Source organism: Centropristis striata, chromosome 5 (genome assembly GCF_030273125.1).
Source record: "Centropristis striata isolate RG_2023a ecotype Rhode Island chromosome 5, C.striata_1.0, whole genome shotgun sequence".
NCBI lineage: Eukaryota > Metazoa > Chordata > Actinopteri > Perciformes > Serranidae > Centropristis > Centropristis striata.
Genome location: NC_081521.1, coordinates 16,491,059 through 16,635,237, shown reverse-complemented (window position 1 = coordinate 16,635,237; position 144,179 = coordinate 16,491,059). Strand labels below are relative to the sequence as shown.

The following is a 144,179-nucleotide window of genomic DNA, read 5'->3' as shown; positions in this document are numbered from 1 at the left end:
AAAGGTAGATTAAAGACCTTTTATAGATATGAGGGTCTGTCATGATAATTACTATTATCTACTACTCAACTTATCGTTCAATATATATAAATGGACATGATAGTTTCTCTCTGGAATCAAATTATTGACTTTTTGTGCTTTTTTGTGTTTAAAGTAATGCTGCAAATGTTTTACAGGCAGTACGAATTTTCCGAAAAAAATATATTTTCCAAGCTGCCATTCCAGCTGTTTATATGTTATTTTAATAATACAATAATATAATACATAATGATTATCTCATTGCAATGTTTTGTTAACAGAGCTTGAAAGTCTATTTTATTGGTTTTGGTTGTAGTTTATTTATGTTTTATTCAATTCCAATGTTTAAAATTCTCGAGTTTTAAAAATTCATTGCTGTGGAAAACGATGAACTTTTTATGCTCTAATATCGTAATAAAACTTAAACATGGATACAATGATACTATCGTTTATCATGATAGTTTCTGGGAAAATATATCAAACTAAAAAAGGTGTTATCGTGACAGGCCTACAGATACGTGCATTAAATGTGAAATTCTAGTGTACTGATCATCTATCTTCTCAGCAGAGAATCTCTCACCATCAGGTGACACATTTCCTCTTGCAACATTAAAGCTTCAGTTGTTAACTTTTATAAAAAAAAAAATAACTTATTTGCTCAAACTGTCACTAAACACTGACAATTGTACATATTAAACAAAAATACTGGACCATAAATCACTGTTATCCTCTCCCTTTACTATATCTTAATTTCTGCGTGGAGCTCTGGGTTTATGCTTACAAAAGCAGTTTATATACATATAAATAAAACATTTTTAAAAAAAGCTGTTATGATCATTCATCGCGTGGGATTTGTGCAAAGTCACGTGCATTGAAATTTGACGTTTTGTTTAAATTTAAGATATCTTTTTTCGTCCTGAAGGAAATTCTGGTGTCTAAAATGGTTCCAATTATGTACAATGCAAGAAATAATTTAGTTCAGGGCAATATTCAAAGAAGGTTTTGAGACAGTGAGGGGGCTGTAATTTGAGATAAAAACTATTTTTAACTACACTTTCCAAAAAGACAAAAACACCTCAAAAAAGCGTAAGAACTTGTATGCACTTTTTTTTGCAAGTTTTTATTGACTTTTGGTGTTTCCATCAAGCTTTACTCATGAGAATCTGCAGAATGTGCAGAGAAATGATGTCTCATGTCCTTCTGTCAGGATATTATGACAGTTTAATAGATAACTACGACTGCGCGCAGTACTGAACGGGCCCTCGCATAGTGGAGCCGTCGGGGGAGGCGCCGTCGGGGTAGGCGCCGTCGGGGGAGGCGCTATGGGCTCAGTCCCTATGCGTACCAAATGGCGTGTCTCCTACCACTGGGCGCAGGGTAGGTGTAAAACATGTTACTTCCTGTAGCCAGCAGGGGGCGCTATGACTGTCTGTGAAGATGGACACGTGGGTGTGTTCATGGCTGGACCCTAATCACGTGTGTGAAATTTCGGACAGATTGAACAATGTATGGTGAAGTTATACAGTCCCGTGTTTCATGGCGAGACGCCATATTTTGCCGCCATGCCACGCCCACATAGTGTGACCGTCGGTAAAGCTTTCAATAACTTTTGATCCCAAAGGCCTTGTGATGGTACTGACCAAGTTTGAAGTGGATTGGGTAAAATCTGTAGGAGGAGTTCGTTAAAGTATACGGCGTGGAAATGGGTAAAAACGATGAATGGTGCAATATTCAAACCAAGATGGCGGACTTCCTGTTGGGTTTGAGGTATGGGTCCAAGAGGCTTTTTGGTGCGTCTCCACATGATTCATGTGTGTACCAAATTTCGTGTCTCTACGTGAAACCTACTGCAAGGGCTAAGCATAAAACAAGTTACTTGCTGTTGTCAGCAGGGGGCGCTATGACTGTGTGTCAATATTGACACGTGGGTGTGTTCAGGGCTGGATCCTAATCACGTGTGTGAAATTTGGGCCAGATTGGACAATGTATGGTCAAGTTATACAGTCTCGTGTGTTATGGCGAGACGCCATATTTTGTCGCCATGCCACACCCACATAGTGTAACAGGCGGTAAAGCTTTCAATAACTTTTGATCCTAAAGCCCTTGCGATGGTACTGACCAAGTTTGAAGTCAATGGGATTAAATCTGTTGGAGGAGTTATGTAAAGTATGCAAGGTGGTCATGTGGTGAAAGGGGGCGTGGATAAATTATAAGGGGCGGGGCTTTATGAAATATTGTCATTTAGAAGTGTTAAGGGCTGGACTTTGATGAAGCATGAGAAGTTCGGAGCAGATGGCACAAAGAATGGGAAAGTTATAACGATCTCGTGTTTTATGGCGAGACGCCATATTTTGCCGCCATGCCACGCCCACATAGTGTGAGCGGCAGTAAAGCTTTCAATAACTTTTGATCCCAAAGGCCTTGTGATGCTACTGACCAAGTTTGAAGAGAATTGGATGAAATCTGTAGGAGGAGTTCGTTAAAGTATGCGGCATGGAAATGGGCAAAAACAACAGGAAACGTCATTTTCGATCCAAGATAGCCAACTTCCTGTACGTTTTAGGGTATGGGTTCTTGAGACTTTTTGGTGCGTCTGGGCATGATACATGTATGTACCAAATTTCATGCCGATACGACATTCCTGTGCGAGGGGCTGAATTTTCTTGACATTCAAGGGGGTGCTGTTGAGTCATTTTGCCACGCCCATTCCCACGACCACTAGAATATGTAAATTTAAGTGGAGATTTATGTACATTCCAAAAATGGTGACTTTTTGAATATGATAAAGCCCCCAAAAAGGCGATTTACTTTGAGGAAGAAAAAGTATAATAAAAAACAGACCAATTACAATAGGGTCCTTGCACCGTTAGTGCTCGGTCCCTAACTAGGACTGCGCGCAGTACTGAACGGGCCCTCGCAGTACACGCATGTCGGGGCATGCAGCCGTCAGGGTTTGTGCGTTACAGGGGCCAGTCTATACCACCTCTATGAATTTCATTGCCTTAAGTCTTATGGTCTGGGCACAGTGGCACTCATTAAATTAAACTGCCGCCAGAGCGCCACCTAGGGGCCGGTCAATAAAATCTTCAAGAGTTATCCTCAGGAGGGCATTGACAATGAGTATACCAAGTTTGGTGTTAATCCGACCAACCGATTTGGAGATATAAAATACTTCAATTTAAAGAGCGCCACCTAGTGTTCATCGGCCAAAATTTTGCAGCAAGCCTCAGGGGCTCATGGGGAAGTAGGAACCTGAGTTTCATGACATTCAGACACACCAATGTGGAGATATGCAACACTTCGTGTTTTGTGTTGAAAATAGCGCCACCTGCAGGAAGTTGTTATTTAATAACTTGAGTATTCTTTGGGTAATCAAAATTCTTTTAATAACTTTTTGTCATGAGGGTCCATAGATGGTGTGTGCAAAGTTTGGTGCAAAACGATGAAATTGCCTCGGAGGAGTTCGAAAAAGTAGGTTTGCGACATTTCGCGCATTTGCGAAAAAAAACTCCAGGCGAAAATGGGCGTGGCTTATATCACGAGATTCAGCACAACTAAGTGAACGCGTGGATATAAGTTTTTTGAATGTGCGATAAAGTATGTGGGAGTTATTAGCCAAAACGCACTTTCCTTTATTATAGCGCCACCTAGTGGTGGAAATTCAGGATTACAATAGATTCTAAAATTTTTCGCCAGGTCTGACTTATATTTGAAGTTTCATGACTTTTGGGGTATGTTCAGGCAGTGAAATATGCGATCATTTGGGGGGAAGAAAAATAATAAAAAGAATAATCATTAGAAATACAATAGGGACCTCGCAGGTCGTTGCCTGCTCGGGCCCTAATAACTTGTAATGTTTGCTTAAAGTTAACTGCAGCTTTATGAAAAGATCAAATTAATACTGTCAAGTTGCATTTAGCCGTCTGAGCGTGCAGCTCAGCATCAGGTAGAGATTTGTCTAAAACCTGAATGAGTTTAATGCTCCGTGCAGATCTGTTAGATCAGCTGACAGACAGATCTGAGGAGCAGCAAGTCTGAACATGTTTCATCACAACATGATGAACAATCCTTTTAGGAAGTTGTGATTCACACAACAGAAAGCCGCAACATCCTCCTGCATAAATTATTTTTTTTTAATTCTGTACAATAATGATAGTCAGCCAGTTGTGATGACATCAGAGGAGAGGTTCTTACTTTGCGACCACAGAGTCGTTCTTGGCGAGCCTCAGGATGGAGTCGTCAGACTCTCCCTGTGGAGGAAACAATGTTCAGACATAAAGCTTCAGAAGACAAAGTCCTGTCAGACTGCAGGGCAGGGAAACTCAACTTACTAATGTACAGAGACAATAAATACCAGTTAATTAAGAATTATTAATTCGGGCTGCACAATTTGGAGAAAAAAAAGTCATATTAGGATTATTTAACCGATATGATATGCAATATGATTCACCACAACAGAGGGAGTTGTTGTGTTTGTGCCATTATTCCAATTTTCATCTGAAAAAAATGTTCATGATAAATAAATGATAAAAATGATCATGGTGAAATTTTTTGCAAGTCTCTGGCCACACAAAGATTTTTTCTGGACATTAGGATTTACAAGCTGGGACTTCATGCAGCACAACAATATCTCATCCAGGACGTTAAATATTCTGGTAAATATTTTGCCTCTTGCAGTTTGGACATTGTACTCATCCATATTGTGAATTAGGTAAAATTGTGCAGCCTGTTAATATAAAAAAATAATAAAACATTAAAAAAGGAAATACAGCATCCGCACTATGATCACATGCATTCAGGACTCACGGACCTCCAGAGCCCCTCAGTGGAGAACTGACCCCAGACCTCTAGAACTGACCCTGGACTGTTGGGGGGGCTCTGGAGGTTTTATTTTCATTAAGGAGGTTTGTCTTGATGTTTGTTTAATGCCCTTTTGGGCCCGGGGCCGTACAGTGATTATAACTGCTGTAGGATGTAAGAAGCGATGTCACTCACCATCCTGCGGATGGCGCCACAGATGGCGTAGGTCTTGAACTGACCGTTGAAGCGACCGGTCACCTTGTCAACCTGCAGGACGAAAACATGTCAGCTGCTGCACCCTTAATACATTTTTAATTTGAACTTAAATGTGCAATATTTCTCAGGAAAAGAACACAAAGCAGAATTAACTATTTAAACGAGGATACAAAATAATCTGAATAGTATATACAATATAGACATTAGTAGACAATTATACAGTTTATTGTTTTATTGATGATTCTATTTTTGCTGTTGCAACACTGAAAATCCCCCCCCCCCATTGTGGGACTAGTAAATTAATTGCAGCATTTTATCAAAGTTTCACAAACAACAAGCTTCACTGCGAAAATGTTTCTGAATCAAACAAAAAAAAAAAAACCTCTGTAGCGTTATTTCCACAACTTCCCCACACCAAATCCTGACACACATGGAGCCTTTAGATTCCCTAGATCAGGGGTCGGCAACCTCCACTAACTAAGAGCCAATGTTGGACAAAAAAAAAGAGAAATAATGTTGGAACGGAGGTGCAAACCTTGCAACATTTGAGCCTCACAATGAAGATGTAACAGCCTAATAAGTCTAAATTAGCCTACCAACATTACTAATACATAATAATGAGCATTAATTAATATGATTTTACCATAGAAGAATTTGCAAAAGGACTTGAAACTGTCTGAACTACAATCTGAATTTAAATCAATTCTAAGGGACAAAGAAACCTTTTCCCTTCGTCGGTGTGACTGCTCAGTCAATCAGTCGGCTACTGAGGCTCCTTCAGTGTTGTTGTGATGGCTGGATTTGTATTTAATTGTTTATGATAACCGTGTTTAATGGTGTAACTTGTCTCTTTTTATGCTGCTTTCTTGGCCAGGATTTTTTTTTAAATCTCAGACTTTTACCTTATATTATATATATATATATATATATATATATATATATATATATATATATATATATATATATATATATATATATATAAGTTGTATAGTTTGCCTACCCCTGCCTTAGATCTAGTTCTATATGTTACAAGGATCAACAGTATACTCCTAAAACTGAGCCTGCTACCGTCTCACTAAATATCGATCCTTGGAGGCCATTAATTGATATAATATTGCCACGGAAAATATTGCAATACTACGCTGTATTGATTTACCCACCTCTAATAAATACACCTAAACATAGAACAGGTTTATTTTTGGTTTTCCATCAGGTGCGTTCCGCAAATATTTTATCGACTCTATTTATAGTAAAACCCTGAAGGATTATGCTGATATTTTTAGTCACGGTTCTATCATTTTCTGAACATTCCAATCATTCCTGTTTCCATGTATGGAGCCTGATGACTAAGTTTTTCCTTCAGCCACTTTCACCTGGCTCCTATCTGGCCGTTGTGGTTTTACTCATGTGACCAACTCCATGCAAATATATATGATACTGAGCCCACGGTGGACAGATACACAGAGTACACAGAGACAGAGCAGCATGGTTACCAAGGAGGTCATAGACAAACAGCAACATATCTTCACTGTGTGGCTCAAAATGAAAGATCTTTTTTTAGGGTTATAACAAACACAATGTAATCTATGTAGACACTGACTTTAACAGTTTACATGTTTTTACACGTCAGAAGCCATGTTATCTTTCTGCTGTTTACCAAAGAAGAATGCAAGTTTATCAAAACAAAAGCCTGTCCGTCATAATTTGGAAGCGGCTTGCATGTGTTTTCCCCAGATTTGAGTTTTACAAGTCAGTTAAGATGTTTATAAGCAAATTGTGAGTTCTGTACTGTGTTTTAGATCTTGTAAGAACTTTTCTTTGCAAACTGAAAAGCCAAAAGACACACAGACAGCAAAACTTTACACACATACTTTTGCAAAATGAAATTTCCAAGTGAGCTGATGAGGTAAATTGTATTCAATACATTAATTGGACTTCAACTTTCTTTAAATCGTCTTAAATGCACAGAATGATTATTTTTTTGTGTTTTGTATGTATGTGTTTTGAAAAGTGCTCTATAATATAATATTATTCAGACCTGTGGGGAACGTCATAGTTAATTTGATGAATTTCACATTCGCCTGCTTATGTGAAACATACACAGTTTTAATGACTCAACTGAGCTAAATAAAAAGCTGAAATTAGTCTGTACTCATCATAATGAAGATATCAGTGAAGGTATTATTGTGGTCACTGATATGTCCAACATAGGATCCAGATACTACTTTAGTTTCATGCATTTGTTACATACGACATGGCAAACTTTAAGAATGAAACTCTAGATTATATATTATTACCTCAGCGATGTTGAGCTGGATGGAGGCGTGATCCTTGGCTCCAATGATTCTGTTGCTAGCAGAGCTGAAATACACAAACACATTTTAATTTAATCTACATGTCCATAAAGTGAAACAATCATTTACACTAATCCGCTGAATAGCAAAGCTTTTAACTGAGCCTCAATGCAACCATTTCTGCTTAACAAACACTTAAATCACCATTACTTTTACTCTAGAGATCATGTTTTATCCCCTTTCTGTCCAGTGAAAACCAAGATACTCAACTGATTTTAAAGGTTAGTGATAAACTGAAATGTTCCTGTATTTGATAAGATTCTCATAAAACCTTTTGAATCAGCTGGAAAATGCATCACCACAAAACTAAAAACAGCTGTTTTTAGTTTTGTATGTTAGAAAAAACAGCTGTTTTTTCTAACATTTAAAAGCTGTCTAGTTATGAACTTTGTCTATTCGTTTCCAATGCACAAGTTAAAAAAATGTCAGTGCACTTGTGAGTGACTGAGTAGTACAGCAACACAACATACATCATTATAAAGGAAAACATGAGACAAACAGTCAGCGCAACCAAATCTCACATATTGCAGTAGAAATACTAACCACCACCACAGACAGAATAAAATAAATAAATGACTATGCAAGTTTCTCTGCTTAGGTCAAGAAAGACCCACACATCTTTTAAACTTCTTAGTAAAGCGTTTCAATGTGTAACATACTTTGTGTAATCTGTAGATTATTAAAAGTTTCTTCAATTCACAGCCTGAGATGGTGATTTCCTTCTCAGTATTATGAAACGTCCAGTCAATAAAGATACCAAAAAGACTAAAGACAGAAAACTGTTATTTTAGAGATCATAGGACACGCACACGATGTGTGTGTGTGTGTGTGTATACATACACACACACACACACACACACATACAGTCATGTAAAAAAAATATTAGATGTGAAAAAATGTTAGACGTGTTTTCTTCAATTTCTTGTTCATTTTAATGCCTGGTACAACTAAAGGGACTTTTGTTTAGAAAAATATAATAATCAAAATAGCTGATAAGAGTTTAATTTCAGAGTTGATATCCAGACATTTTCCGTGGTTTTCTTGATAATAACTAAAATCATAATCATGAAAACCATGGAAAATGGTTAGATATCAGCTATTTTTGTTATCATTATATTTCATATCATTATAAATGTACCTTTAGTTGTATGTGTCTGTATCTGGAGCTGCTGTGACAGCCTAATTTCCCCACTGTGGGATAGATAAAGTCATCTTACCTAAATTAAGCTTGTGAATGCAATTTAAGGGGGTTCTGTCTGCAGTCGAGTGGGACATAAGTAGTTTTACTAAAAGATAAAAAGCCACTTACCATTTACGTGGGACGTAGAGGTCCACAAATTCACCAGCGTCGTTCTGCATGTTTACAGGTTCAGGTGGTCGCTTACTAAACTGAAAAGAAAAAAAAAATCAGACCAAAAACAGAATTCTGAAAATCTGACGCCTTTCTTGCTTTAACTTGATGCTAGCTACCGTAACTATTCTAAACAGCGAGCAGATACGTTTTGTTTTAACAGCCGCCTGGTCCTCAGAACTACAACGTAAAAAATAACCGTAAATAATAGTAAAAAAGGAGCTTTTAATGTGAGTCTGAACGGAAACCAGCAGTTACACTATAGCTAGCGTGTTAGCATGTTAGCACACCACCGCCGCATGTGGCTGCCACACTCACAACAAAACCTGATATTCACACACGAATTCTCCCACAAAACGCGATCAAAATGTCACCTAGATCTACATAGTCACGTTAAGTTTGACACGACTTACAGAAACAATAGCTATGGGGGCACACAATTAGTATTTTATACGTTTTTAAGAGTAGAGCTCGACAGACACCCACCGTATACGACGAATGGCCGACAGGAAAGGAAGAACCGCTGACCCGGATGTAGAAATGTGTCTCTCTTTTATCGCCACCTGCTGGATGCTGCTGGTAATACAACTGAATCTATACTACTACTGATACAACTACTACAACTACTACTACTACTACTAATAATAATTATTATTATTATTATTATTATTATTATTATTATTATTATTATTAAAACCTGCCTCTGGTACAACAAGAACATATCATAATAATAGTAGTACTAATAATAATAATAATTATTATTATTATTATTATTATTATTATTATTATTATTAGGTTCTTGTAATACCTGATGCGGTTTTCATTTTTGATATAAGAAACAATTAGCTATACCAGTTCATTTAACCCTCCGGACCCCAACAAGTATGTTTTCTTAATAATAACGAAGAAGCTAAAACAAAACAGTTTATCGTATAAAGAAACTTTGAAAAAGGCATTATCATTGGAATTTGTCTGAATATTGGAAAAAGTAACCAAAAGAAGCTTCAAATAATAAAAAATATTAAAATGTCTTGTTTAAAACGTCCCCAAAATAAACTTTTTGGAATAACTAGATCCTGTTAAAAATATGAAATTAATCTGAATTATTTTGGATTACTTCAATATCAATATCAAACATTGAACATGTTGCACCTTATGCTAAAAAAAAATACACACAACCACAAAAAAATGAGTTTCACAGATATTATTTATTTTATATTTAAACATCCCAAAAACATTTTCAACTGCAAATAAAATACATTTTGCATCTTTGTTGTTCAATTCAAATGATCATTACAGCAACAGTGCTGGCTGTTTACTACAACACATCACAAGTTACTAGTAACAAACTGGTAACCCAAGAGGAGAAACATACTCAGATAAATAGCATTGAAAATAAATAATAAGACTATCATCATATCATTGTAACTTTAATATAATTTCAAACAGATGTAATCTGCACTGAATAAAGTGATTTATTATTTGTAATAATTACAAAATCCAGATTACATATAATCCATTATTTTCCAGTAAAGTCAACCATGTTAACATTTTATATTGCACACCATTTTTAAAACATATTCCTTTCACATTTGTTTTTAACACAAATATTCTGAAAGTATTAAGTATTTTCTATTACACATTACATGATACATGTAACACATGTTTGATAAAGGTATGCTGCATACCATATCTTACAAAAAAACATGTAAGATTTTTTTATCTCCACAAAATTGGATTCCTCCTAAAAATATCTGTGACACAGTCAAAAACCACAGCGGCCTATTAAATTTCATCACATGTAAAAAACAACTAAAAAAACATAGTTAATTTATGTCACTGACATAACTATCACTCTCTATCTCTGGATGGAGTTTGATATTATATTAAATATCAATGCTGCATTTAATTGTAACCCATAAACATTTAAATAAATTAGAAGATAAAGTAATGATAACAACAGGAATAAATATTAAAGTACTTTCAAGAGCTGAGCTCAAAAAGTGGTGTGAGAAGGGAGCAGTAAAACATAATATAACAACTAATCTGTTTGCTACTGAAAATACATACAGCTACAGCTCCAAATACATACAGCTACAGCTACAAATACATACAGCTACAGCTACAAATACACACAGCTACAGCTCCAGGATGTCAGGTGGTAATGGTCGTTTGCTGACTGACACATGTGCAGCCCACAGCCAGTTCGTAGGGACACTTGCACCAACCAGTACCATTTCGCTCAAAGACTGAAACCTCGATTAAGATAGGCTTGGAGGTCAGGTTCTTATTCTTGCAGGGCTTGCAATCAGCATACTGGATGACTTCAGGCTCTCTGCCTTTTTTTACCTGAGTTCTGAAAAAATGAGAAAGAAATTGTCTGTGAGTAAAGGAGGAGGGGTACATGGAAGCAGAGCGGCTAACTTAGCATTGCCAGACTAATTCACAAATGCATATAAATCTGCAGCCACTCAGTTTTTTTAACATTATCAAAGAGCCCAATGCCAAAATGGCTCTATGATTAAAGCTCCAGCCAATCAGAGCAACAAAACGTGACCCTCAACCACGTGCAAAACTGGCCACAAACTTTGTCATATTACAACCTAAACAGCCACTAAAAAATGTTTATGAAAACATTTAAAAAGATTAAATAGCCAACGCATTAACAGAATCTTGATTCATATTTGATCAGCGCTGCTTAGTTTGACAGTTCAATTTGAAATTTTAACTTTCTGACAAAAAGTTACTATAGTTTTCGTTATATAAAAAGTGACCAAAACGAAGCTTAAAATGTTGATATTTCTGTCAGAATCTTATTTTAAATGTGTCATTTAAACATGTCCAAAAATGAAGCTTTTTTCTATGATCGGCATTATACCTGTGTTATTCTGCACAAAAGACATTTAGTATTTTCAAGCTGTAGGACTTTCATATAGATTTATATAGATTGTATATATTGCAGTGAAATACAAGGCCACAGTGAGTAAAAATATAAAAAGAGCATCAGGTCTGTGGAAAATAGTTAAATCTAAGATGTTATTTTTATAGCTGCACAGTTGCATCAACTGATTTGTTGTACAGAGATGAGAAAGTAAAACGTTTCGAAACCTCTCCATCTCTGACTTTCACAATAAGTAACCATTCTTTTATTTGAGTAAGATGTTTTGTGTCTTTCCTGGCAAACAGAAAGAAAACTTACTTCAGTTCCCACGGTGCAAATGAAGAGGTATCTAGGTCCGATATGTGTTTGAAGTCCGGCTGGTGGAATGTAGTGGAATTACAGGGTTTTTCACAGAGATTGACAGGTGCACTGCATGCTGTCCCCATCACTCCCATTAAAGCCTGGAAACAACAGAGTCACATTAGATTCCACAAAATTGCTCTGATTCGGCAGTTAAAATTCCCAGTCTCTGACAAAGCCTTGAGTGCTTTTATTTGTACGTGTCTTCCCCCCGCTACTCTCAGGACCTCTGACCTCTCTTTGGAAGCAGAAGGCATGCAGTTAATAAGAAGCCTCTTAAACCTTGAGAAGGTTTTGAGGTATGCACTATTGCTGTTTTCCCTCAGGTCATTGACAGTACTCACCAGAAAGGCAGCGATGCTTATGCTGGAGCTTGAAAGCAGAATCAAATTCCTCATAACTGTAAGTGAAGTGGATCCGTCCTTCTTCGATTATCTTGCACGGGCTGTGGTATCTCCTCTCACCAGGTGCTATACTCTGCCTCTCTGCATCCTTCTGTTTTTATGTTGTCACATTGGTGACGACAGAGCATTTGCATCAGGGGGAAAACTCTGCTGCAGTCATCCTGGACTGCAGCCAAGAGAATATGTAATCTCCATTTGACAGTCAGCTGTGACTGCCTGCATGCACGCGGATGGCACTAGGGACGCGGGGGATATGTCCCCTCCAGATTCATAGTGATCCTTCATTGAATCAGCTTCAAGTCAGTAAATTTCTTTGGCTGCACTGGGAATTTCATGTACAAACTTCTTTTCGTTTATGTTAGTATGTTGGTTGTTGTTTACACTACAGTTCAGATAAAAATGTTTAAATAAAACACATTTTGGTTAAGGCATGGAGTGGAAAAATAACTCATTGAGTTGAAATCATTTGCTGACAGCTTCGTCCCCCCAGTTTAAAAATCCCATCTGCGCCCCTGACTGCCTGGTTGTTTATGTGTTGTGTCTGTGGAGAAACAAGACGAAATATCATTTTAAAGGTGATTCACAAGAACATGAAGAACTACAACAGCAGAAACGGAAAAAAAATTAAATTTGTATAATAATAATAATAATAATAATAATAATGATAATAATAATACATTGAATTTATAAGCGCCTTTCTAACACTCAAGGACACTGTACAATAGTTTAAACGAGACAAAACAGGGAATGAGAACAAGACAAGAAATAAAACAAGACAAAGAAAAAGCGGTACGGTTACAGAAAATAATAAAACAGAGAAAAAAGAAGTGCAGTGCAATCAAACAGAGTAAGCTAATTGGAACAGATTAGTTTTGATTCTGGATTTGAATAATGAATAATCATATTATAAAATATTATTATTACTATTATATTTATGATCATCACAAATTGAAATCCATTTATATTTTTTAAAAACATTTTTTATTCTTGTTTTGTTTTTATATAGATTTTGAATCTTTTTTTTTTTTTTTAAAAACAACTTTTAACTAAATTATATTATAATTAGAATATATTTTTTACATTTGCATCATTTTTTTTTATTTTTAAAAATATATTTTTGGGGCATTTTGTAGCTTTATTGACTGTAGAGATATTTAGAATGAAAGGGGGAGATAGAGGGGAAGACATGCGGGAAAGGGCTTCGGGCCACCCGCTTACAAGGACTAGGCTTCTGTTTATTTGTTTATTTCTTAAGGATCCCCATTAGCTGGTACCTTAGTAACCAGCTAGTCTTCCCGGGGTTCTCTGTGGTATGCACTCTACCAGGTGTGCCAGCGGGAACGCCCCACATTTGCATCATTATTTATTTTATTTTTTATTTATTTATCCATAACTGTTGATCCGGGGGGGTTGGAGCCGATCCCAGCTGACATTGGACGAGAGTTTGGGTACACCCAAGAGTCGCCAGGTCGCCAGAGTATCACGCTCTCATTCACTCCTACGGGCAATTTAGAGTCACCAATTAAACCTAAGTGCATGTATACTGTAAAAAAAAATCTGTTTAATTTACTGTAAAATACTGGCAGCTCTGGTTGCCAGAACTTCACCGTAAAAAATACATTGAGTTTTCTACTGGAAATTCAAATGTATATATCAGCAAAAACTCTAATTAAGACCCTTGATTTTTGTCCTTGTGACATTACAGTATTTCTCCTTTAATTTATATCCTTAAATTTAAAACTGTGTTTTTTTTTACAGTTTAAATGTTTTGTACTATTCCTTAATGTGTGTGTGTGTGTGTGTGTGTGTGTGTGTGTGTGTGTGTGTGTGTGTGTGTGTGTGTGTGTGTTCTCAGTGAGAGTTAAACTAGACATGCTGCTGTGTTCCTGATGGATTGATACTATAAAAACCCAGCGGAGGGGAAACCCGGAAGGATTATCTTCAGACAGTCTGGCACAACTACTATGGCAGCTGTTGTGAGTTCCTCTGAATTTGCTTGGGGAAGCCTACACAGACACGCCTACACACACACACACCAGACCGTAGGAGGCAATCCCTGGGACTCTGTCATCAGGCGTGTGGAAACTAGTCCGCCACCCACACGGCCTCACTTACAAGCACACACTGTACTTCAAACAGCTTGCTATCCTGCTTGTTTTTTGAACTGTGGACAAAAATGGACAAAACTACTAAATAAGTATAAAAGCCTTATGAGTTTTGACTCGATAAGATAATGTGTGTTTCCAGATTTGAGCAAACAAATGGGCTTTAGTTAAAGCCAAGAGTGGAGGGAGAGCAGCTGAAAGACATCAGAGGGGAACATTGGCTCAAAGCTGCATCTAATAGGAGACTGTACCTGTCCAGCAGATCAACACAGAGCAGAGAGGTGTTCAAGGACGACACATGCAACACTTTCCCTTTTACAAGTCATTGAGGGCCGGAGGGTTATGCCTTTTTCACTATTGCACTATTGGCAGCTATAAATCCGATGGAGTGTCTGTGACATGTGGAGCCCCACAGGGTTCAGCTTCTGTTTCCAGCTCTACCTGCTGCCTTAAGGCCACATTGAACTCAATGAGGTGAGCTTTCTTTTTGCTGTAGGAAAAACATTTCTCCTGCTGTTCAGCAGCAAAATTATTCTTGGAAGGTCATTTTCTATAAGTTTCCACAGGCTTTAGCAAAGCATCTGAGCAAGACCTCATGCTTGGGCCAAATCCCTGCAAACATCAGGACCTCTGACCTCTCTTTGGAAGCAGAAGGCATGCAGTTAATAAGCTGCAGGTGAAAAAAAAACATAAATGGTAAATGGGCTGCTCTTATATAGCGCTTTTATCCAAAGCGCTTTACACTACAGACTGCCCTCATTCACCCGTTCACACACACACGTTTATACTGGTGGCCGAGGCTATCCTAAATGGTGCCTTCTGCCACCATTGGGAATTCATTCACACACCGATGAACGCAGCATCGAGAGCCATTTGGTTCAGTATCTTGCTCAAGGATACTTTGACATAGGCTGCCATGGTCATGGATCGAACCACCTACCTTCCAGTCAGTAGGTGACCACTCTACCAACTAAGCCACAGCCACCCACGTGTAAAAATACATTGATTTTCATAGTTATGCAGTTCATCGACACCGGCCCTTCCCACCAGGTTCCTGCAGCCCCTCCCAGTTCCTCATCGTCCCCGGTCCCACATCTCCCTGGACTTCCACCCTCTGAGGGCAACATGACCCACTTCATACCTCTGCCCCAGCTCCATTCACTCAAAGAGACCGCCTAGCTGGTCCTTCTTCAGTCTCCCAGTTGACGTGGTCCCCGATCGAGGACCCCAGTTCACGTTGGTCTTCTGGAGGGAGTTCTGCGCCACAGTCAGCCTGCCCTCCAGCTCCAAACCCCCAGTCCGACAGCCAGAGCACAAGAACCAAGGGATGGGGTCGGCCCTCCGCCACCTGGCCCTCCGCCACCTGGCCTCCCAGAACCCTTCACCGTGGACTCGACAGCTTCTGTTCCACCAACAACACCCTGATCAGAGATGATACTGGGATATGTCTGGCTTTCTTCGACCCAATAGACTAACCGTGTCATTTCATAGAGCAGATAAATAATTGGATGGGCTAAAACCTTCAAACAAGTGCAGCAACACCAACCACAGCAAGCCAGCTACTATTATTTACGAGTCCAACAGCAGGAGAAGTCTTGCTTGTGTCTGTCTGCAGCTTTTTATTTCAGGAGGCCCTAAGTAAGCCAGGTGAGATTTACTCTTGGCCGGCGACCTCTTGCTCAGTCACACTCTCTTATTGTTTTTTTGGTCTCTTCACCTCTGCCATGATGTCCATTGTGGAACCTGGCTCTGTGTGGTTCAAAGCTCCTGTGCTCGTGGTGCAAACACCAACAACTGCCCCGGTGCTCTAAGCAGTCCTGGCAGAACAGCTGACTGAGTGAGCTGACTGAACTACAGTTAGCTTTATTAAAGCAGCAAGTAAAGCTTCAAGTCCATCAGGAATATCAGAAATCATTGACATAACTCCCTAACCCTGATCCAAGCAGATTATATCCACCCACCACAGTTAAAAAGAGCAGGAACAGGCATTCAGGGTGCCGAGTAATTACAGTCTTTAACTCTCTGAACCCCTGTGAAATGTATGTAAAAAATAACCATTATCGTCAAAACTTGAACTTCCTGACAGTCCTTAAACTGATCAAAGGTCAAAATCAACTCCAGTGTGTCTGTTCGTGAACATGGCTCATTAATGTGTCACTGATCTAATCAGGCTTTGGCTGCACAGGTGATTCTTTGTAATCACTTTTTGGTTTTGGTCTTTTTACAATAGGAAAAATACAGAATATTACCACATGTGAATTTTAGGTGAATTACTTCGTACAAAAGGCAAAAAGAAGCGTGGGGAAAGCAATTTTTCTTATATTCATACACACACCAGTGCTCAGGAAACGTGACACATCAAAGAAGTTTTTTTTGTCAATTAAAATCTGAGTATTGTTTCATCACAGGCTCTGGTGAGGGTGACCGGTAAGAACCAGGTGACGGCTGTAACAGCAGACGGCAGCGAGCAGATCATCAACACCAAGCTCTTGGTGGGCGCTGATGAAATAATGTCATTGTGGATGCATTTTCTTTCCTTTCCTTCATTGTGTGGTATCAATCTGGAATGAAAGATGCTTCCTTCAGGCCGCTAGTCACTCTTCTACTCGCCTCACTTTCTACCTGACATTGCTTCATCAACAAGCCTCAGCATTAAGCTCACAATGTGCTTTCTTTGCCAGATAGAACTCATTGATGTTGACACAGACTAAATACAGGATAATATCAGATAATCCTGATAAACCATGCTTTGGCATTTAAACAAGTAATGATTCATAATTAGTAGTCATTATAAATTGTATTAAAAGCAATAATTAGTAGTATTTTTTTCAAAACCTTATTGTATTGTTATGGTAGATTTGGGAATTCCTGGGGAAGCCCTTCAATGCTTTGTTGTTGTTGCAAAAATAAAAGGGAAGTTGGTGGATGGAGGAAGTGTGAGAGGGAACAAAACACACACACACACACACACACACACACACATGCACACACACAAACACAAACAGAGGGAGCATGTAAATTATATTCCACGCTGTTGTTGCGGTGTCGTTGTGGTGGAGCTCTCTATCCATAAACTGGGTATTTCTCATTCTCATGTTTGTATACGGGTCTCCCTTTACACACCAACACCCACACATGCATGCAAAGCTGACCAGTTATTGTTTGTTTACTTAGAGACTGAAATGTTATTTGGGTTTTGAGTCACAGGATTCCCTAAAAGAATTTAAATAATTTAAATAAAAGTATGACAATAGATCAGTGTTCCCTGCCAACAGCAGTGAGTGTTAGATAGCAACGGGACATCCGGACATGACTCAGGTTTATACGTTTTACTCCACTACGTTTAGCCAACAGCTTTAGTTACTTTTCTAGTTGAGAATTAATATGGAAAACATTTTCTTTAAATTAAACCTCATGAGTGTAGTTACAATCAGTCAGGTTTATATAAATGCATCAATATAAATAATTTAGAATATATATTTAGAATATAAAAACCAATCTGAGTGGGTCCAATCTGCATAACGAGTACTTTTCTACATTTACTTTTAAATGCAGGACTTTTACTTGTTTGATATTAGTACTTTTACTGCAGTAAATGACCTGAATACCTCTTCCATCACTTCCATCCGGACATCCCGACATGACTCAGCTTTGCTTTGCTTTTGCCTTTTTAATTTATCTTGCTTGTAGCCTCGCCGGGTCAGGCTGCTACATGCTTTGCATCTGCTGACTCACACACAGAAATTTTCTTTTTTCTTTTTCTTTTTCTTTCTTTGCATTTTTCTTATGGCTGTATGAAATGGTTCATTAAGGTCAATAATGGATTATTAATGCTAATAACTATGTTAAATTGATCTATGAGTTAGGTGAACCCTGGGTGATTGTACACCATTTCAAAGAACAGCAAAGATCATGGAAACAAAGGCTTCTTGGCACCATAGGAAACACGCAGCAAAATGGGAAGTGTGGAAGTTTTTCAGTGAATTATATGTAAAAATACAAAAAAATATATTTTATTATTATTCATATTTCGTACTGTTTCATGCATTTACATTGACAGCCCCAAACACTTCAGGATGGACTGCACTAAATTGCACAAATCATCATCATCTGCTGCTGAGGCTTACAAGCTCCTCTCACTCCTTTGTGCTCGTCTGTACCTGCACTGCCAGCAGATGCTCAGCACGTAATACCTACAAAATAAATTATTAAAGTCCCTGTTGTTTTGACGTTAATTTTATTAGATTTTTTTTCTGATGAATCACAAAGGCCACAGACAGGGTCTAATAAGACGCAGCTTCCAGAGGTAATTTTGAGGTGAGATACACAGCTTCAGGGGAACCTGAATCACTGTGCCTTAAACAGGCCAAAACATGTGTCTAATGCCTCGGTACCACTTGCTACAATGTAGCAATGTTGAATTTATTGTTGTTCAAAGCAATGATAAGTTACACTTCATGCTCCTGGCATGATGAGGTCATTTGTGCGTAAAAGAGATGTTTGGGAATCTTGGATCAATGCCATCTCCAAATGGAAATTTCCTCAAGTAACATAGAAGATTAAAATCATCCAGAAAGCCTATAATACAGTAGCATCAGTAACAGTAACATACATATGGCCATCCATGAGGTCTACAGGGTCCATGGGGTCTACAGGGTCCATGGAGTCTACAGGGTCCATGGGGTCTAAAGGGTCCATGGAGTCTACAGGGTCCATGGGGTCTACAGGGTCCATGGGGTCTACAGGGTACATGGAGTCCACAGGGTCCATGGAGTCTACAGGTTCCATGGGGTCCATAGGGTCCATGAGGTCTATTCTGCTCAATATTAATCTCATGGCTTTATAAATGCAGTAAATTATCTGGTTTTGAGCTGCTACTGGTAACACATGTTATGATAGACTAAGTTAATGTGAAGTAAGTCAAATACAGCAGTGATAAATTATACTTGATGCTCCTGGCACGATGAGGTCATTTGTGTGTAAAAGAGATTTTTGGGAATCTTGGATCAATGCCATCTCCAAATGGAAATTTCCTCAAGTAACATAGAAGATTAAAAATCATCCAGAAAGCCTAAAATACAGTAGCATCAGTAACAGTAACATACATATGGCTTTCCTTCATATCCTTCAATGAGCTTTGCAGGAATGCTGCAAGATTGTAATCACTGAGACTAAAGTTAGAATGGTTGCTATTGCGATAACTATGCCCTAACAGGAGTTTTCACAGTTGCATCAGGCATATAATAAGCTTTCAAAGTTGTAGTTTCTGTCCTTTGTTTGAGTGCCGTGACACCAGTGCAGTCCACTGTGCTTAGTCAACTTCATTGTTGTTGTACTCGGTTTTAGCTGTGAGTAATCCCACTTTCATGCTCTGATTAAAGCTATGATTGATTAATGTTGAATAGTGTCTGCCGCCTGTCGTTGCAGAGTGTTCCACCTTACTTAGAACTGTCAGCTTAGGGTTAGGGTTAGGGTTAGCTTATGGAAAGATACTGAATCCAAGTACATCATGTACCTGCAATTGCCGATTTTACAACAATCAACTTTCACATGTTTTTACAACAGTTCTATGTGGCATCTACTGTTGACCTGCTATCTCCCCCTAAAGATCCTGTGGCCCCAGCCCCAGCTCTGTGTACACAGGGAAACCACAGGGGTTCAGGTGTTGTATGAAGAAACGTAGGTGAGGTCATGATAAGGCAAGTTTCTAAATTTATCTTGCTTGTAGCCTCGCCGGGTCATGCTGCTACATGCTTTGCATCTGCTGACTCACACACAGAAATCTATTGTGATTAAGCAAAAGTTTTGGTGGGGATGGAGTGAGAGTGGTGACAGAAGAGGAGGTAGGGAAATGGATTGTGTGTGTGTGTTCGTGTGTGTGTGTGTGTGTATTTGCATTGCTATATTTGTAAGAAACATCATCAGTTTATTAATCGTTGTCATGAGGACTGGGGAGGACGACCCCATCTGTGAAACCAAAGGGGGTGCACAAAACTGCTCTTATGTTATGAGGTTATAATATTTGTATATGTTGAATTAAAACAATCAAATTAAAATAACACATGTAATTGAAAAATCAAAAGTCTGTATAGAGAGCAACATAAACTAGAAAATTTCCTCTGGGGAAATTTTGAAAGGGCCACGGGGCTACTGCCGGTGTGTGTACACTATGATGAGATTCTTCAGAGATTTCAAACTATGCCCTTTAACCTCAAAATGTGTGTGTGTGTGTGTGTGTGTACATATACATACATGATTTTTTTTAAAGAAAAATTAAAAAATAGCTTTGTTAGAGCGATCTAAAAAAACTGTTCCATCTTCCTTTTTTCCGAAATCTTCCTGCGTTTTTAATGAGGGGAGCCAATGAGGCTGTTGGTGGTGTTGGTGACGCATCTGTGCGTCATACGCCCAAACTATAACTCTGACAGCTTTACCAAAGGATTGTGAGTGAGAAGACAAATTTTCCTACATTTCTATGTATAAATTATTTCTGTAGAGTGGAATTTGCGGCCTGGAGCGCAGTTTTCAAATTTATTTTTTCTCTCCCTCTACACTCTGGCGAGGATGTCACACACTGTGACATGAACATTCCGTGCAATACACACCCATTATAATCTCAGAATTTCTCCAAAAATGATCATGGTCATTGAACAGGGATTGATAAAAAACTATATGAAATGTGGATTAATACACCGATACACAAGACTTGTGTCTACTGTTTAAAGTTTAAATGGAGTCTCTAGGTGAAATTATGCCGGAGAAGTAGACGGTTAAAAAATCTCCAATTATTGTTCTTTTTCGCTCATTTTTTTCCGGCCGTCCCATTCATTTCAATGCAAAATTTTGGGCAGTTTTTCAGAGGAATAAAAATTTGTATTCTGTAGAGAAAAGTAATAGCACACCGATCCCAATCAAACCGCTAGGGACCAGTGCTCGGTGCGATTGCCCCAAGGCCCTAATTACATATTTTTGTAGACCAACTTGGAAGTAGCCTCTAGAATGAGGTCTACAGGGTCCATGAGGCCTCACAGCTGTGAAACCAGACATTACCGCATCCTGCAGTTTGTCGTTATTAGGGCCTTGGGGCAATCGCACTGTTATTCTGGGGATTCTGGGTCAAAAAATAATTTTGAAAACTGCGCTCCAGGCCGCAAATTCCACTCTACAGAAATAATTTATACATAGAAATGTAGGAAAATTAGTCTTCTCACTCACAATCCTTTGGTAAAGCTGTCAGAGTTAAAGTTTGGGCGTAGGACGCCCAGATGTGCCACCAACACCACCAACAGCCTCATTGGCTCCCATATTAAAATCGCCGGAAGATTTATGAAAAAAGGGAGAAGTAACAGTTTTTTTAGATCGCTCTAACAAAGCTATATTTTCATTTTTCTTTTTAAAAAAAACATATGTAGACGTTCAGGAAGAACTCAGGATGCTCAAAGTGAAGTCAGATCAATGATAGGTATTATGGTTTTGCCAAAAATGCTTTCTGTTCGAGGCCAGAAAATCTGTCCACCTCTGGCTGCTGTCACTCTTACGGGACATTGGCAGGTGTCTTCCCCCATATTCCAGGGATTTATTATGATACAGCTACTGCGTTGCCATGGTGCTGAGATAAACAACATGAAAGTAGCTTACTTCAGAAGCGATCAGCAGCACCAAATAACCTCCAGAAAAAATGCATATCACAACAATGGCAACATTCCTACACATCGATATCAAATCATTCTTAACTTAGTGAAGATAAAGAACAAAAGCAGCTTCAACAAAATGTAATGAAAGTAACTCAAGTAAAGTACTCAGATATTGTTTTATATATTCTATAGATATTGGTTGACTATTATTTTGCTGTCAGATAAATATCTTGAGGTAAAGTAAAGTATTAAGTTACATAAATGGAAAAGTGAAATAGACGTAACTCAAAACTTCTTCAGTACAGTACTTGAGTAAATGTATTTAGTTACATTTGGAGTATTATTTTTTATTATTTTCTAATATTTCCATTTTGCATTGAGAGTCAAGAGTAAGCTGTTGAGAATTGCACTTTACACGGCAATTCAGATGTATGGTTAAGTTTTATTTTGTTGTACAATTTCTATTTTTACAGGCTCAAAAAACATTTTAAAAAATCTGATTTATATGCATTTTTTTTAGTATTTAAACTATATCATTATTGCAAAAACACCCTGAAACATGGCCCAGCCTTAATGACATGCTCAGTGTGTCATTTAAACTCTCTGAACATCATCACAACCCTCAAACTCTCTGTTGTTGTTTCCACAGACTCACCTGTCCACATGCTACCTGTATCACTGTCCATATGGAAATGTTTCTGTAAACACAGCATCTACTGCATATCCGTCCGTGTTTCTCCTGCAGTAAAATGTTATTTTGTCCTCTTGTATGTCAATCTTTGTGCATCCTGGGGTCCCTAAACAGTCTGTGAGCTGCATAAATCGGGTCTGACTGGAAAGCTGAGACTCTTGTGGATTCAATGAGCCCAATTGTACATTTTCAAAGGGGTCCCTTGACCACTGACCTCCAGATATCCACATAAATTGGGTTCTATGTGTCCAGACGAGTCTCTTCTCTCTTCTTCTAGCATGCAGTTTGGGGCAGAAACCTGCAGTTTTCGCTCAAAATCCCCTATTGCATATGAATATTTGTGCACCCTGGGGTCCCTAAACAGTCTGTGAGCTGCATAACACGGGTCTGACAGGAAAGCTGAGACTCTTGTGGATTCAATGAGCCCAATGTTCATGTGTGATGATGTTAATGAGTGAAACTTGAGCTCAGTGTATAAAATGAGCTGCTGTGACCTTTAGAATAATCACAGCCTCGTGAAACATGCATTTTTTTTAGCTTTATCGAGAGTCGAGAGATTCAGAGAGAAAGGGGGAGACATGCAGGAAATGGCTCTGGATTCGAACCCAGGCAACGTGCTTGCAGGACTAAGCCTGTGTGGTATGTGTAGGTGCTCTGCCAGGTGTGCCCCTGGGACTCCCATCGAAACATGCATTTTGTGATTGCGTGTGCACTTTCACATGTTGCTTTGGGGTAATCCTCTCATCCCACACAATCAGACTTGTGTGGGTCGGGGGAAAGTTTCGACTTGTGATCGATGGGCGGTATTAGACTGTCTTGACAAGCAAGTATCATGATAATTGTAATTCATTCCCATAGTTCTTATTTGTAGACGAGCATGTCTCGGCGTGTAGAGCTGAGACTCCTGCAGTGTGACCTCACAGAGGTGTGATCATATTAAATCATTAGAGAGATCAAGAATATTTCTCAACATTATTTTCTTGCTCCTCATTCAAGGAATGTCATGAAGCTAATACAGAAATTAAAGAATAACCATCAATGCCTGATGAATCTGGACTAAATCTTATTCATCAGTGGTCAGATTCTACACTGGTAATGGTGTTTTGGGTTTATATGAAAAATGAATAAGATTAGTTCACATTCAATGATTCAATGATTTTAATTTGTTGTTTTCGTGTCGTCAGTCCTCGGGACACAAGGGGTTAATTTGATTGGTCCCAAATAAATAAGAACTGTTGTATTGACCCTCTAAACGTATGTTTTCTTCAGAGATCGCCGGAACACAGAAAGAAACTGGAAAAACAGGCATAATCGTTGGAATTTGAACTTATTGAACAGGTTGATGTTGGTGTTTTTTTTTTTTAATTGACCAAAACTTCTTAAAATGTTGATATTTCTGTCAGAATCTGTCGGCTGATGGAAACGCAATGAGTTCACTTTTTTTTGGTTGATGTAATTTGCTTAAAATTCTTTGAATATGTCTCTTCTATCAACCCTTTGCGTGACTTCTTGAAAAAAGAAAGATGTCGATTTATGTACTGAAAAAAGCGACAACAGAGGAAAAGAAAGGTGAGATAAAGCTTGAGAAAGATGAGGACATGAAGGAGGAGAAGCTTGAAGAGGATGACAAAGAAGTGGCCTGATGAGGAAAAAGAAGAAGAAACTGCTAGCTGACAAGCATCAGATCTGGCTGATGAATATTCAACAGTTTGTTAGAATCTGAGTGGACTGAGGGGTTTTCCAAACGACAAATCGAAGCTCTAAAAACTGCAGAAGAGAAAATATCAGAGCAAGTCCTCACTTCTGAAGAAAATAACAAGGAGCAGAGGTAATGAGAGAGAGGATAAGAGTGAAGAGGAATGAGAGCAGCAGAGAGAAGACAGGGAGGTTGAGCAGATAAAAGCGTCTAATACGAGCTGAGTGTTATCTGAGGCAGACAACAGGCTAAATAGGTGGTTCAGATACAGAGACAGGAGGAGAACTGTAACATATTGGATCCAAACTGATGGTAAAGAGCATAAAAAACATGGCGGGTTGTAGAAAGTATTTTATAAGAAGCATTGTTCTCCATGATGCAGAGAAAAGCTTGTTTAGATTCCAGTTTAACTCTCCATCCTGCTGGGGAAATTAAACTTGTGTTTTCTTTAAGGAATCGCAGAAAATACACCGTTTATCACAGAAAGAAACTGTAAAACAGGCATTACTGTCAGAGTCTGAACTTTCTGACGGTCCTTGAACAGATCATCGGTTATGATGTCTTTTTTAGATTTTTGCACCTTGTATTGGTAATTTTGTCTTTTTTTTTTTTTTACATCATTCGTGACACTTGCCATTATCACAATGGGTTGATATATAAATTCCATTTTATTGACTTTTTTATTTTATTTCTGTCATTCTAACTGTGTTATTCTGCACAAAGACATGTTTGAGTTATTCTGATTGTGCTGATTCCATAGAGCTGCAGGACTTATAGAGATTTTACATATTGCAGTGAAACACAAAGACACAGAGAGGAGAATGGAAAAAAGGCAAAACAAAAAAAACTGCCCTGAAACAGTTTGTTGGGGTTCAGAGGGTTAAATATTGTCGTTCTTTAGTTATTTATAAGCAGCCTTCTGGGGACCTTTACAGTCATATTGGGAAACATATGTAAAATTGGTATCAGTCTCAAAAAGACTCCAGTTTCAATGCCAATAATGAAAGTGAAAATGTGTCAAGTTGTAACAATTTTAATTTTCTGTCACAAGAAAAGCCTTTCACAACACAAAGAGAGACAGCGAGAGCGCGTCATATTGCAGATGATGGACAGCATCTGTTTCGACCTTCTTGTCACAGAAGGTCGAAACAAAACATACAAACAAAAACTTGGTTCAACTTGTTTTTTTTTTTCATAGTGATAAAAGCTACAAAAACTAACAATTCTCAAATCCTCTTGAGAACATACAGAAATATAATACAGAAAACACTACAATACTTTTATCTCCCCCTCCCTCCACGCTCCAGGGCTCACAGAGGAACAAATATCGAGAACTGTACACGGACACGACTCACTGCGCCTCCGACGAAACCAGGACTCTGTCAGGAGGCGACAGCGAGGCGCCGTCGCACATCTGCAGCCCCAATCTGCAGACGCTTGCAAACGTACAGGGATAGGAACGTCTTAAAGCAATGCCAAGGAGATTTTAACCATCTCAGTTTAATGCTGATGCTTCTATATGACAAAGTTATTCCTAACACCTTCCCTGGATCTGCACTGTAAAACCCAACTTGTTGTTTCAACTTAAATATTTGAGTGTCCATGCTGCGAAATAATTTTTTGTCAAGACAACAAAGACAATGGAGTTAACTCAAATGAATCTCGCTATTTGACTCAATATTTTAGGTTAAAATTTTTGCACAAATCTTTGTTGCATTGAAAAGGAAAAATTGGTTATAATTAACAACCGACATTGGGTTTTACAGTGTGGATAATAATTTACTGCACAGAGTAAGAAGGAAGCAGGAGGAACTTTTTTCTTTTTGATGTTATATTTGTGGTTATGGCTGATCAAGGGACAATGAATAGAATATGTCTTTTAGAGGTGGAAAAAAAACCAAGACAGCATAGTATTGCAATATCTTGCGTGGCAATATTCTATCGATTCATGGTGCCAAGTATCGATATTTACCAGGCTCACTTTTAGGAATATCCTGTAGATCCTGGTATCATATGAAACTAGAAGATCTAAGGAATCTATAGGCACCATGTGTGTCAGGATATCGTGTCAGGAAATTGTGGTAATACCACTGCAAAACATTTTTAGCAGTGAAGCTTTTTGTTTTTGAAAGTTTGGTAAAATGCTGCAGTTGTTGTCATCCATACATGTTTGATATCAGTTCAGTTCAGTTCGACTGAATACTTTGTTGGTCAGTCTGTGGGTTTGACTCTCATTGTGGACAAATAAAAAGACTGAAGTGAGATGAATACACTGAGAATTTTCTCTGATTGGACAAAACAATTCTGGATTGAATGTAATTTTGTGACACAAAATGCAGTTAAACAGTTAAATCACAATATATTGTATCAATACTCACCATATGACACAATGCTTACAATTGCAAAATTATCATATCGTGACTCAAGTATCAGGATAAAATCATATTGTGATTCACACCTCTAATGTTTATTATATTTAAGAAATAGAAAAAATATGTTTTTTTCTCTATCACTATATGAATTTACGTTTGTGGCTGAAACAAAAGTTCCTCTTTAAGTTGTACAACAAACAGATCCATAAGTCATCAATGTGCATCCTGCAAACAGCAGTTAAAACAAAGGGAAATCATGCTAAAAAAAAATCCTCCTTTCACGCTTCCTAAACAAATGCTCATGAGCAGAAACTAACGTGTGTGACCACAGAGGGCGCCAGAATCAGCACTGTTAAAGTTCTTTATCGTCGCTTTAACTGAAGGCTATTTTTGGTGAAATATTTATTTCATCAACCAGAGTTTTTGATTCGTCACTTTATGTGTTTCGTGATGTTTTTCATCAGAAACCATTGTAGAAGTGTAATGAGGAGAAAGGTGTCTGATGGGAACAACAGGGTAGACAACAGACTTCTCTTTACTCTGTCCAAAAGCTGACAAGGCTCTGTGTATGTGTGTGTGTGTGTGTGTCTGTCTGTCTTCAATACGATACTTTATTATTGTAAAAGTTAATTCCTGAATTTTTATCTACTCCGAAGATATCCTGATATTTTATTTCTGCAGCTGTTGCATCAGTTTTTTTTAACAGTCATCACTTCCTGTTTGATTTCACAGTGGAAGACTGTTGAAAAACAATGAGGAATTGATTTTAATTTGAGAAATTGTAGCTTATTTATCTGTGAAAAGTACTTGATGTTTAGTGTGTTTGTGTGTGTGCATCTGCCTTTTTTACAAGACAGATACTTTATTTATTATCGTAAAAGTTTTATATTGTATTCTTATCCACTCCCAATATATCTTGACATTTTATTTCTACAGCTGTTGCATCATTGTTTTTTTAAACAGACATCACTTCCTCTTTGATTCCACAATAAAAGCTCTCTGCAAGTGTCAGACTGTTGAAAAATAATCACGATTGCTGTTAATTTGAGAAATTGCAGCATTTTTATCTGTGAAATTTACTTGACGTTTTGCGTGTGTGTGTGTGTGTGTTTTAACATCAGCTATAGAGGCTGCTGGGTGTAATTTACAGGGGAATCATACATTCTCTGGTTCTGTTCGCCTGCTTTCTTCTCACCAGCAGTAAAAGGTGATTGTGGAGGGTGGAATTTAATTCAGACACCAGCTTAAAGTCTCCCTGCTGTCAGAGCGTCCTCTCACACGCTGCTGCAGCAGACACTGTGCGGCCCGTCTCTATAGATGTGGCCAATTTCAAACATATCCAGGTCGCAGAGTTGCTGCAGGAAGCGGTGTGTGATGCTGAGCTTCCTATGCAGCAGAGAGTCCTGCAGCATCAGGAGGCTTCACTGTTTCTGAGGAATGTTGGTTTCTGTCCTGCAGACAGACTCGGACTCAGTCAGATCAGATGCCTCACGTCTTTTAGTGTCTCGACTGAGTTTTTTTCCTTCCTTTTTTGTTCAGCAAGTTTTTGGTTTTATATGAAATCTTAGAAAAATGTGACACTGTTGAGAGGAGTTTGCAGCCGTCCGCCTCCGTCCTCACGCCGTCCGACAGACTTCCACATCCTCTTGCAAAAAAAATTAACCGCATTGAGTTTTTTTTTGTTTTTTGGTTTTTGAACATGTTGCACAGCAAATATTTCCAACAGAGATGTTTCTCCTCTACAGGCAGAGTGTTTTTACCCGCGAGAGGTAACAGAGAGGTGAAAATGTGACGACTGACTAACTGAAGGGCGAAAAACACAGCAGAAAGATTTATACAGACTTTGACAGTCAGAAGCTATAACTATAATTCTCAATAAACAGACAGAACAGAGCCAGCTCATGTTTCACTGATGTTCATGAGCAGAGATCTTCTTGTGTTTTATGTTTCAGTTGTTGTGTTCAGCTACATGTCTGCCTCTGATGACCTCTCAACACATTAGAACTACAAAAACAGCTACACCAGCACTCTGTTACCCATAATGCCACACTCTAAAGGCAGTTTTACAGCCATCTAACACTGTAAACATGTTTTAAACACCAAAAAAAAGAAAGAAACCAGTTGGTAATCTTTGATGTCTCTGAGATGCACGCACTGTCAGATACTCGTCAGCTACCAACACCATGATGCTAATAACCTGCAGGCAGCGGCGCATTACTCATTAGATCTCTGTGTGCTTTATGTAGTCACTCACTGCAGGGAGAGCTGTGCACTTACATGTGAGACAGAAACACATTTTTCTATGATTAATATTCTCAAAAATGACCCTGAAAAAAAGTTACTGCACACAAGGACTTCATCATTTTTCATTATATAAAGAAGTGTGATGAAGCAACATCAGAGACGGGTGGTTCTTTAATAACTGTTCTGTGGTTAACTGAGCACCCGGGGACAGAATGAGTTCTTTACAATGTTTTTGTTTAGTTAAAATGTAGTTTAAAGATGAGGAACACATCCTTCATTTGTGGATGGTCAGCAAATAATATAAAATAAAATAGCAAATTCGCATATTTACAAGCTTGAGAAACATAAACATTAAATATCAGCATGAACAGCGTTTATACATTTGTGAGAGAAAATATTGTGACTGCATGTGTGATGCAACACTGGAGCTGTACAGAAGTTGGTTACCATAGTGATTAATGAATTAATGTGTGTGCAGCTTAAAAACATGAACAAACATTCCATCACTTACATTTATAGCTGCTTCAGAGTTTACACAGTATTTACTGGCTGCTGGCAGCACTTTTAAGACAATAATGTAGTTTTTTTTCTCTTCTTTTTATTATAAATAATCTGCAAAGTTTGAGGCGTTTTTGTTTCTTTTTACACACGCAAAAGGTCAGAGGTCATCGGACTGTTTGACGTTAAAGCCCTTCTAGAAAAAAAATAAATCACATTTTCACCTTCATGTTTACCCCCTCTGCCTGTAGGAACAGAGGAACAGAGAGCACTTTAGATGCAGTTTATGGTGTTTGAGGAGGAGCCGGCGGGTGGAGGCCAGGTGGAGGGGAGTTCCTCTTTCCGCCGGACGGACGGTGACTCATGGTGGTCGGGACTCCTCGCCACGGCTCTAGGACGTCTGCAGAGAGGACACAGAGAAAACACCACTCAGTCACTTTCTCTCTCTCTGCACCATGAGAGCAGAGCAGAGCAGAGCCACACACACACACACACACACACGCACGCACACACATGCGCACACGCACACACACGCACACGCACACACGCTAGAAAGAAAAAGAAAAAAGTACTTTGCAGTGCAATAACCTGTATGAAAGGTGCTATGAATAAGTATTATTTTCTGCCTCCAAACAGAACATAAATCATAAGCAACAGGTCACATTTTCTCTCTGTAGATTATCACTCAGTGGAAATGTCATGTGAAGGCAGGAAGCTCCGATTCCTCCCTAACTTTCCGCTGCTTATTGTTTGTTGTGCCTGGCTACTGTCCTCCATCCAAACAGCTGCTTTGTATTTTTTATTGTGAGCACGTAACTTAATGACAGGCTGACATTTACATAGATGACACACAGTAACAATGAAACGTATTTACTCCGACGGAACACACCACACAACTCTCTCTGCTGCTGTACTGAGACCGGCTGACATCAACAATCACATTTATAATTCATTGTGAAGTAGAAAGGGCAACTAAACACCAGCAGCATGAAAACACCCACGACTGACATGTTTTCTTTAAGCACACACACAGGGAGACGAAGCCTCATCAGCGTGTTATCTTTACTGTCCTCTTCACCTGCGTCAACTCTCTGGAAAACACACCTACTTCTATTCCCTCCTCAGAATAGCACATTCTATTATTTTCTGTAAATATCAATACATTTAATTACACTCATGTTAAAATGTAGAAATGTTAAATTGTCCTTTTCCAACCCCAACAAGCTGTTTCAGGATGTTTTATTGCTCTTTTTACATTGTCCTCTCTGTGTCCTTGTGTTTCACTGCAACATATTAAATCTCTATTAATCTATATATTTAAGTCCTGCAGCTCTATGGAATCAGCACAATCAGAACAACTCAACTCAAACATGTAATATATATATATATGTATATATATATATATATATATATATATATATATATATATATATATATATATATATATATGTATATATATATGTGTATATATATATATGTATATATATATGTGTATATATATATATATATATATATATATATATATAAAAAAATGGGAATATAAAGGAATTTATATACAAACACTTTCCCTAGTGCCCACAAGATAAGATAACACTCTTTATCCCGCAGTGGGGAAATAGTGTCTGGAATGTTGTAAATAAAAAAAAGACACAAATGCCAAAAAAGCTGCAAAAACACAAAAAGATTACAAAAGATTTACACAAAATGAAAAATCAAACAACAACGTTTTCATGACATATTGTATGTATTGAAGTATTGTCATGTTTCCAGCCCCTCCTGTCCTCTCTGCTCTGTGTAAACAGCCTCTCCTGTCCTCTCCTCTCTGCTCTGTGTAAACAGCCTCTCCTGTCCTCTCCTCTCTGCTCTGTGTAAACAGCCTCTCCTGTCCTCTCCTTTCTGCTCTGTGTAAACAGATCAGTGAATATTTGTCACGGGACCGTTGGTCTCAGCAGAATCAATCATGTCTTCACAGTGTCTCTGAGGAGCATAATTTAATGTTTTTAACAGGATCTGGTTAGCGCAAACGCTTTATTTTAAATGACACATGGAGAAGAAAGAGATTCTGACACAAATATCAACATTTTAACACAAGTTTTGGTCACTATTTCTAAAGTAAACTTCTGTAAGCTATGACATGTTCAACTAGAAAATTTCCTCAGGGGAAATTCTGAAAGGGCCACGGGGACTACTGCTGGTGTGTGTCCACTATGATGAGATGCTGAATGTTTCGGGACAGAGGTGGACGGACTGGAATTTCTAGCCTCAAACAGAAAGCATTTTTGGCAAAACCATAATACCTATCATTGATCCGACCTCACTTTGAGCGTCCTGGGTTTTTCCTGAACATCTACATATGTTGTTTTTTTTAAGAAAAATGAAAAAATAGCTTTCTTAGAGCGATCTAAAAAAAACTGTTACATCTCCCTTTTTCAGAAATCTTCCTGCATTTTTAATATGGGAGCCAATGAGGCTGTGTGTTGGTGGTGCATCTGTGCGTCCTACGCCCAAACTATAACTCTGACAGCTTTACAAGAGGATTGTGAGTGAGAAGACAAATTTTCCTACGTTTCTATGTATAAATTATTTCTGTAGAGTGGAATTTGCGGCCTGGAGCACAGTTTTCAAATTTATTTTTTGACAATTTTTTCTCTCCCTCCACACTCTTGCAATGATGTCACACACTGTGACACGAACATACTAGGAAAAACTAGGAAACAAATTGAGAAAAAAGTCTAGAAAGATCGAGAAAAGCTTTAGAAAAATTTAGAGAAGGATCTAGAACAACCTAGAAGGTGATATTGAAAAATAATCTAGAGATCTAGAGCTTTTCTAGATTTTTCTTGATTATTTTCTAGATTTTTCTTAATCCTTCTCTAGATTTTTCGAAAGCATTTCTAGACATTTCTAGATCTATTTCTGGATTTTCTAGATATTTGTATTCAAGATCATATTCTAGATTTTTTCAAAAACTTTTTCTGGATTTTTTTTCTAGTTTTTACAAGAGCATTTCTAGATCATTTTCTAGATTTTTCTAGATCCTTTTAATTTTTCGAAATCTTTCTAGATATTTCTAGATCATTTTCTAGATTTTTCTAAACCATTTCTAGATTCTATAAAAACTCTAGAAAATTCAGAAAAAGATCTAGAAATATCTAGAAATGCTTTAAATTTTTTAGAGAAGGATCTAGAAAACTCTAGAAAGTGATATTGAAAAAAAACCTCTATCTCTAGAGCTTTTCTAGATTTTTCTTGATTATTTTCTAGATTTTTATTAATCCTTTTTCTTCATTTTTTGAAAGCATTTCTAGATCTCTTTCTGTATTTTCTAGATATTTGCTTTCTAGATCATATTCTAATTTTTTTTTTATCTTTTTCTGAATTTTTTTCTAGTTTTTACAAGAGCATTTCTAGATCATTTTCTAGATTTTTCTAGATCCTTTTAATTTTTCTTAATCTTTTCTAGATGTTTCTATATTTTTCTTGATCCTTCTCTAGATTTTTCTGAAGCTTTTCTAGATTCTAGAAAAATAATCTAGAAAATCCAGAAAAAGATCTAGAAATATCTTGAAATACCTTAGGAAAATCTAGAGAAGGATCAAGAAAAATCTAAAAAATAATCAATCTAGAATCCAGAAAAGCTCTCAGAAAATCCAGGAAAAGATCTAGAAATATCTAGAAATGCTTCAGAAAAAAATGAGAAGGATATTAGATATTTTTTTACTTGTTTTGAAAAAACTTGACAAACCAAATTCTGGTTCCATTGGCAGATAATTTTGCTATTTTAAGCAAAATACAACTAATTTTAAGGTAATTTAAACAAAACACACGTTTTGATATATAATTTGTCCTGCAACTCTTCAAGTTGTAGGACTAGTAGCGGGACGAGATTGCGTAACAATAGTGCTCGGGCTTTGCCTGGTCCCTACAGCTATTGCTGTATGGGACCAGTGCTCGGTGCGATTGCCCCGTGGCCCTAATAACTTCAAATTCCGACAATTATGCCTGTTTTTCCATTTTTTTTCCCTGTGTTTTGGCGATCTCTGAAGAAAACATACGTTCAGAGGGTCAATACAACAGTTCTTATTTATTTGGGACCAATCAAATTAACCCCTTGTGTCCCCAGGACTGACGACACAAAAACAACAAATTAAAATCATTGAGTCATTGAATGTGAACTAATCTTAATCATTTTTCATATAAACCCATAACACCATTACCAGTGTAGAATCTGACCACTGATGAATAAGATTTAGTCCAGATTCATCAGGCATTGATGGTTATTCTTTAATTTCTATATTAGCTTCATGACATTCCTTGAATGAGGAGCAAGAAAATAATGCTGAGTAATATTCTTGATCTCTCTAATGATTTAATATGATCACACCTCTGTGAGGTCACACTGCAGGAGTCTCAGCTCTACACGCCGAGACATGCTCGTCTACAAATAAGAACTACACGCCTACACATTCCACACAGGCTTACTGGTCTAAGTGTAATTGGCGAGTCGTTTGCATAACTTATAATAATACACTGAGAAATTAAGTCATCTCGCATACAGATGCGTTTCAGTATTTTTCCTATTGTGAAAAGACCAAAACTGAAGTGATTCCCCTTCAAAGTATCGATGGATGAACTCAATAAGATATGCATCAGTGAGTCACAGCCGACTGACTGACTCAAGTCATCAGAGTGACAAAGTGGATTATTTTCCCAGGGATTAATTCCTCCCATTTGTTTGTGAAAGGTGCTTTAAAATAATAATAATAATAATAATAATAATAATAACTAGAAAATTTCCTCTGGGGAAATTCTGAAAGGGCCACAGGGGCTACTGCCGGTGTGTGTACACTATGATGAGATTCTTCAGAGATTTCAAACTATGCTCTTTAACCTCAAAATGAGTGTGTGTGTGTGTGTGTGTGTGTATGTGTGTGTGTGTGTGTGTGTGTGTAATTAAAATCACATAAAGTTACCTGTGTGTGTGTGTGTGTGTCTGTGTGTGTGTGTGTGTGCGCGTGTCTGTGTGTGTGTGCGTGTGTGTGTTTGAAGCATATGTATGCATGTGTGAGGAGCGCAGTTTTCAAATTAATTTTTTGACAATTTTTTCTCTCCCTCTACACTCTGGCGATGATGTCACACACTGTGACACGAACATTCCGTGCAATACACATCCATTAAAATCTCAGAATTTCTCCAAAAATGATCATGGTCATTGAACAGAGATTGATAAAAAACTATATGACCTATCGAAAAACGTGTATTAATACACCGATACACAAGACTTGTGTCTACTGTTTAAAGTTTAAATGGAGTCTCTAGGTGAAATTATGCCGGAGAAGTAGACGTTTAAAAATCTCCAATTATTGTTATTTTTCGCTCATTTATTGTCAGCCGTCCCATTCATTTCAATGCAAAATTTTGGGCAGTTTCTGTTCGTATTCTGTAGAGAAAAGTAATAGCACACTGATCCCGATCAAACCGCACGTTTTGATATATAATTTGTCCTGCAACTCTTCAAGTTCTAGGACTAGGACTAGTAGCGGGACGAAATTGCGTCCGGAAGAGGAAGAAGAAAAAATCCACAGTATAACAGTAGTGCTCGGTGCATTTGCCCCGAGGCCCTAATAATAATAAAAATAATAGTAATAATAACAATAATAATAATAATAAGGGTATTAGAGAGTACAATGCACATCATATAATTAAAAAAAAAAAAAATAAATAAGTACTATAATAATATAATATAAATATAAAATAATATAAAGTACTATAAAATTAACATAAAAAACAATAAAAATGTTTGACATTGACATTGACAGTGACATCATCAGGCGGTTGCACTGACCTCTGCACTCTGCCGCTGCATCTTGTGCACTGAGCAGGACGCCGGATCCTTCTCTGCCGAGCCGTCTCGTTCCGACTCACGCTCCCGCTTCCCTGTGAGGCTTCCTCTGCCGTGCAGGAGGAGCGCTGAGGAGGGAAAACGGGATTCTCATCAGAAAACAGTCGAGTTGAGGGATGTGTGAGCGCTGAGGGACCAGCTGAGGGACCAGCTGAGGGAAGAAGCTGGTGGAGCAGCGGCGCCCTCTAGTGGCCGCTGACAAAAACCACACACAGTACAGTTGCAAGAAAAACTTCAGTCATGGAAAAAATGATTAGACCATCTTGTTTTCTTTAATTTCGGTAGATGTGTGAGTACACATCTACTGCTGAGTGCATTAAATTAACTCTATAATGAATTTTAGTGCAAAGGTCCTTTAGGGAAGGACCTTTACAGAAGGTTTTCAGAAGGTTTACAGTTAAAACCTTCCAATGGTTTTATTTCATGTCATTTTGTTTCTTTTTTGATATTTATAGATCTTTTGTGGTTTTGTGTCTTTGATTTTTTTTTTTATCTTTCTTTGGTCTTTACACCAAGACTTCAGGTATTCACCAGTTCAGCAGCTATCAGAAGAGTTTGGTTGAGGTTTTTGCTGCCAGAGGAGGCTTGACTAGTTATTAAATAGAGGGTTCATTTACTTTTTCCACCAGCACTATGAATGTTTCATGGATAATTTCAAGAAATACATGAAATATTATAATTGTTTGTGTGGTTTTAGGTTAACCCATTGACGCCGGGAAAGCATTACCGCATTTCTACCATTAAAGCCGGGAGCGCTGTTGCGTCACTCTACCATTAAGGCCGGGACAGCGGATATGTCATTTTGTAGTATTTGTATTTTTTTCCACCTATTTTCGGTCTCTTGGCCAATGTAATGCATCAGAACATGATCAGAATACATGCGGGAGTGTCGCAATGCAACATCGGACTTTTCCAGAACTTTGAAATCATGACGGAAGACGACTATAGCGGAGGAGCTCAGCAGTAAGTGACGGAAAAGATCTGATTAAAACAGCGCCGATCATTTAATTGCTGATCCGGACTTTGAACCCTCGGAACCAATCGACCGGGATTTATGGATGAGGAATATGTTTTTAGACGACATATTTTCACCAAAGAACAGACAGATTTGTGGCCATCTGGAGATAATAATATTATTAATAATATATTAATATTAATAATAATAATAGGCTAATTGATTGTGATGATGATATAAGAAATCATGACTGTTTATGTCTTATATTACTTTATGCGTCATTGAGTACCCTGAAAAGTGCAATATATAAAATGTATTATTATTATTTATTATTATTATTATTATGATTTTTTTTTTTTTTTATTAGAGTAGGCTAATGAGAACTATGTCTTGTTCTTCCAGTGGTCATAGCATGTTTGCATCTTGCTAATGGGCATGTATTAGTATTATGCATAGGATTTTTTTATTCAGTCAAATGTAACATTTGCTGAGTTTGTTGATTTTTAAAAAAAACTTTATTGAAGGTTTGGACAAATAAACTCAACTTCGTATGAAAGCCACGGGTATAAGCTCTCAAATACTTTTTGAATTTCATTTTTATCTGCTACAGAGGCTGAAAAATCTATTATTTAGTAGGTGTTGAATTTCCAGAAAAACTTCAGGTTTTAGGGGGTCATTTGAAAATCGCCCATAGGTTTTCCAGGCATTTTTTTCCAGGCGCTTTAGGCGTTAATGGGTTAAGCATGTTGGCCCTCAAATAACAACTGGAGCTAAATAGACATTTTAAAGAAATATACAGTAATGGGGAAATCCCAATTACAAACCTTCAATAAAGTTTTTAAAAAAAATCAACAAACTCAGCAAATGTTACATTTGACTGAATAAAAAATCCTATGCATAATACTAATACATGCGAATACATGTGAAATAAAAAGTATACAGGTACATCTCAAAAAATTAGAATATCATGAAAAAGTTCAATATTTGTTGTCAATCATTTCAGAAAGTGAAACTCTCTATATCTCTCTATATAGATTATATAGATTCATTACACATAGAGTGAAATATTTCAAGCCATATTTCTTGTAATTGATGATTCTGGCTTAGAGATAATGAAAACACAAAACTCAGTGTCTCAGAAAATTTGAATATTACATAAGATCAATAAAGCAAAAGGATATTTTAAACACAAATGTCAGGCTTCTGAAAAGTTTGTTAATTTCTATTTTTATTATTTTCTAATTCTTCCATTTTGCACTGAAGAATCAAGAGTAAGCTGTTGTGGTAATGCCACACTTCCTTTACTATTATGAGCAAAAAAGATTAGAAATTTGAACTATTGGGTTAATTATGGAGATATTGAGGTCCCTTCATCATGGTTGATCTTGGAAGCAAATTCTGTTTATCCGGTATCACTGAAAGCCTTATTGTACTCACTCGTCTTTTTCTACTTCTGGTTAAACTAACAATGTGATAGTGGCCCCCAGTATTAAAATTTGGTCTCAATTTAGACGTCATTTTGGCCTGCAAACACTTTCTATTGGTGCTCCACTTGCAGCTAATCCTATTTTCCCCCATCATTATTGGACAGCACCATCTCTATATGGGCTAGGCTGGGCATAAAAACTTTTAGAGACCTGTATGTTGATTCTATTTTTGCCTCTTTTCAGCAATTGAAAGATACATTTTTGCTTCCTCAAGGTCATTTTTTTAGATATCTTTAGGGTTTTTTTTTAGAAATTTCTGAAGCCCCTTTCATTAAAGGGGGCAATCTCTTTATATTCATTTAAATATCTTTAACCTGTGTCAAGGCTCTTCTACTGTACTTAAAACAGTTTGGGAGACAGATCTTGGAGAGGTGATTCTAGATGATGTTTGGGAGGAGATTTTACGGAGAGTACATAAGTCTTCCATCTGTGCTGGACACAGCTTTATGCAATGTCGAATTCTCCATCGAGCTCACTACACTAAAGCGTGGCTTGCAAAAATATTTGATACAGTGTCTCCCATATGTGATCAATGCCAACAAGCCACAGCTAATTATTCACACATGTTTTGGAACTGTTCTTCTCTGACTAGATTTTGGTCTGAGTTCTTTAGTACTTTATCCAAGGTGACCGGAAGGGATGTGACTCCCAATGCTTTAACTGCCCTATTTGGTGTATGGCCTTTCCCACTTACTCTTTCCCCAGCTAAAAAGGACTTGATAGCATTCACTACTCTGCTGGCCAGGAGGTTGATACTGTTAAAATGGAAATCCCCAGTCCCACCTACCTATTCACACTGGGTTAAGGAGGTGCTTTATTTTCTTAAATTAGAGAAAATTAAACTGACTTTGACTGGTAAGGCCGTCTCATTTGAGAAGTCCTGGAATCCCTTTTTGTCTTATGTCAATAGCACAAGATGTCTGATGACTGTGAATTGAGCACTGAAATGAGCTGAGCCTTTGTTTGTTTTCCCTTTAATTGTATTTACTTACAGTCAGGTCCGGAAATATTTGGACAGTGACACAATTTTCATAATTTTGGTTCTGTACGCTACCACAATGGATTTGAAATGAAATAATCGAGATGCAATTGAAGTGCAGAATTCCAGCTTTAATTTGAGGGTATTCACAACAAAATTGAAGGAAGGGTTTAGGAATTGCAACAATTTTCAAACATAATCCCCTCATTTTAAAGGACCTAAAGTAATTGGACAAATGAATATAATCATAAATAAAATGTTCATTCTTAATATTTTGTTGAGAATCCTTTGCAGGCGATGACTGCCTGAAGTCTGGAACCCATGGACATCACCAAACGCCGGGTTTCCTCCTTTGTGATGCTTTCCCAGGCCTTGACTGCAGCTGTCTTCAGTTGTTGTTTGTTTGCAGGTCTTTCTGCCTTAAGTTTTGTCTTAAGCAAGTGGAATGCATTCTCGATCGGATTGACTCGGCCATTGTAGAATATTCCACTTCTTTGCCTTGTAAAACTCCTGGGTTGCTTTCGCAGTATGTTTTGGGTCATTGTCCATCTGTATGGTGAAGCGCCGTCCAATCAACTTTGCTGAATTTGGCTGAATGTGAGCAGACAGAATGTTCCTATAGACTTCAGAATTCATGAGGCTGCTTCCGTCTGCTGTCACATCATCAATAAACACTGATGACCCAGTGCCATTAAAAGCCATGCATGCCCAAGCCATCACACTGCCTCCACCATGTTTTACAGATGATGTGGTGTGCTTCGGTTCATGAGCCGTTCCAAGCCTTCTCCATACTTTTCTCTTCCCATCATTCTGGTACAGGTTGATCTTAGTTTCATCTGTCCAAAGAATACTGTTCCAGAACTGGGCTGGCTTTTTTAGATGTGTTTTGGCGAACTCTAATCTGGCCTTTCTATTCTTGAGGCTTATGAATGGTTTGCACCTTGTTGTGAACCCTCTGTATTTGCTCTTGTGAAGTCTTCTCTTTATGGTAGACTTGGATAATGATATGCCAACTTCCTGGAGAGTCTGTCTCACCTCAGTAGATGTTGTGAAGGGGTTCTTCTTTACCATTGAAACGATCCTGCGGTCATCAACCGCTGTTGTCTTCCGTGGACGTCCGGGCCTTTTTGGGTTGCCGAGCTCACCAGTGCGTTCCTTTTTTCTCAGAATGTACCAAACTGTTGATTTGGCCACTCCTAATGTTTCTGCTATCTCTCTGATGGATTTCTTCTTTTTTCTCAGCCTGAGGATGGCCTGTTTCACTTGCATTGAGAGCTCCTTTGACCGCATGTTGTGGATTCGCAGCAAACACTTCCAAATGACAATGCCACACATGAAATCAACTCCAGGCCTTTTGCCTGCTTAATTGATGATGAAATAACGAGGGAATAGCCCACACCTGCTCATGAGAACGCTTTGAGTTAATTGTCCAATTACTTTAGGTCCCTTGAAATGAGCGGTCTATGTATGAAAATTGTTGCATTTCCTAAACCCTTCCTCCAATTTTGCTGTAAATACTCTCAAATGAAAGCTGAAATTCTGCACTTCAATTGCATCTCAATTATTTCATTTCAATATCTGTGTGGTAGCGTACAGGGACACAATTATGAAAATTGTGTCACTGTCCAAATATTTCCGGACCTGACTGTATTTATTTTTATCTATGTTTTTACTACAATTTTTTTTTAAATTAAATATAAATATGTATATATAATAAGTTAGGTAGTTGTTATTTTTTATTGATTTTATTTATCTTTTTATTTGTTTATTAATTTACTAATTTTTATTATTCTTATTTATTTTATCATTCTATCTATTCTTTTATCACCACCCATCTTTTGTGTGTTTCTTTTGTTTGTATATCTTTACTTTTCAACTATATTTGATAATTTTTTGGGGCTAGGTGCCTAATAAATCTATATAATTTCACTTTTTGAAATAATAGACCAAAAATATTTAACTTTTTCACAATATTGTAATTTCTTGAGATGTACCAGGATATTCCAACGAGTTTGGTGAATATTTTACATTTGCACACACTTAAAAGTTTTCACAGCTTTTTGGTTGAAGGAGGTAAACAATGTTGTAAAGTAAGTTTTAATCCCAAAAGAAGAGGAATTTCTCAGAGGCAGAAAGTGAAACACTGACTTCCAACAGCTGCAACACAACAAACTGGTTTTGTTTGGCAACATAAAAAGTGAAAAGGAAGGAAATCAGTGGTGCTGTCAGCAGGATAGCAGTGGAGCATTCAACTATTTCATTTATAAATCTTGATAAATAAAGCCCAATAGCCTGTATAATATCCAATTATTATTATTATTATGATGGAGAGATATTATTCACCTCTTTACATTTAGTAAGAATTCTACAATAGTCTAAGATCAATTCTCAGACTCAGACGTGTGGACTTCATGCTGACTCAAACGTTCAACACCAGCTGAGAGCAGACTGAGATCTGATCGTACCCTCCGCTCACGTCTAAACTGATAAATGCAGAGCCTTGTAGAAAGGATTGTACGGCCACTTTACACTCACTTTGTGACGTGTGCTTGTTTGATAAATGAGGGCCAGTGTGTTTGTCTAGCCTCAGATGTAGATCACATCACATTTTATGACAAATTACTGCAGAATACAAGGTAATTTCAAAGGGTTAACATATTTTTCATGTAGCTGTATTTATGAAGTCCCAGCAGCATCTATCTATAAAAGCAAGAAGCGTCTGTGTCTGTGTGTGTGTGTGTGTGTGTGTGTGTCTAGGGCATATCTCACTGACCGTTAGTCAGACTGACCTCAGATTTCATTTGTGGCTTGTACATGGCACGAAGGTGTGCATCCTCGATTTTGAAGATTTTTTAATTCATTTTTCATAATGTCATTATTTACGTAGGACGTGTTGCAGCATTGCACTGTTTCTGATCGGACGCCTTTTAGGGGAGCTCTGCCCCATTGTGTGATAGGCCTGGTCAGTAACACAATTCACTCTGGATTTCAACGCCTGACTCATCTCATCTGTAAGTCTATTTAGCCTACCTTTCTTTTGGAGTTTTAAAGTGCGCTACAAGGTTTGATTTTCCAATAATGTTCGAAAATAGTTTCCAGCGAATATCAATGTTCAATGTGTATGTGTTTGATGGTGTGCGTACCTTATGAAAAGTAAGTGTTTTATGGAGCTGCAGATGTTGTAGTGGTCTGCATGTAATATGCAAATCCTGTTATTCTTGATTAGCATGCTAAGCAGAGATTTAGCTTTATACACTTCTTATGTTGCATTACTATGTAATTCATGGATGACATTCATGTTGCTTAGCGTAATGTCCATAATCATTTGATAGGAGATACTTGCATGTAATATAGTATATCAGCTAATTGGGTTCATGTTAATTAGGGTGACCAAGCGTCCTCTTTTGCCCAGACATGTCCACTTTTTACGTCCCGTCCGGGGCGTCCGGCCGGGTTTTATAAATTCACGAAAATGTCCGTTGTTCACTGTTTTTCATAGGACCAGTACACGTGCACGTAAATTGACCGGCGCTTTGCACACAGTTTTGCGAGACGTAATTACCAAGAGGCTGCCTAGTGGGCGGGTCAGCGCCGCGCACACACACACACACAGAGAGAGACAGAGAGCAGAGCAGACAGATGGCAGATCGAACAGCGGAGCAGCATTGCACGGGAAATACCGAAGCGTAAGTGCAGCTTCACAGATGAACTGCAAAAAAAATTTCCGACGTACCGTCCCGGTCGGGACAGGTGGGAGGCGGAGTGCACCGTGTGCAATGCTGGCACATATGTGCCAGTGTCTAATAAAGGTGCTGGAGATCTCAAAGCTCAAAGCTCAAAGACAACTAAAGATGAAAAGTATAGATCCTTTTTGTTTGTTAAGTTAGTATCTTTGTGAGACTCTATTATTTATCTTATTGCAGTTATTAAGAGATATATTGTTGAAGCTAGATTTTCTAACAGAAGAGTTCATATTTAGAACATTATTTCATATTATTTATTCATTTATTTGAAAAGAGTCTACGAGAGCTATTATTTTGTTACAAGTTTTTACAGATTTAATTTTTATTTTATTACAGAAGTTAATTTTGCACCATTGAAGCATAATAAAGCATGTTCATCAACCTCCGAGAAGCCTGTCTGAATTTGTGTCTCGAGGCCGTGCCGATTGTCCTCTTTTTTGGAAATCAAAATATGGTCACCCTATGTTAATGTACTTTTAGTGCAGCATACTGCGTAATGTGCTATCTCACGATTAGCATGCTAAGCAAAGATTTAAGCCCTTTCTTCTGCATCAGTTTGATCCATTGAAAACAGTAAAAACACACGTCTAAGTATAATACGGACGGAAAGATAGTGTTTCTGTGTTAAAATAACAATTTCTGTGTCTCTTTATATCTCAATGTACATCCATGTATTACCCAATATACTTTGTATATTAACACTACGCAAGAGTATTACACCTCATTGTACATCCCAACTTCACACACAACCTCATTGGCCATAATTGAAAAATCTACTTAATCCCCACTATACCAATACATACTTCGTACGGGCACAGCACTAGTATTAAAGAGATGAGTGAACGTACCCGGGTGTTGAGGCACAGCGAACTCATGGTAGAGGTGGCTGCTGGTGACGGGCTGGCTGGCGTCTGGCACTGAGTGGTATCCTGCAACACAGTCCAGACTCTTTATACAAACTGAGGATCATTAATAAATACACTGTGATGTGGCTTCATTTATTAAAAATACTTTTAAATGATCATGTTTTCATGTTAAATCTGATCTGAATAGTAACTTAAGCTGGCAGCTAAATGTAGTGGAGTAGAAGAATAAAGTCACATAAATGGAAAGTTAAGTGGGTGTAACTCAAAATTATACTTTAGTACAGTACTTAAATAAATGTACTTAGCTACATTTGCAGTATTATTTTCATTATTTTCTAATATTTCCATTATATAACACAATATAAAATACTATAAAATTAACATTATTAACATAAAATAACAAACAAAAATAAATACATACATACAAAAATATAAATAATAATAATAAAAAATAAAATATATCTGTATATAGAATTAAATATAAAAGCTGGACTAAAAAATAGATTTAAAAAGTCAAAAAATGTGTTTTTTAGAGTGCACTAACCTGTATGAAATGTGCTACAGGTGCATCTCAATTAATATGATTTAAAAGTCCTTTCCAGTAGCTCAAGTCAAACAGTCACAACCAAGTATTGAGTCACATAGATGGACGTACTTTTCAGAGGCCAACATTTAAAAATATTAAAAATACTTTTAAAAATTGGTCTTTTGTAATATTCAAACTTTTGAATAAAGAGTTCTTCCTGCAGCATGAACCAAAAATCAATCTGCCCTTTACACTAACACTTCTCTTTATATTCTGGTGATGAGACTGAGTGCGATCTGACGCCTACCATGCTGCTGCTCCTGCTGCTGCTGAGATTGTTGCTGCTGCTGCTGTTGTTGTTGTTGTTGTGGGTGCGGCTGCAGTCGCTGCTGTCCGCCACTTGGCCGCATGTCTTCTTCATTGTGAAAGTTGAGCAGGATGCTGCCACTGCCATTACCCATGGCAACCGAGCCCGCCGGTGCTGCAGGCACTGAAACAGAAGTTTATTGTTCTGAAGGTTCTGCACAGCGGGAAAAATAAAACTAAACAAACAAATCCAGACGTTGACTTACAGTGTGAGTTGTTGTTGTTGGTCCCTGGCTGCTGCTCTCCGGGAGAGTACGCCATCATCCCTCCGCTCCCGTTCCCATTGGTGGACGGCACTGACGCCAGCAGGCCTGAAACACACACACACACTGATTATTTATTTTGTCTTTTGCGAGTAGAGATGATTTTGATGTTTTGTTTTCAAGACATTTTTTTGGCCATTTTCAAGGCTTTATTGAGAGTGACAGGGGGAAACAGAGGGGAAGACATGCGGGAAAGAATCACTCTATTCTACAGATCCTGTTAAAAACATTAAATTGTGATCCTCAGTGACAGGAGCTGTGTGTCCCTTAGCAAACAGGAGAAGAAGAAGAGATTGAGCCAGAGAGAAAAATTATTTTAAATAAGAGGTTGCTGATCGGACAACTCTGGCTCCATGAGAGAAAATATGTATTAAGGAATTAGATTCAACTGGACAACTTCTTATTGTTCTTTCATGTCAAGTTTTATCAAAGTTTGGTGTTATCATCAAGCTTTTCTCATGAGAATCTTCAGAAAGTGTAGAGAAACAAATGATAGAAACATGACTGGTGTGAAGCCATGACTGATTCTGCTCATGTGACACTGAAACTCTGTTTACACAGAGCAGAGAGGAGAGGACAGGAGAGGCTGTTTGCACAGAGCAGAGAGGAGAGGACAGGACAGGAGAGGCTGTTTACACAGAGCAGAGAGAAGAGGACAGGAGAGGCTGTTTACGGGTGGTTGACGTGACGCTCAATTTTTGTGTTCCCAGTGACAAATATTACTAAAATTTGATAATATTTCATTAAAATTAATGTTTTAATATGCAGTTCATTCTTCTACATCTAATCCATCTGCAAACAATGAGTATCGTTCTTCAACTATGCAAATATTCTGTTTTGAACATGACATTTGTCCACCGGTGCAACTGTACTAGGTAGCATTACTTATCTTAAAACAACTGTAATTTAATGAAAAATGAATCTAAATACATTAAAATACTTGAATGCATGTCATACGAGTGTTTACTTAATGAATCTAGAGGATATAAGTGTTAAGGTCCCTATGTAGAGTTATTATGACACATTACATTTTGTCCGCAAAACTGGTGTCCTCCTGGAGCAACGCCATTATGTAGACATAAAACAGGCATTAATGTGACCACCCCATTACTGAGAGGGGTCCTTCCAGAATCAGGAAGGACAGAAGACATCTCTGGAGCAGGTGGACTGCACACAAGATCACTTCTGTCTCAAATATTTTCATAATATTACTATTTCCGTGCAGTGTTGGAACTGGTCGTCTTAAGGTAGTCCTTTGGTACAACGCAGTTTAAGTATTGATCTGAATATTTTTATCAATTTACATTGATTGATAATTGAAAATAATGTAAACCTTAACACTGTTACTCAGGATGAAGAATGTCTCTCATATAGCTAGGCCGCAAACTAGCATTGATTTCGAAAATGTCCACTGGTGAAACGCACTGTCCTATAGTACAACATGAAGTCAGTTTCACTTATTTTTTTCCTTTACTCCTATCATAATGAAAATTAACATAGTGAAAGCAAACATGTAAACAAACATTTTTTGTATTACAAGTTTTATTGAAAAATTAGTTTAAATATGCAAAAGAGATATAATCCGAGTCTAAAAAATGAATGGAGGTTAATGGACGGCCGCATTTGGATGGCGGGAGCTTCTCTGTCCTGCTTGGGGATTTCTTCTCCTCTGTTGCCCCCCTCACCTGTGGGGTCCCTCAGGGCTCTATACTAGGTCCCATCCTCTTCCTATTATATATTTTACCCCTAGGGGACATCCTAGTCAAACATAACATCTCCTTCCACTGCTTTGCAGAAGATGTCCAGCTATATTTGCCTCTTAATGTTGATGGGCAGGCTGCACTCCAGCCATTGCTTGATTGTCTGGCTGACATCAGATCATGGATGGGTGCAAACTTCCTCAACCTTAACGAGAGCAACTTTTAATGACTAATTTAAGTAGCTTTTTTTCTCTTAACCTCAGAATTTGAGGACAACACAACTCAAACCTTCCTTCCCTGTTTTGTTAAAGCTAGTTTGATTTCCATGTTGAAAGTGAGAGGCTGAGATGACCACCAAGGAAAGGTCTAGGAAGTTTAGGGAGAGGCTGAATGAAGATCCTGAGAGGAAAGAGAACTTCCTGAGAGAGAGACGCAGAAAGTAAATTTGACAATGTTTGATAATTAATTTGACTTTGTACACGACATGGGCATACTAGTACTCTGTTGTCCAATGGTGCAACGGAATGTCCTGTGGTGCAACAAATTGAATTGTGAGTGGAAAAGGTATTTTAATGAAAAATGTATGTAAAAAGTGTGGGATAGTACAATAATGTTATCATCACTATGCAGCTATAAGGATGAAATGAAGATTCCTTGGGTTTTATACCAATTATAATGAACGTAACCCAGGCATTTGGGTGAAGTCTCTATGTGTACATCTTATAGTATATAAATAACATAATTCTGAATTTTTTGGGGGTATGTTTGATGTGGAAATATAATTGGGACCAACTAATATGCCTTTGGCTTATCTATCTTATCTGTCCAACATTCTCTGAATTAAATAATGACATTCTTTATTGTGTTGCACCGGTGGACACATTTTAGGACTACCACACCAAAAAGTGAATAATATGTGAAGAATTAGAAATGGACACATTCAGTTTTGAATTATTCACATATAAGGGAATATAATTATATATCATTTGACATATATTTTTGAATTATTATTTTTTTCACTTTGAATTTGAGTTCACGTCAACCACCCTTACACAGAGCGGAGAGGACAGTAGAGGCTGTTTACACGCTGGGAAAATGACAATATTTCAAGATGTACAATATGTGGAGAAAACTGGTTTTGGTGGTATTATATATTTTTTGGTAATTTTGTGTCTTTTGATATTTTTATATTTTTTGGAGATATTTTTGGTCTCTTTGTGACTTTTTTTAAATATATTTTTATTTTGTTATGGTATTTTTTGGAGACACTTATAAAAGTGTCACAAAAGTTTGTCACAATTTAATATATAGATATATATATAGATATAGATATAGATATATAGATCAGAGAAATTCAATTTTTTTTTCTGATTTCTGTCATTCTAACTGTGTTATTCTGCACAAAGACATGTTTGAGTTGTTCTGATTGTGCTGATTCCATAGAGCTGCAGGACTTATAGATTCATATAGATTTTATATAGATTTATATAGGTTTTGTCTCTTACCCAGTCCCCGGTATCGGCTGAGCTGCTGGTAGATCTGCTTCATCCTCTCGATGTTGAGCCGGCTCGCCTCTGCGTGGTGCACCATGGGCTTGGGGTATTGCACGCCGATGATGCACTTGGCGGCGGCCTGCACGGACTCCGGAGCGTTCCACGGGTCGTAGATGTACTTAGCAGGGAAACCTCGGAGGACAGGTAAGTATCGTCTAGAAGCACAGGGAGACATTAGATATGCAGGTTTGTGTCAACCTGCTGCTGAAGGTTACATAGTGATGCTGGGAGGCAGAGGGGCTTCTCTTAAAGGTTAGGGGGGAAAAATGTGTCTGAAATATTACAAGACTTGTTTTTTTCAATTTCAGTTATTAGTTGAATGCAGTACAATTGTATTCTTCTTTAATCTAATCAATATTCATGCTGATAAGATGCTTTTCAAAGGTGTTTTAACACTATAAATGAGTGATACATTTCATTTTACAGCCTTGGTGTGTACTGTAACTGATAAAAAGCATGCTGGTCTTCAGCACTTCATGCTTACAGGTAAGAAATAGCTGCTACAAAATGAAAGCTACAAACAACCACAACACTGCACGGCATGAGAGGAAACAGAGTCCCCAAACTCTTGTGTGGACTTTTTTGTGGATTGTGTCTGCACTGCAGGGAGTTACCGTCACAGTGCACAGAGAGGAAACACGAGACGACGGGCAGCTGTGTCCCGAACAACTGTTACTGTAAGGTGTGATAGCAGCCACGCTGCAGACACACAGTGTGATCCTCGAAGAGGTGAAACTCAACTCAACATCTCACAGTACCGTTCCAACCTGCTGCAAGCTTTCTGCTTTGTTTTGTTGTTTATTTTTCCCTCGGGCGCTCGTGGGTTTGCTCCATGTGACAAAGAGAGGCCACCTACCTACTGCACGTGATCCGACCTTACCCAGTCCGAGGAGGGGAGACAGACAGGACAGAGGAGGGGGGCAAGGTGAACTGTGGGAAGCGGCTCAGTGCAGCGCTGAGAGGCAGGCAGGCGGGGGGGGGGGGGGGGGGGGGGGTGGAGCGGAGCGGCTGTGTGGACCGAGACGCGACGGACGGCGCTCCGGTTTCTACGGAGACCGCCCCATCGCTAGAGAGATCACAGCCCATTGGAGATGCTAGGAGACGAATACTGCAACACGCGGTTAGAAAGCAGAGTGTATTGACCCTCCCCCCCCGCCCCCCCTTCCCTCCCTGACCAGAGCAGCTGTACAGTGTGAAAGTTCTGCCATCGAGAGATTTTATTGAATTAATTCATTTTCTACCTTTTCTGCTTTAATTGAGAAAATATCTACAGGTTTATTCCTTCTCAAAGCATCCACACTCCTGCTCCCTCACTTTAGGTTTAAAAAAACCCAGCTAAAAATCTAGTAAAAGAAGCAAAAGTTAACCTGAGAGTCTGTAGTCGATGACAGAAGTCTCCCATTGGACCCCACAGCTCCAGCCCCCCCCCCCCTTTCCCCCCATGATCAGACAGTGGTGGACTGAGAAAATAGCTCATGCCTGCTCCCCCTGACCCTCAGACTGTGGTGGTTGTCTTTTAAGTGGTCAGCAGGCCCAAAGCCCCCCTGCTGACTGACTCCTCCCACAACCGCAGCGCCACACTCTGGGCCGGCCCACTAGGAGGCCCCCTCATTTCACCAAAAGGGACCACAACCCTTTTGCCAGGAAGATCTGTGACCTGCCAGTCCGTTGAGCAGCCCTGCAGAGAATGAGTGTGTGTGTGTGTGTGTGTGTCTGTATGTGTTTGCGTGCGCATGTACATGTTTGCATGTGCGAGTGTGCGCATGTGTGTGCATGTGTGTGTGCATGTTTGCGCATGTGCATCTGTGTGTGTGTTTGTGTTTCTCAATGTCAGAGAAAAACACACACACACACACACACACACACCCACGCATACAAACACACTGTGGGTCCTCCTGGGCTGGCAGGGCTGTATTCACATAAGCAGAGCACCGTGAACATTTCACAAAGGATCTGAGGAGGTGGCCCAGCGCTGGCCCCGCCCCTCCTCACACCCCTCTGGGGAATGCTCCACAGTCCTCTACCCAACAAATACAGGCAAGGCGTTTGCATTTCCCTACCAAGTGGTCAGAATCCCTTTTGACGGAATGAGACGCTGCCGAGTCACAAACCCACCCAGAGGGTGCTGCTGGGGCGCGGGCTAAGTCCAGTCCCCCAGGGTGGCACAGGTAAGTAAAAACAAACGACCACCGATTTCTCCACTCGGTCCCCGACCTCCATCCAAGGCAGGCCCGAGCGGCAGCCCGGCTGCTCCTGGGGGGCGGGGATGGCGCGTGAGAGCGGCCAATCATCTTAAAAACAATCAGCTACAATCTACGAAGGGGAGAGGGATAGCTGAACTTTTCCCCCAATCCCCCAAAAAACAGATGAGCCAAAAAAAGACAAACACAGAGCCACATCGAGAGAAAGAGAAGAAGAGTCTACGCCTCTGCAGTAAAAACAATCTGATGGATAAATATGTAACCTAGAGATATACGACGCGTACACAATCACCAGAGGGACAATCACAGACAATTAAAGGCACGCACTGTGAACACTAACATCATTACAGAAGACATGCCTGATTCACACAGACTAAAGTGCTGAAGTTCAACAGAAGAGAAAATGGACCGACGGGAGAAATAAAAAAAAGAAGAGGAGGAGAGGATGTGTGTTCTCTTTCATTCACTTACCACGAGATCTGGAGGAGCCCTTTCATCCCTCCATCTCTCTCTCTGCCTCTGTCATGCTCTGTCATTACAAAAGCTCTCTGATCTCCAGCAGAAGGTTCTTATTCATAAATAAAGATTTTTCATGGCGTGTAGGAGATAACAAACCCTTCTCATAGCTGCTCAAAGTGATGCTTATCCTGCCACATACAGTCATGGAAAATTTATTAGATTACTGTTTTCTTCAATTGTATAACTAAAGGTACATTTGTTTGGACAAATGTAATGATAACATCAAAAACAGCTGATAAGAGTTTCATTTAAGAGCTGATATCTAAACATTTAAAATGGATTTCTTGATAATAACCAAAATCATCATCAATAAAACCATGGAAAATGTCTAGATATCAGCTCTAAAATTAAACTCTTATCAAGCTATTTTTGTTGTTATCATTATATTTGTCCAAAAAAATGTACCTTTAGTTGTACAAGCCATTAAAATGAACAAGAAACTGAAGAAAACAAGGCGGTTCCATGACTGTAGACCTGTTTCTACAGCTCGTCTGACACACTCAACCTACATTCACTTTCTATGTGTGCGGATGTGTGTGTGTTCCAGCTCTCTCAGTGTGTGTCCCTGTGTGCCTGTGTTGCAGAAAGACAGAGGGAGGAAGGGAGCCTTCCAGGTGGGGCGCTCAGCTGTTCGCATCAAGGGACGCTGCTAGGAAAGGTACCCACCTTATGAAGTCCCCGTTGGGGTCGGTGCGCCTGCCGAAGCCCACGGGGCAGTAGCAATGGAAAAACTGCTGGAAAAATGAACTGCAGGACAGCCACATCCAGCTGCCCGCATTCACGCTCCAGTCTGCATCGAGAAGAAGCTCCTCAAACACCTGAAACACACACACAGAGGGAGAGGGAGAGAGAGAGGTTTCATACGGAGGCTTTCAGATGTCTGTTGTTATACTTTATAAGCCTGGGTATACCCATACTGCCTTGCACGCTCGATTTAATTTTGAACTGCAACACAGTCTGGCAATTACGGCCATTTCTTAGCCGTGTTTTAGGGCTCCAATCACAGAACGGGGAGGATCAGCAAGACGATGACCCGTACTAGTTGACAGATGGAAGCTTGTAGTTTTCTTACGGATCCAACATGGTTGCAGCAGACACACTCATTATGGTGATCACGCTAAACAGCCCAACTCCTTCTGACTGAACTGTACAGTTGCTCAGTAGTGACAGCCCCCCTCATCACTGAGGACCCCTCCCACCCCCTGCACCACTCCTTCAGGCAGACGATACAGAACCCCACTGGCCCGGAAAAACATTTACAAGAAATCCTTCATCCCCTCTGCAAGAACTGTCCTTAACACCACAAAATAGGCTTTATCTGTTGTTGTGTGTGAATGTGTTTGTAAGTGTGTTTTAATTTGTGATGAAGCCGTGTCAAAGACAAATTTCTGTTTATACTGTAGAACAGACAATAAAGTTATATCTATATTTATATCTAACACACAGACCGGTGTGGTTTTATACTGAGGCTTTCAAATAAAGCTGCAAATATCTATGGTTATATTTTATGGTTATCACGCTAAAAAAATACCCTTGAACAAAATCCTCAATTTGAAAAATATAATAATCATAACAAATGACTTATTCTTGCATAGTCTCTACCTCAGGCTTACAGCATCATTATATGACAGAAATGGCAACAAAATTAACAGGTTTTTATGATCTAACTCAAACTCACTGGTGCTGATCTGTGCAGAGGTTCGTGCAAATGATGCTGCAACAGTCACAAAGTACCTACTGTAGTCCGCTAACTTTAATTATTCAGTCTGACCAAGAAAAAAGAAAAAAGTCTGTTGCTGACACAGGTGCACACAGAAAAGCAGATTTTTGACCACAGTGAAAAAGTTGTTTTTCAAAGGCTATACATAAATAAAAACACATTAATAATATCAGTGTAGCCTCTCTGCAACGTGCAAGATACCAGCAGGGATTAACATGCAATAAATGAATAAATCAAAGTTACACAGTGCAGATTTAAACTCTGAAAGTCACAAATGAAGCTTCAAACTACTGTTGCCATGTTCAGAGGACAGAACACAAGATCTGAAATATCATCTGGAGATTTTTCTGGCTTCTGGAAATGATGTGTGCCTTTCATATTTAAAGCCACAGGATTAAACGGCTGCTAGTGTTTGTTTAGAGCTGATCATTTCCGTCCCCACCCTCCCATCCCTCCCCTGCAAGCTCACCTTCATGCCCTCCTCCCAGCTGATCCACAGGTCGCCCCTGGTTAGGAAGCAGGCCACAGCGTGCCGGGCCAGGTGGTGGATCCAGCCCTCCTGTCTCAGTTGGGTCATGATGGCGTCTATCCAGGGGAAACCCGTCTTGGCCTCGGCCCACTTGGCCAGCGCTTCGGGGTTCTTGTCCCAGGGGATGCGGACGCAGATGGGGTTCCCCTCCATCTTGTCGAAGCGCGGGTTGTTGGTGGCCGTGGTGTAGAAGAACTCCCGCCAAAGCAGCTGTCCGTACAGGGAGAGGGGCGGGGAGCTGTTCTTCTTCACCTGCAGGAGAACAGAGAGGTCGATTTTGAGATTCTTTTACTGGTTTATAAACCTCTTAGTGGGCTTAGTCCAGCCTATTTATCTGATTTACTTTTATCCTATGAACCCTCGAGGACTCTCAGGTCTTCTCGGAGTGGCCTTTTAATAATACCAAAAGTTAGAATGAAAACCCACTGTGAGGCATCGTTTCCTCACTGTGGTCCATGTTTGTGGAACAGCCTCCCTGAAGACTGACGGCATCAGAGACGCTTCAGATTTTTAAGAGCAAACTTAAGACTTATCTTTTTAATTTGGCTTTTCCTTGAACCATTTAAAAATATTTTTCCTCTCTCTATATATATTATCATGCTCTACTATTTTATTTTTTTTACTCTTTCTTCTCATTAGAATTATTATTATTATTTACTTGAAGATGGCAGCGTAGCCTGAAAGCTCCACACAGCCAAACACAAACTTTATAAAACCCCACAAATGCACCGATAATTTTCGAGGAAAGATAGCGGCTCTGGATATGTCAGAACCATCCGAATCGAAACCCTACGACATTTTCACCAGAGCACGCAAGGCAAGTATCGTTGAGACAACTTCTCTGACAGCGACGTTGGCTAATGAAACTAGCATCATGGCAAATGTGGCTGACGTGCTGACAGAGCTGAAGTCCCTCCGCTCGGACTTTGGATCAAAATTGGACAACATTGATAACAGTCTGTCGGATGTGGCAAACTCAATTGTGGCGATTGAAAGCAAACTTTCAGGCGTGGAACAAGACGTGGTTGCAAATACAACACGTATCGGAGAGGCAGAAACACGTATAGCAACAACAGAAGACGAGCTGCAACACACTCAAGAGGCACTAGCCTCAGCCACTAAACGAATTGCCTATCTGGAATCAAAAACAGAAGATCTGGAAAATCGAGGCAGACGAAAGAACCTGCGGCTTTTTGGTCTACGTGAACGAGCTGAAGAAATGAGACACTCTACGACTATGTAAATGACATGCTACCGCAATGGCTCGGCTTTCCTGACAAAACTTTCACTCTGGAGCGAGTTCATCGCACACTGGCACCGGCCAAACCTAACCAGAACCGAGCGGTTCTTATCCGCTTTTTTAAAGTTTCAGGAGAAGGAGTTTGTGTATCGTGAAGCAAGAAAGCGAGACATCATGCACGGCGACAGTAAGCTGTCTTTCTCTCAGGATCTGTCTGCAGAAACGGTTCGTATTCGGCGAGAGTTTGCCCCAGTTGTGAAGCAGTTCGTGGCCATGGGAAGTTTTCGTGGATTTCATCACAATCCTTGTAAATTGAGAGTGCTTCACAATGGAAGAATTCATCTCTTTTCAACACCGCAAGAAGCCGAGAGGTTCCACCAAGGCATAACACGACCCGCATAAAGACTGTACAGGACGTGATACACAGTTCCTGAAGTTACGACAGACATTGAACGCACCAAGACGATAAACAACAGCGGACCCGGTATTATAAACGATGCACAGAGACTGATAAAGACTGTTTTTTTTTTTTGTTATAGTGTTGCTAAATGTTTCCTAAATAGATAAGGAATGGTTAAAACTTTTAGACAGGGTCAGAATTTCAAATAAGGGAATGTGATAAAAATTATTTTATTGCATTATTTTCTGTGGTGCAACAAATAAGCCAACGTTACTTCTGGTAAAGCATTGTTTAACGCAATCTCATTTATTATTCTTTTTTATTTTATTTATTTTTATTTTTTATTTTTTTATTATTATTATTAATAATAATAATTTATTATTATTATTATTATTATTAGTTAATGTATGTGTGTATGTATGTGTATATGTATGTATGTGTGTATGTGTATGTATGTATGTATGTATGTGTACATGTATGTATATATATGTGTGTGTGTGTGTATGTGTATGTAGGTGTATGTGTATATATATATATATGTATATATATATATATAATATTTATTTTTTATTTATCTTAATTATTATTTTTAATTTTATTATTGTTGTGTGTGTATATGTGTATGTGTGTGTGTATGTATGTGTGTGTATATATATATATATATATATATATATATATATATACATATGTTTTTTGTTTTTTTTGTTTTTTTTGTTGTTTTTTTTAAATTATTTTAATTTTTATTATTATTATTATTTTTTACGAACAGAATTGGCTTTAACTGAGAATAGAGAAAGGGGTTAATGTTCACATAGAAGACATGGTTGTTTGGACTTATGGCTGTTCTGTCCAGGGTCAAAGGCACGTGGACTAGCTGCTCCTCAGCATTTGTGGATCAGCATCTCCCATAGTTGGTTTATTAAAGGGAGGGTGATAAAGCATTTCAACGGAAATGCTAGGGAGTGGGATGGGACTTTTTCACGTTTTGGTTATCACTGTTCTAGTTGTTTTTGCAGGTTTTCTTTTCCCCTCCAGTGTGTGTAAAATTTTTGTGTATGGTTTTGGCAGAATCATTAACATTTCTAACCTCATTAGGATATCAGAAGATGTTATCAATGGCAAAACACTATGTCTGTGAATAATTCTGAAATCAAGATCACCAGTTGGAACATTAGGGGGCTTAGAAAATTGACTAAATTGAAACAAGTTATAAATAGGCTGAAACATCTCAGGTCTAAAATTGTTTTCTTACAAGAAACCCATCTGATAGCCTCTGACATACCTTGTCTGAAAAAAAGATGGCCGGGCCAAGTGATTTATTCTTCTTATAATAATTATGCTCGAGGTGTTGCTATCCTTGTACACAAATCAGTTCCATTCCAAATTACTCAAACTATTCAAGATCCAACTGGAAGATATGTGATTGCACAGGGAAACATTATGTCACGTAAGGTTAACCTAATTAATATCTATGGTCCTAACGAGGACATACCGTCCTTTTTTGAAAAATTAATGTTGACTGTGTCCACCTTAGAAGGTCTCTATATTTTTGGGGGCGACTTTAATTGTACGTTAGACCCAGTAATGGATCGACTCACTGGTACTGATACCTCACACGTACAGACAAGGAGAAAGCTGACTGAATTCATAAAAGATCTGAAACTAGTTGATGTATGGAGGGAGAAAAATCCAAACAAAAAGGAATTTTCCTGTCATTCTTCTACTTATAAAACGTATTCACGTATAGATTATTTCCTAATATCTGTTGAACTGCTTATTAATGTCACAAACTGTTGGTATGACAGCATAGTGATTAGTGATCATGCAGCTGCTTCAATGGAAATATGCTTAGGCGTATTTGCCCATCATTCCCCGAGATGGAGGTTTCAGGTATATTGGTTACAAGATCCATCCTTTCTTAAATTCATAGGAGCCTGCATAGATAACTATTTCCTGCTAAATACAGATGAAACAACTGCCAGTGTAAGATGGGAAGCATTCAAAGCATATATAAGGGGGGAAATGATTAAATATACAAGCTCAAAGACTAGACAACAAAAAAAGGAAATAGAAACATTGGAAAGACAGATTAAAACACTAGAAATGGATCTTTGCGAGAATAATGACGAGGACAAACAGCACCAATTAACAGTAATGAGAGCTCAATACAATAAACTATCTACTGACAAAGTTGCTAAAACCCTCTTATGGACAAAGCAAGCATACTATGATCAGGGTGAAAAACCAAGCAAATTACTGGCTTGGCGGGTTAAGAAAATGCAGGCCGAAAGAACAATTAACAGTATAAAGACAATGTCAGGAGATTTAACAACAGACCCAATTGAAATTAATGCTACCTTCAGAAACTTTTATGAATTATTATACAAATCAGAATATGCAGGAGCTACACAACAACAGGCATTTCTCGATCAGCTACAGTTCCAGAGCCTATCTGAAGATGAAAAGGAAGTACTGGACAAGGAATTAACAGTTAAGGATCTTTATGACGCCATGAGCAGTATGAACACTGGGAAAGCACCGGGCCCTGACGGGATACCTATAGAATTTTATAAGAAGTTTAAACAGAAACTCGCGCAACCTTTATTAGAAATGTTTAACGAATCATATCAAACAGGAACTCTTCCACCATCGTTAAGATTAGCTATGATAACTGTGATACTAAAACCTGACAAATCGCCAATCAGTTGTTCATCTTTCAGGCCCATTAGTTTAATGGGATGCGATACAAAAATATTATGCAAAGCTCTCTCTAAAAGATTAGAACAATATCTTCCTCAACTGGTCAGTAATGATCAGAATGGTTTTGTATTACAACGGCAAGGCTTCCATAACATCAGGAGAGTTTTAAATGTACTGTTTGAGAAAAATAATACCCAAGACACTGCAATGTTATCAGTTGATGCCAGTCAAGCATTCGATAGAATAGAATGGAAATACCTTTTTGATCTACTCCCTAGATATGGTCTAGGAGAAACATTTCTCAAATGGATTAAATTACTGTACACAGACCCAAGAGCAGAAATATTGACTAATAATACAATTTCTAAACCTTTCCATTTACAACGCTCAACTAGGCAAGGCTGCCCTTTGTCTCCTCTGCTTTTCACATTAGCAATAGAACCTCTTGCGATCGCAGTTAGGACACGTAGGAATATATCTGGCATCAGGATTTGGGACATAGAGCATCATATAGCACTATATGCGGATGATATTATTTTTTTCTTAACGAACCTGAGGAGTAGTATTCCAAATTTGATTACTTTACTTGAAAATTTTGGTGAGTTTTCTGGATACAGAATAAACAAATCTAAGTCGGTACTGTTATTTCTAAATGAAGAAGAAAGACGCAATCCTAAAATAAATACACCATTTATGGCCACACAAGATGGATTCAAATATCTGGGTATTAAGATTACCCCAAAACTTGGCGATATTGTCCCTACAAACTATAACCCGCTGGTAGACGAAGTGACAGAAAAGTTGGACCGGTGGTCTAATTTGCCGATATCAATGATTGGTCGCATAAACCTTATTAAAATGTCTATTATACCCAAATTTATATATCTTTTCCAAGCACTCCCGCTTCCATTACCAAGTGACTTCCATAAAAAAATTGATAATATATTTGGCCAGTTCATTTGGAACAAAAGAAAGGGTAGACTCCGGCTCAAGTTATTATTTTTACCCTATGAAAGGGGAGGACTTCGGGTCCCAAACCTGAAATGGTATTATTGGGCTACCCAATTAAGTTCTGCATTGTACTATTTTTCTTCATCCACACCACCTGCTTGGGTAAATATTGAACGAAAATCAGTGTCAGATTTGCCCATAAAGCAGTATTTATATTCCTCGGATATTAAGACACTGAAAAAACAGACAAGAAACCCCTTTGTTAAAAATACAATATCAGTATGGTATGCTGTACATAATTTTGTTGATGAAACAATAATTTTGTCACAATTTACTCCTATCTGGGGCAACAGACAATTCAGGCCTGGTGGATTGGATGGGGGGTTCAAATTATGGGCAGAGAAGGGAATTGGGACCGTTTCGGACCTTTATTTTGAAGGTACTCTTCTCAGTTTTGATCAACTTTCTCATAAGTATGGAGTTCCCCAAAAACATTTTTTCAAATATTTGCAATTAAGAAGTTTTATATCATCAAAACATGAGACATTCATGGCCACACCCCCGCTATCGATTATTGAGGAAACAGTGATTAATAATTTGAATGGTAAAAAACACATATCTAGATTCTATAACCTTTTAGTGGATTACTCGACAGAATCGGCATTAGATAAATTAAATGCTTGGAGAACAGACACACAAGAAGATATTAGTGAAGAAGACTGGGGGAGAGCATGTCTAAAAGCACAAAATAATTCAATTAACACAAGATTAAAACTGATTCAGTATAAGTGGTTAATGAGGGTTTATATTACACCTGCAAAACTTCATCATATCTCTCCTAACATTCCTGATGTTTGTGTTAAATGTCTGACTGAAAAGGGAACTCTGATTCACTGCCTATGGGAATGCTCTAAGATTTTGGTATTTTGGGGAAATGTTGTTAAATGTTTGTCACGGATGGTTGAGTGCAGCATTCCATTGACATCAACAGTCTGTATCCTCGGAATATACCCCAAGGACTCCATCAGAACAACGAGGAAATCAAAAATGATCGACTTTGGACTTCTCCATGCAAGGAGAGTGATTGCTCTATATTGGAAAAATGTAGAACCACCATCAATGGCAATATGGAAGAAGGAGTTGATGACGTGTCTTGGACTGGAGAGATTGACATACATTGTTAAAGGTAAACAGGAGGAGTTTGCTTGGATTTGGGAATCATTTATGTCATTTTTGACCAATGGAACGGATAACACTGACTGAACAATAGGTTATGAAATGATCCTGCCTTTTATTTTATTTTTATTTATTTATTTACTTATTTTGCTCCATTTTAGTCTTTTTTTTTTTAGTACTTATTTTGCATTAGATTGATGTTTGTTGTCACTGTCCATTTTATTTACTCATTTTCTTTGTCTGTGTGAATGAATGTATGTTCGAGGGGATATAAATGAAAATGTTTGTATATTTGACATAAAGTTTGATATGCACTTCAATAAAAAAATATTGTTGAAAAAAAAAATTATTATTTACTTTTGTTTTTTATTTTATCTTACCTTACTTTATTTTTATTTATTTTATCTAATTCATTTCTAAGCTGCCTCCAGTGTTTCCTCACTGCTCCACGTTGAGATGGAGCTTCCTCAGTTTCTGCTTTGTTTATAATGGGATGGAGGGTGTTTGCTTGTTTTCTATGTTTTATTATTTTTAATATTATTATTTTTCCTTTTTTCATGTGAAGCACTTTGTGTTACATTTCTCTTGTATGAGAAGTGCAATGGAAATAAAGTCTGATTGATGGGTTGACTGAGAGTTGGTATGAAGCAGCTTCACTCAGAGAGCAGCAGCAGCAGAGGACTGACTGACCTTGCGGTAGAGGTCGGTGAGCTTGAAGTAGAAAAGGCGGCAGGAGAGGCAGCCGAAGCGCAGGTACGGGCTGAGGCCGGTCGGGCTCGCCAGCAGGGAGTTGGCGTTCATTCTGGGTCGCTCGAAGTTCGCCACCCACGCCTGGAAACAGACCAGACTTAGAGGGTTAATGGAGGGAAGCATTAATAAAACAGAAAAGCAGTGAATCAGTTTCAGAATATTATATCATGATTTCATGTTAATATTAACTGTTTTATATGTTGACTTTTTTAATTTAAGCTGCTGTTTTTGACTCACTGTACTTGCCTTAATAAATATATATATATATATATATATATATATATGTACTTTTTCCTTATGCACCAACACGTGGTGCAGAAAATTTCTTGTATGTAAAAAACTTACTTGGCAATAAAAACGACTCTTAATTCTGATTCTAAATGTCATTAAAATGTGACGGTCTGAAGAGTGTAAGAAACATCAGGTTTTCCCCATCACAGTAAATAATTAAAAAAAAGGCAATTCCTAACTAAAAAATGCATCAAAATATATTTCAGTGGAGAGTTTTTGTATCTTAAAGTGGTCTGAGGATTTTACCCTTCGAGAAAAATACTGAATCCCACAACATTTAAACAATTCAGAATTATTGTGAGAATCAAAAAAAAAAAAACAGTTTGGAAAAATCAGATCCTTTAAAAAAACATAAAATTCTGAGCTTGAAGTCATGAATGACTTGGCTGAGAAAAAGAGAAAAAAATCTGTGAAACTTGTAAATCCATCATGAGTAGCACTTGTGAGCACTTTAAGATTAAATTTTCCAATTTTAACAAAAAATTAATTCTAGCTGTGTTATAAGATTTTATTAATCCCGATGAAATTATTGTTCCAGAATTCTCCAAGTTACAAAAACAACCAAAGTATAGGATAATATAAGAAAAAAAAATGAACAATGAGCTGCAGGACTTATAGATTTATATAGATTTTATATATTGCAGTGAAACACAAGAACACAGAGAGGAGAATATGACAGGAGCAATAAAATGCTCTGAAAAAGCTTGCTGGGGTTCAGAGGGTATATAAACAGCTGATACGGTAAAGTTTGTAATGATCAGTCAGTGTGTTTCATTTACATTTTCTGTGATGAACCTGAGCAGGTGCAGTACCGACCTTTCTCTCCAGATGGCGCTCTATCCTTGTCAGAGCCTCGGTCTCTCCTCCGGGCCACACGGCGGTGGGCAGGCCCTCTGTGTCAAAGCCTGCAAACAATCCACTGGATCACTTTCTGCATGTCTTTAAACTAAAACAACTGCAGTATTTATTTTCCTCAGCAGGATATTTCCCACAAAGCACCATGAGCATCGAGTTGAAAAGGATGCATTGACAAATGTTTCAGTTAGAGAGGAACTACTTCTCTTTTGGCTTATTTTTAATTTATCAACACAAATTTGCACCCTTTGTATACATCTGACCATAGAAAATATTATATTATTATCATTATACAATTATATTATATCACTAAGCAGCACATTTTATACTTTTGCATATACCCTATAAATAAATAACTCTTTATGCATGTATATATAATATATATGAAAATGTGCTTAAATATTCTGTGTGACTCCTTTGTCTGAATCTTAAGCTGCTGTGACAACTGAGGGATAAATATCTTATCCTATAAATAAATCATAACTTGGGCAGCTGTTGCATAATATCTGAACACCTGCTGAGAAACAAAACTTAACAACATGAGGTTTCCCACATGACGCGGTTTTCCCTCACTTTATTTGTTGTGTATTATTTGTTATTTTATTTCAAGAAATTGTACTGTTCACATTTTGTTTTATGGATGAAGTGACTTTCTATATTATAGATTGTTCATCATCATGATGCCGGGATTGAAACGTTTTCTTCTTTTTTTTTTTTTTTTTTTTTTTAAATCAACAAAAAAACACTGTTAAACGTAGAAAGAAACTATAAAAACAGAAATTATCATCACAGTTTGAAGTTTCCAACGGTACTTAAATTAATCATCTTACTAAAGTTTCCGTTATACAAAGTGACCAAAACTTCTGTTAAAAACATTTAAATTCTGCTCCTCAGAGTCACTGTGAAGACATGATTGACTCTGCTGAGACCAACGGTCACGTGACAAATATTCAAATATTTAATTCCAATTTTTAACTTGCATTTTTTCTGATTTCTGTCATTCTAACTGTGTTATTCTGCATAAAGACATTTTTGAGTTGTTCTGATTGTGCTCATTCTATAGAGCTGCAGGACTTATAGATTTATAGAGATTTATATATTGCATATGAATTACTGTATCTGCTTAACTCTTAGAAATCGCATAGGTGTCTCAGAAAGTTAAAGTGTGTGCAGCTGTGTGAGCAACGTGTGAATGAGAATATGCTTTCTGTGAATGGAAACGAGACATGTTGCGTGGCTGAGTGAATAAGAGGGTTAACATGTGAGCAGGTTCATTAAGGAGACAAATAACAGCTTGTGTGGAATCAAACCTTTACAGACATCTGCAGACATCTATTAACAGAGCTAACACCTTAAATAACTGATTTATTTGCAGGTGGAGGCAGCAGGTGGCCAGAGAGCCAGAGAGCAGCTCAATGAATGAACCGACTGTTGACCTTTTGTCAATGGAAAACAGACATCTGGCTGATCCAATAGTGAGGAATTAGATCAGATCTACTTTTAAATAGAGAACCTGGGTCCACTGTTACGGGAGAGCTAATAAAGTTATATTAGTCTTATTCATCAGACTTTGTTTTGAAATATTTTGTCAGATTTCAGGCAAAGAATGCATTCACTAGTTTAATCCCTGTTTTAAACACCAACCCCAAAATTAGTAATGCTGCATTCAAATTTAAACACTGAAGTTTTAAGAAGTTTGGTCTCAATATAAGACAATCAATCTGGAGTTTATCACTTTGTCACAGAAGCTTCAAGTCATTCAAAATTTGAGGAAATATTGCAGAAATGGAGGGTTTATTATTTTCTATAATGAGGTCAGACATTTAAACTTGTGCTGCCCGCTACTGGACACATGTCTCTTCTCTTTAAAGTTTATCTGAAGTGCTGCTTTTGCTCATTTCTGTGTAGAGAATGTGATTTTCAGTGTGGTCGATTAAACGTCTTTAGTTGGAGGACAGCACTGACTTATACAAGCTTTTTTAGTCGAGGTACATTGTGGATGCAAAATGTCTGATGAAAATCTCTTTAATACTGGACCTATTTCTAAAACTGTTGTTTGTCCCTTAGCCACAAAAACATGGAAAAACATGGTTGAAAGATACTGAGGTTTTCCTTCAAGCTTCTTTATGTCCATTTACATTATTATCCCCCACTGTTGCAGAGTTTATCTGCATCTAGCATGTTCACAGTGTTTTTAGGAATATTTCTATTTTTCCTCTCTGCAGGCATGCAGAGAGGAAAATCCCACACACAGAAGGCTTCTATCCAGGTCTAAACTCAGTCTAAGTGCAGAAGTGTGTGTTTGTCTTCTCACCCAGCTCCTCCAGGGACGGGACGCCGTACTTGTCTCCGTGGTCATCAGAGATGGGGGTGACGCAGCGACCCATCAGAGCGTCCGACAGCGTCTCAACGGGCATCTCTGGAGGATCCAGACGGCTGATCAGAGTCTGGAAACGCTTGTAGGTGAGAGGAGGCTGACCACCGTTCAGCTCGATGATCCTGAGGAGGGACGGAGACAGAGACAGAGACAGGGAGTGGCAGGGTTTAATCTAAATCATTTACTATTCAGCAAAAATGAAAGTTAAATAAAAGAGATTTTTACAGACACAGAAGTCAACACCACCTCTCACAGAAGATGGTTTGATTTAAAGAGAAAATTATTATTCATTTTAATCACCTTTTATAGTGAAATAGCTTCTAATGTATATAATTTAAATATAAATTATTAAAAAAAGAAAGGTGCAATGTGTGTTAGTTAGTTATGGGATATTTAAGTACATGTATAGAAAATAATATTAATAATCTGGTTGTGCGACAATATACTCACTAAAACGAAAAAACAAAAATCATGTTTGTTTTTAAGTCTGTGTGTGTGTGTGTGTGTCCTCACTTGTCCAGGTCGTAGAGTGTGTGTGAAGTCTTGACGGTGACCTCCACTCCGGCCTCCATGGCCAGCTTCTTAATGGCAGCGTCTCTCTCTTTCCCAAAAGGCTCCGAGTCATATTCAAAGGTCAGACGAGAGATCTTCCACTCCTGAGAGACAGAGACAGAGACAGAGAGAGAGAGAGACAGAGAGAGAGAGAGAGAGACGGGGGGGGGGGGGGGGGGGGGGGGGGGCAAATTTCATTTGCAATTAAATGAAAAAGAGAAAAATGTGGACTTATGAACATTTAAGCAGCTGAAAACAGTAACAGTTTTGAGTCTGTGCTGACCTTGAAGAGGCGTGGGAACACATTGGCTGGTTGGCCCCTGATGACAAAAAGGCGGGAGTTGAGTTTTCGTAGGTTGGCGTCAAGATCCTCCAGACACTGAAGAAGAAACCTGCAGAGAGACGACAGAGAGGAGGAACACATTAATGCAGATTATTACTGCTGATTTCACTCTTCAACCTTTTCTAGATCACTATAAATCACTAAGAATGGTTATGTTGTCCTAAGATAAGATCAGATAAGATAGAACTTCATTAATCCCAAAGACAATTCTTGTTCTAGATTGCTCCAAAGTCACAAAAACAACCAAAATAAGAAAAACAATGAACAAAATAGGTAACAATAACAGTAACAATATATAATATAAATATGACTATAAATATAATAGAAAAATAAAAAATTAAAGCGTCAAAAGGAGTAAAGTGTGTAGAGTGCAGGTGACATGGCATGTAATATATACAGATATATTGCACATGATAATGACCATAATATAGTCTGTGGTGTTGAAAATGGTATTGCACATGATGTTAATATTATTCAGTCCTGCCACTCTGCCTTTGGTTACTCTGTGTGTGTGTGTATGTGTGTGTGTGTGTGTGTGTGTGTGTGTGTGTGTGTGGAGGGATGCTGGATGAGGCATACAACCACCCAGTGAGGACAGATTCCCCTCTCTGCTGGACACACAGCTTGAATGCATCCACCAAAAAAGAGTCACATGAGTCATCTATGGTGCTATTGGCGCAACCCCTGAAACAGTCACGACTCGGCATCATTCAGTCAGTGATGCATGTACAACAATTTATTGAAGTGTGTTTCTGTTTCTGACTGGTGGCCTGAAGGTCGTTTGTGACGCAAACTTCTGAATGCAATCAAAACGGACCAATCACAGCTTCTGATGTTTAACCTTCTGAAGCCCAAAGAGCTTCAGCTTCATTCTCTGCTGCTTCATTAGTCAAGATTTAGATCAAAGAGGTCCAAAAAAAGATGTGCTAACCCTCTGGTTGAAGGGTTTTTGTTTTTTTGTTGCTCTTTCTACATTCTCTGTGTCCTTGTTTTTCACTGCAATATATAAAATCTATATAAATCTGTAAGTCCTGCAGCTCTATGGAATCAGCACAATCAGAACAATTCAAACATGTCTTTGTGCAGAATAACACAGTTAAAAGTAGTTAGTTGTAAAAAAAAAAAAAAAAAGTCACAAAATTACCCCCCCAAAAAGGAAAATTACCAAAAAAAGACATAAAAAAGATCTAAAAAAATATCAAAAAAGACACAGAGACCAAAAAACTAAAAATATCCCCCAAAAATGTGTGTGTATATATATATATATATATATATATATACACACAAAATTACCATTAAAACCTACACCAGTTTTCTACACATATTGTACACATTGAAGTGTTGTTATGTCTCCAGCCTCTCCTGTCCTCTCCTCTCTGCTCTGTGTTAACAGCCTCTCCTGTCTTCTCCTCTGCTCTGTGTAAACAGAAAAAGTTGGAAAAACTCTGCAGGCAGGTTTCCAACCAGTGCTGCCAGAATGTGTGTGTGTGTGTGTGTGTGTGTGTGTGTGTGTGTGTGTGTGTGTGTGTGTGTGTGTACTGTCATTAAAGCTGCAGACACGGGTCGGTTAATTAATCGCCACGGATCTATCACCATGGATTCAAAGCAAGTAAAATCATATCAGTTATTAATGTTGATCCATCAGAGGTCATGTAATCCCTCGGGGATCAGGGAACAACAATAACCAAGACTCAGAACTGGAGCAGGACGGAGGAGCGCACATGTGAGGCGGAGCCAGCAGAGCAGGACCAAACACACGACGCACCTCCACTTTCTGTCTCAGCACAATCAGAACAACTCAAACATGTCTTAGTGCAGAATAACACAGTTAGAATGACAGAAATCAGAAAAAAAAGAAAATCAAAGTGAATACAATGGAATTAATATATAAACACATTTCCAAGTGCCAAAGTGTCATGAATGCAATTAAAAAAAAGACAAAATTACCAAAAAAAAAGTAAAATAACCAAAAAAAGATCTAAAACTATCAAAACAGACCAAAAGAAGACACAGAAAAAGCAAAAAGCGATCTAATAATATCAAAAGACCAAAAAGAAAGACTCAAAGTGACAAAAAAAAGACACAAGCCCAAAAAAGTCTGAAGATGTAAAAAAAAAAATATATAAAAAAAGACTAGCTAAAATTACGGAAAAATACATAAAATTACCAAAAAAAAGACAATACCAAAACACACAAACAAGTTCAAACTCTGACAATAAAGTCAGTTTTTTTTACGAAATTCTAAAGAAAACAAAGTTTTTCAGAGGGTTAAAATGTCCCTAAAGAACTTGACCTTTGTTATATGTTTAGTAGCGTTTTAATTAACCCAAATATTTCCAACATTCACTTATTAGGGCCACGGGGCTACAAGAACAAATGATATATCAAAACATGAGGTTTGATGGGTATCGGTGTGCTATTACTTTTCTCTGCGGAATATGAATTTTTCACGATGTAAGTCGTTTAGGGAAAAACTGCCTCAAATTTTGCATTGAAGTGAATGGGACGGCCAAAAAAAAATTAGCGAAAAAGAACAATAATTGGAGATTTTCAAACGTCTACTTCTCCGGCATAATTTCACCTAGAGACTCCATTTAAACTTTAAACAGTACACGCAAGTCTTGTGTATCGGTGTATTAATCCACACATAATACTTTCTCACACTGCAAAATATTTGGTTTTTACCAAGATAAAAAAACAACCTTAGATTTAGAAGTGTAAGATAATTTATCTTGTTGTAAGAGTTAATTTCTTAGTTATTATCTGTTCATGCAACAAGATAATTTCCCTCATATTAAGAGTTTTTATCTTGTTGTTAAACACCCCTCTTTTGCAGTGCATGAGAACCTTCAGAAGCTCAGTGAGATTCCTTGTGTAACGGCGCCCTGTGCTGTGAGCTTGGCGGCTCTGAGCGTGCTCGACCTTGCCACCCGGCTCTGACCGTCTGTGTGCGGATTGGGAGCAGATGCAGCTTTGCCTTTGAGTGAGTGAGCCTCCTCTGGTCTAATGATCGGGCTAACAGGGTCAGACAGGAGAGAACTGAATGGCACAGAACGTTCGTTTGGCTGTCTGCTCTGAGTCTGGTCTTAGTCTGTAGCGATCAGCGCCAGCGGCTCTGCAGCTCCATCTGAGGATGAGCAGGTCGGAGGCAGAGCTGATATCTAGACATTTTCCATGGTTTTCTTGATAATAACCAAAATCATTATCCAGAAAACCATAGAAAATGTCTAGATATCAGCTCTTAAATTAAACTCTAATCAGCTGTTTTTGTTGTTATTATATTTGTCCAAACAAATGTATCTTTAGTTGTACCAGGCATTAAAATGAACAAGAAAATGAAGAAAAAAAGGTCTAATAGATAGATAGATAGATAGATAGATATACTTTATTTATCCCAAGCTGGGAAATTACAGTGTAGCAGCAGTATTACACACAGAGACAATAACAACACAATTAAGTAAAAAGAACAACCTAGGCATACTTCAAGCAATAAAATATAAAAATACAATAAAATATACAGTGTCTAAAGAAGGAGTAGAATAGAATTCCAGTGCAGAATAAATATGAATATACAGTATAAAAATGTTGGTGCTATGAAACAAATAAGGTGCAATGAACAGTGTGCATAAAAACACATGAAGTGCATAGACAGTATGTAATGAACCAGACTATTATTTGTTATTGTACAGTGTGATGGCATGTGGCAGGAAAGATTTTTTATATCTGTCCCTATGACAGCGGAGCTGGAGCAGCCTGTGAGAGAAGGTGCTCCGCTGTCTTTCTACTGTGTGATGGAGAGGGTGCTGATCATTGTCCATGATGGACAGCAGTTTGTTCAGTGTTCTCCTCTCCACCACAGTCCCAAAAGTCTCCAGCCTGAGACCAAGTACAGAGCCAGCCTTCTTGATAATCTTATCAAGTCTGTTGGTGTCGCTGGCTCTGATGCTGCTGCCCCAACACACAGCAGCAAAGAAAATGGCGCTGGCAACAACAGACTGGTAAAAGATCTCCAACATCTTGCTGCACACATTGAAGGATCTCAGCTTCCTCAGGAAATAGAGTCTAATCAGCCCCTTCTTGTACACAGCCTCTGTGTTAGATTTCCAGTCCAGTCTGTTGCCGATCACCACTCCAAGGTATTTGTAGTCCTCCACCTCCTCCACCACCTCCCCCCTGATCTGAAGTGGCTGTGGAAGCATCTTCTTCCTCCTGAAGTCAATCACCATCTCTCTGGTCTTGGTGACGTTCAGCTTCAGGTGATTCTGTTCGGACCACTCTACAAATCTGTCCACCAGTGTCCTGTACTCACCCTCCTCTCCCTCTCTTATACACCCGACAACAGCTGAGTCATCAGAAAACTTCTGCAGGTGGCATGACTCAGAGTTGTACTGAAAGTCAGTGGTGTATAAGGTGAAGAGGAAGGGAGAAAGCACAGTTCCCTGCGGAGCTCCTGTATCACTGACCACCACATCAGACAGGACACTGCCCAGACGGACAAACTGTGGCCTGCCTGTCAAGTAGTCAGTAATCCAGGAGATCCTAGAGTCGTCGACACCCATCCCCCGCAGCTTCTCACCCAACAGCAGAGGTTGAATGGTGTTGAAAGCACTGGAGAAATCAAAGAATGTGATCCTCACAGTGCTTCCTCCACCATCCAGATGCATATGGGCTCGTTGCAGCAGGTAGATGACAGCATCGTCGACTCCTAAATGGGGCTGGTAGGCAAATTGCAAGGGGTCCAGAAACGTCCTCACCTGTGGCCTCAGCTGGGCCAAGACCAGTCTCTCCAGGACCTTCATCACATGAGATGTGAGGGCGACAGGTCTGTAGTCAGCTGGGTCAGATGGTCTTGACTTCTTGGGGACTGGGACCAAGCAGGAGGTCTTCCACAGCAGCGGGACTTTCTCCTGACTCAGACTCAGGTTGTACAGATGTCTCAGTACAGGAGACAGCTGGCTGGCGCAGGTCTTCAGGATCCTGGGTGCGATACCATCAGGACCTGCAGCTTTACGCTGATGGAGTCTTTCCAGCTGCCTCTGTACCTGGCCTGTAGTCACCGCTGAGGGGGGGTTGGTGCAGATGTCAGCAGTGTGGGAGGAGAAGGAGGGGGGGCAGATGGAGAGGTGCTGCACTGGAGAATGCTGGGGGGAGGGGGGAGCCATTAGGGACAGTGTGGATGTGTGGGGGGCAGGGGGAGTAGAAGGGGTGGCAGGCGGTGAGCTAAACCTGTTAAAAAAGTTGTTAAACTGGTTTGCTCTGTCCAGGCTCCCTGACAACTGCCTGTCCTTCCCCTTCATCCCTGTGATGTGTTTCATTCCTGTCCACACATCCCTCACACTGTTCTGTTGGAGTTTGGCCTCCAGCTTCCTCCTGTAGTTGTCCTTGCATGTCCTCAGCATCTCCCTGAGTTCATGCTGCACTCTCCTCTGCTCCTCTCTGTCTCCAGACATGAAAGCCCTCTTCTTCTTGTTCAGAAGTGCCTTCAGGTCACTGGTAATCCAGGGTTTGTTGTTTGAGAAGCAGCGTACGGTCCGGGCTGGCATAGTGGTGTCCTCACAAAATTTAATGTACTCTGTGATGCAGTCAGTCATGTTATCAATGTCCTCCCCATAAGGCTCACAGAGTACATCCCAGTCTGTCAACCCAAAGCAGTCCTGCAGTGCCTCAGAGGCCTCATGTGTCCACCTCCTCACCGTCCTGGTGTTCACAGGCTGCCTTTTCACAAGAGGAACATACTTTGGGGTCAACATGACCAAGTTGTGGTCCGACCTGCCGAGGGGGGGGGGGGGGGGGGGGGGGGGGGGGGCTGTTGCCTCATATGCATCCATGGTGTTAGCATACAGGAAATTGTTAAAATAATTGATTATTTTCTATATAGGTAAATGGTTTTATTTTCTGCTTCTCTGTGGTCTGTCTCTGTTCTCTGTGAGTGACGCAGGTCACTATCAAAGGTCAAACCTTGACTGTAATAAATATCTCTATGCATTTATATTAAGTCAGACAATATGATTTGATACATTGATTGTGTTTGTGTGTTAATATTGATGTAGAAAACTATGATTACTTTAATTACATATATTCCATTTGCTTAAACTGATTAAGATTCTATAAATCACAAAGAATGACATCCAGATATATTGATACACAGTTTTTGCTGTGTGTGTATGTGCATTTGTGAGTGTGTGTGTGTGTATGTACGTTTGTGAGTGTGTGTGTGTGTGTGTGTGTGTGGGTGTATGTGTGTCTGGAGAGGGGAGACCACAGAAGGCCGAATGAAAATCCCGTGTGAGAATCTCTGTAAGTCATAACAAGGAAAAATGTTTGTGCTAACAAGTTTGTTAGCAGGCCACAAGGCTTTGTTATGGGAAGCAGTGATTGTATTGCCCAGGTGGCCTGATGTGTGACGGTATGAAAGAAGACTGGCGAATGAGCGGATCAAGAAGGCGGGACTTCCTGGAAGAAATCGACCAGCATGTTTTGTAAACAAATGTTAGTATTTTAATGGAGTCCAGGGAGGGAGTCGTGGTTCAGACTTCACGAACTGAAACACGTCTGTTTGTATTCAGGGACATGAGTTAATTTTGAACCCGGAGATCTCTGTAAAGTGCACATTTTTTGACGTATTGTAATAAAACTTTTGTTAAACTGAGAAACTTGGACGTTCTCCAGCTCTTCATTTCCCCGTCAAAGAATGCGCAGAAAAATGGTGAGGTTTTTTCTGTTGGTGACAGATTTTTTCTGTCGGTGACAGATTATCAATTTTCAAGGTTTCCTCATGCAATTTTTCTAACAAGATCCAGCGTCTTATTGTCTCTGGTGGGGCAGTCAACATATTGATGGAAGTTATTTAATGTCTTGCCCAGAGAGGCATGATTAAAATCTCCTGTAATAACCATGAATGCATCCGGGTGTTCAGTCTGTAGTTTAGCAGTGACAGTGCTGATGACTTCACAGGCCACTGCTGCATTAGCTGATGGGGGGATGTAGACAGCAATAAACATGGTGGACGTGAACTCCCTCGGCAAATAATACGGTCGCATTCCCACAGCCAGCAGTTCAATGTCCGCGGTACAGAGCCGTTCCTTCACGCTGACGTGCCCGGGGTTACACCACCTCTCACTCACATAAAGTGCAAGCCCGCCACCTTTCTTCTTCCCACTTTTGGAACAGTCTCTGTCACCTCGAACCAAACTGTAGCCAGGAACATCAACGCTGCTATCCGGGATATGTGAGTGCAGCCAAGTTTCACTGAAGCAAAAAACGCTACACTCACGGTATTCCCTCTGGGTCTTCACCAGCGCCGAGAGCTCGTCCATCTTATTTACCACAGACCTCACGTTTCCCATAATAATCGCTGGGACTGCTGGTTTATGTTTCCTCCTTCTCTCCCTCCGCAAGGCTCCAGACCTGCAACCCCGGCGTCTCCTCCGCAACTCCTGCGGGACCGCAAGTCTGTCTCCGGGCAGCAGTAGAGGCTCACACAGCGCAATCAGCTGTTCGCGCATGTAAACAATGCCCTCATAATTACCGGCGAGGTTCTCTGTTACAAAGAGTAGAAAAAGTAACAGAAGAACGCGGAGAATGGTAGAAAAACTTAGTCCAGCCATTGTCACAACGTTTGTGAACAAGATGTAATAGATAAAAAACACACCAAAAGGAATAAAAACCAACAATTAAGCAAAAGTTACAATACATGACGGGAGCTGCGGCTACAGGCTGCCACCTGGAGCGGCGCCAGAGACGTATAATATATTATATATTTTTTTTTCCACGACTGTATTTGCAAAACACAAGTTTATGTTTTTGCACAGTAAATATCTTGTCTTTACACCCTATTTAATTAAATATAGGTGAAAAATTACATTGCATTCTGTTATTATTACGTTTTTCCAAAGTCCAAAACTCTTTTGGAATCAGTTGTACAAAGACAGACCAGAAAATATGAAGCATTCAGGACTTTGTGATGACGCGATGAAATCAATTCTCACTGAGCCAACAGGCTACAGATGGCTGAGAAACTCACATGGCTGCCCTCCTTCCATCTCAGTGGACATAAAGCATCAGAGATGGTTAATAAATCACTGTGACAAATTATCAGCTGTTATATGAAAGTGTGTGTGGACATGGGGCCAAACATGACTGTGGTTGTGTGAGCGTTGGCGTGTGCTTCCACTTTATGAGCTTGATTGTTCCTCTGTGTGTGTGTCTGTTGCTGGGTTAGCAACTTCCTCTCAGTGTTCCTGGCCGCCTGCCTGCCCAGCCGTGTGTGCGTGCACGTCAGTCCTTATGTAACTGCTCTGGCCTACATCTGGTAGAACAACCACACACATGAAGAGCACTACAACACACCCTCTTAGCTGAATAACCACAGTGTGTGTGTGTGTGTGTGTGTGTGTGTGTGTGTGTGTGAGTGAGTGAGAGAGAGACAATCACTGGTTTTGGTGTGGATGTGTCAGATGTGGTTCCTGTTTTATTTCTACTTTCTCTGAATGTGGTTTGCTGCACAGATCTCCCACATCTGTGTATTAGATGTTTTGTTTTACAACAGGCATCAGTCAGCCATTACCATAGACATGTCATAACTTATATAATAATATGCTTTTAGAAGGTAATTTGTTATGAAACCAGCCTTCAGAAAAACTTCACCGAGTTAAATTGGCGCAAAACCAGCTAAAAAACATCATTATTTCATTAACGATTTGGTATTTGGTTGATATTTTTCCCTCTAGAGTCGGTCTTGACCTCTTAAAGCGTCATCAGTCTGACCTGCTGCAGAAACAATGTCAGAGCTTTCATAAGCACACAGCCTGCACCAAGGCTTCTGGGAAGTGGAGTCCTTTTCTAAATGAAACAACAGAAACTGTTTGTCACAAAGAGCTCATTCATGCAGCGAGGAGGATATTAAAAATATGCTGCAGTTAGATAAGTTCTTGCATTTAGGTCAAGTCGTACTGTAGATAGACAAATATATTATTATTATTATTATTATTATATGAGACGAATGTTTGTCTTCACTGTGTTTTCATCTGCAGCAAGTTGAGACAGAATCCTGTTTCTATGGTGACCAACAGCTGAAAGTCAACTTTTTAAACCATTTTCTCTGGAAGTTTAAGGCTTAAAACTTGCAATGAAATCTAATTTTAAACAATAAAATGCTCAGAAAAGATGCAATATTTCATGTGAAGACATTTCTCTCACTAAAGTCCATAGAGACATACAGTCATGGAAACAATTATTAGACCATTGGTTTTTTTCGATTTCTTGTTCATTTTAATGGCTGGTACAACTAAAGGTACATTTGTTTGGACAAATATAATGATAACAAGAAAAATAGCTGATAAGAGTTTAATTTAAGAGCTGATATCTCAACATTTTCCATGGTTTTCTTCATAATAACCAAAATCATTATCAATAAAACCATGGAAAATGTCTAGATATCAGCTCTTAAATTAAAGTCTTATCAGCTTTTTTTTTTCTTGTTATCATTATATTTGTCCAAACAAATGTACCTTCAGTTGTACCAGGCAATGAAATGAACAAGAAATTGAAGAAAAAGGGTGGTCTAATAACTTTTTTCCATGACTGTGATGTCTTTAGATGTGTGGTGTGAAGTGTTTGCTAAAGATGCATCCCTCTGCAGTCATAGTACAGATCACCATTAAAGAACTGACAGGTCAAAGGAAAAGCTTTCTTATACCATACATTTTCTAAAACTCTCGCGACTCAAAATCTTTCTGCTGCTGCAACAAAAGCAGGTTTCTTTCTAAAAGAGCAGTTGGTAACCTCAGTCACGGTTGATAGAAATCTGCATATTTGATCAGATAATGAGTGAATGTGAAGCTGTGACGGTGTTTTGGAGGCTGCAGCGTGTCCGTTGGGTAACGCCTCTCCTTAAGTAGGTCAGGATCACATAACCACTCACAAGTTTCATGCAGTGACACACTAACCTAAATCTCCTCCACGCAGTTTCCTCTGGAAGGAAAAACCATTGATTATCATCAGTTTTTATTGGATGTTTTGCTCCGGAGCTCAATCTCTTCAATCTCAGTGGGCTGCTGCTCATTACACCCCCCAGAAACTAACTTGGGGAATAAAAAAGAAGACGAAAATGTCCTTGAAATGAAGATGCTCCATCTTCTTGTTTAAGGCTCAGGAAGTTTTAAGATTTGGTCAAGACGCTGAAGCAATCGTTCAAAAGGGATAAAGACTAGATAACCTTTGGCTCATATTGACCCTTTTTTCAATAACATCTGACCTTTAGAGGACATTCTTCAAAACTCTGCTCTATAAGTCCTGCAGCTCAATGGAATCAGCACAATCAGAACAACTCAAAACATGTCTTTGTGCAGAATAACACAGTTAGAATGACAGAAATCATAAAAAAAACGAAAATCAAATTGATCAAAATGGTATTTGTATATAAACACATTTCCAAGTGTCAGAAATGTTGTAAAAAAAAAAAGTTACAAAATGAAAAGACCAAAAAGAGACCACAAAACAATCAATAAAAATTTAAACATTTAAAAAAATAAAAAAAGGACACAAAACATGTAAAAATGACCACAAAAAGGACAAAACATCAAAAGACACAGAATTACCAAAAAAAAATATGTAAGATGACCAAAATCGGTTTTCTCCGCAAATTGTAAATGTTGAAGTATTGTCATGTTTCCAGCCTCTCCTGTCCTCTCCTCTTTGCTCTGTGTAAACAGCCTATCCTGTCCTCACCTTTTGCTCATATTGACCCTATTTTCAATAACATCTGACCTTCAGAGGACATTCTTCAAACCCCTGCTCAGTTTGACCCATTTTACTCATCACACAACTCCTCACAGCTGCTTTGTTCCTTCCTCACCACTTCTGCTAGAAGGTGAAATAATCAGATAATCACACAACAACAACACAGACACAACAACACAGAACACGAGGTCAGACACTAAATGGTCACACTGATTCAGCACTGAGCTCTTGGGATCGGAAGTGTAAATACGGTCCTGGTCAAAGTTGAATTAAAAAGTAGTGAGTGAGTGAGTTACCTGTAGATTCTTTAAGTTTTCGCATTTTCAGGGTTTTAAAACTTCCAAATATCTGAATATCTGCCTCTTATATTCCGTGCAGGTAAGACAGAAACAGAAACAGAAAGAGGAATGTTTCAGGAAAAATTTGAGCTCCAAATTAAAAGTGAAGCTTGGTTTTTATTTTCAAAACAAGTCACGTTTTTCCCTCAGAGCTCAGAAGCTCCTGATATCAGCTACTTTTTTGCCTGTTGTGGATTATTGCGATATGTGTGCCTCAACCACCTGCCGACAGTCTTTGACTCTGGTCTATCACTGGGCTCTGAGGTTTATCACTGGTTGTAGTCGCCTTGTCCACCACTGTGAACTGTATGATAAAGCTGGCATGCCCCCCTTGACTGTAAGACATCATTCACACTGGATGACTTTGGCCAATAAGGCCCTTCTTGGCCTGGTTCCCGCTTTTGTGAAAAATGGGAAATAGGAAAAAAATAATTCAGTTTCGCTGCCCCCTCGGCTTGGATGCCCTCCAGTCTGAACTGAGATTATCAGAACTAGTTTCATTGGAAGATTTCCGCAGCATCTTAGGGAAAAGACAATGTAAATCCTTTGATCAGTGCCTGTGTTGTTAAATTGTGCCGTTAAACTCCTGCTCTTTATTGCTCTGCACTAAGTATGTCAATGTTTGTTCTTTGGTCTTTTATCTGGTTCTATAAAGGTTAAATAAAAAAGATAAAGGAATGAAGGAAAGGTGCAGTTAGATGTTAATGAGCCACTCCACTGATATTAAACATTGTAATCAGTTTATAGTTTTTATGGGTTTGAAAGACTTCCCCAGGCAGTGATGTCTAACTCTAGAGAGTGGCATCATGGGAAGTGTAGGCACTGAAGACTAATACGAGAAACTACAAATATGTGCATTTAGTGTTTTGTTTGAGTTACCATAGTTACAACAGGATACTCATGAGGAGCAACAACACCTCCAGTAACTGTGAGATACATGTGAAATAATGCAAAGAGTTCAGAAAACAGCTCTAAAGATGTAAATACTGATCCTACAGGAAATATTCTCATTGTTCCATTCATGAGATGAGACGATGGTGGATGGAGCGCTTTAATCCTAGCACAGCAGACCTGCGGGACATTTTAAGTCCCAGTTTAAGGTAAAAATAAGGCTCCTAATAGGATGATGGTCTGTCTCACACAGACCTGCAGGTGTCCCAGCAGCTGGACAGGTTTTAGTGTCTGAGTGAGCTGCTGTTGCCTGTACGGGACGACCAGAGAGATGTGGATATGAAGAGTGTGTGTGTGTGTGTGTGTGTGTGTGTGTGTGTGTGTGTGTGATCAGCAGTAGGGCTGGGCGATACGGCCCTAAAAGAACATTACAATATTTCAGGGTATTCTTGTGATAACGATATTCTTGATGATATTACAAAAAGTTAGAACAGATCTTTTTTTAGTCTGTATAAATAACTTTAAAAAATGAAAAATCAATCATAAATCTAAAAGGTAATGTAAATTGCAAGTCTCAAAAGTTGCCCAATACCAAATTTTTTACTTTGGTCTTGAGTATCAGCAAATAATGCCCTCCTCACGAGAGAAATTTTTGTATATTTTTAAGTAAAATGAATCAATCTCCTGCACTTTGAGAGCTAAACACCTCACACAACATTTTTCACAGTCAACATGCTTTCCACCAGGACATGGAGCAGCCAGACAGTGTTTAATAGCTGGCTAGGAAGGTCCGGGGGTGTGCCCCCCCATGGAGAATTTTTTTTCAATTAAAGCCCACATTTGGTGCCTCTCACACTTTCTAATGCCACTATTCCATCATATACACTGATCTTAATCATTGCCTATTCAATTAATAATTACAACACAAAATAACTATATTATGAATAGTGTAAATATACTTTCAGTAGGTTGAAATGTGACGTTAGTGCACCACATGAGACTCTTGTGGGCCACCACAGTCTAGGTAATTAATAACCCTTACACTACTAACTCAAGAAGTAGGAATGTTGCCAATATCATGATATGCATTTTTTTTCCTCATGAAAAAAATATACCGGTATAATCATGAACGACGCGATATGGCACATCCCTAAAAAGCGGCCTCTGTGCTTCATCTTGTGACCCAGGATGCAGCTTGTGAGCTCCTGCAGACAGAGTTCTTGCAGCGTGTGCGTCACTGCTCGGCCCTGATGATAACTGGGACACATTCAGCAATTTTCTGCCCCATTCAAGAGAAAATGTGAACACAGATGCGTTCCTTTCTTCCGAGTTGAGATTTTTTTTTAAGACTTGAGAGCTTTACCGACATGAATGACTAACTAAAAGCCGTTTAGCAGCACAGTGATGATGATGAATGATTCTTCCTGCTGCAGACTGAATGACTTCTGAATGCTTTAACCACGTCCACTCTGCTGCTCCAGCTGCCATCCATCACAGCCTGACGACGCTAAGCAGACACACAGTCATCAAACACAGAAACTCTTCTCAGGTAGAGAGCTGGGTTTAAATGATGACGAGATGTGTAGGCAGTTAAGATGAACATCGCTTTAACTCTCCGAACCCCAATAAGCTGTTTCAGGGTGAATTTTGCTCTTTCTTCATTCTCCTCTCTGTGTCCTTGTGTTTCACTGCATCTATATAATCTATAAGTCCTGCAGCTCTGTCGAATCAGCACAATCAGAACAACTCAAACATGTCTTTGTGCAGAATAACAGTTAGAATGACAGAAATCAGAGGGGGAAAAAGGAAATCAAAGTGAATAAAATGGAAGTTATACATAAACATATTTCCAAGTACCAAGTGTCAAGAAAGATGCAAAAAAAAAAAGAAGACAAAATTACTAAAAAGACACAAAGAGACCAAAAAACACAAAATATCCCACCAAAAATGTAAAAAAAAAAAAAAATTACCACAAAAAAATATTATATCACTTAAACCAGTTTCCTCCACATAAGTATTGTCATGTTTCCAGCCTCTCCTGTCCTCTCCTCTCGGCTCTGTGTAAACAGCCTCTCCTGTCCTCTCCTCTCTGCTCTTTGTAAACAGCCTCTCCTGTCCTCTCCTCTCGGCTCTGTGTAAACTGCTTCTCCTGTCCTCTCCTCTCTGCTCTGTGTAAACAGATTTTCAGTGAACATTTGTCACGTGACCGTTGGTCTCAGCAGAATCAATCATGTCTTCACAGTGTCTCTGAGGAGCAGAATTTAATGTTTTTAACAGGATCTAGTTAGAATAGTTCTGATGATTGTTTACAGTCCTGTGGATTCAGACAGTGATGAGGAGAAGAAGAAGTTGACCTATAAATTATGTTTTGGAATCTGTTTGGTGACAGACAGACATGTGCGTCACTGATGTGTGTTTCCTGCTTTGTTCCCGCCGCCTCCAATGTATTTATATTTTTAGTTCAACAATCAGCTGGATGTCATGAGGTCACTGACTTCATATTGACTATTCCTGTCCGGGACTACAGACAGCTCCTCGTAGCAGAAATGGGCCAGCGAGTAAAGCACGCTGAGCGGTATCGACTCAACTCCTGCAGAGCAGATATGAAGCTTACAAACAGACTCAGCACTCACGTGAGCTCACACACACCAGGGGCCGAGCTATATCTTACAAGACACACACACAACAATACACACACTGAGCCTATTTACACAACATTTATCCCTGCCGCCCATACACCTATTCTAATAACCTACTTCTGAGCCCCCCTCCTGCTCTAACCTATTTATCCGCTCACAGGTTCTAAGTATAATTGCTGACCTGGCCACTGTAATGGGGATTATGTGAGCAGAGCTAAAACAAAAGGCACCCTGCGGCTGTGTGAGCAGGGCACATAGGACAGAGCTTTGACCCCTGATCTATTTTATCTTAATCTACTTAAAATAAGTCTTTTCTTTTTATAGTTACAAACAATTAACCAAAGAAATACACAAGTTTATTGTAGAAAGAAGCTGTAAAAACTGGCATTATCATCAGAATTTGAACTTTCCTTTCCAACGGTCTTCGAACGGATCATGGGTTATGAACGTTTTGGTTATTAAACTTGTGTTAAAATGTTGATATTTGTGTCAGAATCTCTTTATTCTACATGTGTCCTTTAAAATAAAGTGTTTGCACTAATCAGATCCTGTTAAAAACATTAAATTCTGCTCCTCAGAGACACTGTGAAGACATGACTGATTCTGCTGAGACCAACGGTCATGTGACAAATATTCACTGAAAATCTGTTTACACAGAGCAGAGAGGAGAGGACAGGAGAGGCTGTTTAAACAGAGCAGAGAGGAGAGGACAGGAGAGGCTGTTTACACAGAGCAGAGAGGAGAGGACAGGAGAGGCTGTTTACACAGAGCAGAGAGGAGAGGACGGGAGAGGCTGGAAACATAACAATACTTCAATATGTGGAGTAAACTTTTATGACGCTTGTGGGGACTTGGAAAAGTGTGTGTGTGTGTGTGTGTATATATATATATATATATATATATATATATATATATATTCTGTTTATTTTAATATAATAAAAAAATATATAATAAAATGAATAATATTCTGGACAAAGACATGTTTGAGTTGTGCTGATTACATAGAGCTGTAGGCCTTATAGATGACATAGATTTTATATATTACAGTGAAACACGGACACAGAGAGGAAATGTAAAAAGAGCAGCCAGAAGTATTTTGGATGTCTTTGATCTGAATCCTGACCCAGTGAGCAGTAGAGTATGAAGCTGAAAGTATCCAGAGGTTTTTGACAGACAATCAGCATAAATCTCCCTCCATCTTTTACAATCTAAAATCCTCAGATACAATAAATAAAGCTGTATAAGTGGATAAATGCTGACATCATGTTGTGTGTTGCAGCACTGCAGCTCAGAGAGAAACCTCCTCATCATGTGTGAGACACAGCTCCAGCTCCTCTGCCCTCATTACTGTTCTAAAGGAGGAAAATATGCTTAACTCAGAGCCACAACTCTACAGACTTTACACTAGTTTAGTTTTTCTTTTTCTATTCTTATAGCTCCAGTTATTCTTCCTTTTTTATCTGTATACATAGTGAAAGTTGGTGTAAATATTACAATGGAAGCACATATTTTAAACTTGCAATAACTGATTTATTTGTCCACTTGGGGGCGCTGGAAACGCGCTGTGAGCCCAACATGAAAAAATCATTCCTATCGGCTGATATGGGGAATACATTTATTAATGAACATTTGCTAATTGACCACAGACTGCATAGAGCATGATGCCAGACATTCATTTAATTTAAGTTGTATAGAAATATAGATATTCAACCTCGAACAGGGCTGGGTGATATATCGATATAAAAACAGATATATTTTTAAATGTGATATGGAATTTGACCATATCGCATTATTATTATATCTATGTGCTGCCCTTATTCGTTATTCTTTTCTAATATAAGAATATTGATTTCAGAAAAAGATTGGCCTATTTTATTTGATAGGCTATTTTAATTTAAGATATTTTTTTATTTAAATGTGTCATTTTGTGTCTTTTTTTGGTCATTTCATTAACTTTTTGGTTATTTTGTGTGTTTTTTAATTCATTTAGTGTCTTTTGGGTAATTTTTTGTCTTTATTTGGTTATTTTGTGTCTTTTTTTAAAAAGGTATTTTGTGACTGTTCTGGTAAGTCCTGGGTTTGTTGGACCCTCCCACCCTAACTGACACTTTGTGCTTTACACTCAACTATATATCAACTACTTTTTTTCATTGGCTATTTTATTTAAGATATTTTTTTATTTAAATGTGCACTTTATGGAGCTTTTTAAAAAAAAAAAAAGTACTCCTGTAGTTATACAGTATTTAAGTTCACTTAAACGGTTTCAATAAAAATGCTTGTGACATGTCAGATTTGACTTTGACTGAACATTTGCTCTCACTTTGCAATAAAAATATCGGTATTTATATATCATATATCGATATTCAGCCTAAATATATCAGGATATGAGTTTTGGTCCATATTGCACAGCCCTACCCCCATACAGATATTATCAACAGAGAAATATTAAGACCAAAATACTTTTTAATTTTTTTATTTCTGCTGTAAACTTGGGCCTTTTATCATAAGGCTCTATGGGGATTGAGTCTTTCGGAGCAAGCCTCCAGTGGACAACGGAGGAACTACAGTTTTTGGCAGTTATATTATATTTTACGTATCTGTTTAATATCTTTATTTTATTTTTACTGCAGTTTTTTCTCTTCTATATTTACCTTCTTGAGCGTTTCCGTCTTTTCCTCATTTTTGTTATCTCCACTTGTTTTTTTTGGTACGTTTTTGCTACAAACAGCCTCGCTTGGTGTCATTTTTAAGCCCTGGACGTTTCGGCTCGCACATTCAGCAGCTGAAGAGCAACTTTATGGTTAATTTGGATCTGATGAACGTAAGTGCAGTTTTGTCTCCCTTCCAGCTCTGGGTTTGGTCTCTGTGTTCACCAGCTAGTCTAGTTAAAGTGCACTGTGGATTTTTATCTTGCTTTTTGTTGCTTTGTTGATCTGAATCTCTTAAAATGAACATGGAATTCGCACAAAAAGCTTTGAGGAAAGTCAGAAAACAATGGCATCATTCTCAAGCGTACAAACGTGTTTTCCCCTGAGGTTTATCTTCTCAATCAAAGGTTGGAAACCATAAAATTATGGATCCATAACATGATCACGATACGACTTAACCAGAAGCTTCTGTCAGACATCAAGGAATCTCTAAACAGCGTTTAACATCCAAAAGCATCTTAAGAAGGACATAAACTCTTGTTCTTACCTCCACCTGTTGACGCCGACGTTGGACGAGCCGGCAAACCACGGGTCCAGGAAGTAGACGCAGCGAACCGTGCCCGCCCCCCGAACCGCCTGCAGCAGCGCCGGGTTGTCATGAAGACGGAGGCCTTTACGGAACCAGTGGATGGAGTTTGGGGCCATTTTTATTCTGAGAGGAGGAGACAGAGACAGAGACAGATTCAGACAGTTTTAGTTTAAAGCAAATAGTGAAGATGCCTGAGTGGAGCTACTTTTTTTCAACATTTTTCGTTCTAAAAAACAGTTTAAAGAGGAAATGAATAATGTAAATGCTGGAAGTGAAGCAGTAGATGTTTGAATCACATGCTGCACTTTGGTAAAACATAGACACCAACACTGCTCTGCTGGGGAACAGTTAAGGTCTTTTATTGGTCACTTCATTCACTTTTTTGGTAATTTTGTCTTTTTTTGGAAATGTTTTTTGTCTTTTTTGGTCATTTTGTCTCTTTTTTTTCCCCTTAATTTGGTGTTCTGGTAAGTCCTCAGTTTGTTTGACCCTCCCACCCTAACTGACACTTGTGCTTTATACTCAATTATATATCAACTATAAACAGTTGAACTAAGCTCATATTCTTACTATTTGCTTCATGAAAAGAGACGGAAAAGTACATTAGTGGAGTTATGTAAAGTATTATAAATATTAATTCAATCCATTTATCACACATTTTGTAGAATTTGTGTTTTTGGAGCCTCATAGAAAGTTTAGTTTTACCAATCCTGCCCTGCAGGGGGCTCCACTTTCTTATTGTTTGATACTTGCTGCTCAATGAGCCTGCAGCAACCAAACTCCTATATCTTACTTTCTGAATGCAACACCAATATTAATTCGGTTTGGGACGAGATGCTGACCCATCTTATAATATCAGTCCACAGAATGAGTTGAGGAGCACCGAAAGTTGTTTATTGGAGCTTGAAGAGCTCTTCATGTGCAGGACATAACGTGATTCAGTCAGCTCTTCTCTCTGTTCAGAACTTGAGTACCTCACCAGGAGAGCGAGCCGCTGCCAGCAGCGTGGGACGAGTCGAGAATAGAACAACTCCAACGCCAACACATCGATACGGACAAAGAAGTTTCAGCTATTTTCTATCATAGGTAGGTGGAGACGTTTTTAGGCGTTTGGAGCTTGTTGAAATAGAGCCAACAGTAAAATAAAAGTTAAATCTAATGCTGGTGACAGACCATGCAACCACTGACATTTATAGCAAAAATTAAAGTACTTTTATTCTATTTTATTGTATTACTATTATAACTTTTGATCTGTAATCAAAGCAACTTATGCTGCCAGAGTTTTTACAGTGTAGTTATATTGCTTTGAGGCCAGCGGACGAGACGACGCTGCAGGCTTTAACACTCTGCAGCCAGATAGGCTGGTAGGTGACTGAGGATTTACCTGCCAAACACAGAACAACTTTTACTGCCGTTATGAGCTCAACAGGTGTGACTTTAACCCTCTGTTCACCTGATGGAAGACTGGTTTTCTGTGTGACCAGACAAAAGTCTGATAGTGTCACTGTAGAAACTATTTTGTGTTTGCTGATGATGCCAGATGGATAAAAACAGAATGTCCCAGGCATAGAGCCAGGCCTGACTGCTGTAAAGGCTCATCAGTTGGTTGTAACATTTTATAACACTTGACCGACACGGACATGAGAGGAAATAATATTATTTGGATTAAAGTCATTCCTTAAGATGTTACAGTCTCAACTGAACTGAACCCTCAATAGTATCAAAAAAGACCAAAAAGAGATACAAAGAGACCAAAAGACACAAAATTACAGAAAAATACATAAAATGACCAAAAAAGACAATAAAATACCAAAAGACAAAAAAATAATAAAAAAAATTATATATAAAAGAAAAGAACCAAGAAACACAAAATATCCCCCCCCAAAAAATTCCAAAAACAAAAAAAGTTATATCACCAAAAAACAGTTTCCTCCACATATTGTACATATTGAAGGACAATTGTCATGTTTCCAGCCTCTCCTGTCCACTCCTCTCTGCTCTGTGTAAACAGCCTCTCCTGTCCTCTCCTCTCTGCTCTGTGTAAACAGATTCTCAGTGAATATTTGTCACGTGACCGTTGGTCTCAGCGGAATCAATCATGTCTTCACAGTGTCTCTGAGGAGCAGAATTTAATGTTTTTAACAGGATCTGGTTAGTGCAAACGCTTTATTTTAAATGACACATGGAGAATAAAGAGATTCTGACACAAATAAACATTTTAACACAAGTTTTGGTCACTTTTTATAACAGTTCCAGGCACAGTCTTTAAAATCCCAGCACCTGGAGCAACCCTGTCATAAATAAACTGTTGAATCTGTCATTATTTACACTGAGATGTTAAATAACTTTTGGATACGTTTTATCTCAGTGAAACTTGGAGGTTGTGGCTATTTTTATTTTAAGCTGCATCATGATCACAGACGAGATTTGCCTGGACAGACTGAGGCTGCTTCTCTAACTCTGCCGTATTTACCTTTGATGAACCTGGATTGCTGCAGATCATCATCGTTTAGCAGAAACAGAAAGATAAGTCATCCCATTCTCTGCCACAGTATTAATGTTTACAGTGTGACAGATAAAATGTGTCAGTTTCTCTGGCACAGTGACACCCGGCAGCTGGCGAGCGGACCTGCAGGAGCGCCCCTGTGACGCAACCACACATTAGTCATCGGGCTGCAATTCACAAAAAATAACTGATTGACTGTAACTACAAACCCAAGCTGAGAGGACTTCATTGAAGATATTTAGAGGACGGAACAAAAAATGTGATTTATAATGTGCAAATAAAGTAATTTTAACAATAGATTTGGTTTATTATGAAAGCTTACACAATGTCACCTTCAATAAATGTTGCACTCAATTAAAATATATACAGAAAATCATCTCATTTTAATATCAGTTCACATAACATGGTTCACTTGATATTAAAGCACAATAATATTGTTTGGTGACAAATCTCAGAAGTAATTTTGGATTGATATAATGGTGTTGTATGTTAATTTACAGTGAATTAGATGTAGAAAAAACATTTAAATAAAAAACACATTGTATAGGGGAAAAATAAGGCAATTTCTGTTTTCTTACAATAAAACTTTACATTCAATGTAAAAATACATAATAAATGGCAGCAACAGTTACCAAACAATCACTGTCAAATTAAAGTTAAAAAACAAAGATATAAAAGATACGCATTTTAAAGAGAGATATTTACTGTTAGTTATGAGTTTTTTTAATTAAATGAAAAGTGTATATTTCTCCAAAACGCCCTTTTCTTTGTTTAAATCTTTTTGTTACAGGTCCAGCAGTTTAAATATAAAGGGCTATAACTGTAATGTCTTTCATTGGATTTTTTTTTCCTCTTTAAAAACATAACTACCCACTTTCCCCTCAAATTAAACTGTTAAAAGCTGAATGGAAAAATAAAGAATTAAAATATTATAATAACTCTCAGCTCCAGTCTCAGTAATGGCTTCTACAGTTTGACTTCTGCCAATGGAAATTAGGTCACAGAGTCTCCTCTGAACGGGGACACATACAGTCCTGATCCCGCATCATCCAGCTCACAGGAACATCACCCGCAAAAAAACCCGCACAAACACACAGTGAGTCCGGCTGGAAACCAGGAGTGTGACCTGATGTCGACACATATACATAAGTTTAAATCACCTGGCAGAGACGAACATCTCTGTGGAGCATAACGGGGTCACCGGAGCACTCCTTATGTAAGCTGGTGGCGCTGTTTATGGAAGTCCAGCCGGGATTCCCTCAAACTAAACCATCAAATCTGCACAAAAACAGTCGTCTTACCTGGTGCTGGCTCCCCGGGGCTGATATCTATGTCCAACCCAAAGAAAGACGCATTTCTTCGGGCTGTAGCCGAGCAGAGCGCGCTGAGAGCCGGTGGAGTCTGGGTCCGTTTACCTGCTGCTGCGCTACTTTGTTTCATAAGAGTTTGACTCACTGCGCACGCGCCGACCGCTGAGCCCACTCTCATGCTGCATTTAGGGACCTCCGGGTTAAATACAGCCCGGGTGCCCACTTGTTGATAATGCCCACGGTTTGAGAGCAATTATTGACGTTTTTGGTGGAAAATAACTGCAAGGACACTGAGATCACAGCGTGTCAGGGTGGTTTTAGCTTTATTAGCTATAATATGATCTTAGTTATATCCTACTTATCATCGTATCAAATAGCGTTCTGTATTGTAGACCCTATTTGTATCCTTTTAAACTGTTAAGATCCTTGGCATACACTGTAAAAAAATAAATCAATAAATAAGTAACGAAATTTACTGTAAAATAGTACTTGGGGGTTGTGTTCCTAGATTAAGTGCAAATGTCATTTAAAAAGGATCAACATTCGGGCTAATTTTAATTTATTTAATTTTATTAATATTAGTATTATTTATTTATTTTTACAAATATTTACCATAAAAATAGACGTTGAAATCTGTAAATTAACTTAAATTAAATCTATTTTTTCAATAGTCTTGAATGTTAAATTACAGTGAATTCTATGTTTTAAAAAGGCAACTTTCTCCTTTTTGATAGTAAAACTTAAAATTTGATCTTAAAAAACAAATTTATTTACTATAAAATATATAATTATTTAACATAAAAATGGACGTTAAAATCTCTAGATTAACTTAAATTAAATTAACTTTTTTAATTACAATATTGTTAAATTGCTTAAAGGAACACTCCACCGTTTTTTCATATTAAAACATGTTATTCGGGTAAGTAAGACGAGTTGATACAGACCTCTTGCGTCTCAATGTGTGCACTTAGCTTAGCCCAGTTCATTCATTAGGATCCACACAGATGGACAGTTAGAAGCGACCAAACTCCTCCACGTTTTTGCAGTAATATCATCACTTCCGCTCCCTCTCACTTCCGTCAGGAGTGATGATATTACTGCCGAAGTGCTCCCAAGTGCTATTCCGCCATACATTATAGTTATCCTTTTTATCCGCTTCGAAAAGCGCCACATGTTATTTTGTGTCGCTATACTTGGTCGTTTAACTACTCGTGTAGCTGTATTTAAATAGGGAAAACGTGGAGGAGTTTGGTCGCTTCTAACTGTCCATCTGTGTGGATCCTAATGAATGAACTGGGCTAAGCTAAGTGCTAGCCAAGTAGCTCCGCGCGCCAGGGCGATTGAGTGCACGCATTGAGACGCAAGAGGTCTGTATCAACTCGTCTTACTTACCCGAATAACATGTTTTAATATGAAAAAACGGTGGAGTGTTCCTTTAATGGTCTTGAGTGTTCAGTTAGAGTTAATTCTGTAAAAAATACACATATTGCTGAAAATAAAAGTAAGGCAACTTTCTGTTTTCTTCGGTAAAACTTTAAATTTAATATTAAATCTTAAAAAGCGGTAAGGTCTGGCAGCAAAAGTTACCAAACACTCTCTGTAAAATTAAAACTAATTCTAGTTTCCTACGGTCAGTGAACGCTGCACTTGACCTGACAAACGTGAACGGCGACGTGCTCCCAACCCGCTGCTCTGATTGGTCGCTGCGCGGTCACCTGTGTCCTGCAGGATCACGTTTAAGAGGCATGGAGGTACGGAAGTCCATTCACACCAACAGACGGCAGCAAGAGGAGCAGCGATAACATGGTTTCAGTAAAAACAAAAAGCAAAGAAAGAGGGTTTCCCTGAATGATGGTGACGAGTTTGCACAAATCTGAACACAACGAGCTGTTTCAGAGCGTTTTTCACTCTTTTTACATTCTCCTTTCTGTCTTTCACTACAATATGTAAAATCTCTATAAATCTGTAAGTCCTGCAGATCTATGGCATCAGCACAATCAGAACAACCCAAACATGTCTTAGTGCAGAATAACACAGTTAGAAAAAGACAGAAAAAAAAATACATATAAGACACAAAATTACCCCAAAAATGTAATATCACCAAAACCAGTTGTCTCCACACATTGTACATAGTGAAGTATTGTCATGTGTCCAGCCTCTCCTGTCCTCTCTCTGCTCTGTGTAAACAGCCTCTCCTGTCCTCTCCGCTCTGCTCTGTGTAAACAGCCTCTCCTGTCCTCTCCTCTGCTCTGTGTAAACAGCCTCTCCTGTCCTCTCCTCTCTGCTCTGTGTAAACAGCCTCTCCTGTCTTCTCATCTCGGCTCTGTGTAAACAGCCTCTCTTGTCCTCTCCTCTCTGCTCTGTGTAAACAGCCTCTCCTGTCCTCTCCCCTCTGCTCTGTGTTAACAGATTTTCAGTGAAAATTTTTCATGTGACCATTGATCTCAGTAGAATCAATCATGTCTTCACAGAGTATCTGAGGAGCAGAATTTAATGTTTTTTTACAGGATCTGGTTAGTGCAAACGCTTTATTTTTGGACACGTTTTAAATGAGAACAAGGTGATCCACTTAATGTTCAAATTCCGACTGTAATTTGTAACTGTCGTCTCTGGCCTACAGCTAATGTAACAAATATAAGATGACCACAAAAGACACAAAACTTTTACAAATATGATGCAAAAAGCTGCTAAAAGACCAAAAGAGACTCACAGTAACTGTAAAAAAAGAAGAAGAAGAAAAAGAGCAAATTAACCACAAAAAGACACTTAAACTGATCACAAAGAGAAACAAAATGACCTCAGAGGACACAAAACTACAAATAGAGGCAGAACTACTACAAAAATCAGCAAAACAAGAGAAGAAAGTGACTTTTAACAGATCGAACCACATACAAAGTGACAACTAGAGACACAGAATGACCACAAAGACGCCAGAACAGCTCTGAGGAGATGCACAGAGACCCACTGATCTCTGGGGCTGCAGACAGAGATCCTCCGAGCAGCAGAGAGAGGCAGTGAGGATGAAGAGAGAGAGAGAGAGAGAGACAGACAGACAGACAGATGGAGCAGAGGGAAGGTATCGGTACACTTATCAAAGCCAACGTGTGAAATGAGGTGCGGAGTGTGCTCAGTGCCGTTGCCAGTTCACCTCCTCCATTGGCCCGGAGCACATGGTGTCCCCATGCTGCAAGGAGAGGCGTGTATGTGTGTGTGTGTGTGTGTGTGCATCCAGTGCTGGTGTGTGTGTGTTTGTTTCAGATGAAGGCACATGGAGGTGCATGTGCCTCTGAGACGTCAAAAGCTCACACATATGTAATCAGCATGCAGCTTTACATCAGCGTGAGTCAACAGCTGTCTTCTGTAACAAATTCAAATTCTGAGCTTTTGTTTTTTGTTTGAGAGAGATGCAAATCATGAGAAGCTGCAGCATTTTTCTCCCATTTCAAAGTTTTCTTTTAAAGCTATTCTCGGTGTCCTCCACACAGCTAACAACACTAGAAGTGGTCTGTTTAAAAGCTCTCAGCCTGTTTGTGATGTGCAGCCAAGGTCGCTTCGTAGAACCAATCTGAGCTGCAGAGACTCAAACACTCAGAAACAAAACACCAAAGCTGTTTTAATTGACAGTGACCTAGAAGTGCACACGGTTGGAAAGGATCCAGGTCTTGTGTGCCGTCATTGTGTGTTCAACCAGAAGAGTCGACCGGATGTTCGTCTCACTACACTGAATATGAATTGAAGCTCCTAATTAATAAATACATTCATTCATTCATTTATCGTCCGCATGCTGAGTATTCCAGACCTCCATCTCTTCCTGGGACACCCTGAGGCTTCAGGCCAGTGTTCGGGGCCCCGGGGCCTGTAGCGGCAAAACAAACAAAAAGCTTTGGTTTGGTTGGATTTGTGCTCCGTCAGTACTCCTCTAAGGTTAGGGCCAAACAGTTCGTGGTTCTAAAGACAGTTTAAAAAACTGCATTTACATAAATGATGTAAATGCTGGAAGTGAAGTATTTTAATTAATTACTTTTATTAATCCCACAATGGGGAAATTCAACCTCTGCATTTAACCCATCCTTTTTTTTTTACACACAAGTGAACACACCATGCAAGGAGCACATTACTGCGCCTGGGGAGCTGTGCAGGGGGGTTAGGCCTGACCAGCCTTACCTCTAGGCCACAGACTGCCCAAGTAGTTAGGAGGAAGACGTGACTACTGGAAGTGACTTAGTTCAGTAAAAACCTGATGCAGGAAGTTTAGAGATGTTTGAATCACATGCTGCACTTTGGTAAAACATGGACACCAACACTGCTCTGCTGCTCTTTAGTTGGAGTTTTATGACTTTATTTTGTAATTTTAGTCTTTTTTGGTCATTTTACATCTTTTCAATTGTAATGTTGTCTCTTTTTGGTAATTTTTATGTCTTTTTGTGGTCATTTTATGTCTTTAATGGTATTTTGCCTCTTTTTGGTAATTTTTACATCTTATTTTGTTAATTTTACATTTTTTAATGGTAATTTTGCCTCTTTTTGGTCATGATTATGTCTTTTTATGGTCATTTTACATCTTTCTTTTTACGTCTTCTCTCCTTGGTGAAAGTTGGGTTTGTCTGACCTATCCACCACCTTATACTCGCCTCATATACAGGGATGTAATGACGTGGCTCTCTGTGGGAGAGCAAACAGGTTCTGAGAAGGTCTGCCAGTTGTACTCACTGGAAACCAGAACCAGAGCCAGCACTAGAACTAGGTTTGTGTTGATCAAAAAGAGGTTTAGCTAACAAATTATGTTGTTCAGATTCAGTTTTTAAATGCAATGGTTCCAGTTCATCGATTCAAACTCACATCTCAGTGATTCAGAGGCAGTTTTGGCCCGTTTCCGTCCTCCTCTCTCTGTGTGGACGTTTCTATTCTTACCAGCGAGTCGGAGGAGAACAGGAGCTCGGCTGTGACTCAGCCGTCCTCACATCATCTGCAGGCTTGGACAAACTTCACCATGTTGGACAGAAGAGATGATCAGTGCTCAGAGCGTCATCGAGCCTCTCGTCAGGGTTCCTCCGTTTGTATAATTTGGTGTCTCAGTGTGTCAGCAGGTACAGGACTCTTCAGAGGGACTCTTCAGCTCTCGTTGGGGTATTTTTAGGGTGAAGTGAAGGAGCTTCAGATCCAGACTCAGGTCGACTCAGCTTCATAAATAATGTTTTTACACTGTTCATCATGGTTTCCTCAGTATCTAAGACTCAAAATGTAAAAACATTTTAGTGACTCCTCCTCCTGCTCATCATCACATGCATGTACGAGGTAAAAGGTTTTAAAGTTACAGCACTCTTGCTTCATGTTGCTGATGAAATTTTCCTGCTGCACTGTAAAAAAAAAAAAAAAAAAAAATTGTAGTCGAAGGCCACTCTAAAATGTGTTATTATTATTATCCTGCAGGTGAAGGTGGATGTGGCGAGGTTACATCTGCTCTGTGGTTGTGAAGCCGGTTACATGAACTTCCAAATTCTCTGAAGCGACTTTGGACGTTCAGTTTGCAGCAGCAGCTCTTAGCCTGACAACTGAACCATCCCTGACAACCTGTGAGCAGCCTCAGACACACCTGAGCAATAATCCTGCTGCCTAATCAGCATCTTGTGTCACACCTGTCAGGTGGAAGGATCACCTCAGTGAATCAGAAGTGCTCACTAACAGATCTGAACAGATTTGTGTGCATAGAAAAAGTCTTAGATCTTAACCATCTTAAGAAACTGTAAAAACAGACATTATCGTTAGAGTTTAAACTTTCCGACTGTCCTTTAATGGATCATCAATTATGACAGTGTCAGTGATAAAAAGTGACCAAAACTTGTGTTAAAATGTTGATATTTGTGTCAGAATCTCTTTATTCTAAATGTGTCACTTAAAATAAAGCGTTTGCACTAACCAGATCCTGTTAGAAACATTAAATTCTGCTCCTCAGAGACACTGTGAAGACATGATTGATTCTGCTGAGACCAACGGTCATGTGACAAATATTCACTGAAAATCTGTTTACACAGAGCAGAGAGGAGAGGACAGGAGAGGCTGTTTACACAGAGAAGAGAGGATAGGACAGGAGAGGCTGTTTACACAGAGCAGAGAGGAAAGGACAGGAAAGGGCTGTTTACAAAGAGCAGAGAGGAGAGGACAGGAGAGGCTGTTTACACAGAGCAGAGGAGATGACAGGAGAGGTTGTTTACTTTCTGTAAAAACTTTTGTCCTCAAATGAATCCCAGATTAGAAAAAAAAAGCTGAGAAACTCTAACATATGCTCTGTGCAGTAAAACTGGCGCTGTTTCTCTCCCACGTCAGCATCTTGTGTCACATCTGTCAGGTGGAAGGATCACCTCAGTGAAGGAGAAGTGCTCACTAACAGATCTGAACAGATTTGTGTGCATAGAAAAAGTCTTAGATCTTAACCATCTTAAGAAACTGTAAAAACAGACATTATCGTTAGAGTTTAAACTTTACGACGGTCCTTTAATGGATCATCAATTAAAAAAGCTGAGAAACTCTAACATATGCTCTGTGCAGTAAAACTGGTGCTGTTTCTCTCCCACGTATGTCGTAACCACACGCTGCATAGAATTAGAAACACTTGGGTGACACAGCCAATCCACACCTCCTTCAGCCAGCAGCAGGACGCCTCTAGCAGCCTCCTGGTTCTTCTCCTGCTCTCTCCCCTCAGCAGATGCTCACTAAGTTTGAGGGTTAAGTGCCTTTTTCAGAGGCGAGGACCTGAACCAGTGAGCGGGTCCCGGCTCTGTCTTTCAGCAGCAGCCGGACCCTCGCTCACACTGAGAGTCCAGATCTGGGTAGACGCAGTCCTGAGGTTCTGTTTCAGGCTCGTCCAGACTAGACTGAACCGTCAGGATCTCCTTCACCAGCCTCCTGAAACACAGCAGATGGAGACACTTTAACGCAGAAAAGCTACACTCTTACTACACACTGTAAAAATAAATAAATATACAGTCATGGAAAAAATATTAAACCCTTGTTTTCGTCATTTTCTTGTCATAAAAATCATGAAAATGATTTTGCTTATTTTAAAGAAAACCATGGAAAATGTCTAGATATCAGCTCTACAATTAAACTCTGATCAGCTGTTTTTGTTGTTAACATTTGTCCAAACAAATGTACCTTTAGTTGTACCAGGCATAAAAATGAACAAGAAACTGAAAAAACAATGGTCTAGTAATAATAATAATAATAACAATAATATATATATATATTATAATATATTATTTTCCAGGAATAAACTGTATTTTAAGGGACAATAAAGAGGATAGAAAAGGATAAGAATCACATGTTTACTGTCAAGAATTATGTTAATTTTTTCAGACTTTCTTAATCTTTGCTTTCTGTGTGAATTACATGATCAATTTATACAATTTATATCTTTCGGATCAACAAAGGCATAAAATAAAGATTAAAGAATGATGTTATTTTACAGAAATGAACTGTATTAATTAGACTTTTTCTTGTTTTTCTACATTAAGTGAAAATGCCATAAAAATTCCTGTTATTACAAATATTTATCATGAAAAGGAAGTTGAAATTCTAATTTTATTATTCAGTTGCCTAATGGTGTTGGATGTTAAACTAGAAAATTTCCTCTGGGGAAATTCTGAAAGGGCCACGGGGGCTACTGCCGGTGTGTGTACATTATGATGAGACTCTTCAGAGATTTCAAACTATGCCCTTTAACCTTAAAATGTGTGCGTGTGTGTGTGTGTGTGTGTGTTTGAAGCATGTGTATGCATGTGTGAGGAGTGTGAGTGCTTACGTGCATGTGTGTGTGTGTGTGTATCTGTAACTGTAATCACATCAAAGATCAAAGGCAATCAGATCAAAGCAATCAACAGAATTAACTGGCATCTGTTCCAGTGACAGCAGCCAGAGGTGGACAGAGGTCCAGAGGTGGACTGGAATTTCTGGCCTCGAAGAGAAAGCATTTTTGGCAAAACCATAATACCTATCATTGATCCGACTTCACTTTGAGGGTCCTGAGTTCTTCCTGAACGTCTACATATGTTTTTTTTTCAGAAAAATGAAAAAATAGCTTTGTTAGAGCGATCTAAAAAAACTGTTACATATCCCTTTTGCCGAAATCTTCCTGCGTTTTTAATATGGGAGCCAATGAGGCTGTTGGTGGTGTTGGTGGTGCATCTGGGCGTCCTACGCCCAAACCATAACTCTGACAGCTTTACCAGAGGATTGTGAATGAGGAGACAAATTTTCCTACGTTTCTATGTATAAATTATTTCTGTAGAGTGGAATTTGCGGCCTGGAGCGCAGTTTTCAAATTTATTTTTTGACAGTTTTTTCTCTCCCTCTACACTCTGGCAATGATGTCACACACTGTGACACGAACATTCCGTGCAATACACACCCATTATAATCTCCGAATTTATCCAAAGCACTGGTCCCTACAGCTATTGCTGTATGGGACCAGTGCTCGGTGCGATTGCCCCGAGGCCCTAATTACAGTGAATTTTATGTTAATAATCATATTGCTGAATGTAAAAAAGTTATTTTTTAAATCAGAAAATAACATTAATAATAGTACATTATTTTACAGATAATTTCTTAAAAAATATGGATAATATACAGTAAATATCTTTATTTTAGAAATCATCTCACAGATTTTTTTTACACAATTCTCACATTAAATTTTTTTCAAATTTTTTTTCTCACATTAAAAGTTTTCATATTCAATTAAAAATGTATTTATATGTCTTAAATACAGATGTGTTCAGAAAGTAATAGCAAATAGCCAAATAGCAAAAAGGTATATATAGAATGTGAATAGAATGTATGTATGACTTATTTTTTATATTCTTTATTCTGTTTTCTATATCTATGTGTCTGTATCTGGAGCTGCTGTGGTGACTAAATTCCCCACTGTAGGATGAATAAAGTCAGATCTTATCTTCAAATAACTTATGGTTGTTTACTGTTATTCGGCAACTTGTGCTGCCAGACTTTTACCTTTTTTACAGTTTTTTTCTGCAGCACTATCGTTTCTCTCAGTGGGAACAGAAGCAGAGCAGTCTGTGTCCTTCACTTGTTTTCTGCCTCCATGCTGCTGCAGATCACTCCAGATGAAACTAAAGAGTCGCCTTCAAACCAATTCCTCATTTCAAGCCAATTTTGTTGCCAACCTTCAACGTCTAATGTTCCACTCAGTAAGAAATCTCTGAGTGCATCCTGGATGACATGTTTTAGTGACGACGACCCGCCAGGCTATTGTCTCTTTTTCCTCTTACACTTATCTGTGATCTGTCAAGACTTTAGACAAACCGGTGTGGTGGCATTTTCTCAAAAAGAGGAAATCTGACAAATACAGGAAGCGGTAAGTGTTCAGAGGTCCTGATTAAACACCGTAGCAAACCTGTGTTACAGGAGAGTCTCACTGGTGAACTCAAACATGTCATTGTGCATAATAAGGCAGTTATAATGGGGCAGTTGGTCACACACACTGCTCCTCAGCATGGTGTGTTCACTGGTGTGTAAAAAGGATGGGTTGAATTTTGTGGGACAATCAATATGGGAATCTTAATCTTAGAAATCATAAAAGAAAAAACAATTTAAAATTGGAATAAAAAATAATTTATATATAAACATTTTTCTAAGTGTCCTGAATTGACTAAAACCAGTTTTCTCCACAAATTTTACATATTGAAGTATTGCCATGTTTCCAGCCTCTCCTGTCCTCTCCTCTCGGCTCTGTGTAAACAGCCTCTCTTGTCCTCTCCTCTCTCCTCTGTGTAAACAGATTTTCAGTGAATATTTGTCACGTGATCGTTGGTCTCAGCAGAATCAATCATGTCTTCACAGTGTCTCTGAGGAGCAGAATTTAATGTAATGTAATAAAGAGATTCTGACATAAATATCAACATTTTAAGCTTCGTTTGGTCACTATTTCTAACAGAAACTTTCATAACCTATAATCTGTTAAAAGGCTGTCTGAAAGTTGAAATCCTGACAACAATGCCTGTTTTTAGTTTCTCTCGATAATAAATGGTGGATTTCTTGCTATTACTGAAAGAGAACATATGTTGTGGGATTCCCAGGGTTAACAGTGTTGCATGTTGGCTGCACAGGTTGGTTACACCTAGATCTAACACATATGCATGCTCCAGTCTACCTCCTGATGATGAACTCTTTAGTCACACTGCATCCTCTGAACTGTTTCCTCACCTCATGGCTTCTCCGACGTTCTTGTTGTCTTTGACTGAAACCTCCATCCACGCTGCGAAGCCGTTGGCCTTACTGAACCTGTCGATGCTGTCTGAGGACACAACCCGCTGAGACAGGTCACACTACAGAGACACACAGACACAGACAGAGAAAGAGAGAAACCGACAGGCAGAGAGACATGGAAGTCATGAAAAATGTCTAGACATCAGCTCTTAAATTAAACTCTTATCAGCTATTTTTGTTGTTATCATTATATTTGTCCAAACAAATGTACCTTTAGTTGTACCAGACATTAAAATGAACAAGTAATTGAAGAAAACAAGGGTGGACTAATATTTTTTTCCATGACTGTATATTTTGCTGCATTCTACTTTAACTCTTTTCCTGCAAAGAAAACAATATGTTTCTCTAGATAAGAATAACAAAAAGTTGCGTATTATTAAATGAAAAGTCTTATAGTTGAAAGGTGAGAGTGAGAATATAATGAGCATATAATCCATGTTAATGATGTAACGATGGTGTAAATGTTCCTGTACATGGCTCATGTATTTACACTGAGTCACCTTGTTGGCCAGCAGGATGCAGGGGATGGAGTTTCCGTTGGGCAGAGTGGCCTTGTTGTCCAGGTCCCGCTTCCAGTGGCGACAGCTGAGGAAGCTGTTGGAGCTGGTGACGTCGAACATCACCACACAGCCGAGTGCACCTTTATAATAGATCCTGGTCATCGAGATGAAACGCTCCTGACCTGCAGGAGGATGCAAAGTTTAACCCTCTGAACTCCAACAAAGAGGTTCACATTCTCCTCTCTGTATATATATATATATATATATATATATATATATATATTGAGCTTGACAGAAAAGGTTTAAACGTTTCTTCTTCATTCCAGTGTTTTGTACCTGCGATGTCCCACAGCTGCAGTCTGACTTTTTCTCTCTCCGACCAGTGCAGTAGCTTGACGGAAAAATCCACTAGAGAGAAACAAAGAAAATGCACATTGGAGATAGAGAAAACTGGGAAGTGAAGTGAAAATTAGTGAGAAGTGAGAGAAGTGAAACAGAAGTGAGGAAACAAATAGATTTCTATGTAGATTCCTCAAGAAAATTAGCCTGGGTATACCCATACTGCCTTGCGCTCGATTTTATTTCGAACTGCGAAAGGGTCTGGCAACTACAGCCGTTTGCTAGCCCTGTTTTAGGGATCCAATCACAGAACAGGGAGGGATGGCAAGGCGATGACGCGTACTACTCGACAGATGGAAGCTTGTAGTTTTGTAGTTTTCTTACGGATCCAACATGGCTGCAGCAGACGCGAAACTCGCTGCTGTAACGCCGGTGATCTCGCTAGCTGGGGGACAGCGGAGCCGCCGAGAGACCCGCAGCAGCTCGTCTATTGCCCATAAAATCAGTCGATGTGTGTGGTTGAATGACATGAGGGGGAAATAAGGTGTAAAAATAAATAATCTTGCAGAAAGTGAGAACTGGAGAAGCAAAGCAGCAAGCAACACTCTCTCACAGACACACACACACACACACACACACACACACACCAACACTGCCGGTAGACTGTGAGCAGTCAGAGCCACAACATGCTGCAGAAAAACATGGCAAAACAGGAATCAGTATTTTAGTCCCAAAGTAGAGATGGGCTAGTCTGGCTAGGTCAACATCAATTTCTGTCGCTCTACATACGTTATCTGGTAATAACTGATACAATTGGCTAAGAGCTACCTACAGACGCTTTTGATAGACATTTGTAGCAGCCCTGGAGGATCGTAAACCACGCCTCCTCTACGGAGAAATTAATAGCTGGTTTCCAGACTAATCTCATTTGTGATTAGTCTGGCGTAAACCAGGCTACAAAAAAATATGTGATGAAATTCATCACTCCGAAACCCCAAATCTTTCACTGAATGAGAGGATTTCACTCAAAACAGACATGTTGAATTGTTTACTTTCCTCCGTTTATGTATATAATTTTTCAAAAGGTTGTTTTTGATCCAAACGTCACACTGATGAGGCTTCAATGCTAATCTTAGTTCTAGGTGTATAAAGCGTATAAAAACAGCCAGGTCTCTCCTGTTTGAGAAACACACACACAATGTAAAAAAAACCTAAAAAAAACACAGTTAAATAACAGAAAAACTTAAGTTATTTTACAGATAATTCCTTTTGAAACAGGATAATATCCTGTGAACATCGTTTTTATATATATATGTGTGTGTGTGTGTGTGTGTGTGTGTGTGTGTGTGTGTGTAGAACTTGAACTAGACAGTTTTGTAACTTTTGCTGCAAGACTTTTTACTTTTTTTAAAATTAAATTTAAAGTTTTAATGTAAGAAAAGATAAAGTTGCCTAAATTTTGCAAGTGTATTTTTAATTATTTAAATGTTTTAACATAGAATTCACTGTAATTTTACATTTGAGACAATTAAGCGCTTGAATAAAACTTTTTTTTTTTAAGTTCAATATTTGTAATAAAAGTAATTGTTTTTATGGCATTTGCACTTAACGTCAGAACAAAAACAAATAAAAACCTGTGTTTTTGTTTTTTACAGTGCACCACACACACACACACACACACACACTCTCTCTCTCTCTCTCTCTCTCTCTCTCTCTCTCTCTCTCTCTCTCTCTTTCTCTCTCTCTCTCTCTCTCCAAAGATCACAGCCTGTCCATACATGTTTTCCTACAGCAGCAGGATAAAGTGAAGCGTCCCACCTCCCACTGTGCTCTTGTACGTCTTGTTGAACTGCCCGCTGACAAAGCGGTGCACGAAGGACGACTTCCCAACATTTCCATCTCCAACAATCAGTATTTTCAGCAGGTGCTCGTTCATCACGCTCCTCTGCGGCACAACATCATGTGCCAAAGGCTCAAAGTCCAAACTTCATGTCAGGAAACAAGATTTATGACACAAAGGAACTAAACAAATGCTTGACTGTATCTCACCTGGACTTCACTTTACCTGAAACATCTTTAACTGAATGTATCCACTACAAAAAATAAATGTCCTTCCCTCTGAACCCCAAATTATTGTTAAGATCAACCTGTTTCTCTGCACTGTGTCAATGCTGAACCTAAAATACTTTTACCAAGCCGCAGGCGGTTGATGTGTCTGTCTCTCTGTCTAGTTTTGCTTTCAAGAAGGAAGTGGCCATAAATATATGAGCAGTGAGCACCGCCTTCATGGAACAGGAAACTTGAAACTGTTGAGCCTGTGCAAATGATTCTCTTTCATTCTGCTCTTGTGTCTCACTGTTCCAAATGTGGATTCAGAATTAACTTTTTCATCCATAGCACACCGTGTCCTTGATGCACCCAACTGATTCTTTAGGGAAATTCATCGTTCCCAGTTCCACACCTAAGGAGTTCAACCAATACAGAATTTGGTTTGTGAAGGAAGGTGGATACTCAGGATGTACCCGAATCCAAGCTGTTATCCGGGAAAGTACAAATAAGTGATGAAATATGCTTGTTATTATTAGATTATTATTGTTGATATTTGTGTCAGAATCTCTTTATTCTACATGTGTCATTTAAAATAAAGCCTTTGCACTAACCAGATCCTGTTAAAAATATTAAATTCTGCTCCTCAGAGACACTGTGAAGACATGATTTATTCTGCTGAGACCGACTGTCACGTGACAAATATTCACTGAAAATCTGTTTACACAGAGCAGAGAGGAGAGGACAGGAGAGGCTGTTTACACAGAGCAGAGAGGAGAGGACAGGAGAGGCTGTTTACACAGAGCAGAGAGGAGAGGACAGGAGAGGCTGTTTACACAGAGCAGAGAGGAGAGGACAGGAAAGGTTGTTTACACAGAGCAGAGAGGAAAGGACAGGAAATGCTGTTTACACAGAACAGAGAGGAGAGGACAGGAGAGGCTGTTTACACAGAGCAGAGAGGAGAGGACAGGAGAGGCTGGAAACATGACTATACTTCAGCATGTACAATATGTGAGAGAAGATTGTTTTAAAATATTTTTCAACATTTGTTGGGACTTGGAAAAGTGTTTATGTATATATTCCATTTTAGTCCAATTAAAAAAAAATTCTCAGAGAAATTCAACTTTTACATCTTCTGTTCTGGTTTCTGTCATTCTAACTGTTATTCTGCACTAAGACATGTTTGAGTTGTTCTTACTGTGCTGATTTCATAGAGCTGCAGGACTTATAGATTTATAGAGATTTTATATATTGCAGTGAAATACAAGGACACAGAGAGGAGAATGCAGAAAGATCAATATAAACGCCCTGAAACAGCTTGTTGAGGTTCAAATGCTCTTCATGTTTCTACAGAAATTACACACAAACAGTGAAAAGCTGCTTTGGAAATCGTGTTGGATCAAATATGGATGCAGTTCCTCGTGGGCTGACCCTCTTCTCCTCTTTCTCATCCTGTTCTTGGTATTATATAACATTTCTTCTTTGCCATTGTCTCCTCCATCACACCTGTCCATCCTCCCACACCTTCCTCTAACTCCTCCACTTCTCTCCCTCTCCTCTTCTGTCCCGCCCCCTCATCCTCCTCTACACCTCTCTCTTCTCTTTCACTCAACAAATTTGCTAACACACACACGCTCAACCATGTGGTGTTGACCACATTCTCAGTTTTACTCTCCTGCCAACTAGGCCACTGTTACTGGCTTCTGAACATGTTTCAGTCCCCCACTGATGCTGAGTCATCTTTGTGACGGTCTCTGACTGTGTTGTTCCGGTTTTTATGTTTTTGTGTCTTGGTATTTTTCCCAGTAACAGTTGGATCACCAGTAAGGATTTAATAATAACACTTCTCAACAAAAACAGCCCATTGCTATGGTGATAGCTGTGCCGTAATCTGTGTTTGTGGAGCTCATTCAGTTCTCTCGGTCTAGGTGTTTGTTCAAACCTGCTGATTGTGCAGCACCTCTCTGGATGTTGCGTCTCTGTGTGCGAACCGATGAAGAACCGACTGAAGCCTCCCTCTCCTGTGTGGGTTGAGGTGGTAGTCCTGGTTCATGGTGCTTCATGGTATACATAGTCTTTCAGGTGGGCGGGAGGTCTCCTTCGCCTAGTGCTGCTCCTTATACTGGGGTTTGGAGACTGGTCTCCCCTCAAAAACAACAATACAGGGCGTTTGTACATGCAGCAAAATACAACCTATATTTATGTTTCAGACTTCCCTCAGCCGCCATCTTGCCGACGAAGTAGTAATGATTTTTTTAAAAATTTTTTTATTTTTATTATAACTTTGTTTCACAAACATCAAAAATATACAATTCATTACAAAATAATTTCACATGTATAATCTACGCCGGGGGGAAGGGCTTACAATAATATATTTAATAGTTCACAAATAACAACTGTTTTGATAGCTTTTTGGTTATTGGACAATTTAATAGAGGCGATGTACTGCCTGAGCTCATGGTGAAAGGCAACAAAAGATGGTTTTCTTCTAGCAAATTTGCATTTATGAATATGAAATTTCGCCATCAGTATGATCAGGTTTATAATAAATATTTCGTTGAGTTTTTCTTTATTTTTGTCGAAGAGCCCAAATAGTACATCTCTCCAAAACAACTTAAAATCTTTATAAACATAACTTGCAATAAAGTTACAAATCTCAATCCAAAGACCTTGGACAAAGGGGCAGTACCAAAATAAATGAGTGACAGTTTCAATATTTTCAGAACAGAAAGTGCATTTCACATCAATGTCTATTTTGAATCTACTAACAATGTGTTGATTTGAAGGATAAAATTTATGAATTATTTTAAAAGAAATTTCTCTCACTTTATTGGTTATCAAATAACGGTTGGGTAATAGCCAGATCTTTTTCCAATTATTGTGTTCTATGTATTTATTCCAATATGAGAGCACATATGGAGCTGTAGTGACATCCCTTTTAAACAGGTTTCTGATTAATTTGTTATTCCCATGAATACCAGTTAAACAAGCTTTACCCACTGGGGTGTCTGACAGGGACAGCAGGGACAAATGTTGGGTTTCCACTCTTGGTTGAGATCTAAACAACATGCAAACACCAGATGGGATCGCTCCAAAAACTTTGGCAAAATCTACAGGAGAAACAGGGATATTATATTCAGATAAAAATTCATTATAAGAGTAGAGAAGACCATCCCTGTTGAATAATTGATCTACATATATTATGTTATTATTATACCAATAATCTATAAAGAGGGATTTGTGTTTAAATAGAATGTCCTTGTTGTTCCATATAAAATAGTTATGAGGAGAAAAAATATGTTTGAAAATAAGGGACCATGAGAGGAAGGCCTGCCGGTGAAAGGATGACATTTTTAACGGTATTTTATCAATGTTATAGTTACAGCTTAAAAAGAAGTTTAATCCGCCCAATTTAGACAGAATATGGACAGGGATAACATTCCATATAGTATTAGGGTTCTTAAAAAATTGTTTCAGCCAGTTTATCTTAAAAGTGTTGTTTAACATGCGAAAATCTAAATAATTAAGCCCACCATTTTCATATTCATTTAATAAAACTGATTTCTTTAGATGATGTGTTCTATTTCTCCATACGAAGTTGAGAAGCAATTTGTCAATCTGATTAATGACTTTATTATCTAAATCCAGGGATAAAGATGCATATATTAATCGTGATATTCCTTCTGCCTTAGTGAGTAGTATCCTACCTCTAAGAGAGAGATCCCGTAAAAGCCACTGGTTCAATTTTATTTTAGTTCTTTGTATGATCGGATTAAAATTCATAGAAGTTCTTTTTTTTTGGTCCTTGGTGATTGTGATACCCAAATAGACAAGTTCATCTTTGATTGGGATTCCATAGATGGATGATTTAGAACAGCCCTTAATGGAAATAATTTCACATTTATTGACGTTCAGACTTAAGCCAGAGGCCTTAGAGAACTCAGATATGGTATTTATTGCAACAGAGTCTTGATTTTCATCCCTAAGAAAGAGAGTGGTGTCATCTGCCAGTTGGGTAATGGTAAGTTCTCTGCCTACAATATTGATGCCATTGACCTTGCTTGATTTGATGTGATCAGCCAAAAGCTGAGCCACAAGTAAGAACAGGTACGGTGAAGCAGGGCACCCTTGTCTGATGCCTCTCGAGACATTAAATCTTGGAGACATGCCACCCATTAGCTTAATTGAGCTATTACTTCTGTGATATAGACTTTTGATAGCAGAGAAAAAATAGTTGCCAAAGCCAAATTTCTTAAGGGATTGTAAAATGAACGGATGTTCGACTGTATCAAAGGCTTTGTAGAAGTCCAGAAACAAAATGAACCCATCATCATCCACCATTTCTAGATAATCCAAAATGTCCAGGACTAGCCTGACATTATTTGCAATATGCCTCTTGTTCATAAAGCCTGATTGTGTTTCCTCTATAATAGAGTCTAGAACTAATCTTAATCTTTTTGCCAATAAGTGAGCTAATATTTTGTAATCGTTATTTAGTAGGCAAATCGGTCGCCAGTTGTCTAAAAGTAGATTGTCCTTTTTCGGTTTGGGAATTAAAACAGTAATTCCTTGGGTCAAAGTGGTGGGGAGACATTTGTTACTTATACATTCAGTAAAAACTTTATGCAAAAAGGGAGTCAGTTCATCACTAAAAGATTTATAAAATTCAGCTGTTAGTCCATCAGACCCTGGTGATTTATTGTTTTTGAGATGATTTATGGCTTGCTGTACTTCCTGAGGAGATATAGGCCTGTCACAGGATTCTTTATCTGCTTCATTTATTATTTTACCCGACAGGGAATTAAAAAAATGATCAGCTGCCGTTTGGGAAAATTTAGAACTATACAAGTCTTTATAAAAATTAGAACAAAAGTCTGCTATTTTATGATGGTCTTCAGTAACAGCTCCATTAATATTTAACTTACAAATGCTATTGTTGGTGGCGTGATGTTTTTCAAGATTAAAAAAGTAGTGAGTGTTTTGTTCCCCTTCTTCTAACCATTTAGAGCGAGATAGTAGTAATGATTGACGGAGATTAGATTAAACGGTGACGTCACACTCCAGGGCTCCTGACTAACTAAACTAACTAATTTTACCAGGAGCACTGCTGCTCCCAACTTGAAATTTTTAGGGGCACCAGCAGAAAATTTAGGGGCACATCTTAAATCGTCCTGCAACTCACTTATTCACATTTACCCCATTTTAACTATATAAGGCCTACTAATAAATGCTTTGGTAAAAATAAATAACTACTTTAAGAAAATTACAAATATTTTATTTTATTTTAAGGACACAAATAAATAAAAAATGAAAGAAATTACATTTACATCCGTACGTTCAATATGCCCCTTAAGTGAGAAAGGAAGTTCTTCCTTAGCAGTAAAATATGCAGAATTAAATTTTGCTATTGATTTCTGCCTCATCTGCAGACTGAACTGTTGCTTCTTGTCGGCGAAAGGCTGTGAGTAGGGGCAATGTGCTTTTTTTTGTTGTTATTGAAAAAAATCATAAATTGTTATTTTCGCCATCGTCAAAGAAGAACTTAAAAAGACCCAAAGACAGCATGATGGACAGAGAGAGAGGTAAGGGGACGAATGCAGATGATAGAGATAAGAAAAATTATAGAAGACATAATATAGTAATAATATGGAAATATCATATGGAAAATTTCCTGGTCCTGCTAGTGCCTCTAGTTGTAAAAAATTACTCGCACTATCTTAAAAACTGGTCGCAAAATGCAAGCATTTGGTCACAGTCTGGATCCCCTGCACTCAGGAAGGGAGGGAAGGTGGATAAGTGCAACAAACGGAGGACTTTCACCAGGAAAACGTTGTTTGTGTCCCATGTAGTAAAGTAAAGTAAAGTAAAGTAAACGATTTTTGTCATGTATTTTGCGTAACTTCCGTGGCTCAACTCACCCTGGTAACTACTTCACGTCCAGCATTTATGTACATTTTTTTACCTTTTAAACGGTCTTTTAGAACGCCTAAACAAGAAGTTTTTTGCCCTGGTTTTGTATCCTAAATCCGAAGAAACTGCAGCCTTTTTTTACAACCACAAACTGAATGTATAATGTATAATGACGTGTGTGATAATTTTAGAGCTGTGTACCGTGAGCCCTGAAACGCTCACATGGGTCATTATAGGTGAGATCTTGTTGGGGGTTTGACTGATTTGGTGAAGGTCCCAGGCTGTAGTAGAGACTCATTGGAGACACAAAGCTCTTATCCATGCTTCACGATCCAGCTCGAAGGACCAATGTCAGATTCTAAATGTGATGGTTAGGGGACATGTTGGAGTGGACTGACAAGAGTCCATGTTCAAAGTTTAAAAAAAGCAGAACGACTTTATTTTATTTTCATTTTTTGGTAGTTATCTTTTGCCTTTTTCCATGTATGGTTTTAGCTATGATGCACACAGCATGGCTGAGGTGAAGGAGACAGTATTTATTTATCAGACTTTCTAACAATAAACAGCAATAAGACAGAGCTGTTGGTTGTGGCCCCCAAGTTACTGCTCCAGAAGGTTCGAGATCTCCTCCTCACAGTGGACAGATGCTTCTGTCATTCTTTTCTTCTAATTGCACAGTAAATCTGTCACCAAATCTGCTTTCTTCCATCTCAGAAACATCTGCAGACTGCGGCCCTCACTCCTTGACTCCATGGCAGAGACCTGGACTACTGTAATGGGGTCTTGTCGGCTCCAGTCCTGAACTCTGCTGCTACATCACCTACACACTCATCCACCTTCACTGGCTCCTAATCAAGTCATGTATCCACCTATGGTATCGACTACAAACTCTTCCTCAACTACAAATCCCTCCACGCCCTGGCCCCTCTGTACTTCGCTGATCTCCACCCCTACGTCGTCCTGGAAGGTCTTCACAAAATATACTGCCAAAAATAAAAGTATTCATTTTGCAGAATGGTCAATTTCAGAGTAATGTAAAATATATTATTGGACTGTTTATTGTGGATATCTTGATGCATGAAAACATTATTTTTGCAATCATTTTGTATTATTAGTACAAAATATCTGTAGATAATTTACCACTGATCAGTGGCTGAGTGGCTGAATGTGGCTCAATGAACGGTCTCTGGTTGTCTCTCTGGTATTTGGTGACACCACCTGGTGGTCAAGACACAAACTGCAGGATCATCAAGATGAAACAAGTTGACTTTGCTGGATGTGAGAGTAAGCAAGGTAACTACAGACTGCGCTCATTCACCCTTTCACACACACATTCATACTGGTGGCAGAGGCTACCCTAAACGGTCCCACCTGCCACCATTGGGAATTCATTCACACACCGATGAACACAGCATCGGGAGCAATTTGGGGTTCAGTATCTTGCTCAAGGATACTTCGGCATGTAGGCTGCGATGGTCAGGGATCGAACCACCAACCCTTCGGTTGGGGGCCAACCGACTCTACCAACTGAGCCACAGGGAAAAATATATGCATGGAGGAAGGGTGAATTTCTTGATTAAAATGAAATACCCAGCTCATTATTGACATTTTTCTGAAAAGACAAATCAGGAGAAAGTTAACTTTGTTCCAGAGACCAGCGTTACGCAAAGTAACGCTGTGTCAAAAGTGTCAAACCGTTTCCTCGTTAATGTTCGTAACGCTAAATGTGACTGTTAGTTCTGTAAATATCTCATGTTAGTGAAGGAAAACATGAATAAATAAATATTGACGTTCACGTTTCATCAGCATTGTTGAAGCTTGTAATGCGCCATCTTCCTTATATCCAGTATCTTTGACTAACATAGCTAACATAGCTAACAAACGGTTAGCGTCAAGTTAAAATGAGGCATAAATGAGAGACTGGCCTTCAAAAAAACATCTTCTCAAATATATTAACAAATATATAAACTATTCAAAGCTGTACTCACCCAGTTCTAAAGAAATTAACGGGTTTTGTTTGAGAATCTGTTTGGTGAAAACGTCAGCTCCTGTTGAACCCTGTATATATATATATATATATATATATATATATATATATGTATATTTAATGCCAAATAATAATATAATAAAATATAATTACAAATTTTCAATCATATTCAATTCAAAAGGCATCTATAAAACAACAAAAAGGAAAAAAGGAGCAAGAACTCAAATAAAGCAGCAGGAAGCAAAACGTCTCCACACAAATCTTTCCTGCTTTATTATTATTACAATTAACTTTATAAAAGATTATAGATCAGAGGCCATTTATTGTTAAAATCAGCAGTATTATGGAAAGTGTGTATCTAAATGATAAAGAAAATACCAAATAAATCATCACACAAGTAAACTGTGACAAATATAGATAAACCAACAATATGTGAATTAAAGAAATGTATTAAGTTCATTGCAGACATTATAATGTTATTTCATCATACATTTTCACAACATTACTTTGTTGAATATTATTTTATCTCATTATAAACTCATTTCTATTAAAAAGATTATTTTAATATACATAACCGAATTGTTCCCAGTGATGCTTTAATTTGTAAACCAAAACATTTTAAATTGGAGGAACTAAATATCTGATTGTCGAGTTACTTATTAAATATATTTATTGCACCTACAATGTTTAAATTATACTATTGATACTCTTTTTAACAGGTTTATACATTTAATTTATTTAATTTGTGCATTTTAACCACCTATGAAATTACTTTTAATCCAATTTTTAAACGAAGAATCTCATTGAAATCAAATATCAACAATGAATCATTTCTACCAATTACTCCAGATCTAATAAAAATATTTCTAGCAAACAAACTTCATTTTACAATATCTAGTCACCTGAAATCTGTCATTTAAATGTATCATCAATGTAAACTGTGAGACAAACAATGCCCCTAATGTCATTTCACAACTTAATCCACAACTCAGACTACCTTATGAATATGGTCAACATTTAAACCCCACAAACTCAAAATGACCTACAGCATGAGGAATAATTAAACTCTACAGGTTTGTCCCAAAATAATCACATGAATCAAAGTAGACAGCAGTGGCGTCTCTGTGCTCATCTAAGGATTGAGCAGTGCTTCTCTCTGGCTTGTCTCCCTGACTAAAGGGACAAAAGGAAGCTCACCTGCCAGGTGATACTAATTAGAGCCACTCTGCCTCTCTCTCTCTCTCTCTCTCTCTCTACCTGCATGCCACCAAATGATCAATCTGCTCTCACCGTCGCCCTCTGGTGTTATTTAAACCAATCTATGCAAACCAAAACCATGATGAGGAAGCAGATAAACAGACCATCCACACCACTTCACACTTATCTCATCATAAATAATCTGTGTCATCTAATCTTATTAATCTTTTACATGAATTTTCAGAAAATAGTGAAAAATTTCTGTTATAAATCCCCACAGCACAAACATGAATTCAAATGTCTTGTTTTAATAAACCAACATGTTTAAATATAAGTAAATATTAGTTTATGAGCATATATGACAAAGAAAAGCATTAAATACTCATGTTTGAAAAGCCAGAACTGTTTGGCATGTTTTAATGCAATATATTACACTCAAATGAAGCAATGTGTTTTTTACTCATGAAAGTAAATTTGATTGATTCCACACAACATTAAAGTTTAAAGGTGTATTTTCACTGGAGTTGATTCCAATCAGATCTCATTTATACTATCTTTCGTATAAACTGTGACAAATAATAAAACATTGCCGGTTATAATTTCCCACAGCCTAAACAGATGTCTTGTTTTAATAAACCAACATGTCTAAATATAAGTAAATATTAGTTTATGAGCATATATGACCAATTAAAACATTAAATCTTTAAATTGGAGAAGCTGGAACCAGCAGATATTTGACATTCGAGCTTTTAAAATTACTAAAATGGTGATTAGATTATAAAAACAGCTGCAACGAGTCAATTAATCTGCTAATTGTTGCAACTCTATTGTCACACATCACACGAGGACTCTGAGGAAAGAAACACACTTTTCTCTGATTAAAAGCAAATCTAAATTAAAGCTCGTCCTTTCTGCTCCCCGTCTTCTTCTTCTCCTTGTGGAAGACTTTTCCATCTGACTGCTTCCTAAAGCTCAGTCTGACGTCGTCATTCAGCCCCTGGTCCTTCAGTTTCTGTTGGATCTGACAAACATTATTACTCACACAGAGAGATTACATTCTGCATTGTTCTTTACATTTCATCCTCTGGAAGCTCTTTTTCAGCCTTTTTTTCCCTCACATGATAGTTTGTGATTTTCCCTGTTTTTCCCTGCAGATAGAAGTTTTTACTGTGTGTTGATTCATTAATAGTCACAATTCCACCTGGACAAAACCTTCAGAGTGGCACTATTTACTTCTCATGTTATGTTACTGTCCAAAGCATTGTAATGTTTAGAACATAGAGTTTGTCAATGATTTTGCTCTGTTTATTTATTTTAAATATCTCTTTATCTGTTTCCTCCTCAGACTGTTTCTTTTACTGCCTTACTGTGAATTCACTCTCCGAGGGTCAATAAAGTTTGACCTTGATGCTTCCAACAGTCATTTGTTGCTCAGTTTTTAAATAAATAAATAAAATTTGAATAAAAAGCAGATTTACCTGCTTCAGCATTGCCTCCATCACAGCAGGGTCATTGGGATCCACAGAGCTCTTCAGCCTCAGTCTGATCACTTGCTTTGAACTTGTTTTTGAGACTTCTAAACGGAAAATCAAACATGATCAGTTGAGAGATTTCTGCTTGGATAATAATCAGCATCCTGTTGGTGTAAAAGTGTCATCAGTTAGTTTTGTCCTGCCTGTGGTCAGTTTAGAGCTATACTGCAGGCCGCCACCAGGGGGCGGGGCTTATCAGTAAGTTATCAGCAGTTACTTCCTCCATCTGTTGATATTCTCACATTTAAGTCAACACAAACTGATTATCTGCAGTTGGTCACACTGCACGCTAACATCAGCATCCGGAGTGCTCACATTTATTGTCATTTGATGCTAAAATAAACCTAAATCTAATATAAATCCTGCTTGAATCAGGGGTTACCACTCACCTGGACCATAGCAGATGAATGCTCTCCTGTTGTTACAGTTGATGTCCGCCCATCTTCCAGAGGACCTGAAATCTGCTACTGCACAAGCCTCCGTCCCCTTGCTGTTATCAGGTTGCCCTGGCAACCAGTGTCTGAAGGAGGAGTTACTTCCATCGGACCACTTCCAGGAGTCTCTGAAAAGGCCAATCCAGACATATCCTCCTGCTGGAACCAGCTCCTGGACCTTCTGGTTCTCTGTCATGTCTCTCACACTGGCCAGGTCTGTGTGGTGTTCTCTGCAGTAGCTCTGGGCCTCAGTCCAGGTCATGGAAATGTCAGTGAGGACAAATGTCACATTCAGCCCTGAAAATAGAGCACAGAGAAGAGCTGTGCAGAGGCAACATAACACACAACATAAGGCATGTTTCCACTGAGTACTATTTGCAAAGTGGCTGAGTGTTTTGCTCCGCCCACAAGTTAGTTCCCCTCCGCCTCTGTTTCCATACAGCTACTTTAGTAGCGGCTAACCAACGGAGTTAGAGTAACAACAGACCCACGCAGCGAGCAGTGTTGCCAATTTAGAGACTTTGACTCAGAGATCTGAGTGTATATTTCGTCTTACAACAGGGTCCACGTGTCAAATCAAATCAAATCAAATCAAACTTTATTTATATAGCGCTTTTCATACATAGAAATGTAACACAAAGTGCTTTACAAAAAATAAGGATAAAAACAGACAATAAAAATGACAAAACCCACCCCTCCCATCCCCACATACACATCTGTATGTACACACACACGCACATAGACACGCACGCACACAAGCACACAAGCACACAAGCACACACTCAGACTCACACACAGCACATATTGATAGACAGTGTAGAGACATGGCAAGGCACCGAGGATCCAGATGAGGAAAAAGCAACCTGTGAGAGCATCCACACTGAGAGGTGGCAGAGCCCACAGCCATAGAGGACGCCGTCACAGAGACCACCAGGACCCGGGTAGACCGGGGCGGACCACACATGGTGCAGAGCCGCCTAGTCCCCCGGGCCCAGGGAGTCTCCAAGACCACATCCCCATGGGCAGACTGAACACACACCCCTCAGTGAGGAGGCCCCCATGAGGGAACACTGGAGCTAAAAACTAAAAGACTAAAAGACAACAGGACAGGATAAAAACTAAAAGACTAAAAGACAACAGGACAGGATAAAAACTTAAAAGACTAAAAGACATCAGGACAGGATAAAAACTAAAAGACTAAAAGACATCAGGACAGGATAAAAACTAAAAGGCTAAAAGACATCAGGACAGGATAAAAACTAAAAGACTAAAAGACATCAGGACAGGATAAAAACTAAAAGACTAAAAGACATCAGGACAGGATAAAAACTAAAAGACTAAAAGACTAAAAGACGTCAGGACAGGATAAAAACTAAAAGACTAAAATACAACAGGACAGGATAAAAACTAAAAGACTAAAAGGCATCAGGACAGGATAAAAACTGAAAGACTAAAAGACAACAGGACAGGGTAAAAACTAGAGTAATCAGTTAAAAGCTAGACCAAACAGGTGGGTCTTGAGCCTCCTTTTAAAAACATCAACAGTCTCTGCGGTCCTGATACCGTCTGGCAGGCTGTTCCATAGGCGCGGGCCATAATGGCTGAATGCAGCCTCCCCGTAGGTTTTAGTTTTAACTCTTGGAATAATTAAAAGGCTGGTGCCAGAGGACCTCAGGACCCGCAAGGGTTGATATGATAAAAGCATATCCGATAGATAGATAGACATTTAAAAACGAATAAAAGAACCTTAAAATCGATCCTGAAACACACAGGGAGCCAATGCAGTGATTTTAAAACCGGTGTAATGTGGTCTCGCCCTCTGTCATTTATCAAACGATCGTATCTCGCCAATCACAGCATAAAAATAATCGGCTGTTGATAAATGTGGCGGCTCAAAACAAACGTCATTTAAACTTCATGCGCTAATATATACCCGATTCAGATGGCTCGCCTTCAGAGTTTACGACACCGAAAATGAGGATTTTTTCCCCCCTAAAGTCAGCTTTATAGGCAAAGTGCACCGTTACAAATAACAACAGGAGGAAATAGACATATTACAGGTTTATGAAATAAAAGTACTTATCGTTATAAACTCAAACAAGTTCAATGAATATTTTACATTTGGAGCACAGACTTAAATGTTTTCACATTTTTTTGGTTATAAAGTAAGTTTTAATACAAAAAGAAGAGGAATTTCTCAGAAGCAGAACGTGAAAGAAGAACGTGAAACGCTGACGTCAAAACAACAAACTAGTTTTGTATTGCAGCATAAAAAGTGAAAAAGAAGGAAATCAGTGGTGCTGTCAGCAAAGTAGCGGACCATTAAACTCCCGGCGAGGTTTGAGTAATTCATTATACATCGTGATATATAAAGCCTAATAATCTATATAATATCCGAATATTGCTTTTATTATGATGGAGAGATATAATTCACCTCTTTACATTCACTAAGAATGATGTCCTAGTTAGAGGAGCGTGTGGCAGCGCTGATTGGAAATGTTTTGTATTCGGGCAGAACCGCTGGTGAAGGAGACGCTGACGCTCCAGTGTCCAGCAGGAAAACGGTAAACAGCAGAAGACAACAACATTTAATAGCCTCGGCTAGTTTTCTGGTTAAAGAATTTCACGGTCGCAGGGTGTATTTATTTTTCCGCTCACTTCCAAATTGACAAATGCAGAGCCTTGCGTAGAAATGATCTTACACACACTTTACACACACTTTCTGTCGTACGCTCGTTTGATAAATGAGGGCCTTTGTCTCTATATTTAGACTATTCAGACCCTCTAGAGACTCTTTGTCACTATATTTAGACTATTCAGACTCTTTGTCTATATATTTAGAGACTCCTTTTTAAAAAAGCGACTCGCTACACATCTAGTGACTTTTTCTGGTGTTACTGGAGACTTTTGGGGACTTGTTACTCTTCTTAACGTGGAGCAGGCGCCGTCCCAAAGCACTCACAAACGGCCCAGTCCTCCCTCAGCAGTCTCTCCAAGCTGAAGTCAGAGCAGGAGATGTTAACCTTTCATTGTCCAGTCTGCACCAGTCTGCAAATGAATCACGGCTCAACCATATCCAATCAGCATGGACTAATCAGTAGCGGCTCAGAAGGTACTGACCCGAGGCAGGTGCTTTCTTAGCCGCTAACCGGTGAAGTTGGGCGGATCCTCTCTCCACTGCCACAGCCATAGGAGCTCTCTAGAGGGAAAAGCGCCTAATGGAAACGTGTCTATAGATGCATAACTTATTTAATTTTTTTTTAACTTTTTCTCCGTATGAATCTTTTTCTCAGCAGTTTGATGTTTCTTAATGAATGTCAGCATGAAGCTAAAGTCACCGTGGAGCTGTGTGCATATGAACTCCTTTTCTTGAAGCCCTGTTGACTGAGACAGTGACATGGGATAAACCTGTTAATGATGGAGCTCTTTATATAAACCTGTAGCTTCTCACAGTAAAATGAAGGCAGGACTCACGTCCATCTGCTTTAAAGGACCTTCATGTAACTGAAGACAGAGAGGCAGAGAGCAGTAGAGAAGGGGAGAGGTCAACAAGCTGAACTGGTATGTTTTACCTTCACTGCTCAATATTCTTACCTCTGACATCAGAGCAGACTGCCTGATAGTTTCTTGTGCAGCTGGTATCCCACCATAGTCCAATATCATTCATCACTGTGCAGTGTTCTCCACCGAGCCAATTGTCTGGTTCTCCTTTACCCCATTGTCTGAACTCCTCCTCCCCGTGTGTGTAGAAACTTGTGTCTGACAGTGACCACCTCCACATCAAGTCATCGTACAGCCCGATCCAGGGTGCCTGAAACACATATTTGCATTAATAATAATGTTCAGGTTTCCCTATGAACAGTGAAACAGGTTCTGCTTCCTGTAATAATTCCTGCTGTTTGTACTGCTACAATGTTTACAATCTACAATGTCATTTAGCAGATGCTTTTATACTAAGAGACATACATTTCATACAAAATCCCTTTTCCTCGTTCAGTGTAAAAAAAAAAAGGTTTAAAAGTTTCTCTGAAGTATCACGGCTCAGATTGTTAAACTTCAAATCCACCTGTCACTGACATGATGTCAGAAACATGTTTGAAAGGAAAGAAAGAGGAAAGTGAACTCACAAACTCTGCTGCTGTTTCTGCCGTTCTGTTCAGGATCTCCACATCCTCCATGCTGTCTATAGTGGCCAGGTCTGTGTGTTTCTCTCTGCAGTAACTTTGTGCTTCAGTAAAGTTCTTCTTTTCAGGAATGAAATGGTACTGACGTGCAGCACACAGGCCTGTAGAGATACACATGCATACTGATCACATTTATCATAAAGAACTGAAGTCACTTTACATTCAAGTATAAAAACACTACCAGTCAAACGTTTTGACAGCTTCTCATTCAAAGGTTTTTATTGACTTTTTATTATATTCAACATTGTAGATTCCTATTTTAATGAATAAAACTATGATGGAAGACATATGGAATTATGTTGTAAGAAAAATGTGTCAAAGAATGCAGAATGTTTTATATTTTAGATTCTTCACAGCAGCTTCAACCTTTTGCTCTGATGCTCTCAAACACGAAGGAAACTTCCCCAGATGAACTCCTGACACGCTGCAGCTGTTAATGAAAAGCCTCCAGCTGAGCAGCTCAGGAATCTGCTGAGAACAACACAAGTGTGTGAAGCTGTCAGCAGAATATGAAACATCAAACTCATCTGGTTTCTTTAACACGTCTTCTTTTTTTACTACATAATTCCATGTGTGTTCTTTCATAGTTTTCATGTCTTCAGTATTAATCTACTATGCTAAAAAAAAAAAACCCAAAAACATTGAATGCGAAGGTGTCCAAACTTTTGATTATATAAATAATGAATACATAAATAAAATATATAAACTAGGCCTGCAAGCAGGACTGAACGGGACCGAGCAGAGTGGAGCCGTCGGAGGAGGCCACGTCGGGCGCGGCGCTGTGGGCTCAGTCCCTATGCGTCCCAAATGTCGTGTCTGTGTAAAACACGTTACTTCCTGTAGCCAGCAGGGGGTGCTATGACTGTGTGTCAATAATGACATGTGGGTGTGGTCAGGGCTGGACCCTCATCAGGTGTGGGAAATTTGGGACAGATTGGACAATGTATGGTCAAGTTATAGAGTCTGGTGTATTATGGCGAGATGCCATATTTTGCCGGCATGCCACGCCCACATATTGGAAGGACAGTAAAGGTGTTGATATGTTATGTTCCCAAAGGGCTTGTACTGGTATTGACCAATTTAGAAGTCAATGGGATTAAATTTGTAGGCGGCGTTTGGTAAAGTATGCAACATGGTCATTTTATGAAAGGGGGTGTGGATTAAGCATAAGGGGCGGGGCTTTATGAAATATTGTTATTTAGAAGTGTTAAGGGCTGTACTCTGATGAAGCATGAGAAGTTTGGACCAGATGGGACAAAGTATGTAAAAGTTATAAGGATGTGTAGTTTTGTGACAAGACGCCATATTTTGCCGCCATGCCACGCCCACATAGTGTGACAGTCGGTAAAGCTTTCAATAACTTTTGATCCCAAAGTACAAAGCCCTTGTGATACTGACCAAGTTTGAAGTCCATGGGGTGAAATCTATCGGAGGAGTTTGTTAAAGTATGCTAGTTGGAAATGGGAAAAAACTATGAATTGTGCGAAATTCAAACCAAGATGGCAGACTTTCAGTTGGGTTTGAGGGATGGGTCCAAGAGGCTTTTTGGTGCGCCTCACATGATTCATGTGTGTACCAAATTTCGTGTCTCTACGTGAAGCCTACTGCTAGGGCTAATTATAAAACATGCGACTACCTGTTGCCAGCGGGGGGCGCTCTGACTGAGTGTCAATATTGATATGTGGGTGTGTTCAGGGCTGGACCCTCATCACATATGAGAAATTTGGGACAGATTGGACAATGTATGGTCAAGTTATACGGTCTTGTGTGTTGTGGCGAGACGGCATAATTTGCCGCCATGCCACGCCCACATAGTGTGACGGTCAGTAAAGCTTTTGATAACTTTTGATCCCAAAGGCCTTGTGATGGTACTGACCAACTTTGAAGTCAATCAGAGTAAATCTGTAGGAGGAGTTCATTAAAATATGAAATGTGGTCATTTAATGAAAGGGGGCGTGGATATAGCATAAGGGGCGGGGCTTTATGAATTATTGTGATTTAGAAGTGTTAAGGGCTGGACTCTGATGAAGCATGAGAAGTTTGGAGCAGATCGGACAAAGAATGGAGAAGTTATAACGATCTCGTGTTTTATGGCGAGATGCCATATTTTGGCGCCATGCCACGCCCACATAGTGTGACTGTCGGTAAAGATTTGAATACATTTTGATCCCAAAGGCCTTGTGATGGTACTGACCAACTTTGAAGTCAATCAGGTTAAATCTGTAGGAGGAGTTCATTAAAATATGAAATGTGGTCATTTAATGAAAGGGGGCGTGGATATAGCATAAGGGGCGGGGATTTATGAAATATTATGATTTAGAAGTGTTAAGGGCTGGACTCTGATGAAGCATGAGAAGTTTGGAGCAGATCGGACAAAGAATGGAGAAGTTATAACAATCTCGTGTTTTATGGTGAGATGCCATATTTTGGCGCCATGCCACGCCCACATAGTGTGACTGTCGGTAAAGATTTGAACACATTTTGATCCCAAAGGCCTTGTGATGGTACTGACCAACTTTGAAGTCAATCAGGTTAAATCTGTAGGAGGAGTTCATTAAAATATGAAATGTGGTCATTTAATGAAAGGGGGCGTGGATATAGCATAAGGGGCGGGGCTTTATGAAATATTATGATTTAGAAGTGTTAAGGGCTGGACTCTGATGAAGCATGAGAAGTTTGGAGCAGATCGGACAAAGAATGGAGAAGTTATAACAATCTCGTGTTTTATGGTGAGATGCCATATTTTGGCGCCATGCCACGCCCACATAGTGTGACTGTCGGTAAAGATTTGAACACATTTTGATCCCACAGGCCTTGTGATGGTACTGACCAACTTTGAAGTCAATCAGGTTAAATATGTAGGAGGAGTTCATTAAAATATGAAATGTGGTCATTTAATGAAAGGGGGCGTGGATATAGCATAAGGGGCGGGGCTTTATGAAATATTATGATTTAGAAGTGTTAAGGGCTGGACTCTGATGAAGCATGAGAAGTTTGGAGCAGATCGGACAAAGAATGGAGAAGTTATAACGATCTCGTGTTTTATGGCGAGATGCCATATTTTGGCGCCATGCCACGCCCACATAGTGTGACTGTCGGTAAAGATTTGAATAACTATTGATCCCAAAGGCCTTGTGATGGTACTGACCAACTTTGAAGTCAATCAGGTTAAATCTGTAGGAGGAGTTCATTAAAATATGAAATGTGGTCATTTAATGAAAGGGGGCATGGATATAGCATAAGGGGCGGGGCATTATGAAATATTATGATTTAGAAGTGTTAAGGGCTGGACGCCCACAAATTGTCACCGTCCGTGAAGATTTGAATGACTTTTGATCCCAAAGGCCTTGTGATGGTACTGACCAAGTTTGAAGTAAACTAACCCTAGCCCTAACCCTAACCCTAACCCTAATCAGGGTTGAAGCCCCGCCCCTTATGCTTTATCCATGCCCCCTTTCATAAAATGACCACGTTGCATACTTTACATAACTTCTCCAACAGATTTAATCCCATTGACTTCAAACTTGGTCAGTACCATCACAAGGCTTTGGGGAACACAACTTATCAACACCTTTACTGACCTTCACAATATGTGGGCGTGGCATGGCGCCAAAATATGGCGTCTCGCCATAAAACACGAGATCGTTATAACTTTTCCATTCTTTGTCCCATCTGCTCCAAACTTCTCATGCTTCATCAGAGTACAGCCCTTAACACTTCTACATAACAATTTTTTCATAAAGCCCCGCCCCTTATGCTTTATCAAAGCCCCCTTTCATAAAATGACCACGTTGCATACTTTACATAACTTCTCCAACAGATTTTATCCCATTGACTTAAAACTTGGTCAGTACCATCACAAGGCTTTGGGGAACACAATTTATCAACACCTTTACTGACCTTCACAATATGTGGGCGTGGCATGGCGGCAAAATATGGCGTCTCGCCATCTAACACCAGACTGGATAACTTCACCATACATTGTCCAATCTGTCCCAAATTTCTCACACGTGATGAGGGGCCAGCCCTGAACACACCCACGTGTCAATATTGACACACAGTCATAGCGCCCCCCGCTGGCAACAGGAAGTCACATGTTTTACACATAGCCCGAGCAGTAGGTTTCACGTAGAGACACAAAATTTGGTACACATATGAATCATGTGGAGACGCACCAAAAAGCCTCTTGGAGCCATACCTCTAACCCAACAGGAAGTGTGCCATCTTGGTTTGAATATCGCACTATTCAGCGTTTTCTGTCATTTCTATAGCTCGCATACTTTAACAAACTCCTCCAACAGATTTTACCCGATCAACTTCAAACTCGGTCAGTACCATCACAAGGCCTTTGGGATCAAAAGTTTTTGAAAGCTTTACCGGCGGTCACACTATGTGGGCGTGGCATGGCGGCAAAATATGGAGTCTCGCCATAAAACACGAGATCGTTATAACTTTTCCATTCTTTGTCTGATCTGATCCAAACTTGTCATGCTTCATCAGAGTCCAGCCCTTAACACTTGTAAATAACAATATTTCATAAAGCCCCGCCCCTCATGCTTTGTCCACGCCCCCTTTCATCAAATGACCATGTTGCATACTTTACATAACTTCTCCAAGAGATTTAATCCCATTGCCTTCAAACTTGGTCAGTACCATCAAAGGGCCTTGGCGAACACAATTTATCAACACCTTTACTGACCTTCACAGTATGTGGGCGTGGCATGGCGGCAAAATATGGAGTTTGCCACCTAACACCAGACATGTATAACTTGACCATACATTGTCCAATCTGTCCCAAATTTCACACAAGTGATTAGGGTTCAGTCGCACCTCGGTGCTCGGTCCCTAATTATCTGGTTTCAATATATATTCTCAAGTCTCTACTCACAAAAAGTTAGGGATATTCAACTTTCGGATGAAATTTATGGAAAATAAAAAAAGTTCAGGTTACAGTGATATTATATCATGAAAGTAGACACTATCAGTGTCTATGCTCAAGTGTCATCAGTTATCAAGTGTCATCAGTCATCAGTTTTGTCCTGCCTGTGGTCAGTTTAGAGCTATACTGCAGGCCGCCACCAGGTGGCGGGGTTTATCAGTAAATTATCAGCAGTTACTTCCACATTTAAGTCAATACAAACTTATTATCTGCAGTTGGTCACACTGCACGCTAACATCAGCATCCCGAGTGTTCACATTTATTGTCATTTGATGCTAAAATAAACCTAAATCTAATATAAATCCTGTTTGAATCAGGGGTTACCACTCACCTGGACCGTAGCAGATGAATGCTCTCCTGTTGTTACATTTGATGTTCGCCCATCTTCCAGAGGACCTGAAATCTGCTACTGCACAAGCCTCCGTCCCCTTGCTGTTATCAGGTTGCCCTGGCAACCAGTGTCTGAAGGAGGAGTTACTTCCATCGGACCACTTCCAGGAGTCTCTGAAAAGGCCGATCCAGACGTATTCTCTTGCTGGAACCAGCTCCTGGACCTTCTGGTTCTCTGTCATGTCTCTCACACTGGCCAGGTCTGTGTGGTGTTCTCTGCAGTAGCTCTGGGCCTCAGTCCAGGTCATGGAGATGTTAGTGAGGACAAATGTCACATTCAGCCCTGAAAATAGAGCACAGAGAAGAGCTGTGCAGAGGCAACATAACACACAACATAAGGCGTGTTTCCACTGAGTACTATTTGCAAAGTGTGTTTTGGCTCCGCCCACTAGTTAGTTCCCCTCCACCTCTGTTTCCATACAGCTACTTTAGTAGCGGCTAACCAACAGAGTTAGTGTAACAACAGACCCACACAGTGAGCAGTGTTGCCAACTTAGAGACTCTTTGTCTCTATATTTAGACTATTCAGATCCTCGAGAGCATGGGTCTCAAACTCGTGACGATATTTTGTGGCCCCCACCTTGATATGAAAGTTTAATGTGAGTTTTATATGAATGACACTTTACCGTGTTTGTGTGGAAGGTCCCTTTATTGCTGGAGCTTTGTTTCATTTGTTTCTATGAGGACGTTAACAAAAAGAAAGGCAGATGCTACCGGACCGTTTATTATCTGCCGTGTTGTTGTTACCGGAAGAAGTGGAAATGTTATGTTATATAATTTTGTGTCTTTCTAAAATAACTTTGTGTGTGGGGTTTTTTTTTTTTTTAATTTTGTGTCTTTTTTTGGTAATTTTGTGTCTTTTTCTAATAATTTTGTGTCTTTTTTTTAGAAATTTTGTGTATTTTTTGGGTCACTTTGTGTCTTTTTTTGGTCATTTTGTGTCTTTTTTAAGCAATCTATTTTTTTTCTGTCATTTTGTGTCTTTTTTTGGTCATTTTGTGTCTTTTTTTGGTCATTTTGATACTGCCTCCAGCGGCCCCCGTGTAATTTGAGTTTGAGACCCCTGCAAGAGACTCTTTGGCCCTCATTTATCAAACTGATCTGAGTATATATTTTGTCCTATGACAGGGTTCACGTGTGATTTATCAAATGATCGTATCTCACCAATCACAGCATAAAAATGATCGACTGTTGATAAATGTGGCGGCTCGAAACAAGCGTTATTTTAATGTCATGCCCTAATATATACCCGATTCAGATGGCTCGCCTTCAGAGTTTACAACACCAAAGGGTGCAATACGCCCAAAAGAAGGACCCCCCCCTTAAGTCAGCTTTATTAGCAAAGTGCACCGTTACAAATAACAACAGGAGGAAATAGACATATTACAGAGCATAGACATAATACACAGCGACAGAGGTTTATGAAATAAAAGTACTTATAGTTATAAACTCAAACAAGTTCACTGAATATTTTACATTTGGAGCACAGACTTAAATGTTTTCACAGCTTTTTGGTTGAAGGAGGTAAACAATGTTTTAAAGTAAGTTTTAATACAAAAAGAAGAGGAATTTCTCAGAAGAAGAAAGTGAAACGCTGACGTCCAACAGCTGCAACACAACAAACTGGTTTTGTTTGGCAGCATAAAAAGTGAAAAGGAAGGAAATCAGTGCCGCTGTCAGCAAAGTAGCAGACTGTTAAACTCCCGGCAAGGTTTGAGTAATTAATTTATACATTGTGATATATAAAGCCTAATAATCTATATAATATCTATAATCTATATAATAATCTATATAATATCTAAATATATATATATAATATATATATATATAATATATATATATATATATATATATATATATATATATATATATATATATATATATGTTGGGGTTCGCCAAAGGCCAGGCCTACATAGAAGTTTTCAGACCTTCAAGTAAAAGCCACAAAGTGGATTAAACCTGAATATTTAACTGATCCTGGCTGAATTTGGCCGCTACTTAGTTTCATAAAAGCAGCGGAGCATAATTCATCATGGAAATATGTTCTGTGATTTTTTATGTTTTTATTTTACAGTACAGTACAATAGCAGTTATTTATAAATAACAATAACGGATAATAGCGGACTTTCGGTCCCTGTAAACACAATAAAGAAATGTATAACTTTCTGAATGACATAGCTGCACATAGTACATTATCATCGGACGCATATAAATTAATTAACAATAACTTTAGCGACTGAGACGGCATTAATTAACTTAATGAAGATTGCGTTATATTATCAAGATGACGTTTATTATCTTTAGCTTAATATTCTGGCATTTGTTTATGTATATGTTTTTGCTTGACTTTAAACACACGTTTTGTAAGTGTGCGCAATGCTTTATGGGTAGTTGGAGCGCACGGAGGATACACACATGCATCCTTGGAATTTGGGCAAAAGCAGGACTCTGTCCTCCGGAGCATCCTCGACATTGGGACAGTCCTTCGGCGGATGTCGATGACGTAGTGTCCTTCAAATCCAGCCGTTTGAGGACCCTTCCTTGACATTGGCATACAGCCCCTGTCGCCGGCTGTGACGTCATTCTCAGGAATACGCCCACCATTTGGGCTCTTGCGATCTCGCTCCTCCTCCTCTCTCTCTCTCTCTCTCACACACACACACACACACACACACACACACACACACACAATCTGAGTGCTTGAAGCCTGGCTTTGCTGTTGTAACCATTTTTATAGATGTGATTCGTAGTTTAGAATATAAATAAGTTAATTGATTTAAGTTTTATTGGTTCTAATCAATTTTGCTGAAGTAAAATAAACTTGTTTTGGATTTTAAGAGCATTTGTTTGTGATTGTTTGCATGAGTGTTGTAATAACAGCTGGTTGTGAAGGTCAGTGCTTGAATTTCACCTTTCAAAATTAATATTTTAGAATATTGATATTTCTTTATAGTGAACACCCTTTTTATGAGACTATCTTTCACAGTTTGGTTATTGGTCCCTGTTCACAGGGTGGTGCCCCGATATTAATAACTGACTATTTATAATCTAAGTAACATTAATAATTATATTACTGTTAAATATTATTATTAAATATTAATTTTAATATTTGCCAATATCAAACTTGCTCCTGCCATTCCCAACATATATATATATATATATATATGTATGTATATAAAACGTGTGCCCTGTAACAGATGAAGTCACAGATGAAGTCCCGCAGAGCCATCTTGCAACAGAACCAGAACGGACAGAGCCCTCTTGCAGCAACAATATATATGCCATTGTTTTGTAGGCCGTGGATGGAGAAATGCCACCTATATACCCATGATTTCCAATTTACTTGATTCATGTTAAAGTGTTGGCACATTTAATTTAATTAAAATGAAAAATGAAAAAAAAAAAAAAAATGTATAAATATGACGGAAATTTTACTGTAATGTATTTTATTGAACTTGACAAAAGAAGACAACAAAACCATGCCAACATGTCAGCACTGAAATGTGCTTAAGAGTACTCCTGAGTATTCGTAGGATTTGTTCTTACCTAAGAAAAATCCTGGATAAGAAAAAAATTAATGAATGCCACAATCTTCGTAAAATCTTCTAAAGAAGGACTTAAGAACAAATTTGTTCTTAAGAATGGCTCATGAATGAGGCCCATTATTATTATTATGATGGAGAGATATTATTCACCTCTTTACATTCACTAAGAATGATGTCCTAGTTAGAGGAGCGTGTGGCAGCGCTGATTGGAAATGTTTTGTATTCGGGCAGAACCACTGGTGAAGGAGACGCTGACGCTCCGGTGTCCAGCAGGGAAACAGTAAACAGCAGAAGACAACAACATTTAAAATCCTCGGCTAGTATTCTGATGAAAGAATTTCACTGTCGCAGGGTGTATTTATTATAAATTATCTTTTAATAAAGAGTTTTATCAGCTCCAGGCATCGATACTATATTCTAAGATCAATTCTCCGACTCGCTGACTTTGCGTACACAAGCTGAGAGCAGACTGAGATCTGATCGTACCCTCCGCTCACGTCCAAATTGATAAATGCAGAGCCTTGCGTAGAAATGATCTTACACCCACTTTACACTCACTTTCTGTCGTACGCTCGTTTGATAAATGAGGGCCTTTGTCTCTATATTTAGACTATTCAGACTCTTTGTCTATATATTTAGAGGCTCCTTTTTTAAAAAGCGACTCGCCACAAATCTAGTGACTTTTTCTGGTGTTATTGGAGACTTTTGGAGACTCGTTACTCTTCTTAATGAGTAGCAGGCGCCGTCCCAAAGCACTCACAAACGGCCCAGTCCTCCCTCAGCAGTCTCTCCAAGCTGAAGTCAGAGCAGGAGATGTTAACCTTTCAGCATCCAGTCTGCACCAGTCTGCAAATGAATCACGGCTCAACCGTATCCAATCAGCATTGACTAATCAGTAGCTGCTCAGAAAGTACTGGCCCGAGGCAGGTGCTTTCTGAGCCGCTAACCGGTGAAGTTGGGCGGATCCTCTCTCCACTGCCACACCCATAGGAGCTCTCTAGAGGGAAAAGTACCTAATGGAAACGTGTCGATAGATGCATACCTTATTTGATTATTTTTTTTACTTTTTCTCCGTATGAATCTTTTTCTCAGCAGTTTGATGTTTCTTAATGAATGTCAGCATGAAGCTGAAGTCACCGTGGAGCTGTGTGCATATGAACTCCTTTTCTTGCAGCCCTGTTGACTGAGACAGTGACGTGGGATAAACCTGTTAATGATGGAGCTTTTAATATAAACCTGCAGCTTCTCACAGTGAAATGAAGGCAGGACTCACGTCCATCTGCTTTAAAGGACCTTCATGTAACTGAAGACAGAGAGGCAGAGAGCAGCAGAGAAGGGGAGAGGTCAACGGGCTGAACTGGTATGTTTTACCTTCACTGCTCAATATTCTTACCTCTGACATCAGAGCAGACTGCCTGATAGTTGCTTGTGCAGCTGGTATCCCACCATAGTCCAATATCATTCATCACTGTGCAGTGTTCTCCACCGAGCCAATTGTCTGGTTCTCCTTTACCCCATTGTCTGAACTCCTCCTCCCCGTGTGTGTAGAAACTTGTGTCTGACAGTGACCACCTCCACATCAAGTCATCGTACAGCCCGATCCAGGGTGCCTGAAACACATATTTGCATTAATAATAATGTTCAGGTTTCCCTATGAACAGTGAAACAGGTTCTGCTTCCTGTAATAATTCCTGCTGTTTGTACTGCTACAATGTTTACAATCTACAATGTCATTTAGCAGATGCTTTTATACTAAGAGACGTACATTTTAGAGATCATACAACACAGGATGAAGTCAACAAACTACACAAGAATAAGTGGCATGGACTAAGTTGAGTCCTGTTAGGACGTAAGTGTTTTTAGGATGTAAGTGCTTTTGAATAGTGAGTGCAGATGGTGTAAAAAAATTTTGTTATTTTTTTTGTTCTGTGTGTTGATTATGTGTAAAGGTATTCAGTCAAGAGTGGGATCTTCAGTCTCTTCTTAAAGATTGTTTGGAGGACTCAGCAGATCGAATGGAGTTTGGAAGTTGGTTCCACCACCGGGGCACTACAGCGGAGAAGAGTCTGGTTTGAGACGTAGAGGCCTTTAGCGGCAGAGGAGCCAGACGTCTTTCACTGGAAGAGCGTAGTGGGCGAGAGGATTTGTGGACATGAACAAAAGAGTTCAGGTATGTAGGAGCTGTGCCCGTTGCTGTCTTGTAAGCAAGACGCGTAACATGTGCTCTACCTGGGTTGGTTGAAGACCAGATGCACCGCCATGTTCTGGATCATCTGCAGGGGCTTGGTGGTGCAGCAGGAAGACTGCCAGTAGAGAGTTGCAGTAGTCTAAGCGTGATGTCACAAGGGCCTGTACCAGGAGTTGTGTGTATTGTTCTGTCAGGTAGAGTCTGATCTTCCTGATGTTGTATTGGCAAATCGACACGATCTGGCAAATGTGGTCACATGAACCTTGAAGGTCAGTTAGTCATCAGTCATGACACCCAGGTTCCCTGCAGAGCTTGTGGGCACAAGTTGCATGGATCCAAGCTGAACATTGATAGGCTGATATAGGGCTGGGCTCCGTCTTTGAGAGGATGAGCTGTAGGTGTTGTTGTCATCCATGTGGAGATATCAGCAAGACAAGATACGAGCCGAGACTGTGGGGTCGTTTGGTGGGAAGGACAGGAACAGCTGGGTATCATTGGTGTAACAGTGGTATGAGAAGCCATGATTGTGAATGATTGCGCCAAGTGAAGAGGTGTAAACTGAGAACAGAAGGGGGCCTAGCACTGATCCTTGAGACACCCCAGTGGGAAGGTTTTGTTGTTTGGACACTTCTCCGTGCCAAGATACTTTAAAAGATCTCCCTGCAAGGTAGGAAATGAACCAGTCCAGGGCAGCCAGCTTGTCCACCAGGATCTTTTTTACATGATTTTATGTGTATACATGCATATTTTATTTTGTGCGGGCAGTGCATTTTATTTATTTATTTTTAATTATATTTTTATTCTATTTTATCTTATTGTACTTTATTGTTTTATTGTCTACTTATCTTTTTATTGTGCTTTTATTGTGTTATCTATTTATTGTGCTTATCTTTTTGTGCAGAACTTTCAAAACCCTGTGTTTGCTATAAACATGCTATATAAATAAAGTGGATTGGATTAGATTGGATTGGAGGATGTCAGAAATGATGGTATTGAAGGCTGAGCTGTAATCAACAAACAGCATCGAGACCTAGGTCCCCGGGTGCTCCAGGTTACTCAGAGCACAGTAAACAGCCGCCAAGATGGCGTCGTCTGTGCCTCTGGGACTGAGAGGGGTGTCGCGAGCCGGTTTGGAGGTTAGAGGACAGAGGTTGTTAAGAGGGGAGGCCAGGGAGGAGCAGAGAGTGTCAGTGGCCTTGTTAACAGCAAGTGATAAAAAAAACCTTGGGAGGGGCCAGGTTGGACGAAACCTCATCGGAGAGCTGGGTTGATGTAAGGGCCCGGAGTATTTGGCGAAAGGAGACCCTGCGCAGGGGAGGGTGATAGTTATCCAGGAGAGAGATTGTGAATTGAATAAAGATATGGTCTGATAGATGTAGGGGGATGACAGACAGGTTTGCTATTGAGCAGTTACGAGTCAAGGTCAGATCCAGTGTATTGCCCACCTTATGAGTGGGAGGGGTGGCGACCTGTTTGAGGTCAAAGGATGACAGAAGTGACAGGAAGTCAGAAGCCTGGGCTCTCTCAGTGTGAATATTCATCTCTCCCATGACAATCAGTGGTGTTTCATCATCAGGGAGGGCCGAGAGTAGCATGTCAAGCTGTACTACGAAGTTCTCCAGATGACACCCTGGCGATCGGTATAAGATGACAACAATGAGTTTAGTGCCACCTCCGTGTCCGACAGATCTGGCTGTGTGGAAGAAAGTGGAGTCAGTAGGTGTGGCAGTGTTTTCCGGACGAATCCAGGTTTCAGTCAGAGCTAGTAATTGTATGTTAGATAGAATGACCTGTGCTTTGATGAATTCAGTCTTGTTTAAAGCTGATTGGCAGTTCCATAAGCCAAAGGTGAAGGAAGAGTGAACCGTTGGTGTCTTGCTCAGTGGACTCGCGCAGGTAGACTGGCAAAACGACTTCGCACAACGAGCGCTGACACAGAACGGCTGACGCTACAGTGAAGCAGTGTATTCACACACCAGGGCGATCCACTGCTGAATACGCCCCTACAGATTCTCTTTGCCTGCAACCAATCAAATCGCCACAATGGCTGTCAAAACAGCCAAACTAACACCTTAAATTGACACATTAATGACCTGCAATCAGCTTAGATTCTCATCAAAACTCAAGCAAAATTATTCCAGAAACCTTACTAACCTTGTTGCTATGTTCTACTTCAAAAACAGGCTTGTTCTGGACATAAAGAGATCCCTTATAATTAACGTTCAATGGGGAACAAAAACCTTTTTCCTCGTTCAGTGTAAAAAAAAAAAGGTTTAAAAATTTCTCTGAAGTATCAGGGCTCCGATTGTTTAATTTTAAATCCACCTGTCATTGACATGATGTCAGAAACATGTTTGAAAGGAAAGAAAGAGGAAAGTGAACTCACAAACTCTGCTGCTGTTTCTGCCGTTCTGTTCAGGATCTTCACATCCTCCGTGCTGTCTATAGTGGCCAGGTCTGTGTGTTTCTCTCTGCAGTAACTTTGTGCTTCAGTAAAGTTCTTCTTTTCAGGAATGAAATGGTACTGACGTGCAGCACACAGGCCTGTAGAGATACACATGCATACTGATCACATTTATCATCAAGAACTGAAGTCACTTTACATTCAAGTATAAAAACACTACCAGTCAAACGTTTTGACAGCTTCTCATTCAAAGGTTTTTATTGACTTTTTATAATATTCAGCATTGTAGGTTCCTATTTTAATAAATCATAAATAAACTTTGATGGAAGACATATGGAATTATGTTGTAAACAAGAACGTGTCAAAGAAAGCAGAATGTTTTATATTTTATATTCTTCACAGCAGCTTCAACCTTTTGCTCTGATGCTCTCAAACATGAAGGAAAGAACTTCCCCAGATGACCTCCTGACACGCTGCAGCTGTTAATGAAAAGCCTCCAGCTGAGCAGCTCAGGAATCTGCTGAGAACAACACAAGTGTGTGAAGCTGTCAGCAGAATATGAAACATCAAACTCATCTGGTTTCTTTAACACTTCTTCTTTTTTTACTACATAATTCCACGTGTGTTCTTTCATAGTTTTCATGTCTTAAAAAAAAACATTGAACGCGAAGGTGTCCAAACTTTTGGTTATACAAATAATGAATGAATGAATGAATAAATAAATAAATAAATAAATAAATAATATAAATGAACTAGAAAATTTCCTCTGGGGGAAATTTTGAAAGGGCCACGGGGGCTACTGCCGGTGTGTGTACACTATGATGAGATTCTTCAGAGATTTCAAACAACTAATACTAGTAATGTTATGATACTATTCCTCTTCAAGTATTTATTTATACAGCAACCTATGCCCTTTAACCTCAAAATGTGTGTGTGTGTGTGTGTGTGTGTGTGTGACACATTTGTATCTGGAGGAGTGTGCGCGCTTACGCGCACATATGTGTGTGCGTGTGTGTGCGTGCGTGTATCTTTAACTGTTATTACATTAAATGACCAGTGTGTGTGTGTGCGTGCGTGCGTGCGTGTATCTTTAACTGTTATTACATTAAATGACCAGTGTGTGTGTGTGCGTGCGTGCGTGTATCTTTAACTGTTATTACATTAAATGACCAGTGTGTGTGTGTGTGTGTGCGTGCGTGCGTGTATCTTTAACTGTTATTACATTAAATGACCAGTGTGTGTGTGTGCGTGCGTGTATCTTTAACTGATATTACATTAAATGACCAGTGTGTGTGTGCGTGCGTGTATCTTCAACTGTTATTACATTAAATGACCAGTGTGTGTGTGCGTGCGTGTATCTTTAACTGTTATTACATTAAATGACCAGTGTGTGTGTGTGTGTGTGTGTATCTTTAACTGATATTACATTAAATGACCATTGTGTGTGTGCGTGCGTGTATCTTTAACTGTTATTACATTAAATGACCAGTGTGTGTGTGTGTGTGCGTGCGTGTATCTTTAACTGTTATTACATTAAATGACCAGTGTGTGTGTGTGTGTGCGTGCGTGTATCTTTAACTGTTATTACATTAAATGACCAGTGTGTGTGTGTGTGCGTGCGTGTATCTTTAACTGATATTACATTAAATGACCAGTGTGTGTGTGCGTGCGTGTATCTTCAACTGTTATTACATTAAATGACCAGTGTGTGTGGGCGTGCGTGTATCTTTAACTGTTATTACATTAAATGACCAGTGTGTGTGTGTGTGTGCGTGTATCTTTAACTGATATTACATTAAATGACCATTGTGTGTGTGCGTGCGTGTATCTTTAACTGTTATTACATTAAATTACCAGTGTGTGTGTGCGTGCGTGTATCTTTAACTGTTATTACATTAAATGACCAGTGTGTGTGTGCGTGTATCTTTAACTGTTATTACATTAAATGACCAGTGTGTGTGTGTGCGTGCGTGTATCTTTAACTGTTATTACATTAAATGACCAGTGTGTGTGTGCGTGTATCTTTAACTGTTATTACATTAAATGACCAGTGTGTGTGTGTGTGTGCGTGTATCTTTAACTGATATTACATTAAATGACCATTGTGTGTGTGCGTGCGTGTATCTTTAACTGTTATTACATTAAATTACCAGTGTGTGTGTGCGTGCGTGTATCTTTAACTGTTATTACATTAAATGACCAGTGTGTGTGTGCGTGTATCTTTAACTGTTATTACATTAAATGACCAGTGTGTGTGTGTGCGTGCGTGTATCTTTAACTGTTATTACATTAAATGACCAGTGTGTGTGTGCGTGTATCTTTAACTGTTATTACATTAAATGACCAGTGTGTGTGTGTGCGTGCGTGTATCTTTAACTGTTATTACATTAAATGACCAGTGTGTGTGTGTGTGTGCGTCTATCTTTAACTGATATTACATTAAATGACCATTGTGTGTGTGCGTGCGTGTATCTTTAACTGTTATTACATTAAATGACCAGTGTGTGTGCGTGCGTGTATCTTTAACTGTTATTACATTAAATGACCAGTGTGTGTGTGCGTGCGTGTATCTTTAACTGTTATTACATTAAATGACCAGTGTGTGTGTGCGTGCGTGTATCTTTAACTGTTATTACATTAAATGACCAGTGTGTGTGTGTGCGTGCGTGTATCTGTAACTGTAATCACATCAAAGCATCAAAGCGTTGGGGTCGACCAATCAGAGCAGAGCAATCAACGGAATTAACAGCTGTGGAATCTTCTGGCAGAGTGAAAGCAGCCAGAGGTGGGCAGAGTGAAATTTCTGGCCTCGAACAGAAAGCATTTTTGGCAAAACCATAATACCTATCATTGATCCGACTTCACTTTGAGCGTCCTGAGTTCTTCCTGAACCTCTACATATGTTTTTTTTTTAAGAAAAATGAAAAAATAGCTTTGTTAGAGCGATCTAAAAAAACAGTTAAATCTCACTTTTTCCAAAATCTTCCTGCGTTTTTAATATGGGACCCAATGAGGCTGTTGGTTGTTTTGGTGGCGCATCTTTGCGTCGTACGCCCAAATTATAACTCTGACAGCTTTACCAGAGGATTGTGAGTGAGAAGACAAATTTTCCTACATTTCTATGTATAAATTATTTCTGTAGAGTGGAATTTGCGGCCTGGAGTGCAGTTTTCAAATTTATTTTTTGACAGTTTTACCTCTCCCTCTACACTCTGAGCGATGACATCACACACTCTGACACGAACATTCCGTGCAATACACACCCATTATAATCTCAGAATTTCTCCAAAAATGATCATGGTCATTGAACAGGGATTGATAAAAAACTATATGACCTATCGAAACGCAAAGTAATACACCAATACACAAGACTTGTGTCTACTGTTTAAAGTTTAAATGGAGTCTCTAGGTGAAATTATGCCGGAGAAGTAGACGTCTGAAAATCTTCAATTAATGTTCTTTTTTGCTCATTTTCTTTCGGCCGTCCAATTCATTTCAATGCAAAATTTTGGGCAGTTTTTCGCGACTTACGTCGCGAAAAATTCATATTCCATAGAGAAAAGTAATAGCACACCGATCCCGATCAAACCGCACGTTTTGATATATAATTTGTCCTGCGACTAGTAGCGGGACGAAATTGCGTCCGGAAGAGGAATAAGAAGAAATCCACAGTATAACAGTAGTGCTTCGCCCCGAGCACTACTGGAAAAAAGGAAATTCTAAATTAAAAAGACAGTTTGCAGAATCAAACCATTAAATTATAGCCATTTGGATTAAATGTTTTTTAAAGTCAGTAATGACTAGCAACACTGCTCCAAGTATTTCTGTTTTTTTCTCCCTATTGCTGTATGGGACCAGTGCTCGGTGCGATTGCCCCGAGGCCCTAATTATAATATATATATATATATATATATTTATATATATGTATAAAACGTGTGCCCTGTAACAGATGAAGTCACAGATGAAGTCCCGCAGAGCCATCTTGCAACAGAACCAGAACAGACAGAGCCCTCTTGCAGCAGCAATATATATGCCATTGTTTTGTAGGCCGTGGATGGAGAAATGCCACCTATATACCCATGATTTCCAATTCACTTGATTCATGTTAAAGTGTTGGCACATTTAATTTAATTAAAATGAAAAATGAAAAAAAAATGAAATTAATAAATAAATAAATACATAAATAAGACGGAAATGTTACTATAGTGTATTTTATTGAACTTGACAAAAGAAGACAACACAACCATGCCAACATGTCAGCACTGAAATGTGCTTAAGAGTACTCGTGAGTGTCCGTAGGATTTGTTCTTACCTAAGAAAAATCCTGGATAAGAAAAAAACTCATGAATGTCACAATTTTCGTAAAATCTTCGTAAGAAGGACTTAAGAACAAATTTGTTCTTAAGAATGGTTCATGAATGAGGCCCATTGTTATTATTGTTATGATGGAGAGATATTATTCACCTCTTTACATTCACTAAGAATGATGTTCTAGTTAGAGGAGCGTGTGGCAGCGCTGATTGGAAATGTTTTGTATTCGGGCAGAACCGCTGGTGAAGGAGACGCTGGCGATCCGGTGTCCAGCAGGAAAATGGTAAACAGCAGAAGACAACAACATTTAATATCCTCGGCTAGTATTCTGATGAAAGAGTTTCACAGTCGCAGGGTGTATTTATTATAAATTATGTTTTAATGATAAATGATGTAGTCTAAACATGTTTTGCTTTGTCACCATTAAAAAACAAAACACCACAGAGTTTTATCAGCTCCAGGCATCGATACTATATTCTAAGATCAATTCTCTGACTCGCTGACTTTGCGTACACGAGCTGAGAGCAGACTGAGATCTGATCGTACCCTTCACTCACGTCCAAATTGATAAATGCAGAGCCTTGCGTAGAAATGATCATACACCCACTTTACACTCACTTTCTGTCGTACGCTCGTTTGATAAATGAGGGCCTTTGTCTCTTTATTTAGACTATTCAGACATCTAGAGACTTTGTCTCTATATTTAGACTATTCAGACTCTTTGTCTATATATTTAGAGACTCCTTTTTAAAAAAGCGACTCGCGACAAATCTAGTGACTTTTTCTGGTGTTATTGGAGACTTTTGGAGACTCGTTACTCTTCTTAACGAGGAGCAGGCGCCGTCCCAAAGCACTCACAAATGGCCCAGTCCTCCCTCAGCAGTCTCTCCAAGCTGAAGTCAGAGCAGGAGATGTTAACCTTTCAGCGTCCAGTCTGCACCAGTCTGCAAATGAATCATGGCTCAACCGTATCCAATCAGCATGGACTAATCAGTAGCCGCTCAGAAAGTACTGACCCGAGGCAGGTGCTTTCTGAGCCGCTAACCGCTGAAGTTGGGCGGATCCTCTCTCCACTGCCACACCCATAGGAGCTCTCTAGAGGGAAAAGTACCTAATGGAAATGTGTCTATAGATGCATAACTTATTTGATTATTTTTTTTACTTTTTCTCTGTATGAATCTTTTTCTCAGCAGTTTGATGTTTCTTAATGAATGTCAGCATGAAGCTGAAGTCACCGTGGAGCTGTGTGCATATGAACGCCTTTTCTTGCAGCCCTGTTGACTGAGACAGTGACGTGGGATAAACCTGTTAATGATGAATAATATATATATATGAATATATATATACACACACACATACACACATGCACTCAGTGTCTAAGCTCATTAGTAACTCCCCTCTGAGTACATCCTGTTTGAAGCCTTGCAATGGCCAGGTACTGTTGATTGATTGCTAGGTGTCGTCTTGGTCTCATGATGTCAAAATGTCAACAGCATGATGAAGAGGACTGTTTAAATACAAATACAAACTGTCATTTAACCCGAACATTTCGTGGTCGATTCATGGATCAGGCACTTGTTGTGATTTTTGTGGTTAAGAGTACTGAAACATTGAACAGTTGGACATGTGCATTCATAAGTTTAGAGAAGAATTAAGTTCACCTGTAAATTATATTACCTGGATTATAATGCATTTTAGCTGCATTCTGAAATTTCACCCCTGAAAGCCGAATATCCCTAACTTTTTGTGAGTATATATATATATATATATATATATATATATATATATATATATATATATATATATAAGTCAATTAAAATATTGAAGACAATGGCTCACCCCTTAACATCATGATTCACACTGGTTGGAAACCGAACAGGCACTTTGCAAGAACATAAACCTTTCAGACCTCCCATTCATCAGCCAACCAATTAAAAATGACACCTGTTTTCAGAACATTTCCATAGCCTCAGCTCTGACAGCTTGGTGGAAAATATTCCGTATCAAAGGCTCCATGGTTGCACCATCCACTCGTTCACCAATTTGGAACAACCCAGATTTTACAATAAACAGGAAACCATTAAACTTCCTGTCATGGAAACAGAAAGGTATCACACATCTCCACCATATTGTACAGGATTCCAAAATCATCAATTTTCAACAACTAATCCAAAAGATCAACATTTGTAACAGTCAATATCTCCAATACTTACAGATCAAGTCTACCATAACTCCTAAAATCAACAACACATCACTCAAGACCAAACAATTATCATAGATGACTTTTCAAAGATTTCAGGCTCTGTTAAATTACTCTCAAGGTATATACATTTCTTTTTTTATTTATTTATTTATTTTTTTCATTTTTTTGTTAAATCTTTTTATTTCAAAGGACATTCAAACACATTGACTTTCTTTGACTTTTGTTTGTATAGTTTACAAGTCCTTTTCGATTATTTCCCCATACCACCCCCCCCCCCCCCCCCCCCCCACACACACACACACACACACACACACACACACAGGGATAATCCAATACATATAACAAATTAGAAATACTATTACCATTAATAAAAAAATAGAAAAAGACATTAAGTAGAACAGAAAATACATTCATATATCTATACATACACACACAAACACACACACACACACTCGCGTGCACACCCACCGACACGCACATGCACACACATACACACACACCCATTGAGAACATAAAAAGTAGGGCTAAGTTATAAAGAAAACAAAGAGAAAAAAAAAAAAAAAAAAAAGAAAAAGAAATGTGGAGGGCATTGCTTTCAATCTCAATATGTACATATAATTAACAACCAACATAAGATTTATTATTATTATTATTATTATTATTATTATTATTATTATTTAATTATTTATTGATTTTAATGTGGAATACCAGCCTCATGTCAAGGCTTAGAATCTACCTGTTCAAATTTATCAAACCAGAAATTATAGGGCACCAGAACTCATCAAACAGATAGCCTTTGTTATATTTCTCCAAAGTCATTTTCTCTAAAGGCAAGAAAGAAGATATTTGGTCCACAAAAGTCTTAAAAGATGGTGGTAATGCATTCTTCCAAAATAAAAGTATACATTTCTTTGCAAAATAAGTAATCAAAATGAATATTCTTCTTTTAGACTGATCTAGGACTAAGGCCTTTGTATCATTAAGTAGATATAGACTACTGGTAGGTTCAAACTGTCTATCTAAGACTACTTCAATAAATGAATGGATTGAGCCCCAGAAGTTTTTTAACAGGCTACAATCCCAAAACATATGTGTGAACGTCCCTTCGGCCTTATTACATCTTTGACACACAGCTGTGATGTCTTTTGATATTTTGTGCATTTTTGAAGGGGTTAAATAGGTTTTGTAGATAAATTTGAAATTTGCTTCTTTAATTTTATTGCTAGTGAAGGGGAAATGAATGTTATTACAAATATTTAACCAAGCATTATCATCAAATATTTTCCCTATATCATTCTCCCATATCTTTCTCAACCCCACAAATGATGATGGGCCTTCTTTTGTCATAAGGTTGTAAAATATACTTATTTTCCCTTTTAAAGTTTCTGAAGAAAATAACAACTCCTCTATTTCCAATAAGTCAAACCTTAATTGTCTTTCTTTAATAAATGTCGTGATAAGACTTCTTAGTTGTAAGTACTTAAAGAATAGCTTATCTGGGAGCTCAAACTTTAGCTTTAAATCCATGAATGATTTAATCTTGAGATCCATATTTAACACATCTTTAAATTGTACTATACCAAGATTAGTCCATTGCCTTGTATTAGATAAGGTAATTTGGGATCTAAGGTCTGGATTTAGAAATATAGGTGAGTGAACAGAGGTAACAAAGGATATTCCCATTTTCTTTCTACACTTTTTCCAAGTTTGTAAGGTATTAACGACAGTAAAACACTTATCTATGTTCTTAATTTTTTCAAAATGATTTATGAATATGAGGGAGCTAAGGGTCAGCGGTTCGACTATTTTTGACTCAATATTCACCCACAACGATTCTTGTCTCATTGTTGTCCATGAGACTAGGTTCCTTATTTGAGCTGCCCAAAAGTAGTATTGAAGATTTGGTAATCCCAGGCCTCCTAAGGCTTCTGGCTTCATAAGAGTAGAGAGACTAACACGAGGTTTTTTATTACTCCAAATAAATCTCGAGAAAGAGTTATTAATTAGCTTGAAAAAATCAACTGGCAGCGAGCAAGGAAGCATCTGAAAAAGAAAAAGAAATCTTGGGAGAACGTTCATTTTAATTAAATGTATTCTTCCCAAGAGTGATAATGGTAGTGAGGTCCACCTTGATAATTCTGATCTGACCTTGGAAGAAAGGAGAGTGTAGTTTTCTTGAAATAAATTCTCCAGTTCTGGGGTAATGAAAATGCCTAGGTACTTAAAACCTTTTGGAGTAGGGTTGAATCCACTCGAGGCAAGCATTTTTTCAGTTGGTGTCATGTGTAGAAAAATCGCATTGGACTTATTAAGATTAATCTTATATCCTGAATATCTACCAAATTCATTAATTGTATTTAGCAGATGAGGAACGGAGTGCTCCGGATCTAAAATATATAAGAGAATATCATCTGCAAATAGTGACAATTTGTGTTCAGTAGTATTCAACTTATAGCCTCGGATGTTACTATTACTTCTAATAAGTGTGGCGAGCGGCTCAATCATTATAGCAAAGAGTAAGGGTGACAATGGGCATCCCTGCCTGGTTCCTCTAGTTAGAGAGAACAAGTTTGAACAGTGCCCGTTTGTGATAACTGCTGCTTTGGGGCTCTTATAAATACTTTTAATCCAATTCATGAAATTATCACCAAATTTACATTTATCAAGGACAGAGAAAAGAAAATTAAACTCCACCCTATCAAATGCTTTCTCTGCATCTAAAGATAGAAGCAGAGAGGGTTTTTGCTGATTATTAAGGCAGTTTATTATATTTAATGTTCTTCTTATATTGTCAGCTGCATATCTTCCTTTTATGAAGCCTGACTGATCAGGATTGATAAGTGTGGGTAGGATAGACTCCAGCCTTCTAGCTAAGAGTTTGGTGATAACTTTGTAATCATGATCCAAAAGACTTATAGGTCGATAAGAGGAGCATTGCAATGGGTCTTTACCACCTTTAAGTAGGACACTAATATGCGCAAGGTTCATTGTCTGAGGAAGTGTGTTTTCCTCGCAGAAATGATTTACCATTGCCATGAAGATTGTGCGGATCTCAGGCCAGAACTCCCTGTAGAAATCTACAGAGAAGCCATCTGGTCCTGGACTTTTATTTAAGGACATTGAATTAATTGTAGCCAGTACTTCTTCTTCTGTAAATGGAGAATTTAATATTTGCCTATCTAAAGAAGAAATTTCTGGTAATTTAATTAGACTTAAATACTCATCCAAGCTTTCTTGAGAAAGGACCTGTTGTGATTTATAAAGATTGTTATAGAAGTTGAAAAATGTGTGATTAATCTCCTGAGGATGGTATGTTGTTTTGTTTTCTGATTTGTATATAGCTTTTATGGTCTTTTCAGCTTGCTCCTTCTTTATTTGATATGCTAGTAGTTTCCCTGGTGTGTTACCAAATTCATAATTTTTTTGTTTGGTCAAGTTGATTTTATGAAGAATTTCTTCAGATATTAAAGTGTTTAATTTTGCTTTGGCAGTAGTTAGTTGGATCCAGTTATCCTCTGTGGGTGCGATTTTATGTAGGCTTTCTTTTAAACGTACTTCTTCCTCTATAACTTTTCTTTTCCTTAGTTTGTCCCGATTTTTAAATGAGACGTATGAGATAAGTAGTCCTCTAATCGTAGCTTTTGCTGCTTCCCAGATGATATTAGGTTCTAAAGAGGGATTGTTATTTTCTTTAATATAGTTTAATATCCACTCCTGTACACTTGATTTAAGTTCCTTGTCCTTAAGCAAAGAAGGGTTAAATCTCCATCTTATGAAGGTTTTTTTTTTCAAATCCCATTGAACTTTTAGGTGGATTCTAGAATGATCTGAGAGAATGATTGGATGTATAATGCACTTAGATATCATGTATATATAGTTTGTAGGAACAAAGAAATAATCTAACCGAGAGTAGGAGTTATGCACATGAGAATAAAATGTATAGTCCCTGGTCTCTGAATTTAGTTCCCGCCAGACGTCAATTAAATCACAGTCAGCGGCCAGTCCACGAAGAACCTTAGCAGATTTGGGATTGGAGGCCTTAGCTTGGTTTGATTTATCTTTCAGGCCCAACGTAACATTCAGGTCACCTCCCATGATGCCAAACCCTTTACACTTTTCATTAAATAGAAATACCATTTCAGAAATGAAGGATGGTTCGTCTGAGTTAGGCGCATAAATATTCAGAAATGTCATTAAAGTACCATTAATAGTGCCCGAGATTAAAACAAACCTACCATTCGGATCTGTTACTAATTTATCCAAAATGAAGTGGACATCTCTATTTACTAAAATACAAGTGCCTCTGCTATGTGATTTATATGAGGAGAAGTAAACTTGGTCGACCCAGTCTGTTTTAAGTCTACAATGTTCAATATCCGAAAGGTAGGTTTCTTGTAGAAATACTATATCTGCTTTATCAGCCTTTAACACAGATAATATTTTCCTCCTAAGGTATATACATTTCTAAACACTACTGACACTTCAGTTTTTCTCCCAACCTCTAAGTGGGAACAGGATCTCTCCATCACTTCAAATACAGATTTCTGGTCACAAATATGTAAAAAATAACTTCACTCACTGCAAAAATCCCAAATTTACAACTTATTCAATTCAAGGTTAACCACAGAACACACTACACAGGTGAGAGATTACATAAAATGGGCTTCACTACATCAGATCAATGCACCTATTGCACACAGCACACCACAGACAATTACATGCATGCTTTCTGGTACTGTACACCAATTAGACAATTTTGGATACAAGTCACAGATCATCTATCACAAATATTAGACTGCCGCATCCCTCTATCCCCTCAACTCTGCCTCTTAGGAGACATATCATCAATACAATTACATAATCCCACCATAACTACACTATTTACAGCCCTAGCTGTCGCCAAGAAAACAATCCTCCTAAACTGGAAAACAAGAAAAAAACTGAACACACACACACTGGAAGAATCTGTTAATAGACCAAATCCCAATGGAAAAAATGTCAGCATCAATTAATCACCCCGATTCAACAAAACTTGGTCTACATTTATTAAAAAAATCACCTCTACAAATGCCTGATCCCAATGCCACAGAACTTTGCAACACACCCTCCCCCCCCCGAAATATCCACACGCACTTATAAATACAAAGTACACACACACTTTCACACACACTCACATACGCATCTGTAGCATTTACATAAAATTCCCCCATTGGTCTGTCTGTCTGTCTGCTGATTTGCTTATCAGCATATATGTATGGCCACACAATAACCCTCCTACTACCTATTAACTATCAGAAATCAACGTTAACAAGTGTTTCCCATACATAGACCATTCTGTGGCGCACCTACCGCCACAAAATTATTCTGTTTTTTTCCCCTGTAACGTTAGCCAACGCACAGAAAACACCACATTCACATCAATAAATAAATGTTTTACAATTAACCGGGCCGATCTCAGAGCTGGCAAGACTCTCCGGTAACGTTAAGGCATATTGAATGGTTGCCGCTAATGCCGTTAACGGGACGAGAGCAGTCGAAACGGCTGCTTCAAGCTAGCTACATCGAGGGTAGGTTCGCTTCCTGTTTTCAAAGTGAAAGCACAAATTCTATCGTTATAAAGGTAACGGGCGTTTTATTTTTGTGAATGTAACCGGAAGTGCGTTGCTCACGACAGCTAGCTTGAGTAGCGCCGAATTTGTCCGAACAAAATTGTAAACAGATGGTATTTAGACAAATTAACGACGCACTGGGATCTAAACGGCTACTTTCTCGCCTTAAAATGATTGAAATGTTAATAAAGTGATATATTTAAAGAATTTAGGACTTTACAGACCTAATATTTGCGATAGACTACTATGCCCAGTCAAATAAAAAATAATAGACCGCATTTTTTAAGTTATTATTAATATTATTATTGTTGTAGTTATCAGTACTTTTTCTGAATGTTTCCTGCTTTAATCCAAATTAGATGAGAATTGAAAGATTTTTTTCACGGCAAAAACGGCCTCGTCAAGAGGACAAGGAGCAGCATGAGGAGGTATCAGTCTGAACAAAGTTGAACAGTCAAATGGCTAGTAAACATTAATTTATCTGAATGTTCTATAGGCATCAAACAGTGCTGCTCAGGGAGAAATAGAGGACAGCAGACAAAATGCTCCTGTAAGACAGGCAGCTGCTGAAACAACATGTGAGGTGGAGACAGATAAGTGTAGACTTTAAATTAAAAGAACAAGAGAGGGTAAAGTAGCCTATTCTGATTCTGGTTTGTCTGTGGCTGTTTGTTTGCTGTTTTGTTTTTTTGGTCTTTTACTGTAGGCTACTGTTTCTCAAGCAAGACTTTCCATAAATGGGCCTGAACCCAAGGAGGTCCCTTATGAGAGAGCACTTGAGTTGTTTTTCAGGAAGCCAAGAAAAATTAGGTGTTCTGATGGGGCATGCAAGCTGTGGACCAAATAGGCTACAGTATAAGAACCTGAAAATAATCTGAATCAGGCTTTGTACCTTAGGTAGTTTCTTTTTTTTTTCTTTATTTTATTTGTCTTAAATATATTTTATTGTTACATTATTTTACCCAAAAAGTTAGAACAGGTTATTGGTTGAGGTAGGTCTTACGTTGATTATTTGAAATAAAAACCTCCAATATAAGTTGTTTTGTGCAAATCATTCCTGTCACAGAATCTAAAGATTGAACTAGTTGGGGTGAGGAATGAAACCAGGCAGGGTTCTGGTAAAAATGTTTTTAGTTGTCTTCTCTTAAAGAACTTACTTTTAAAGAAGTAAGATTCAGCTGAATAAATCAAAATGCTGTAGCTTCATAGTGGTCTCAGCAGGTGACTCTGAAGAACAATAGATACAGGTTTTTTCATATGGCAGCTTCAGAAAGTGTTGAACGCTGCCCGCTGCATACACCTGATGATCGACTCCACGACACTGTGACACTCAATTCCCCCACCAGTGTCAGTGGAGCACCACAAATTGCTACCTGGTCTGTGGGAAACACTGATATATATATATATATATATATATATATATATATATACACACACACACACACACACACACACACACACACACACACACATTAGTGAATGAGAAGATTAATGAGTGTCCCAACACTTGCCTGACACAGCGATGAGGCTCAGCAGAACTCTCTCCATCCTCGTCTCTTCTCTGTTTCTCCGTCAGTCTGATGTGCAGCTGCTAAAGTCTCTTCTGGAGTTAAACATTAAACCTCTGCCCTGCAGTCAGACTCCATGCAAACCACTTCTGGGGAAAATAATTTGCTTATCATGCTTTATATGTTATCATGACGGTGATCCAGCTGCAGGTCCTGAGAAGGCTCCGCCGTATAATCAAATAATATTCTATGTCACATTCTGAAATAGAGCAATGAGGAAAAGTATTAAGCAAATTTAGATGCTGACCCTTTCATACTTTCAGATCAGTAGAAGGACACGACATTCACTTTGAATTTACTATTTCTATGGGTTTTATAAAACGTAATGATTTGCAACACGTTAAGCTAATCATATTAAATATATTTTAATATTTCATCATTTATTTGTAGTAACTGGACAGAAATATTGAATATCCAGAAGGTGGACACTGCTGGTGAATCTTATGTAAGAAAACTTTCTTTCAAAGTCATTAAAACTTCTCGATAACTTTAAGTATTTCAGTTGTGAATACTGTGACGACATTTTAAGCATTTTAATTTCAACACAAAAAAACTTGAATGTTAAAAAACACAATGAATGTCTTACAACTTCCTGACATAATCCAAATATTTACATCAGAGAAAACAGACAATGAGGACATATTACAGGTCAAATAATAACAATCCATGGGTTTACCTGTGAGAAGAGCCAAACAATGTTATTAAAATATACATTATTTACATTCATTAAAATAGTGTAAAAACTCTGAAATCCTCTACACACCATTTTATTTCATGTTCAATTCACTTTGTGATTAAAAACCAACTGATAAAGCATCTGAGCCCCAGAAAGTCCATTTATTATTGACTCATTATAAGCTGAATGCTGTTTGAAGTGTCCTTCAGCAGGAATTAATGGAAGATGGCGAGGCGTCTCAGTGGGTGTGAACCCTGACGTAATGACCCGGCTGACTGAAGTTTGGGTTAATGAACAATTAAAAAGAATAAGATATTCCTTCATTCAGGTGTTCATAATGTTTAGATCCCAGAGGTCATCATTTCCTGTCAGGGTTTACAGACTGGTGGGACGATGTCAAACGTACTCAAAGGGTTTTTCCAACATCAAGACGGCTCAGTGATGTTTACTTTGGTCACAATAATCCTGGTGGACTGATGGATCTATTGTTCTTTGAACGGCTTTATTTAACAGTGTACGGATGTGCAGGTGAACTGACTCTGGATTAAAAAGTAGTTACTCCCAGAGACTGAAGCAGAGGATCACGGAGCCGACAGGAAGGACTGCACGATCGCAGAGACGCAGATGAGGATCATGATGGGCGTGGCCTGCAGGAGGAGGACCACAGGCATGTGGTCACTTAACTCCTGCGCCTGGAGGACAGAAGACACAGAGTCAGACAGCGAGGACATTAGAGGTGTGAATTATCAGATACGGTTTCATCCTGATACTTGAGTCACGATACGATAATATTGCAATTTTAATCATTGTGTGATATGGTGAGTAACTGTTTTGTCCAATCAGAGAAAATTCTCAGTGTATTCATCTCACTTCAGTCTTTTTATTTCTCCACAATGAGGGTCAAACCCACAGACTGACCAACAAAGTATTCAGTCAAACTGAACTGATATCAAACATGTATGGATGACAACAACTGCAGCATTCTATCAAACTTTCCTAACCTTTAAGCTTCAATGTTCTGAATTTTTTTGAATGAAAAATCAAAAAATAACCTCAACTTTGCAGCGTTATTTCGACAACTTGATATCACGACACAATATCCTGATGCATACGGTGCCTATACCTAAGATCTTCTAGTTTCATATCATACCAGTATCTCCAGTATATTCCTAAACTGAGCCCGCTACAGCCTCCGAAAAATACTTCTGCCTGCCGGTGCTAAAAATCGATACTTGGCGGCTATGAATCGATAGAATATTGCCATGAGAAATATTGTGATACTATGCTGTATTGATTGAAAGTTCAACAAACATTTGGAGGAGGAGTGAATTTTTACAGAGACATGTATTAGATTGATAAAAATATAATGCAACAACTGATCAATGATGATTGTTATTGGAAAACTTTATTTTGTTATTATTTTTGGGTGGTTTCTGGAGCTCACCATGAAGAGGCAGGACTGTCTGAGACAGAAGACTGATCGCTATTGTCTCCTTTTCAACTGAACTACGACAAAGAAAAATGGGCCGGCCGAGGGGACGGACGGACAGAGTTCAGCCGAGTCCCTGAGCAGGACTGAAAATGTGTTCTATGTCCCCACGAGTCTCCTCTTGACTGACATGCCCACTTTATGCTGATCCTGCAATAAATGTGTTATTGTGTCCTCTTGTGTGTGAATCTTTGTACATCCTGGGGTCCCTAAACAGTCTG

The 144,179-nt window shown here is 38.8% G+C and overlaps 4 protein-coding genes across 6 annotated transcripts in view; all 4 read right to left on the bottom strand.

Annotated features, from left to right (window-relative positions):
• The window catches only part of rps21 (ribosomal protein S21), a 10,927-nt gene extending 1,647 nt beyond the window's left edge, over nucleotides 1-9,280 (bottom strand). Inside the window, exons 1-5 of one of the 2 annotated variants that reach the window (XM_059332824.1) lie at nucleotides 9,226-9,280; nucleotides 8,698-8,772; nucleotides 7,332-7,395; nucleotides 5,014-5,085; nucleotides 4,213-4,268 (exon numbers count right to left, since the gene is read on the bottom strand). In XM_059332824.1, coding sequence (XP_059188807.1) covers nucleotides 4,213-4,268; nucleotides 5,014-5,085; nucleotides 7,332-7,395; nucleotides 8,698-8,747 — 242 coding nt within the window. In that variant the 5' untranslated portion in view covers nucleotides 8,748-8,772; nucleotides 9,226-9,280. Of the gene's footprint in view, nucleotides 1-4,212; nucleotides 4,269-5,013; nucleotides 5,086-7,331; nucleotides 7,396-8,697; nucleotides 8,778-9,225 lie in introns of both variants that reach the window. The other variant, XM_059332823.1, reaches the window with a different exon arrangement.
• A 17,162-nt stretch (nucleotides 9,281-26,442) lies between these two features.
• On the bottom strand, nucleotides 26,443-86,373 carry cry3a (cryptochrome circadian regulator 3a). The gene is made up of 15 exons (XM_059332820.1): nucleotides 86,221-86,373; nucleotides 82,372-82,536; nucleotides 64,509-64,617; nucleotides 64,187-64,329; nucleotides 63,611-63,795; nucleotides 61,258-61,346; nucleotides 60,091-60,231; nucleotides 52,874-53,185; nucleotides 51,351-51,502; nucleotides 47,917-48,119; nucleotides 44,655-44,759; nucleotides 44,390-44,572; nucleotides 43,539-43,619; nucleotides 35,470-35,594; nucleotides 26,443-30,024 (listed from the first exon to the last, which is right to left on the bottom strand). Exons 2-15 carry the CDS (start codon nucleotides 82,527-82,529, stop codon nucleotides 30,016-30,018), a joined length of 1,995 nt encoding a protein of 664 aa, XP_059188803.1. The 5' UTR covers nucleotides 82,530-82,536; nucleotides 86,221-86,373; the 3' UTR covers nucleotides 26,443-30,015.
• Nucleotides 86,374-91,957: 5,584 nt separating this feature from the next.
• On the bottom strand, nucleotides 91,958-99,492 carry LOC131971886 (ras-related protein Rab-7L1-like). Of its 2 annotated transcripts, XM_059333545.1 has the most exons (6): nucleotides 99,396-99,492; nucleotides 99,165-99,291; nucleotides 97,344-97,415; nucleotides 97,008-97,189; nucleotides 96,445-96,566; nucleotides 91,958-93,132 (listed from the first exon to the last, which is right to left on the bottom strand). In XM_059333545.1, the coding sequence occupies exons 2-6, from the start codon at nucleotides 99,280-99,282 to the stop codon at nucleotides 93,012-93,014; spliced, it is 615 nt and encodes a 204-aa protein (XP_059189528.1). In that variant the 5' UTR covers nucleotides 99,283-99,291; nucleotides 99,396-99,492; the 3' UTR covers nucleotides 91,958-93,011. The 2 variants fall into 2 exon arrangements, with proteins under 2 accessions (XP_059189528.1, XP_059189527.1); XM_059333544.1 differs by having other exon boundaries at nucleotides 99,165-99,454.
• Nucleotides 99,493-108,841: 9,349 nt separating this feature from the next.
• On the bottom strand, nucleotides 108,842-114,120 carry LOC131972167 (C-type lectin lectoxin-Lio2-like). The gene is made up of 4 exons (XM_059333948.1): nucleotides 114,047-114,120; nucleotides 110,408-110,749; nucleotides 109,965-110,062; nucleotides 108,842-109,507 (listed from the first exon to the last, which is right to left on the bottom strand). Exons 1-4 carry the CDS (start codon nucleotides 114,117-114,119, stop codon nucleotides 109,382-109,384), a joined length of 639 nt encoding a protein of 212 aa, XP_059189931.1. The 5' UTR covers nucleotide 114,120; the 3' UTR covers nucleotides 108,842-109,381.
• Nucleotides 114,121-144,179: the final 30,059 nt, after the last annotated feature.

Bases quoted from the DNA above. Each gene is read 5' to 3' on its own strand.
- LOC131972167 (XM_059333948.1), bottom strand. From the start codon at position 114,119: ATGAATGATATTGGACTATGGTGGGATACCAGCTGCACAAGAAACTAT. The intron at 110,063-110,407 runs GTGAGTGGTAAC...TTTTCCGTTTAG, and splicing joins ATTCATCTGCTATGGTCCAG to AAGTCTCAAAAACAAGTTCA. The intron at 109,508-109,964 runs GTAAATCTGCTT...AATGTTTGTCAG, and splicing joins TGGAGGCAATGCTGAAGCAG to ATCCAACAGAAACTGAAGGA.
- LOC131971886 (XM_059333545.1), bottom strand. From the start codon at position 99,282: ATGAACGAGCACCTGCTGAAAATACTGATTGTTGGAGATGGAAATGTT. The intron at 97,416-99,164 runs GTGGGACGCTTC...GTTTCTCTCTAG, and splicing joins GTACAAGAGCACAGTGGGAG to TGGATTTTTCCGTCAAGCTA. The intron at 97,190-97,343 runs GTACAAAACACT...ATCCTCCTGCAG, and splicing joins GCAGCTGTGGGACATCGCAG to GTCAGGAGCGTTTCATCTCG.
- cry3a (XM_059332820.1), bottom strand. From the start codon at position 82,529: ATGGCCCCAAACTCCATCCACTGGTTCCGTAAAGGCCTCCGTCTTCAT. The intron at 64,330-64,508 runs GTCAGCACAGAC...TCTGTCTCTCAG, and splicing joins TGTTCCCACGCCTCTTCAAG to GAGTGGAAGATCTCTCGTCT. The intron at 51,503-52,873 runs GTGAGCTTGCAG...TGTGTGTTTCAG, and splicing joins GCTGGGAGGAGGGCATGAAG to GTGTTTGAGGAGCTTCTTCT.